This window comes from Blennius ocellaris (assembly GCF_963422515.1).
Source record: "Blennius ocellaris genome assembly, chromosome: 20".
Lineage (NCBI taxonomy): Eukaryota > Metazoa > Chordata > Actinopteri > Blenniiformes > Blenniidae > Blennius > Blennius ocellaris.
This window is the reverse complement of record NC_137669.1, coordinates 13,794,929-13,907,088: the sequence shown is the minus strand read 5'-3', so window position 1 is coordinate 13,907,088 and position 112,160 is coordinate 13,794,929. Positions and strand designations below refer to the sequence as shown.

At 43.8% G+C, this 112,160-nt stretch overlaps 2 protein-coding genes across 3 annotated transcripts; one reads left to right on the top strand and one right to left on the bottom strand.

Annotated features, from left to right (window-relative positions):
* The first annotated feature begins 16,379 nt into the window (after positions 1–16,379).
* On the top strand, positions 16,380–94,350 carry atxn1a (ataxin 1a). Of its 2 annotated transcripts, XM_080516252.1 has the most exons (5): positions 16,380–16,500; positions 40,259–40,457; positions 70,948–71,062; positions 88,056–90,466; positions 93,504–94,350. In XM_080516252.1, exons 4-5 carry the CDS (start codon positions 88,628–88,630, stop codon positions 94,098–94,100), a joined length of 2,436 nt encoding a protein of 811 aa, XP_080372378.1. In that variant the 5' UTR covers positions 16,380–16,500; positions 40,259–40,457; positions 70,948–71,062; positions 88,056–88,627; the 3' UTR covers positions 94,101–94,350. The 2 variants fall into 2 exon arrangements, with proteins under 2 accessions (XP_080372378.1, XP_080372379.1); XM_080516253.1 differs by lacking the exons at positions 16,380–16,500; positions 40,259–40,457; positions 70,948–71,062 and adding an exon at positions 83,141–83,255.
* A 7,949-nt stretch (positions 94,351–102,299) lies between these two features.
* Positions 102,300–107,984, bottom strand: gmpr (guanosine monophosphate reductase). The gene is made up of 9 exons (XM_080516401.1): positions 107,676–107,984; positions 106,018–106,137; positions 105,670–105,753; positions 105,102–105,275; positions 104,941–105,022; positions 103,359–103,465; positions 103,115–103,157; positions 102,869–103,028; positions 102,300–102,787 (listed from the first exon to the last, which is right to left on the bottom strand). The coding sequence occupies exons 1-9, from the start codon at positions 107,760–107,762 to the stop codon at positions 102,604–102,606; spliced, it is 1,041 nt and encodes a 346-aa protein (XP_080372527.1). The 5' UTR covers positions 107,763–107,984; the 3' UTR covers positions 102,300–102,603.
* Positions 107,985–112,160: the final 4,176 nt, after the last annotated feature.

Genomic DNA, 112,160 nt, shown 5'->3' with positions numbered 1-112,160 from the left:
GAGATGAGGACAGATATGACCAAAAAAAAACAAAAAAAAACCTCAACTCATCATTTCTGAACTCAGTGCTGTTAATTGTTGGACGCCAGCCACTTTATTATCTACCAGATGGCTCAATGCTCCTGTAAGACTTGTCAAATTTCGACTGAAGCACAACACAAAACTCCTGGTATTAAATATGATGGGTTTATGAATGCACTGCAGCGCTGGTTCAGTGCCTTCATTTGCCTAAATCCACTGCATGAGCACAGCCTACTGATGTGTGTGATTGGATGGTTTTCAGCCATCAGACAAATCCCATAATAAAAAACAAAACAACAAAAAAACAGAAACTTTCAAGTTCTCTCATTGTCATGCACACTGACGGATCCAGATATAAAATACCGCACCTTTCAAGATATAAACGACTTACGAGAAAACAGCTGAAATCAAATGTACATTTTTATTTTCTCCAGCTTTTCGCGGTAAACAGTAGTTTAAAATGTAAAGAGAAGTATGTAAAAACTCCCCCGTATGTCAGAAAGTTGTAGTCAATTTATAAAAAGAAAGAAAACATAACTGACAGGGGATTTTCAGACTATATTAAGAAATTAATTTCCTTGGACTCGTGCCTGAGAAGGCAGGTAATAGGGCAACTGTATTGTATGAATATAGGATTAAAGGGATTAGCTTTCACTAAAAGACCTGTGCACGACTGGCTTTTGACACAAAGGTCACCTTGAATTGAAACACAGACCAACTTCAGACCTTTCAAAGCAAATAATCAGCACTTTTTTTTTAACGATCTTATGCACAAATGAAGATATTCTTCACATCAAGAAGTGACACCCTTTTGAGAAGCATACAAACATATGGCCTGAAAATAAGGCTTTTATTAATTCACTCACCTTTATTATGAATTGACATTTATTTGTACTATTTTCTTGTGCTTTTTGGCACTAAATCAAAGTTAAACGGTCAATTTAACTCCACTCACTGTTCTCCACAGTTGCAGTGACACTTGGGGCCACGCCACACGAGGGCAGCACAGTGTAACACAGCCACAGCTCTAATAGACAGCTGCTACTGCTGAGATACCCAGACTCTTACTCTTTACTGAAGGTATGCATGAACATGTTGCTTCGTGCATTTATATTGTGTTCTAGCTCGTCTGTAACTTTATGGTAACTGCCCTTTATTGTCACACCAGGCATATGTCAACCATGAATCCTTCTTTAAGTCCTGCATAACTCCGACATCTCATCGGGTTAAATATAGTCAGTATTATTCACACAGAAATATTAATGATGAGATTTTGATAGTCGGCGGTTTCGGGAGCTCTGTGCTTGTGGTTTAAGATTCAGTTTGATAGTGGTTAGAAAAGAAAAAAAAATAGAAAAAAGAAACATCCGGACTGATCTTTACAGGGTTCAACTATGGAACCAGTAAACCACAGCGTCACTCTCTCGACAACAATTTGATTTCTGCCCAAAACTTTCTCAATATGCGTTGGAATTTCTCGTTGACTCATTTCCAGTTATATGTGATTATTCAACTCATGTGCATGAGGGGTGGGGGGGGGGGGGGGGGGGGGAAACAACGGTGATGTTAGTGTTAGTGAGCAAAGCTTAATATTAATGGTGTTAAAGCTCACTGAAACACCCTGAAGTGGAGTGATACGTAATGTGAAGTGTCTTCATGAGTAACTGGGACATGAGATCATTTCATTTTATGAACCAGTGGAACAAAGAAAGTCCCTGCCGTGCTGGATTGAGTCACGAATTCTACTTAATTCTGCTCAGTGGCAACATTACCTGTCATGGAACTTGTAAAAGGGGCTTTCCTAACTGGTAATTTACCAAGTTACCAGGACAGCTGGACTGTCTCCACCAAATGTCCTCTGTCAGTTGTATAGATCAGTGTTTTTCAACCTTTTATACTCTGTAGCCTATATTAACAATATAAAGTCATTCTCATCAATGCTTTATCAACAGGAATCAAAGAAATACAGAAAAAAAGTATTTCCCAATTTCTTTTTTTTTTTTATTTGTACTTACTCAGTGTGAAACCTGGACCTGGTGGATGAAGAGCTGAGATCCTGGTTAGCATTCTTCCTTTTCAAAAACTTCTCCATCACTGTCACTGACACAGTACTTTGATACAAGATGGGAGCAGCCGCAGGTGGTGGTGATTAACCAGAGTGACGACTTTCAGTTTCAATTTCAATGGCAAAGTTCTGCGCTGCCATCTATTGGCGAAGAGTATTTATACAGGATTACTCTGCAACACAGCCGACAGTGGCTGTGAGAGCAAATGTTTTTTTAGAAAAAAATGTGAAATTGGATAATTTCCCACAGCACACCTGACTATATCTCACGGAACACCAGTGTGCCGCGACACAGTGGTTGAAAAATGCCAGTATAGATAGTCCTCAAGAACACCAGTTACTCTCGTTTTTCTTTGGTTCTCGGTGGCAAATTGCATGAGCGGTGTTCATGTACGATAAGCCGGGGGCATATTTTGTCTTCTGGTCCCAAAAGGAAGACGCAGCGTTCGTCAGAATGGTAGTTTTTAAATAGCAACCATTAATCCTTATGAATTAGTAATCGTCGCCAGTCTCTTGCCAACTTTTTTTTTTCTTTTTTTGCTCCAACATGCACCCGAATGAAACAAAAGACAAATCAAGATATTTTACCAGCACAAGCCTTTGTGATATCATTCTCTGACAACTGAGGCTCATTGTCTCTTTTTAATATTTCTCCAATCTGGGGATCATCAGTTCAACTTGTATCTTCCTCTTGCACTCACACACGTGCTGGGGAACTTGTCGACGGTGGAAGATATGCAAATTCTCAGTCTGAATTATAAATGTGTAATGTTTTCCATAAATCTTCAGATTGTACAACCGAGATAAGAGTTTAGAATTAAAAAGGCGTTCATTTCTGAAATGGCTTTGAGGCAGCGAGAAAATGAGCTTTCTGTTGAATAATCGCCACGCAGGGGAAAGACTATCCAAACATTTTGTCAGCCATTGTGCTTGATTCTGAAAAGTTCATCACAGCATTTTGTCCTTCACTTGCAAGTTTTTTTGGGGTTTTTTTTGTGTGTGCTGAGAGTCATGAGTTGTTCTCCATGCCAGGGAACTGTGAGCGGCTTAGCAATAATTACGCCTCAAGTGGCTCTAATACAAATTTCACAGGGAGACAGAGGAAAGAGAGAGACAGAGAGAGAGACAGAGAGACAGAGATAGAGAGAGAGAGAGCAACTGCAAGTGTGAGACACAGAGAGGGATTAAGAGAAAGACAAAAGCCCAGGAGGAAACGGAGCATCGGCAAAGGCAGTTGAAGAATGAGAAGAGATGGAAGGGAGCAAGAATGGGAAGAGAAGTGGTAGGAGAGAGGGAGGAAGAGAGAGAGAGAGAGAGAAGGAGAAGGAGCGAGAGGCCGAGGGACACCATGCTTGAAAATTCTCTCTGATCTTTGAGCCGTGGGACCAGAGGCGATGGAATACCTCGCGGAAGTCTATTAAAATTCAACCAGCCTCACTTAAGCTTTCAGTTATTGTACGAGAGATGCCCCCGCATCGCTCAGCGTTCTCTGTTTACTCTCCGTCACGCTGAACACACTGAGCACGCAATAAGAAACAAACACAAACACACACACCGACGTCCACTCTCTCTCTCTCTTCACTGACAACACAGACCAGGACTCACAAAACACACAGGAACATGCAGACTTCAGCAAAGAGAGGTTGTTGCACCAAGATGCTTCCTTTTTCCCCGTAAAGCTGTAACCAGAGGTACATGGCATTTCAGTGCTTCACAATATTTGGATTGAGTGTTTTTTTCCCAGGGTACTTTGGCTTTCTCACAATGTCCAAAGTCTTCTGGGTTAATCAGTGACTCTGAATTGCCCATCAGGGCAAATGTGTGTAAGTTAGTATCAGTCGGCCTGTGTTCTCCCTGCAATGAATTACTGCCCTCGGTAAGGTTTGCCTTTAGTGCTTGAATGAAGGAAGTATGGGAGCTGTATGAATGGATTAAAGTGAGGTTATGTCGTTATCTGACAGCATTAAAACACGTCGTACCGGGCGACCACTTTCAACCCAGTCTTCCAACCCGAGCAATCCGACGACAAATAACCCAGTTCTTATATGTCACAATGACTTTTTAACCACATACCAGGACAGGATTACATGACGTGCCATTAGGTCTGCTGGCTATTTGCCCCCTCACTACCTCCTGCTGAGTGCATTTTCAACCTGACAGAACATACTTAACCGTTGACAGGAGCTGAAAGGGTGGCTGGTTGGGGAGCGAGGCCACTGAGGTAGTGCACACCTCTCAGGAGACGTTTCATGGATACCATCCACACGACCACCTGAAGTGAGAGGATCAAGAGTGCGTGTGCATTTTGGGGGTTAATCAGAAGGGAAAGCATGCGAAATCCATGTCGTCTCGGTGCATCCAACTCTTAAAAGTTTGCATTTAACATTTGTAGTGAATGTAAACAATGGAGGCGTTGTGTACTTGTTAACTGTGATTGTGTTTCCTGTGCAGATGGTTTTATTTCCATAAACCCAATGCACTGTGATGCAGACGCATGTGCACAAAGACTTGTGAGTCACCGCTTTTAGTCGATGAACATTTCATGAGAATTTTCACAGCGAGACAATCCACCCTCGGATACCTCAGAAGCTCATTCCAGATGCTTGGATGTGTGCCAACACTGACAGGAACTGTACATGTTCCTGTTGCAATAAGAAGAGAGGAGTACATTATCCGTTGTTTTGAAGAGTATTCATGAGAAAGCTGACTACTTTTATACTTGTCAGTGCCATGTTTTATCGCCCACTGACTGATAGTGAAGGTTGAGAGTCCTGGATGTTAGTAACATTCACATCTCAGGCTTCTTTTGAGGAACCAACGCTCAGGCTAAGACAGCCTGCATTTCTGAGATTAATCCTAAATATCAAATACAAAATCTAGCGAGTTCTAGTCACCATGGACATTTTTTTCTTAGTCAAGCTGCTATGCTATAGAGAGTAGGGAGGCACGCTTTATTGCGTCCCTCATCAAGTCCTACCATCTGACGTCAACATATCCTGTCTTGTCTCTCTTACGATTCCTTCACCTCAAATGTGTGTAGCTGAAAGCTGCCACCACTAAACTTGGTTCTGCTCGGCTTTCTTCCTGTAAAAAAGGAGGTTTTACTCACTCTGCTCAAGTGGGACTTGGAGGCTTTCCTTTGTTAAAGTGTATTGAATTGACAATGGGAGGGGAAACAATTCTATTTCTATGGATCTAGCATAAATCAATTTACATCCAATAGATAGAACACTATAGTTATTTGTCTATTCAGCTGCGGTTTTCGATGGGGGTGGGGGGTCACCAAAGATGTCATTGCAACTTGCACCGTGTTGGTAGCCGCTTTGCTCCCTATTCAAACTTTGGATCCTGGACACCAATCACATGTGAGCTGATAGGTGTCATTCACTTATCTCACAGTTTTCTCTCTCTCTCTCTCTCTCTCTCTCTCTCTCTCTCTCTCTCTCTCTCTCTCTCTTCACAGTTATTCTCCGTGTGGCCCAGCAGAGGGCGTCCCTCCAGAGAGGACCGTCTGCCTCTTGGCTCCTCAGAGTCACTCCCTCATTGGTTCCCCGTCGCCCTGGTGTCAGAGGCCGCTCAGCCAATCGCTGCGCTTCTGGGCCACAAACATCTGAAGTAGTAATAATGTGGAATGTGCTGGCTCGGCATGAGCTGTCAACTGGAGCATGTAGTACTATACTATATACGGCTGGGGGGGGGGGGGGGGGGGGGGGGGGGGGGGGGGAGGAGGAGAGCAGGGAGGCGGAGGAAGTGGTAAACACTGGATGACAGAGCAGTAGTCTCATTGTACACTGTGTGTGTGTGTGTGTGTGTGTGTGCGCGCGTGTGTATGTGTGTGTGTCAGCTGTTCTCCATTTCCCAATACCCACAAAAGTGCCCCACCCTCTATGCCTCTCCCTGTTAAGAATTTATACACACATTTCCCCCCCTCCTTGCATGTAGAATCTCGAACAGCTTGAGACAACTTTAAAAAAACAAAACCCAAACCCAAATGAACATGAAACTGGAAATAGATACAGGAACATGTTCCAGTTTGAAAGTGTGCTGTCGGTACACAGCATGTTCAAACAGACATAACAGGGCGTGCGGTGTCCTCGCATGTGTGTGTGATTATTGTCATGTACCGTCTGTACTGGATGTACAGTTCCAAGTGCTGTCTTTATAATCCCTGTGTTGACAGAATCTGCAGAGCATTTGTGTCCCTTTGTGAAGCGTCCGTACGGCTTTGCAGCAGGTTCCATGCAACACGACCCAGAAAGTGTCAGGCTCTGACAGACAAACAGTGACCCCGGATTAGGCCTTCCACACTGGAGTCTCAACACACACACACACACACACACACACACACACACACACACACACACACACACACACACACACACACACACACACACGCACACACACGCACACACACGCAACACATGGTTCCCCCTAGTGGAGGAATATGTACAACATGCCAGTCCCACAGCTTTATCAGATCTAAAGTAATCCTCAAGTGGCTGCTGGTATAGGAGTAACAGCATCTCCATATGTGCTGCCGGTGTTGTGGTCTGCAGAGAGATATGGATTTATGTGAATTAGTGCTCAAGAGACATATTAAAAAAAAGAAAAAAAGCCCAAGTAAGTAAAAGAATAGATACAGACAAAGAGTCTGAGCAGAATTATTTGAAACATTTGCAAATATGCATATCAAAAATAGATGTAGCCTGTGTCTGTTTTAAAGTTAGATGGCTGGCATGCATAGAATTCCAAGAATCCCACTCCTCTCTCCCCCAGATGGCAGAGCAGCAGTCTGATAGAGGATATTTCTAGCCTCGCTGACTGACAATGTGTGTTAATACAGGCTCACCTACTGCAGACTGCTATTAACGGAGGTAAGTCAGCAAGGACGCCTACGATCACATGCAAATGAGCACCAAACAACACACCGTGTCGTCTGTTTGTTTTGCACTGACGTAGTAGTATTGGTAGATGTTCTGCCTGAATAGGTTCAGCAGGTTCAGATGGATGAATCAGCAAAGAGGAAGAGAAAAAGCTCCGAAGCGGCTGAATGAGGCCTTGGAGGTAAAAAAAAAAAAAAAGTTCAATTAAGCGAAGCCTTGCACATTGCTGTTTCTATCACATTTTCATAAATATGACTAAACCTTTCCGTTTAGATTTTTTGCTGCTTATTTCTCTGACTTGCAGACTTCCTCTAAAGCTGCTTGTGTCACTATGTGCAAACATTTTGAATATTACAGACATATTTTGACATTTCCTGTCGGGCTGTTGCACGGCAGCAGGTTCACCTTGATTTCTCACGGTAGCCTCTTTACTTTTGTTTGCATGACTTCAGAACAGAACTGACAACTTGATGGTGGATTATCTTCTCCTTCATTATGGTGCTGAATATTAGGCTGTAAATATGCAGGGGTATTTGTATTTGCCCCGGTTGTGACCATGTAATGATTTCATCTTGTAGGTATTTGGACAACCCCACCTTCTCCCACAGTAAATTCCTCATCCCTCATCATTCTCTGAAATACACACTTCTTTGGAAACGGGTGTGTAAAAACTTGTGTTGACCTTGCAGGATTATTGTAAAACAATGTGTGCCCGTTCAGTTACTTCAAACTTTATCTAAACCGCAGTTGGATAATATAGCCATGCTGTGATGTGTCGCACAATTTCAGAAGAGTCCACATCTTCCAAAATACAAAGAGACGATGAATTAATAAGAACGTGATCTATATAGAGATGTTCTTTAAACTTTTTAAATAATATATTCATGTACTGTCATGAAAGAAAACTTTCTTTGCTGAAGCATTAATCTAACTCTATTGGGGGGGATGCATACTAATTACTTCAGTATTCACAAGTGCATTATGTATATTTTCTTGGATTTAATTCATTTATTCAAAGCTGTAATCTTCACAGAGATATAACCTGTACTTTATGCTGCCAAAACACGTCGAGCTCTGCGAGCAGACGAGCTCAGAGGCTGACCAGAGACGTGATGCAGAGATAAGGCAAAATAGAACAAGCAGAGACAGATCGTAATGCATCAATGTCACATTAGAAAAACAAGTTTTATGATCAAAAAGATGACATGACTGATGTTATTCTTTTAAAAAATAGATATATTTTGTTAGTGATGTGGTCTCAAAATGTATAACTTCATCTTTCAACTTTTACAGATATTAAAGATTAATTACCAAGAGTATCCAGATGCCCATCAGGAATATTTACAATATCTCAATGCAAACTCAGAATGGATGCAGGTAAACACACAGAGAGACTGGAAAATCAAATGTAAATCAATACTGCAACGTATAACAGAAGCATAACTAAAATTTTACATCATGCCCCTTTAAGGTTTTACTGACAGTTCAAGCAGAGATTATTCCTGTTATACTTTTTTTTTTAAATCTTTTTACAGTTGTACTTCATGAGTTGTCAAACCTTGTCCTGCTATTAAAATATTCTTGAAATATGACTTGTACACATGTCGCAGTTTTGTAAGTTGTACAACTAAATCCACAAGGCATAAAGGCCCAAATACAATTTTCCCACTCAAAATGTATGGTCTTTTACTGTGTTTTCATATTCTTGTTTATTGTCTGTTAAAATATATTACTTTTACACGTCAGGCCCAGAGTTGGTCACAGGCTTTCATACAAGAGAAACTGAGTGCTGGAAACACATTGAACTCTAACAAGTGCAAGTGATATTCAAATCTTTAACATCGAAACTTAACTTAAGCAGATATTTATTGCAATTTTAACATGTGTTTTGTGCTTTTATTGCACTGTTTCAGCGTGACATTCAGCCAGGCCCAGCGTTAGACTGACTGGACTTTGGAGAGCCGAGGTCAGAGAGGCTTGCCCCACAAGCACAATGTTTCCATGAGAAAGTGTCATTTCTCTCTGGTAATTATGTCAGAAACAAAGCATTGATGTTTGTACAACCGTGGAAAATAATTAGCGCACAGAAAGTAAAAAGCAACACTTTCCCACATTCAGTGTAATACATGAGTCAACACGGAGAAACAAAGTGCTCAGACAGCGCATGAGCACCCATAATGATATAAACACGAGGCTTCGCGCTTATCCAGCATAAATAAAGAGTCAGAACATAATCAACAGCTGCACACAGAGACTCTCCTTCACACGGAGAGGGCTTGTTTTTTTTGGGGGGGGCGGTTTTTTTTTTTTTTTTTACCCCCACTTATGACAAAGACGACACATGCAGAGCTACACAGCGGTAAAGATGATTTGATAGTGCATTAGAGTGTACAAGCATAATGTTATGAGGCCTCTTTGTGGTCAGACATAAAAGGGAAACCCTGAGTTGATGAGACGGCAACAATATTGATTCGAATTTTTAAAAGGGTTTTGAAACTGAGTGTCTAGACGACGTGTCCTGCTGCGTGTTTATGTTCAGTTGCACTTGAGGACCTCAGACATCAGATAAATGTGGAGGTTACTGTGTTTTTTTTGTTTGTTTTTGTTGTTTTTTTGCAATCTTGCATCACAGTGAGGCATTCACATCTCAATACAATTGGCAACAGTATTTAGTTTTACTCTTGAATCAGGCCAACCACTTCAAGGTCTTTTACTCTTAAATGCTTTAAAGCAAATGTAATCATATGCCTGAAAATGAATGCCTTTGGCTTTAAAAAAAAATAAAAAATCCTAGTTCGTCCACTAGATTGACGTGAGCAACTCCACATTATTCTTCCCATAATCTCAACTAAATGTAGTGCTGCTCTACACTGGAAACCCAGATGTTCCATATGGTTTGCCCACTACTATCTCAAGATAAATGACAACATCTGGTTTCTGTAACATTGACATATCAGATGTATGGAGAAACAAGCCAAACCTCAATATTCTGATGCTAATTGGAACAATCAGGACCTGAAACCACAGAAGCAGCATTGATTCGTGACCACAACACGCTACGATCAGTGAGGCTTGGCTGCACTTGTCCAGTGGCGATTACCGCATTCAGCATCTAATCTGTTACTTTTCAGTTCACTGTTAACATATTCAATCACATTTTATTGCATGGTTATACAGAAGAATATGGTGAAAATATCCAGGTCACCCTTCTGTCAATCCGCTCTCTCACTATTGCCCTAATAATGTACAAATAGATACAATCTTATTAAAAAAAGGCTGATGAAGATGACGATTGCAAACACAGGTGTCCAATTTATTCAGGTAATAAGTCTCAAATAATACTTTCATGTCACTTTCCTCCATGTTTTAAAGAAAGAGGGTGAAGTTCTCACCTGCTAAAATAAGAGGGATCTCCACAAGGCATACACTTATAGCACCTTAATATAGATCAAAGGCCTCCTCTGCTCGTCTTTGCTTGTTCACTTCGATCCGTCTTCGTCCTGCTCTCTTTGTGTCGCAGGCAGTGACTCCTCAGACTGTCACTTTCCCTTTCTTTTCATCTCCCAGAGTCATGCTATCAAACCTTCACAGAAAAGGAAAAATCAGACACCCGGCAGACAGGCAGAATGTACCGCGAGGTCTCCAGATTTGTCGTCTGCTTCCTTCCAGCTCATCTATTATCCCGCTGACTCCTCTGTGACCCCGGAGAGACGTGTCCTGAAATCACACAGCCTTGTTTTCATCTATCTGTGCGTGTGTGTGTGTGTGTGTGTACATAAACTGGGGTGTTTGCGAGTGTGTAAAAGAGTGTTTGAGAGCCCGCCCTGGCCTGGTCAATAATTCAAGTGACTGCTTAGTAGGAGGAGGGTGGCCCAGACTTAAGAGAGACTTTTTCAACTCTTATGAATCTGGAAAAGATGGCAGAGACGCTCTCTTCATTTATCATACATGAGGAGCTGGTGTTTGTATTTTGGGGACAGAAGGTTGAACACAGACGAGGCATTAACAGAATGGCCAACATCTCTGCAGCGGGAGGAATAACAATGAGGGGGGGTAAAGTAGATTCAAAAATGTCCACGGTGGTGATTTGCAGTAAACCCGAAGCAAAAGGTGAAGCAACAGTTCACCGTGTGGGTGAAAGTAGAAAAACATTTGGCATCGATGTGATATTGCAGTTTCATCTACAAAGGCAGAAGTCTAATAATAAGTTCTGGGTCCACAACTAAGCGCCAATTATTTTTTTCCTACAGAGCGAGCACGTACACACACTCATCTTTGTGCTGTGCCTCCCTTTTCGATGCTTATTTATGTTTTATCAAAGGCAAAGTGTGAAGTCGTTTTTTTTGGGGTGTTTTTTTTTTTTTTCCGTCTGATGCACTCGTGCTCTGATGTCACTTTATTTTATTGTCCTTGTGGTGTTTCTGAAAACTGTGAGAATGAAACATTCAGACACACACACACAATCAAAGCATGTTTCGCCTCTCCAATTAAAGTCCAGACTTTTTTTTTTTTTTTTTTTTTAAAGAGATCACATTAAAAGCACTCCAGATTACTTCCCAAAATCTGCTGGCCGCGGGAAGCCTGATTCAATTGGCTGCTGTTAATACACAGATTAGGGAACTCTCTTTGCATCCTAATCCTCCCAGCTTTCCTTCTCCCTTGTCGCAGAATAGGGAAGGTGTGTGAGAACAGGTTAGCCGATAGCAGGCATTCACTGCAGGATTACATTTGCAAGGGCGACTTTAAGCCTGTGTAATTTGGTTGTTGGAGAGGTGGTGTGAAAGTGATGGTATGGTAGGAAGACTGTAATTGTTACACACTGACTTTTGCATGCTGGCTACATAATGTGGACATTAAACCAGGCTAAAATGCATAAAGGTTGTTGCTGCAGTTTCCTATAGGGAAAAGGTAAGAAGAATAAGACATTTGCTTTAAAGCTGAAGTCCAATTAATTCATCATTTGTACCACTCGGCATTAAGTTTGCATGTTTTCCCTGTGCATGTATAAGCTTGCTCTGTCTTCCTCCCACGGTCCAAAACATCGAGGACGACTAGTGTCTCCTCGTCACAAAGTGTAAGTCTTTGCTTGTTGGTGAGTCAGTGTGAGACTCAATGCACATCTGCACAATCCCACCGACCAGTTTAACCCTACAAACCTGGAAACACTTTCCATTTCAGACAACAGGGGGAGCAGCGAGCAGCTTCACTGCACTCCATCCACTGTGCACAACCAGGGACTGGAGGAGATACTGTAGCCTTGAAATCGGAAGTGACAGCTGCTTTTAAAGCGTACAAGATGAGCTTTCCCCTCTCACTAAGAGAGTCTTTATTGCGGAGAATGTGAGGGGTTTACATTTCGGAGCACTGAATAACTCTTCCTCCAGTGAATGAACCTGTGAATGGGACGAATCAGACACAGATGGAAAAAAAAAAAAAAAACCCAAATGAAAGAATTCAGCTAAAATGCCTTAAGAGCTCAGGTGCTCAATAGCTGATTATGCTGTGATAAGTGGAACACACTTCAGAGAGCATACTACTATGTTACTCTGCTGTCAAATGAAAAAAAAAGAAAGAAATGTCCATAGCCATAAAGAAAAAAATCTTACTGCTTTCAAACACTGATGATGATTAATTCCATGTTTTTCTCTGCGCCTGCTGGAACTCCAGTGTGTTATTTATTTATGTTCCAGGTAAAGTGTCAAATCCCTTATTTGTGTACACTTACCTGGTAAGTAGATGTCTTCCATTCAGTGCAATGGAGGCTCTTCTTGTTTACGACGTGTGAGAAGGTGCCACATTGAAAGGGTGCATTAACCTTTGAATATGAGTCTTTCACAAGCAAAACCAAAAAAAAAAAAAAGAAAAAGAAAAAAACATGCACATTGGGCTCAGGGCTCGTCCCACACAGGCCACACCTGGTACACTTTATTGTCTGTGAGTATGGCACCATTTACACCACCTACAAAGAACTCGGGTGCATCTCTGGGGAGTAACGCAACCTTCGAAGAATCTGCTCCTCCTCTGGGAGGAGTTTTTTGTGTGCCTCAAGCATGCAGTGGCCTCGCGCTGCGAGACGTTCTCATTGTGCTCCAAACAACGCGAGCCCAAAAGTTCAAATCAGAGCTCTGCAGACAAAAAAGATTGTTGAACTGTCTCTCAAGAAAGCCTAACCTTTAGCTTTTTTCCGCATGTCGAGCCTCTCAGCCGCCCACTGCCCGACTGTGTTGGTGTAAAACTGTAAGCGCACGCTGAGCGGAACAAGAGCGTACAGACCTGTGCAAGTGCATGCTGTGTATATATATACATGCAGCTGCACCAACTCGGCACCGAGCAAGTCTGTTAATTCTGATGACTGACAAGGATCCATCCTTCCTTTGTACGACTTTGGTCAGTCCAGGGTTGAGAGGCGGCGGGGCTCATCAACGATGTCCCTTTGCAAAGGTACGGTACACCTTGGAGGGTTCACCAGTCCGTCACAAAGTAGACGTATACACTCCATCTCACACCTACAAGAGTCACCAAGTAACCCATGCTTGCTCTTCATTTTCTCTGTATATCCCCTTCAGCGAGAAATAAATAGAAAACAAGTGCATCCAGGTATGTCCCGGCTAAGACAAGCTGATAAACAAGCTTACAAGTGATGTATTATACATGGAGGGCACATTATAGAGGCACATCGCAGAATTCTAAAATACAGATACAATAGGACATGATTATATTCTTAATGTGGCATAATAAAGCATAATGTGAGAAAACGTCAACAGCAACAACATTGTTGTAATGATTTTGCACGATCTCACGGCAGATCGTGTTTCAACCGTTCTTTACAAAACAGGCGTGACACTCTGAGAACTGTGTGTGGATGTGCCTATCTAATCAAATATTCAGCTAGAATTCACACATTTGTCACCCCGGTACGAACACACGGACATAAACATGGTCTGCATAATGCATTTCTGTGAAATGAAACTCTCTCTCCATTCAAATATTAACGTCCATTCATGGCCTATCTGCGCCTCTTCATTTCTATGCATCCAGGCCACGGATGTAACGCTAGCCTTCCGGCACACAGGGCAGCCTACCTCGCCGTCTCTTTGTTTGGCACACATGTGACAAGGGCACAATGGCGAGCCGGACAATGGGCCACTTATTGAGTGACTGGCTGGGAGTGGGATACATCCCCGATCGTCTGTCACTCCGTGGCCTCGTGCAGCCGCCGGCTCATGGTCAGGGTCGGGTTGCGCTCTCCTCTAACCAAGAGGTGAAGGCACTTTCTCTCATGCGGGGAATCTGGGAGAGAGGTCACGGGGGTCGAGATGATACAAAAAGATGGAGGGGGGGGGTTGTGAATGTGTTGATTTTCACCGGGTGCAGCGACGGTCGCACCAGTCAGGGTTTTATGAACTTTGTTTCACTCTCACGTCTCAACCGGAATCAACATCAGGAGTTCAGAAAGTCATTTGGAGTTCAACGCGTGAGCACATAAAGGTCTTTCTTCGACGTGTTTACTCGTATGTTTCCATGGTTATTGTTTATGTTTGTGCCTGTTGTGTGTGTGTGTGTGTGTGTGTGTGTGTGTGTGTGTGTGTGTGTGTGTGTGTGTGTGTGTGTGTAAGTGAAAACACTTGGTCAGAGCAGCTGAGATTTTCCACCATGTCGCCGTCAGCTGACTCTGAGTCACTGTTTTCAGCTGAGTAGATTCTCTCAGAGATCCTGACCCCTCCCCCCCAAAAAAACACCTGATAAAACTCTATGAAATCCCTGGGGAAACGCAGAGCTTTAATCTATGGTCAAAAGACGGTCTTGACATATAATAAAACACACATCTATTCATCTTTCAAGATTTTTACAGAAATATTTTCATGCATCATACTGCAGCTGTAAACTTTTCCTACTTTCTTATTAAATACTGATTTGTACCCTTCACAAAGGAGGAAGCACTAATAGGATAATAATGTTTAAAATGGTTGTGTTGTAAATTAAATGTGACTGGACAGTGCAGATATCCTGTTAAGATAGTTTGTGGGGGGGTAATATTAATGCTTATGCTTATGCTTTATTCAATGCTTGAGAAAAAAAAATTGTAATGCAAGAAAGTCCATTAATAACAGATGCTGCATTAATTCCATCTTCTTTGCCTACTTTATTGAATATTCATGTTATTTTTACGGCTATAAACCCATCAGATGAAAGCAACGCAGACATTCACTTGGTTTATATAATTTGTTTTCAACAGTGATTTGTTAATTTGTTCGGATTTAGGATAATAATGCAGATATGTGAACTTTTCCTACTTCCTTGTTAAATTATATACTGATTTACACTCATCACATCAGCTGTAAATGTGTAAAGTCGTCAGTTCATGTTATTGTTACCCCCATAGCATAATAACCTACGTCACGATTTTGGATTTGAGCTGCATAATTTCATCTAAATAACAATAAAATATTATTTTACGAATAAAACACTTTGACCTCACAGATGATAACATGAGCAACAGGAATCAGGCCTTTTATTTTGCCACAAGGAAAACATTATATTTTGTTTGGATTGATTCTGCAGCTCCAACTATAAAGTCATGGCACAATATAATCACTGACTGCATTCCAAGTTGACTTAATATTACTTGCATGTTCCACTCAAGGTCGAATGTATTCGACAGAGTCTGGGATCTTCATTTAATATATGTTGGTCCCACAATATCATTCGACTCTCTTGCATGTATTCCCAAAGTCGGCCAAGTTTGTTTTTGTCTGCATGTCCCTCATCTGTCTGAACGGGAATGTATGTATTCTGGGCTGATACCTTGTATAAGAATATTTTTAATCGATCGTCATATACCTCCATCTCCATACCTGTGACTTTAAAACATTTCTTTTGCACATTTTACTTAGTGTTACAATGTTAATATGTTTCATAGCAGAGTATTTGTCAGTTCTGTTAAGGCATATTGTAAATTTGTCTTCTTTTACCCCTCTGCTGCTGCAACAATGTGCATCTATATCAGTATTAATGGAGATCTATTTTGCTGTGTTGTTTGTATGAACATGTAATCCAAATAAACAACATTTGTTTGGTCTGGTTCTAAACAAACAAAACAAAACAAAAAACAAACAAAAAAAAACAACTTGACATTGTCTATTTCCCACGCTGTGCTACTGTCACTGAACTTTCTTTTGTATTTGTGCTCGGAGCTCTTTTATTTGTGCATGAGTAGCTTACTAACTGCAACATTGCTGAACTCTCCCTCCCTCCCTCCCTCTCTCCCTCTCTCTCTCTCTCTCTCTCTCTCTCTCTCTCTCTCTCTCTCTCTCTCTCCCTCTCTCTCTCAGGAGGTGGGGGCAGAGCGCTATTAGCTGCGCTGCAGACATCATTAGGAGGGGGAGCTGCTTTTCCACCGTCAGCGCCGGAGCGGCAGAGCGCAGCGCAGCGCAGCGGAGCGGAGCGCGGCAGAGCAGAGCGGGGGAGCCCTGGCAACAAGGAAGACACACAAACTCAGCAGCCCGCTTTTTTTTTTTTACACACCCCGCAGTAAGTAAGCAGCAAAAAAGTCTGTACCGGGAGCCGGCTCCGACGCGGCGCCTCCGCCTTCCGTCACTTCGCTTCTCCGCCGTGGAGATAAAATGGCTGGAAGAACTGGAAGAGGGTGGCGCTGACGCTCTGGTTTACTTCAAAGCACTGGTTTAAAAAAGAAAAAAATGTTTACTTCGTTCCCTGACCTATTTTGTTTTACGTGTGCAACGGGAGGGGAGGAGGGGGGCTCCGGGGCTCCGGGTGGGGACACTTGTCATTTCTTGCCGTGAACGCAAAGTGTTGTTGAAGTGGGACGGCGCGCGCGGCAGCAGCGGCAGCGGCAGCGGCAGCGGCGGCTGCCGAGTGCGGCGCGCGTCCGCCGGGGCGAGTTGCCGTCGGGCGGCCGCTGCACTTCCAGTAACTGCGCCACTCCAAACGTTTTGCTGCCCCCCCCCCGTTCTCACACTATTTCCCGGCGACAAAAACGGTGTCGCCCTCGAATGAATCGCGTCTCTTCGGGTCGCGCGTGTCTTGTTCTGAACTCTTTCGGCGCTGACAAGGACTGTCAAAGGCAAACATTACATTTTTTCTTTTTTTTTTTTGGGTCAACGTTTCACTATCGCGGAAGTGTTTTCTCCTCAGAGTAAGAGACGGAGGAAGAAAAAAAAACAAACAAACCAACAAACTCAGACCAATCCACATCATTTATCCAGTCTTTTTGTTGTTGTTGTTGTTGTTGTTGTTGTACTGAAACGTAGTTGCGTATTTGGAGTGTGGATTAAGGGCATTTCTCCTTGCGCCGCCCTGTATGTTACTACACAGTGTTTTACATTGCCAGCTGGTTGTAAAGGACATACGGTTTGTGATTGCAGGACTACCCGTGATGTCATTCATCCGAGCTTGGACCATTATATAACGGGACTGTAGGGAAGCCTGTGATAGCAGGCTATTTTTACTCTGTTTACACCTCGGAGCAGGGTAGGATATGCGTCCTTATGCTTTTTTTTTTTTTTCTCCCCAACCCCACATTATAGATTTAATGTGGCGTCCAAATCAGGCCATGGATTGGGAGCTGCACTTCTCCCCTCCTGCCGCATGTTTACAGTCTGAAGTGTTTCCCCTTTTCTATATCTGTGCAATCTGACAACAAAATAACTTGTTGATCTCTCATGTTTGAAGCATATAAACAATAAATGAGTTGTGCTGTATCCCGTTATTGACATATGACAGTAACACGCCTTAAATGAGGAACGCAGGAAAGCTAAATTGTTATATTGTGCATATAAAAAAAATGCCTGGGGATAGTTGCTTAAAGCAAACAGTGCAGGGGCATTTTATTGAACAAGTTATGTCACACTTTACGGCTGTAATTTCCCTGGACCGGGACTGGATTCCACTGCTTTTGCATGTTTCCCATCTCCACCTACTTTGTCACTTTCCATTCATGTGAATTAGTTGTTTCCACAGATGTCCCCGATGGTGACTCATTTTTTCTGTCTTCTCAATGAAAATGTGCATCAAAGACCAGTCGACCGGTCTGAGAAAGAACATTCGAACATGGCCGTTGTCACGGCGAGTTACGTTAGTGATGTCGATGATCGCAACGTTTCAATGATGAAGGTCAGTGATGTCAAATCGGCAGGTTAATTTATCCAAATTCTTGACTTGAACGTGGTTCTTTTCCCCGACACAGCCGACACGCTACCTTTGTTTTCTATTTCTTGAGTATTGCCATGCGAGCGCTGGACACCTGCACACAGGGAAGATGCTCCGTGGACCAGAAAGGAAATACAGGATTTAAAAATAACCAAAGTAATTTTGTCTGCGTTATCATATCGACTTATATTTCTATTATGCAGCAAAACAATCCACAAGGCGAAACGCCTTCCGAGACACTGTTCATATTATACATTTGTATAATATTTGATTTCTGACAGAGGATGTCAGTTTAAGTAGTAAATTGCTGCTTTCGCGTTTCAACGAATTGCCGGGCTTTGTGATTCACTCACAGAAAAGCTCACGCCAATAGAGAATACGTGTTTTCGGGGCGATTTGAGCAGACGCCATCTTAAGAAGGGGATTTTAGACGGGGAGGAGTGGAGCAGAGGTATGGGCCGGAGTCGGCCCGCACTGTGATTTCAAACAAGGCAGCTTTGGGTGCCATTATGGCCATTGCCATGCAGATGTGAGAGCAAACGGAGAGCAAACGGAGAGCAAACGAGACACTGTGGCATCTGAGGAAGGAATTTAAGAGTAGGTGGTGGAACAAAAGTCAACCTCAACAAGGAGGAAGTGTTGACAAGTCAAAAGGTGGGGAGTGCATGGCGAGAAGGCGGGATCGTGATTGAAAGAGTGCGGAGAGAGGTTTACTAAAGCAGGTAAACACAGTGTTATGCAGGAATTTAAGTAGGATTAAATAAATAATGGGTGTTAGAGTATGTTTTATAAGTGACCAGATGCATTTGGGGGCATACCAGAGGCTGAGAAGGAAACGGACGGTATATTTTGGGAACAGCAGAGGGAGTAGTTGTAGTTTTGAGGAGTTTCAGGTTGAAGTAGCAAAAGAATTAGATGAGGTTTGGGCTTTTTTTTTTTGTAGATGTCTCTGAACTGACTGTTTGCCACAGGTTTGGTTGCAAGCGTTGAGGGGAAAGACCGAACCGCGGTGCTCTATTGTGCAGCCGTGCCACCGTGAACCAAGCATGCCGTTCCTTCCTACCCACCCACCCACCCACCCGCCGCATGCGCGCACACGCACTTCAACGCTGCCACCGTAGCCTTTGATTCCAGCCGCCACTCACTTTCAAATGGTAATGAGAGGCAATTAGAAGCCAATGTGTCCTAATCACAAGCCATTTATTTGAGCTCGGCTCATTTGTCAGAGCCATATGCGCACACGGACCCACGCGGTCAAAACCTAACACACACGAATGCACACACCCACGAGACCACGCTCAGAGTGTCCTCTTGCTCGTTGGAATTTGCTGCCTCTGTAAGAGTAAAAGGCCGTGCCAGCGAGTGTGTACGTTGAAGACACAGACGGTTAATGATTGGGTGGAGGTTTCACGGCTGGATGAGTAATTGACAGAAATGGCTCTATACTCTGCAAATGCAGGCAGAGTGAATGATGGGCGGGAGGGTCACATGGATTGGCCAATGTGTGTAACAGGTGTCTGCGTGTGTGTGCGTGCGTGTGTGTGTGTGTGTGTGTGTGTGTGTGTGTGTGTGTGTGTGTGTGTGTGTGTGTGTGTGTGTGTGTGTGTGTGTGTGTGTGTGTGTGTGTGTGTCTGTGTAAATTTGAAGAAAAATTAGCCGGGACAACAAAACGTACTGTCTGCATTTGCTCACGCTGGCAACAAGTTGTGGCTGAGCTCTTCACATTTACACAGCGACGACGACACGTGCACTATATGTTTGTCAGTAAACCAGATCGTGGCTATATGGCTGATTATAACCCAAAGCTATCGGCTCTTACGTGTGCCGTCAACCCAGCGCATACACTCGTTACACTATGACAAACAAGAGCTGCTCCGCCTCCAGAGACGACAAAATGTACAGGTCTCATACCGAAAAATACAATAGACATTGAAAAATAGCACTCCGAGTTCACACGTTTTTTTTTTTTTTTCCCAGCAAGCTCCAGTGTTGAGCACACTGATTAGATGTCATCCTTCTTCGCCGCCTGCCTTTCTGTCTGAGCTCGTACCACTTCTACACGGACACAATTTGTTCGCGTTTGATGTGGGATAATGAAAATGACGTCAACCCCTCTTCGCAGCTTTCACACTACACCGCGCGTGTCACGGGTTTGTCCCCGGTCGTCCCCGTTGCGTACTGGAAGCGACCGGTGAGCCGTACGGCGGGAGAGAAGACGGCCTTTGCAGTGTGAAAACGAAGCAATGGGACAACAGTGTAGGGAGTATGGCATCGAAGGATGCAAGTCGTCAAAGATAAAAGATGACAGAACGACAGAAAGGCCAGTGAAGAGAGCCGTGACTGGGGCAAAAAAAATAAAAAAAAGTGTGTGTGTGTGTGTGTGAAAGGATTAAAAAAAAAAAGTAAAGAGCAGTGGGTGGGGATGGGGGCAGATCAAGAGATTGAGCTGTCTCGTTGAACCATGCAGTGTGCTCAGACCTTTTCAGCTTTTCCTTTCATCCTCTTCTATTCATGAGTGCACCGAGTACACATGCATGCACACAAGAGAAAGGACACACTCACACACTGTATACTGCCTTTAAAGGGGATCAATGAGCGGGTTTTGTATTTTATGTGAAAGAACATTCCAGCCTGTGTTATCATGTGTTTTTATTGCTTAGTGCACAGTCTTGTGCCTCTTCGTCGGTTTGTCTGCATAGAATGAATCGACAGACCCTTGAAATCTTGCTTTTCAGGAGAAAAAAAAAATGAAATGGTAATAGAACGGCTAAGGAATATGATGATATCTCAGCTTTCAATTTCAGAAAATATAATTCGATTGACGCGTCCAATGTGTCCGTTTCAACCTTACAACTTATTGCTATTTCTTTTTTTTTTTTTTACTATCACTGAATAGATCTCAGGTTCAGTGTTATAATTTGTGGTGGTTAGAGCAACTGTTTCAACTTTTATTTTTTTTAACAAGTTGGACTTACCCTGCTTTGAGAAACACAGTTTGCAGGAAGGCCTTGTTCTTTATTTTTTTTGTATTTGTTTATATTTATTAATTTATATCAGTAGGATACACCTTTGGTATTCTTGGCGAATATTTATTTGGCAGCTTTTGTTGTGCAGAAAATAAACAATAGTATAGAACACATTTTATTTGTAAATAATAAATCACGACTGTGGACTTCATGCCATCGCTATAGTTGTGAATCATTACGTCTGTGACATTTTAGGACATAGAAAATGAAGTGGTCATAAAAAAATGAAGACATTGAAAATGAATATATAAATGTGACGCCCGGAACGCAAGCAGGAGCAATAAGTAGCAGAGATTCACATTTTATCATGGCAATATTAATAATGAAATGCTGTAACTGTCTAGCACTTGTTGATCAGTGTGCAGGTGGGTGGACTCGGCTAAGTGAATGCATAAATCTGCCGTCTTTGTGACCTTGTTTCGGCGCGTGCCGCCCTTATTTTGAAGTGGCCGGTCTGATCAATACCAATCCTCTGAATGACAACAAGAGTCCCGGTGTCTGAGTAAGAGATAGAGTGCTGGGGAGGGAGGGGAATAAACGTGAGTGAAGACTAAAGCCATCCTCCAAAGTTGTGTTACACTGTCGGGTCGATAAGCCGCTGCATGGCTCAATAACCATGTGAAAAAAAGGGAAGCTGGCTTTGGGACTTAGTTCAGCCGCGTGTTGGCTTTGGCCTTGTAATGGCTGCCGGTGGAGCTGACATGATATACAGTTTGTCTATATGCCAAGCGCGATGGTGTAAAAGCCGGAAGCGGCCTGATCTGCAGCGCGTACGCTGTGTAAACGACGGGGAGAAGTGCGTCTGTGGGTGGAAAAAAAATCAAGCGTTCGGGCTGCAAATTTGAATTCCTCCTTCAATTTGAATCTCAGCAGCTCTTCAGATCGGCGAACTCCTCTGAGCTGCTCCATAAACTCTCCCCGCGAAGATCATTACGCCGCCTGGTCTGAAACGTCAAATGAGATACCGCGTGTAAGTCATCATGCAATAGTTGATTCAGCATGCCCCCCTGTGATCTCGCTCGCCTTGATTTATATTTGATCGCGGTCCAAGCGGAGCCCGGCTTCGAGTGGACAGTTTTAGGCTTTGGCCTTTTGAGGCCGAAGATAAATGCGGGGAAACCTAATTAATAGCGGTCGACTCTTTATAGAAAATGTAATGTGGTGTGAGTTATTTTGTCTACGTTTAATGGTATTATGTAGCGCAAAACAGCACAGGGTCTCTAAGCGCTTTCAACTGTGACTCGCTCTCCGACAAATCCATATCACTGTTGGGGAGGGGGGGGGGGGGGGGGGGGGGGGCTGGAGTCTGGTTTTGTTGATTAAATTGTTAGTATTCCCTCCTCTAACTAATGTTTCCACTCATCTCCCTACTTTAGAAATACATTCTCATGCACATTCACCCTTCTGTACCCCTCCTCTGTCTTCCATGTCTGTTGTTGCTGTTTTACATCTCCTCTCCTCTCCTCTCCTCTCCTCTCCTCTCCTCTCCTCTCCTCTCCTCTCCTCTCCTCTCCTCCTCTTATCGGAGGCAGTAGAGGATTACAGAGGGGAGCTGACACTGAATGGCGGGCAGACAGCTCCTGCAGACTCCTCTCTTCCCCACAGAGCTCCGGGCCTGGGACGGGGATAAGCTGACAACCTGGGACACTGCCAGATAGATAGTGATAAGGAGGAGGGATGAAAGAGGAACGCTAGGAATTGGGGTCGTACACATGCCGCATATTGTAGCAGAACTGTCATCGTTTTCTATCGTCTAACATCACAAGTGTTGTCTGTCGGAAGATTGTGTTACAAGTCGAACCGCCATTGATAACGTTCAATGCTTCATACTACATGTGAGAAGCAACACATTTCTTGTCTCGCAGTAACACAAGTCTTGGTTAGTTGGATCGACAAAACCATCCATGTCTTCTTACTTACTCCATTCTTCTCTCTGTATTCATTTAAGTGTTTTAAACTGGTATTTTGCGTTCTTTATTTGTGGAAGGTCAACTTGAGTTCACATCAGATTAGTTCAGGGGCCACATACAGCCCAATTTATTCTTGAGTGGAGAAGAGCAGTAAAATGGTTGCATAATGTGCTCGTGTATACACATTTTAGGTCAACTCCCAATTTTCCCTTTGTTTTAGTGCCAATTGGGTCCGAGTGCATTTCGAAAAGGTTTGACAGTAACGAGAACAAGAAATGCACTCTTAGCTCATGGCTGATATTTGGCGATGCTCCACGGTGCGAAATACATGGAAATGTCCAAAAAAGCATGGTCTACAGTTGCAGCCTTCAGCATGCATTTTCCCACATATTCACACTTACAATTTCATAACTCTGTTACTTATTCCGCTATCCTCTGACAGAGCTTTGCATGTTTACTTATGATAAACAATAACTCCTAGTCTGTTTATGATAGCTACAAAATTAGCTATCGAGTCATTACCTTGGTCTCCAGTACAACAAGTGGCTCACAGACAAGGTTCACCAGCATGCATCCAGCCGGTTTCCCTGGGTGGTGGCACTGTTTAAACATTTAGAACTTTCTACAACTCCTGTTTTCGCCAAGGCCTTTACATCAATTCTTGGAAGAATTCTCAGCTGCAAGGTGTGTGTGTGTGTGTGTATCAACAATGACTTAAGTCTGAGCCAGGAGGATATGCACTGAGCGAGAGGAATTCAATAACAGGAAAATGGCCAGTGATAGAAACAATCAGTGAAATACCAAAACCCACCCTTTCGCCAGTGTTGTTCTTGGCAATACCTCGCTTTCCATTACTACTGTTTACACCTCGGCATGCTGATGTCGAGATACGACACATGGCACTGTCGGCACGGTTGGTACAATGCGTCCCAAAATATCTCGCTCCTTGAGGTTTTGCGATGTGGCACATGCGGGGAAGGTCTGAGTCCCTGTCCGTCTGGAGCCAATCGCTGTCCCCCAGACTCTGTTGGACAACAAAGGGCCTGGTTCACCATATGAGCCACATGGGTGAGCGCTGGATGGCAGGTCACGACGGGCCTGTGCAACCTAACCACACATGCAATATTTAAGGCAGTGTATGTAAGGCTGAAACTATTTCCTCTCCGACACAACTGTGGAAACTGTGGAAAGACACAACGTTGGAAAACGGCGAGTTTGTGAATGCGTGGCTGGATTTCTTTGGTCTGTCTTTCTGTTCCCGATAACTGTCCAGCTGGATTGCTTGCTGGCCGGTGGTTGTGGCCGGGCCATTTCAGCTTCGATACTGGATGACCAGCTGGCTGGTTGTAGATCTGCTCTATCTGGCTGGACATTTTGCTGGATGCTTGGCTGCGGGATAGCTGGATACATCGTCTGTCTGGCTGCCCGACTGCCTGTTATTTCTGGCCTCTCTTTGACTTTGTAGTAAAGTCATCAAATAGGAACAGGGACGCCTGGCCAGGACAGTCATGAGGTGTGCTAAAGCACGACTCCAGATATAAAACCCAGTGAGCCCAGATGCTATTTCCTCATTCGATTCCATCACCAATTACAGAACCAATAGTTCCTTTATGAGGCGGCCGTCCGAGATCTTTGATACTCTATTTTCACAAAGTTCCTCTTGTGGCAAGCTGCTACTGCTCGATGAGCACCACAGCCTCCCTTCAAAAGTAACAGGATTGTCTACATTATTGGCTAAGGTGAGGTGATTTAATTGGACCTATAAATTGCACTGACATGCTGTAAGACGGTGTCATAGCGAGAGAAAAAAACAAACATCATGTGATGCAATTATAGCAAACACATAGCTATAGAATACACTCCTGTTGCTGTGGCTTCACGAGTGCAGCACACATACAATGAAGAGGATCTCATATATTTCTGCTTTTCTTCTCCCGATATTATGTTACAGCTAAATAGTCCATCACTTCCGCCATGGAATCATTTTGTTTTTGCTTGGATGTGATTGATTTGCAGGATATTGTCTTGTAAACAAAAAAACCCAAAAAACAATAGGGCAATTTCACCGATTGTGTTCCGGTCAGGATCATAGAAATGTGTATTATATGTTTGTATCTGTACATAAAACAAGGTTTATTGTGCAGTCGCATACTGTTTGAGGGGCTGTTGTTTATGTACACTGCAGCCAAGTCTCCTGTTTTCGCCGGCGTGCTCATCAGTGAGTGACTGTCGCGCAGAGTCAGGTGATGAGCTGTGGCTCACATAAATGAGGTTAATGTGAGGTTTCACTGTGGCCAGGCCCGGGTCCAGTTCTCTGACATTGTCATCTACTATCATCTGCCACAGTGCACACACCTGGCTGCCAACTGGCCTCGGGTCACGGCGGTTCTGAGTACGGCTGGCGTTTAGACGAATCTTCAAAGGGGCCACAATTTTATACGCTGGCGGTGGGCAGTGAAAACGGTTTGGCAAGACAAGGAGCTTGTCTCATATTGCCGCTGCACATAACAACAGGTTCGCGTGTAACTTATATAATATACACGGGCATTCCTGGCACATATTTTGCATGGGCCAATAAAACAAACGCTCGCACTTGGTGCAGCTGTTCTTTCAGGGGCTTACCCAGTGGAAGTACCTGTGGTTGGAGAAGAAAGTTGACCTCATCGGAAATTACCAGGTATCCTCCCTGATAAAAAAAATAACTCTGGTTCTATACCATTGAGTATTTATACAGGAACTTGTCTAACTTCACGTGTGTCAGATCTTCAAAATGGAATTATCATTATCATAGAATACGTAGGTACCTGATGTCGAAGACCTGAAGGACTCGGTCGAATTTGTCCTTCTATAAAGAGTAAAAAAAAAGATGTGACAGTCAAATCTTAATGTTGAAATATTTGCTGTTACATGTGATAGCCCATCCAATGAAACGCCTGTTAAGTCGATCTGAAAGCTTCACCAATGCACTTTTTCCATGACAAGGTTTCTATGCAAACGTTAACTTGCTCCTTGTCAAAGGTCTGACCGTCGGGATTGTTTGGATTCAGACATGTAGGCGTAGGATAAAAGTTAGACAGCCTTGTAAATAAACCGAGTCGGTTTAACATATAGAGGCAGCTGCTGACATTGCCTCTTTACTTCTTTTTATGGGCTGCACTCACTACATTGTGCAATCACTAATGTCTTCTTAAGCAGTATTCCCCTCCGCACCCACTTGAAGACGAGCTTCACCATGACAGGCGCTGAATGGGCTCCTACTACAAATACCCATCAGATGAGTAGCGTCAACCAATAACCCTGAAAAGATCTGTTTATTCCCGGCGTAATATCAAATCTCTCACCTTCAATAAGCGTCAAAATCTAGTAACATCTTTTTGCGTACAAAGACCCCCCCCTCCCCTCTCCTCCCCTCTCTCTCTCTCTCTCTCTCTCTCTCTCTCTCTCTCTCTCTCTCTCTCTCTCTTTCAGTGAAGTGCTTTGGTTTTTAAGGCGAGTGCCCAGTCAGCCTGGTTAATGCTACATGACGTGCCATTAGGTCTGCTTGCTATTTGCCCCCATACTACCTCCAGCAGGCCCGGCCTGAGATGGATAGCTGAGTGCATTTGCAACCTGACAGGACATGCTACCTAACTGTTGACGGCTCCTGAAAGGGTGGGCCGGGGTGGGGGTATGGAACGCGGCCATGGAGGTAGTGTACACCTTTTAGGAGGCCTTTCACAGATACCATTTACACGCCGACTTGAAGCGAGCGGGGAGGGGGGAAGAGGGTGTGCATTTGGGTCAAGTGTGGAGTCATTAGGGAAGCAAACAATGCAACATTTATGTTGTTTCAGGACATCGAACTTGAACAAAATACGCTTGTCATAACAGCTCTCACTTAGGTTTTTCTTCAGATGTTGTACTGTATTGGACGGACCAAATCGTTGTATCACATGCAAGGTCTCAGTGGCTTTCATGATAAAAACACAAACAAGCTCATTCATGTTTGGCACATTTGCACACCATATATAATCACAATTGAAGGTAATTCAATGTACAGGAACTGTGAGCCTTCGAGACCAGTCATTGCCATATACAAGTTTCACTAACACTTGTGTAGATGATGGAAGACTTCCAGTATGCTTATGAGAAAAGTAAATACAAGAGATCGCGGGAAATTGAAATATTTATTGTTTTTTGGTGAAAAAAAAACATTGACTTTTTCCCTTATGACATTTACCCCTTCACACACACACACACACACCACGTAGCCCTCACCGGCATAAATGCTCTGAATTATGGCTATAAGTGACTGGATAGAAGTAAAATAGTCAAACATGCTACTTTCACACCGTGCTGGGATGCGAACCTAAACAGTGACTAAAACAGTGACCTCTTTAGGCTGGACTGTGTGCGGCTCCAGTCTGATCGGGCAAGAGATTGTAAAACATTGGTGTATGGCGATAAAGTTTTATGCCACCACTCTTTAATCACGAGAGAGCAAATTTCCTAATGCGGCTGAAAAGTTGTCAGTTCTTTCTCGGTACTTGAAAAGTTGTGATAAAGCTGTTATATAGCTTGCTGCTTGTCTGATAGCGGCGAAGGAAGCCGGCCAACCGGATTTCTTAGGCTTTTAAAGGAAACCAGCTGAGTGAGCGCACGGTCCGCTGGCTCTGAGGTAGACCTGAGGTAGTCTCTGCTCACATAGACCTGAACTCTTGTGACGTCTGCACTCGCAGGACCCTGGACCATGTGAGCGCCACAATGATCCACTGTGATACCCAACACCAGCTTGGAGGATTAACAGCAGCATAAATTAGATCCACCATGGACAGATTGGAACTTTTTCGATGTGATCACCTTGTTTCTAATGAGATATTTATAAAATATTATGTGACTCATTGTTTGTTTGTTTTTTTAGGTCCGTAGTCAGATGGCAATAAGACTCTACATTACAATACAGTTGTTACTATTTAGCAGCAGGTTCAGTCGTCATTGTTTGCATCAAATATTCTCTTTGGTTTGACTTGGATGATATTCATAGCCTCACCTTTGAGGGCCAGACACAGGGAAATTGTTGACAAGCTCGTGAAAGCAAGAGGACGGCATGTTGCTGTGCCTGAGCCCATGTAACCCTAGCCCTGAGTTTTAAAGAGACATTGGGCCACTATGGGTACACAAGATGAGTCAGCCATTATGGTGTTATAAGTGCTGACTGCGGGAGTTTATATTTAGTCCTTTTGGTAATGTCGATATATTGACAGGACGCGGAAAATACACGTCAGGGATACCTCAGAAAAAGGCTTACGTGGGTGTTTGTGTCCAGAGAAGCCATTGTGTGACTTCTAATTTGCAGCTACATGCATCTAAAACATGTTAAAAGTCCAAAAGGAAAGACAGATTCAGCCGTGTTTCTCTATGTACGCTCGCTTTTTGAACATACGCACTCAAACACACACTTTCATCAACGGGTGCTGTGAAGTCTCTGTTTCATGTGTGTGCCACTATATGTGACTTCCTGTCTGCTGACCAGCAACAAGCCTTTGCTTCATTAACAGGACCCGCAGGCCTTCTGGATCCCATGAAAGGTTCTCTTGGAGGCGATCGGTCGTGGTTCTCCAGGCACGTTTTAAGTGTGTCTTTGAAACAGAAGCACTCATTTTCTGCAACCTAATCAACCAACAACTGGGAACATCCACAAGTCCAATGATTCATCTTGCAGAAAAAAAAAAAAAAATGGCTCTTTCGGTCATCAGATTACAACAAACTCAAGTTCCCTCTCCCAGTCGATGATCTAATTCTCAGAACACTTGCACAAGGCTGCTAAGAAGCTGCTGGATTTGCAGGTTTCTATTTGAACTTTTTTTGCAACGGGTTTTCTCTGTCCTAAGTGTGTTTGCCAAGTGCAGCACATGATTAGAGTCCACCAATAGCAATTCTACTCAGTCCCCACCGCTCCAGCTTTGGAGGAGAGATTTGTAGGGTTTATATTGTTGTTGTTTACTTATAATCTTTTAAAACTGAGGCACAGTTTCATAATGCCTTGTAAAAGTAGTAAGCTTGTGTCCTGTGCTCATTTACAGTATATATGGTCTACGGTTTGTAAACCGCACTGCATGGAAAACAAAAGAAAAGGTTGTTGGGGTTTTTTTTGTTTTTTTTATGAGATATGGCTCAGATCAGGCTGTCAAGCTTTCTCAACAATTGACTGTAGGCTGTGCACAGTCAGGGATTTGTAACTTGCACTATTACCCCCTTTTTACCTCCTCTACCGAATACAACTCAGACTACATTTGACAAGAGAGCTCCTTAAAAAAACAGATCCTCCGAAAATAAGGTTTACCCTCATTTTTTGATCGGCAATTTTATAGTCTTTGACTTTTAATAGCTTGGATAATACAACAGTAATTCTTATGTACAAAACGTTTCTATCCTTTCTAAGTGGGGTGTGCATGGTCTTCCTCAGCATGCATGCATTTTCACCAGGAAATTGTTTCTCTGTGATTAACCTGTAATCGACACCTGTACCCTGCCTTTGTTCTTACAGGATAAAGGATTATAGATGAAGTATGACGTCTTTTTTTGATTTGAAATATCATCAGGTTGTGCTGATTTAATTTAATTTCTTGGCAAACATCAAAGCAAGCTTTATGACTGCTGATCTCTGTCTAATCATACCTTTAAATTTCCCTGAATCTTCTCTTAATCCTTTCAATTGATCCTTTAATTTGCGCTCTGCTTTATGTTCTCTCCTTTCCAAATATGCAATGCTATGCTATGCAAAAAACAAAACAAAAACAAACAAAGGAAAAGAAAAGAAGAAAACTGGCTTAATTTAAAGGTAACTGTTTCTTTTTAAAGGCTGACATAACACATAAAACACACTTGGATGAGCCATGAGGGTGTGTTTGAGCAGCCTGCACATGCTCAACTGCGCCCACAGTAGGGTGTTCAGAATGGTGTTATAAAATAATTATGTCCAGCATCTCTTCTAATGCACAGCGATAGGAAAATGGCTTTTCAGGAGAGAGATGAGAAGAGAACAGAGTTTTCTATTTTTCCCCAAAAATTGTTTTTTTTTGGTGTTTTATTTTTTAATATAAGCACGTCTTGTTTCACCAGCACCAATACAAGTGGTTGCCTCCTGTACTTTTCCCCAGACGCTGCATCTGGGAATCACTCGGTTATTGAACCACGACTGTGGATGTGTGATTGTGTGCACGTGTGTTGCATGCTTACAGGACATGGAACAGGTTGGATATGTGCGTGCGTGCGTGAATGCGTGTACTTATGCGTGTGTGCAGCGAGGTGGGCTGAAAGGAGCTGCAGTAATTTCACAGAGCAAGAACTGTGCGCCTGCCCCACTTTCAGGCTTTTAATCATGTATAGACACTTGGGGCACTCCTCTTGCGTGTGTGCCTCTGTGGCGTGTGTTCTTTACTCGCTCTGTGTGTGTGTGTGTGTGTGTGTGTGTACATACAGTACCCGGTGAAGCAGAGTGTGAGAGAGGGTTTTGGTACAGTATGTGTCAGAAGAGAATGCACTTAAGAACTCCCTGACCTGAGACTACCCTGTGTGTGTGTGTGTGTGTGTGTGTGTGTGTGTGTGTGTGTGTGTGTGTGTGTGTGTGTGTGTGTGTGTGTGTGTGTGTGTGTGTGTGTGTGTGTGTGTGTGTGTGTGTGTGATTTCTCATGCGTGCATCTGTTTACTTTCAACATAGAAAGATAAAACCCTTTGAGCTGCAGCTGGTTCAATGACAGTGATTTACTAGAATTGACTCGCTAGAATTGTTTCGCCCTCATTTCATTCTCGAAAAATCTGATACAATTATTGACAACAAAGCTGGAGGTGAAGCTAAATAGTGCACGGATAATATTAAAAAAAGAAAAAATTATATTAAAAAAAACAAAACATTCATGCTAACAAATATTGACCTTTCAGTCGTAATGGAGAACCTTCAAACTTTTTCTAAAGTATTAGGTTGGTTCATCGAGTTTCAGAAAATTACAATCTCCTGCTGACAAGAGATGTGTGTGTGTGTGTGTGTGTGTGTGTGTGTGTGTGTGTGTGTGTGTGTGTGTGTGTGTGTGTGTGTGTGTGTGTGTGTGTGTGTGTGTGTGTGTGTGTGTGTGTTTGAGTGTGTTTGAGTGTGTTTGAGTGTGTTTGAGTGAGTTCACATTCAGTCTGTTGGGCCCCTCCAACAATGTAATCTCAGTATGACCTTGTTGTAGTTTGTAGCCCCACAGTTCCATCCCTGTGACTAATGCCCAGCCTAACAAGCTGCCACAAGCAAATGCACCATTGTACTTGACAAGAACACAATATAACACTGTATGCAGTCGAGGAGCGAGCTTCCACACGTCTCCTCGCTGTGTGTGACACACACTACGCAGTATTTTGTATTATAAGAATGAGATTGTGGGGGGGGGGTGGGCAATATTAATCATATTATGTGGGTGTATTTGTGTAGGAGTGATGGACCTTAAGATAGCTGTCGACTTTAAAAATAGCTCAGTTAAGCACAATTAGTCAGCATGTTACAAAATGCATTTTTTTTTTTTTTAAATCTGTGCATGTTGCACTTTAAACCAGATATCGACGTGACTCAACTGATTATTTGTTTCTTACCCTTTGCTGTCTTGATTATTCTAATAGGCTGATTTTGGAGAGTCACAGTAGACATGTATGAGCCCGGCCTCCGGAGGAAGGACAACAGGGACGGCACACCGCCAGCCCGTCGAGTATTGACAGGATCGCTCACTACGGAATGCTAACAGGCGCGGAGGGTGTGGCCTCGCTGTGTTCGCCACCCTGACCCCCTGACCTTGGTTACATAACTGATCGCCGGTGCTTTGTGGAAGCGAGTGGGAACAGCGTTTTATGATGTGTCATGCTGCTGACATGACTGAGCAATGACATAACCCCAAGCCACAAGAATCTGCGGCCGCCGTGCCACATTACTCCGCCACCCGCTTGACATTTGAACTCGTGAAGGACCGACTGACTATCTCATTTTCTAGCTGGTGTATTTTTTTTTATTATTTCTTTTCTGAGTTATTATCCTGTGTTGGATTTATAAAGGATGTATTACATGGACATGAACATGAAGGCACACGCCCATTATAGATGTAGTGCTATCAGTCAAGGTTAAACAAAGAGAGCTGGACCTTATTTGGGTTAAGGGCAGTGTGTGGTGTGTTGGAGCTGAGCCACAACCTCACACACAGACACACACACACACACACACACACACGTTGACGCACAAAAACACAGATTATACTCACACCTGTCAGTGTTGGCGTCTGCTTAGTCCTCTCTCTTGTCCCTTTGTCCTCTCTGTCTTGGTCGTCTCCAGGGACAGCTGGCCGGCCAGTTTGAGCACCTGCACTTTGCCTGTGTGTGTCTTGGTGTGTGTGCTTGTACATGTCAGGAGGTGTTAGGAGGGTGTATCTATAGTACTTCAGCCAAATATGTGTGTGTGTGTGTGTTTATTGTGTACAAGGTGTGTGTGTGTGTATGCATGTGAGCACCTGTGCTGCCAGCAGGAGCCTGCCATGGCTGTGGTGCTTCCTGACGTATGCTGGTGACTTCCTAAGGTCGTGGTAGGAAACCCACAATGACTATTATCTTCTTGAACTTGACTTACCTTACCGTCCGGCAAAAGAAACCCTGAAATACAGACATGTGCCCAAGAGCACAATTATTTTCAATTGACATGTTTTCTTTCCTTTCACTCTGTCGTGCTGTGTCAAACAGGTTTTCTCAGAAAACAAAACCAGATAGTTATCTAGATACAAAGCTTCTAGTTACAAAGCTTTTCCAAGCAGCCCGGGGCTGTACCGCGTGCAAGTGTCAGCACAATGTCAGCATAGATTGAGGGGATGGACATGTACGCCGTGTGCATTTCAGGTTCTCACTGTAATCGAAGCACAATTGTTGCACAATTCTGTGTTTGCTTCATTTGTAAAGATCGCTTCTTTTTATCACTATACAAGCACAGTATAGTCTCATTTAGCGTACATAATATTAACAAATTAGAGTGAGTTTATTCCTTCAAAAATGAATCTTGCAGCCAAATAGCTGTTTCTGTCCCCACCTATTTGACCCAGTTTCTTTAAGTTGCCGAAGAAGAAAGTTAAGAGTAGCGCCACTTTGCATACGCGTCCTGCGGGGCTCAAGTCTGTGTGTCATTTTCTTCTTTCTGTTGCTGCATGAATTGGATTGATTCTTGAACAAAAATGATTTTTCTGCTTTGTGGTTAACCTGAGCATTAAGTGGCGAGACCGTCATCGAGGTGCGTCTCTCCGCCTTTTCTTCTCTTGAAAATGTGTGGGATTCATTTTCACATTGCTTTTACTTCTTCCAAAGATGCAGCGTCAACATTTGCTCTGATTGCAGACTATTTTGTGTCCCCCGGTGAACTTTAACTTTGGCTTATAGAAGCAATTAAACCATCAGAAGGAAATGGCTCTCTTGCCACAGCTAAAAGCATGGCAGACAAGAAAAAGAGCAGAGGTTGAGTCGTCACTCGGCAAAACTCTGACAGGAATAAAAGCGCGGGGGCGAGTGAGACGAAAAGTTTGTGTCAAACAGTTGAATGAGATCTCATGAAACCTTGCTCTCACAGCAACAGCCTGTATCCCCTTTGCTTTAATACCACGCGAGTCCGTATTCCGGCCATTATACCTACTGCCTGCCTCACTGTGAGATTACTGTCTCTCACAGATCTTGGGACTGTACACCCTCCCTGTACTCATGCTGGATTTTAATCGGCGAGTACCGTTGATTATGATATTCCCTTTAATCTACCCACAGAAGCGTGATGCACACGGGAGTTTGTGTTTTGGTAAACAATGTCAAGATCACGGTGAACCCTTTCCAGTTTTTCTAGATCGCCTCCGTATGCATGCATATATTGTGTGTACATGCATCTTTTGAAATGCGTAGAGAAAGACTTGGGAAAGGATCAAAGGCAGCAGATTATTACTATGCATGCGTGGGTAGAATATTCGGTATGTCTTTTTGAATGTTTGCTGGAGTGGAAGTGGGGAGAATGCGGTGCGCGCGCGCGCAGGATCGGGCCGCGTGCGAGCGCGCCGGGCACGCGCACGCTTTTGAAGATGCGTTTGTGTGCGTGTTCCCTGCAGGCCCCCCTCCCAGCGTATACTCCTTATCCCGGCGTCGGGAGGCGATCAAAGCCGGGCTCCCTGCGACTCCCGATGTCTCGGGGCCCGGTTGCGCTAACGTGGCTCGACTGAGGAATGCTGAGTAACTCCCCGAGGTGGCAGCCCCGCGCTCTGATGTTCAACATTAGTGAACTCTGTCGGTTTGGCTTACACATGTTCGCTCCCCGCACACTTGTATGCTCACAGGTCACAACGTCGCTGCGCCCGCGCAACGCAGCGGCAATTTTGCTCCGTTTTCACGTTGCGCTCATTCGTTTCCCGTATCTTTACAGAGTGACGGGGGCGGTGTGGTCGTTTCCCCTCCTCTCGCTTTTGTCTCTGTCACGTGTTGTTGTGATGCTTTATTGCGGTGCGTTGCCTGGGAGAAGACAGATATCAGAAGGAAAACAAGATTGCCTGAAAGGAGTAAAATAGATAGAAAGAGGCAGATATGATTAAAGAAAGAGCTGAGGGGAAGAGGAGAAAAATGGGAATGTTGGATTTGACTAAACCTTCATGGGTCTACATTTAAACTCTTTGATTCAAAGGAAATAGTGCATGAAAATACTCTTTTCAGAGGATTTACAGCACCAGCACTCTTTGTTGTAGCTTTTTTTCCCCTCTCCATTTCTTCTCTAAAAACTTGCAGAACTCTTGTAAAATGGTTAATGCAACCTTGACGGTTGACTTTCAGGAAACTTTCTCAGCACTTAATAGGTTCCCATTGTTGAAATTATTGTCATCCCAGGAAATAAATTGCTCCTATTCAGGCTTTCGTGGTAAAACTAAAGCATCAGGAGATGCTCCATCCATCCATTCATCCATATATTTAAAGTCACTAATGAACCTCAGATGTTTGTTTTTGGACTGTTTGGAAGAAACCAGAATACACAGTGAGGAAAAAAACATTCACGTGCACATAAAGAACACGCATTCTTTGAACAGAAAGCCCCTCAAACCCACATCTGAACAAACAAAGCAGGTACATTTCGGTCCTAATGCGTATTTTCACTTCAGCCTGCAGCATTATCTCAGCTGGGAACAGAGTGTCAGGGCATCGGTGACTTATTTCAAACCGCGCCACTATCTGTGCTATCTGGATTGCCAGGCACGCTATTGCGTATGCACACACGCTGCGTGAATGGTAGTGGAGGCTTGTCTATGTTTATCAGCGGGAGAAGCGTGATCGCCAGGTCCACACTGGAACATTTGGGCAGCTTTTAAGGAGATCTGAACTTTGGCCTGTATTGATAGCGCTGAGAGTTAGCGAGCGAGTTGCATAACTGAGAGATAATTTATGTTTCTTTCAGTGTCTCATTGTATCTGTGGGGGCTTTCTCTTGTGCTGCCACCGCTCCTCTCAGCTTCAAATTATTGAGCTGTACTCGCGTAATGGCTCACCAACTATATTGCCAAACCAAATATATGTTATCTTTTCAGCTTGTGAGGACACTCCGCCAGAGAACATTCCATTTCCTCCTTTAAACCAAATCTTTGCTGTGTTTATTAAACACTCAGTCATATGTGGGTCATTTGTGTTAAATGTTCTTTGTAAAACTTTTACGAGTACTCTTACGCATTGTAAATTGTTAACCAGGTGCCAAACAGACACGCACATATCGTATGTGTACATTTTGCAGGTCCACGTTCCTTTTGGGGTCGTAATCACACCCCTCCGACGCACACGAACAGATGCAGACTGGATTATGTTCAACTAACCAGCCTGTCATGGCTGGCCAGTTAGTTGCTTGTCCTATTATGCGCAGCCAATGAACCCAGGACCTGCAGTGCAATCCAAGAACTTTGCAACGCTGCACTTTCCCCTGTCCTGGGAAGCTGGTGCTTATGACGCATTTTAAACCAGAAAAACAGCTTGTTTATTGCAGTGTGTCTTTTGTTGGGGAGCCAAGTTATAGTCGGTTTCAGGAGAATTCCCTTCTCAGGCCAGTTGCTTGCCGGTGCTTTGTGCCCGTTCCTTTTATTGCATTGATTTGATAACTCTTTTTATTTAAATCTCCAAAAGTACAAAGGCGTCACAAACAGAGACATGCTTACCTTGCCAAACTTGTCGACAGGAGAGTATGGTGTGCCTGGCCTCCTGAGAACGGCTTGGAAAATGTAATGAAATACACAGAGGGGGGGGGGGGGGGGGGGGGAGTGAGTAGATGATTGAAATGGGATTGAAATGTGACAGACTATTAGTTCGACACAACTTGATATGAATATTCCCAAATGCCGAGAGAGTTACATTTCTTTTCTTTGTTCACTGTCTGCTGGTGGTTTAGTTGTGAGTGACAGAAACATTAGCGAGACAAGTCTGCAATACTGCGAGAAATAGAACTCCTGATAGAAAAATGACACTAGAAAAAAATTATTAGTTTCTTTTTCCAGACATTAACCATCACAATGACAAATACATGTACCCCAAAATAACCTCATCTGAAGAGCCTAGCGTGCGACTGTTTTCCCTCCCCGCACCTGAAACTGTGTTTTCATTATCTTCTACAGACGTTGTATTGACTCAAAGCTCAAACATTACGACTTGTGTCATACCAACTACAACCTTAAGTCGACCTCAGTCTGAAGCCTAAAAATATTCGTCTGTTCCTACACGTTGACTGTATAGGCAGATTTACGTCTCCCCGACAGTAATAAATGTCAGCGTGAGTGTCGGCACGCCTGCGTCCGAAGGGTCTGCCAGCGCTGCCGGGTGACTTTTGTAACAGACACCGAGTTGAATGTGAGGCTGCTGAGTAGGAGGGGGAGATGTAGCTGACCGTGTGTGTGTGTGTGTGTGTTTATTTTACCAGCCCGAAATGAAACCGAACATGATAAAGATACAGACAAGGTGAACCCAGGTGAAAAGCTCCGTCCGGTATTGATTTGACCCCTTCAGCTGACCGGAGACGCGTATCGATTTATGCTGGGGGACAGGTTAAAAGATAGGCAAACAGGAAAGAATACGAACGCAAACAAAAGAGACGGTCAAATAAAATTCATTATATTGTATTACTTTTAGATAATAGTTTCTTTTAATTTTTTTTATGTTTTGCTATTTGGGTAATGTAAATCGGGCTCCCCTGGCTTTACAGTGCTAATTTATTTCACGCTTTTGACAGTGGAAGTTTAACCCATGTCAGTACTTGTTCGCCGTTTGGCTAAAGATGTCTCTCCCTGTATACGCCAGTGAGCATCAAAAACGACAGGGAGTGTCTGACCAGATTTGCTTTTTTTTATATCCAGATCATAAGCGGGTGAACTTGTGCAGCTGATACCTTCGCCCTAAATGGAAGGGCCATGGCTATACCGCACTGTATGCTGGGTGCACTTGTTGCCTATTTGAAGCTGCATTTAGCTTAACTGAACAAGTGTAATTTTGACTCCTTTGTGTTGCAAAACCATTGAAGTGGATTGTAGCTGAAACATGCAGCGTGGAAAATGACTTGGCTTGACTGAACATATAATCACTTGATTGAAATTGTATGTGGGACATGCAATGCAATCAAAGTGAAAAATACATAAAGAGAGAAAAGAGCTACTGCATGCCATCATGTACGGGGCTCGCTCTTTATTTCGCAAGTGAATACTACCATCAATTTACTCACCTTGCTGTTCTGTTCTGTTTACATTATTAAGCCCATTGTGGTTAATGTTTAATTCATAATGGTGAAATATGTGTGACTTTGGTCAGTTTTATGCCAGTTTATATATAAAAACGGGCCTTTATTGTAATGTAAAAATCTATAATTATAGAAATGCTCTGCAATAACACCTTTAGGTTAAAACCATCAATATTTCAGTGAGTGTCCTATATAGAGTTCATATATGTACAGTAAAAAGCAACATTTAGCATAGCTCCTAATTTTACTTGAACTGTGACTGTCTTCATTAACAGTATGTTAGAAAGTTGCATTTCCATTCCTTTATAATCTTTTTTTTTTCTTCTCCCCCTCATCTTGTTCTCTGTTCATGTGCAGCTCTGTTTGTTGTTCTGTGTTTGCGTGTGTACTCACGCTTACACAAACCAGGCCTGTTTTGAGTTTCGAGTGTGTGCGTGTGTCTGTGTTTGTTCTAGTGTGTCAGCATAGTATAAACAACCCAAAAAAGTGTATTATCACCAAACGTCTGCAGGGCCCACTTGCCACATGGTCAGCTGACCTGGTTTTGCGTTGCCGCGGCGATGCCCTTTCTCAGGGCTCGACCCGATGCTCGCCTCCGGCGCGTGACCTTGGGACGTGTCTTTGTCACCGAGGTAACCCGCCTGCAAACGAGAAGGGCGCACGGGACGTGTGCGCCGAGTGTGTTTTTGCCTCTGCGTGTGCTTGTGGGCGAAATAAAACACGTTTTATTAGCCCAAGGAAGATCAACTCATTTGTTTTCGCTGCACAGCCGTAAAGTTAGCTTCACACCAGGGTGATACATGACACGATAATGCTTTGCTCTAGGTTATGGTGGAGTGCCACTTGAGTAGTTGCGGGATTAAGTGCTTCGCACAGTAGATGTAAACAGACGTTTTCTGGTTCTTTAAGCATTTGATGCATGGGGCTTGAAAATAGCTTCTTTATTTCCCTGAATGGCGCACTCGCACTGCGGAAAAGGAGAAGTGTGATACTCTCAGTACTGCGTCGGATAGAAATAGATTCTACTATTGTGATAATTAGGCAGCTGAACTGCCCGTTTCCATGACAGAACCTATCCAAACTATGTAAAATGGGGATTAGTTATTCTGCACACGCAGGATGTGTTTTACTCGACCTGACTGATCATACAGTATTGTTCGTCAGAAAACGTTACAGCTAATAAGAGCTTTAGCTGATTTTTCTACAAGTAGCATTTTCCGTCGAACTTCAAAGCTGCACACATTTAGAACGAGTTGAATCCCTGTAGATATTAAGCTGGATAGACCAAAGCAAGCAGGCTGGATTACCATGGATCTCCCATCGAAGGTGATTTAAAAGTGGAGGCTTGGTGGAGTGCTTGTCTGTGATTTCAAAGGAAAAAAAAAATAAAAAATTTGTGATGTGAACCAAACAATCTAAATGTTTTGTCCGGAGGAAAACACTTTGCGTTTCATCACGGCAGCCCCGACTTCACTGCAGGCACTGGGTCAAAGTGAAACGCCGTGCTCGCGGAGAGAAAGTGGGTCAAGTTCATGAAAGAAACCTAAATGACTACAAGCAGGAATATTTTTTAAAGAGGAGGACACAGACCTCAAACCACCATCTCATGTGGGTAAACATAGCGTGGTTGCCATGCCGATAGGGCGTCAAACGTATAAATAGCATGGGTGTTTGTTCTGAATACTCTTAGGAGAGGGATGCTGCGCAACCGCGGAGGGGAATTAGCAGAAAGGCCGTGTGTGACGGTGTGCAAAACCCCAAGCACAGACATTCGCAGCAGCAGACGCTTTAGAGGAATTAGAACAAACATTTAATTCATCTTATTTACTTTTAACACATTCCGTTTTTTTTTTAAATCATGATCTCGATATGAACAAAAGAAAAAAGGTATGCTGGGAAAAGAGGATTCCCTCATGTGATGATGTGAATCCTTTAATACTTTTTAACGCATCGGCGTCCAACTTGCCCAAGTTTTACACCATTTGAAAACTAAATCCTCTCTAAGTGGCTTTATTTTTGCATCATGTTACTGAACCTTAGACACTTGTGCAGAATCCCTTGTTTAAAAGTTATTTATTGAATTTATTTGAAGTCGGGGCTAAAAGTTTGTTTTACTCTTTTGCTTAATTCGATGTTGATGACATTTGATAACGAGGTTATAAAAGGGAATACAGATGTTTTTTTTTCTGGTTTTCTGCCACATTTCTGTATATGTTATGGTTCTAAACTGAAAATAAGTAAGTCAGTGGGAAATATCACTTGCCAGACAGTAAAGAGGATCTTCAAGGAAATTTCTTGTGATGAAGTCATGACTGAGCTACTGTGTGTCTGTGTGTGTGTGTGTGTGTGTGTGTGTGTGTGTGTGTGTGTGTGTGTGTGTGTGTGTGTGTGTGTGTGTGTGTGTGTGTGTTCCCCCTGCAGGGAATGGTGACTGCACCTGCAGCGGACAGACAGATGTGAGCAGACAGACAGACATCTGGGACGCTCCCCTCCCGTCGCCACAGAGATCCAGACTCCACATCAGGAACTTCAGCTCCAGCCAGTTGTCAGCTCGTCACCGAGCAGCAGGCTCCACCTCCTCCACCTCCTCCACCTAACCAGCTCCGCCTCCTCTGCTCAGGTGGGACTCTTTAATTTTTTTTCCTTTCTTATTTTTAACATTGTTTGCTGATTCGTTTGCTTTTTGGTTGCTCTCTTTAACATGTTTGATTGTGGCTTGAAACCAAAGCTGGTCATGATGCTTTTCAATCACCAACACAGAAACTTACATTTAATTCAAACACTGAACGCTTTGACGATAGAGTGGATTGTTTTTCGATGTATTTAGATCCAGAAGCCTGAGTCCCCCCCCCCCCCCCACCCGAAAAAATATCAGGACACACCATACATGGCTGCTGTCGAATGGATCAATAATCAGTGAAGATTATAAAGTTTCTATTTAATCAATACACTGCTCACAAATTGTCAAGGAATTTCTGTCAAGCGTGTGGAAGAATGAGTTATTTTCAAGCCAGATGTCTTCGCAAACGAATTTAACGGCGCTTGATTGCTTCCATTATTGTTCCCCGAGTCGGCTCACTTTGAAAACTGTAATTTGTTGTGCGGTATCTTCTGAGTTGTGTCTTTGAAACCTCTTACTGTGGATAGATAGCTGGATAGAGTCGTACATGTATAGATCAGCATGTACAGTGAAATAAATATACAAAGGTTACCAAAGGATAGAGAACAGATAAGTGATATGAACGGATCAACCACAGTCGGCGCAGTAGAAAGAAGGCATAATATTACGGTTTGATATGGACCATGTTGTCCTGGAGGCACCGTCTTCCTTTACGTAAAAGATCACGTTGCCGTCCCAAATATATCTATGGCTGATTTATAATCGAAACCCCTTCAGGGTCGTCTGCTCATATTTGTCCCGCTTCTTTTCTATATGTGATTTGACTTTTGATCGTCTCGTTTCCTCTCGTTCACCTCGTCCCCTCCCACTGTAATAACTCTCCACTCGGCACGCTCCCCCATCTGTCTCTCTCTTACGTCTCGGTCTCTCTCCACCCATTCTTTAACCCAACCCTCTCTCTCCAATTTTCTTTCTTTCTCTCTCTCTTTTTTTTTTTTGTGTCCTTGCCCTCCAACTGTATGTATTGAAGCTCCTCCATCAGTCCTTTATCTCCGTCTCACCAGCTGTGTGGTGGAGGCGCCTCACTCCCTCCTCCGACGAGAGGCTGAAAAGACCGAGCTCGCCGAGAGAGAAAGTGAGACGGCCTGACTTTGGTCTCAATGAACGTCTCTTACTCCCGTCTCCTCCTCACGTGTCTACGGAGACAGAGGGGCGCAGATGAGAGTTCCGTGTACTCTCAAGTTCAATTAATTAAAATAAAAACAACAACCCAGATAGAAGCGCCTTCCGAGCCTCGTCCTTTTAGCAGCACGCCGCCTTTTGACTAAACAGCTTTTTTTTTGTTTATAACCCCTCAGCAATCTCCAGCTATACTTGACTCGCCAGCAGCGCCGTTAGATTTCACTGCGAGGTACTTCACTGTGCTCAGGGACTCGCTTCACAACCCTACAAACATGTTTTGAAGTACAGACTAATTAGTTTATTAAATTAACACTGTACCAATTCAGAGAGGAGCAGCGAGGAGGAGGAGGAGGAGGAGGAGGAAGAGGGTGAAATCAGGAGCGCCGCGAACTATGAAATAATCTGCAAACGAGACAAAGTAGATGATTAAGCAAAAAGCCTGAATTTAAAACAGCGCTATTGGATTTGTATTTTTCTGAGATTCAGCCGCTCCCTCCTCTCGATCAATCTTTCTTCAGCCATCAGTCTTGCTGGATTAAAATTACACATTTCTCTCCCACCAGCCCTCCCGCTGCTTTCCACTTTTGTAAATTCACTGTTGACAGTTGTCTTTCTCTGAGCTGAAAACCTCAGAATTGAGCAGATGGACGGGTGACAGTCTGAAAGCTCCAACAATTACACTCGGCGGCACGTCGTGACGATCAGCATATGGCTGTCGGAGCACCGTATATAGACCAAGTCTTTATACTCTATATACATATATATGGAAGTTGAAGCTGTAAAGTCAGAATCAGTATGTGGCATAAATCGCCTTATGCTGTATCCTGCCGCACTGAGTTCAACAGCAGAACGAGCTTATGTTACGTGTGCAGTGCAACACTGCTTCACACAATCCGCTTCCTGTAAAGGATATTTTCATTTGGCATATTCATCGTTTCAGTTCAGTCTGTTTAACTTTCAGTGTTTAAAGTGTGTCTTTACATAGTTTCACTTTCTGTTTATGTTATTATGTTAAGAGACGCATGTGACCTTGGGAATGTAACTGATATTGTATTCGTTTGGAAAAGCTTTCAAACTGTGAGCGACTGACAGCTCAGCCCTCGGGGCTTTTTTTAAAAGGTATTTTTTTTTAGGGTGTGTTTGTACCTGGTAATTTTCAAAGTTACAAACTTAACAAAGCAACATTCATTTATAATGGCATTTACGAGAGAAATGTAAAACTGAACACAATGCACTCATATTTCAAGATTTAGATAATTACATAGGAGATACTGTATCTGTGACTGGAGTTTAAAAGAAGTTATAAGTCCTTCTGACCCCTATTATTTAAGGTCACATTCAAATTCTCTGGAAGTCATTCAGCACTCGGAATTTTTGAACAGTAAAGTGCTACTTTCGTAATTGGTTGTGCTTTTTACCATTTTCCTCGGTTGACGTATTGATTAAACACTTTATATAACCAAGAGAAATTGAGGAAAAAATGTTTACTGTTTTCCAGGAAACCTGCGTTACAAACCAGGGAACCGTATTAGCTATCTGTCAACTGGTCTTAAAGCATCAATTGATGCACCCTTCAGATTTTTCCCCATTGCTCGTCGGTTGTAACTTCAAATTCACATCATCCTCGGGGCTTGTTTGCAGAATATGCTCAAGCTTTGATTTTAATATTGCAGAACCAGGCCGTGAAGATATTTTCTGTGCCAAGAGAAAGAAAACTTATTTATGTCTTGCAGGGGAAATCTGACAGCTTTATATGGATTCAATCAATTTTCAGAGATTGATTTTTTTATTTTTTTTTTCATTTGAAACTGAAATTACTCCCACCCACTCTCTTATGGTTAGACTCAGTTCAGCCCGCAGCGGCGGCAACTCGCAGTAATCTCAAAGATGTCAAATTCCTAATTAACCCAAAATGCTTTTTATGATAAAGCTTCACATGAGCCTTTAGATACCCAGCGCTGCTGGAGGGGAAAGAAATACTCAATGTAAAGAAAACTCAATCTGTCCCTGTTGTTTTACATCTCGAGCATCTAAATACAAAACACATCAGAAGTAAGTAACACATTAAAAAAAACAAAAAACAAAAAAAACAAATTGTATTCGGGAAACAGGTCCACACAAATGTTATCTTGTTTGTTTTAGCCTTGCGTGCTTGATGTTAGTATAAATAATGAAATCATTAGATGAACAACAGAGGAAGTGAATTTACTACGCGCTCTGTTCCACACTGCTTGTTTTATCCGGGGCTTTAGAGGGTTAAATAACCTGAATAAACAGAGAGTTTGTCCCTTTTCCTCTGTGTGATCATGGAGGAAAAGCTCTTATAGTAGAATTCAATTGGCTTTGAAGAGCACGACGCACACACACGGGTTCAAAGAGATGTTTCTGACATGTATAAGAGCTCCATTAGTAACATTAATGTAATAATTGCAACTAATTAATGGAGGAACATAATAAAATGTCCACATGAATAAAAGCTTCTAACCTCTTGTACCCACCGTATGGGTACTTCCTGTGGTTTCCACTCATAATTAGAAACATATCGATAAAGCAGCTTTCTTTGTGTTTTCATTCTTCCACTTTCCCGCTGCACTGGTTCCACAGAATATTAAAAATAGGAGCAGAATTACATTACTGGCTGCTTTTGGCAGTGGACAAACAAGGACACTGATCTAACTTAATCAAAACACACAATATTTTTTTCCTCCTTTCCCTTTTCTGTATTTTTCAGCCAGTCCTTTGTTACCGTCCCTCTTGTGAGTTTCTTTTTGAATCTCTCGCTTTGTCTCCGTGGCTTCACTCTTCATGTCACAGCCATCCACAAAAAACTCACTTGTTTTTCCCTACACACTAAACAATTACTCAATCAGCGTGCATGGTGTTTGTGATTTATTTCATCCAGACTGCTTATTGTGCCTGAGCTGCAAAAAGACATAAAGGGAGAGGAAAAGAGAAACATTCTCAATTAGAGGAGCAAACCTGAGACCCCCCCCCCCCTGCTGTGCATTTATTACTTCCTCTTAACAAGTGTGAAAATATGATGCTGTGAAATGCATGTAAAAACGTTTTTTTGTTGTTGTTTTCTCGACATTATTACTTTATATTGGTTTGAATAGTCTCACAATACCACATTCTTCATCCTTTGGTTGAAGAATCCACAATTCCATGTGAAAATCCCCAAAATAAGAGACTTAAACACCACACTGCATATTCTAGCTCTATCACAACCTTTAATAGCATTTAAAAGAGAATTTAAAGAAAAAAAAAAAATGTGGTCTGTATTAAAATCAGGAATGAAACGCTCTCACAGGAAACTGCAGCAGCAGCTGGCACTCTCTGCTTACAAAGGAGCGATATTGAAGTGAGCTTTAATACTCGTACATGAGGTCCAATGCCTTCCCCCACAGGAGCTAATCAGTGTGCATGTCTGCTCAGCGTAACCGCGACTCCACTACTTTGTCCTGCGCGTCTTTCCCAAAAGTGTGGCAGTCTGTGTTTTGCGCGTCAGCGTCGTCTTTTATGTGAATACAGCAATAGACCTTCATCCTCACACGTCTGCATCTCTGTGGGTCCACGCCGCAGCGTGTGGGCGCGTTTGATGGAGAGACACGACATAAAGCACTTTCTATGTGCGCCGCGGCACGCCGACGGTATACGTAAGTGAAATGTCATTTGCAGCTGCGGGGTATTGACTGAAATTCACCCATCAGCGTGGAAAAAGAAAAACATGCTGCTTGTAGGTCGTTACTAATGAACCGTACATGCGCCGGAACATTCTGTGTGTCGGCGTGTGTTATTGTATGGAAATGCGGGAACGGGCGCCGGCGCCTGCGACTCTTATTTTTGTGGTGTTGTGTATAGTTGCGAGTTTGTCACAATACATCTCAGCATCAACATTTGTATTTCGAGGTGCATTCACACGCGTGCGGACCAGAGTGTAAATGTATTGATTTACTTATTAATTTGTTAGATTTTACTTTCCTGCACTAATGCGTCCCGTTTTATTACTTTGTCATATAACACTCATGAAGTTGTTAAGAAGTTAAAGAGCTTTTTGCACTAAAAGTTGTGACTATGTGGGGGACTGTGGCTCAGTTGTGGCAATGTTCATATGCACCTTACATGACAGCCGTCGCCATTAAGTTGTGTGCGTATTTGACTGTGACTAACAGTGTAAAGCGAAGTGAAGTTCACTTCCCATTTACACAAAGCATTTGTGTAAGCAAGAGTTTCATTTCAGTCCACCTGTCTTGGTGGGAACAAAGCTGCAAGCATTGTGTTCATACTGAGCCGGTTGCATCACAATCGGTAACAGAACTTAATTGGACCGACTGAAAGCACTGGATCTTTTTTCTTGTTTTGAGAGCGCGAGGCGTTAACGTGTGTGGATTTCTATCTTGCACGGGCGCTATGATTCACAGCGGTCTGCCAGTCTGCCGTTCGGTGTGATCCGTCCACCTTCCTTCCCGAACTCACACCCAGCTTTGTTGCTCTTTTCTTTGTTTTCTCCGTATTCCCTTCTGCTTTATAGCATTAAGCAATGAGTAATGACGGCTGACATCATCTCTGGCTGGCCGAGTGCTGACTAATTGGCCAGAGCGATCTGATTGCATTAGACGTTATTCCTTCAGGGTATTCCCTGTCCTCCGCCCCCGCTTTGAAAGATACCCCTCATTGTTTGCATGGAGCAACATATTGCTTTTGTGGGGCATTGTTCTCGGCTTTATTGTAATCATAGTGGGATCAAACAAACGGCATCAATTGTAAGCAGGCTGTGAATTTAGCATCTTTGATTTATGGCCAGCGTGTTTTAAACTGAAAAGCCACGGGTGTTAAAAGCCGCGATTGCCGCCGATCCTCGACGGCACCTGTTAATTGCCATAATCTGAAATGCATTTCTTGGGACGCCTCAAGAGTGTGACAAACGTGCTAAGGGGACACTAAAGCACTGCTAAAACGTCTTTAGCTATTGTGAGGATGCTTTGCCTGCTCGTGCGAGAAAGCAATAACAGTTGAAAAATGAAGTTCCACTTTAGATTCGCTAACAGTCATGAAAGCCCCCCCCCACACACACACACACACACACACACACACACTTGTGCTTCTTCGACTCAGACCCAGTACTCCTCAGTCTTCTCTGTTTCATGAACCTCCTCTTAGAGCCGCCTTTTCAAGTAAAGTGATTATAGTAATGGATGCCCCCTACTCCAACCTCTCTCTTGCTCTCCTTCACATTCGCTGCTCTGTACATTCTGTTCTGTACATTAGTGCGGCTCCAGGGATGCCCTCGCCCTCTGCAGCTTAATGCAATCACACCTCCAGCGTAAGTGCACTGTGAGTGTCGGGGAAAATTGAGACGAGCACCAAGAAAGACGGGAGCGATACAGGTGGGTGGCGGCTGGCCGGAGTGATCTCATCTCGGGATGATAATTACACACAGACAGGATTGAGAAGTCATGCAAATTGGATAATTTCCAGGTCTTCCTGGGAGTCGTGGTGGGTGGGTTGATTCTTGGCAGAGCTGCCATCCACACACACACACACACACAAAAAAAAGCTTCATCCAACCGCACATAAGTGCTCTACGAAATTACAGAAACAGATCCGCCACTGTCATTTTGCTTCCTTGCTCACGTTGCGTTGGAACGAGCATTCCGTAAACTTCCAGGAGGCGGAACAGAAATATGGATGAAACGAGTATGGACAAAGTGTTTGTGTGTATCCCTACGTGCATTATGGTCCCTGATAAATGAGCCTTCAGGGTTATAGAGTACTGGCGCCAGTCCCAGCTGACTGGGTGGAGGCAGGATACACCCTGGGCACGTCCAAGCCCCATCACATTGTAAACAACCACACACTCTCACACACACACACACACTCCAAGCTTGGACTCGAACTGGTGATATTGTCAATTTAAGGTGAGAGTACACCACCTTGCTCAAAGTTATGTAACCTAAATTCATCTGCAAAGTCACATTACAGCAGTACAGAGCGATAAGGTGCAATAAAATAGTTCTCAGCAAGATAAAGAAGCTCCAGCTTTGACATACTTTACCATTTTAAAAGGATGAAACAACAACAACAAAAGCAAATGGTCCCTCGGCTCCAAAGAAACAAAAGAAAGTGATTCTCAGCTATTTTTGTGGACGCCGCGCTCGGATGTTCCGAAATAGTCAGGAGTTCACGGTGACAAACACTTTTCCCCAGGAGGAGCCGAGCTCAGTTCAGCAACTTCACATTTTAGTGAGATGAATGGGGATGGCCTTTGTGGTGCCTGGGAAGTCCTTATGCTGAGACCTATACGGAGTTTATTGCTTTTACAACTGGGCCGTATGATAAAGTGCCATCTCTCTCACCACCCACTCTCGACCCACCTACTGTTTTTTTCTTTCTTGTCTCACTGTCTGTCTCCATGTGTTACTCCAGCTCCCAGCCTTGTTGCCTTTGTGATCTTGTTCTTTTTTTTTTTTTTTTCCCCCCCACCTCTTTGTCAACTCTCCCTTCATTTTTCTCCCTTTCATCTTGCCGTGTCCTTATTTCTGTCGGTTTCTGTCTGCGTCTCACTGCGTGACTTTGTCTCGGCTCCTCGTCGTTGACTTTGCCGCTCTCTCCTCTTGACTCCCCGCGTCGCCGCCTCTCCTTTATCCTCACCCACAATGCCGTTGACGTCACGTGCCACTGCACTTTTCTGCATTCGAAGCAGACCTTTTTTCCCCCCCCTCTCACTTTGTCATGAACCGTCATTTGTCAACATGGCTGAGTTGGTGCCTCCAACGGGTAAATGGCGTTGGCAAGATCATACGCTGCGATTGATCCGATGCTGATATGATACCTGATCCCCCCCCCCTCCTAGAAAAACAATCAATCCTGCAGTTCTCAGAGTTGTGTTTTGAATTTATGATGCTTCTGCGTATTCATGCACCAGTATTGCCTCAGTTCTTTACAGAGCAGACTCGTCTATTGCACACATCTTTTGTGGAGAGCGAGCACACGGGAAAACTAAATATTTCCTGTGGGATTCCTGCCGGCCGTATTACAAAAAAAGAAAAAGGAAAAAAAAAAAGAAGAAGCAATGTTTGTGTTTTGTACGCTGTTTATGCCAAATGAAAATGCTCAGTCTGAATGAAAACCTTTTACCAGGATCTTGAGGCATTTCGCTTTAATGCTCTTCTTGTGAGACCTTGTACGCGAGGAGAGATGGAGGCTGGTGGCCCACACAGCTAAACTCGATCTCAGTGACTTGTGGCGATAATTGCACGATAACATTTCCTAGAAGGAAACTCTGCTCCGGCAACAGTAGACCATGTACAGTCCTTTACATACTTTCAGAACTTCTCATCACAATACACCGCACAGCCCCCTTTCAGCAGCTTCTGCTGCTCTGATGGGACCTCGTCCAGTGTTGTGATCGCCGCAGACGGGGAACGTGCTGTACACATCAAGAGCGCGGCACAAAGCTGCAAGTCCGCCAATGTACAGAACTGTAGATCGGGCTGACTGATGTGTGGGAGTTTACATGAACACAAACAGTGGGGGAGGAAAGAACTGCCATCTTGTCGCAATTCAGAAATGTTTAGAAAATATTTTTTTTCCATCGGCACGGGGGGGGGGGGGGGGGGGGCACTTTTCAGCTGTTATTGTATGAGCCTGTCATAAATATAAAGCCCAACTTTGTTAATGTTTCTAAAAACACTGCAATAATTATCCACTGTCTGGACTATCAAATCCTCTGGGAAGACTTTATTAGCGTAGGTTGTCATCCTGAAAAATAATTAAACTATTAGCATGAATGACTGAGTGCACAGCAGACCTCAGGCATGAACTATTAATTACACTACTCCGTTATTTACCTGCCAGGAAGAAACGGCGCTTCCTTGATTGTGCTGAGATACCATGCAGCGTTTTCTCGCTATGACGGGATGATAACCTCTATGGCTTTTTGAGAAATGCATATACAGTGCGTGTGTGTGTGTGTGTGTGTGTGTCTGCATGTGTAGAGGTGTGTGTGAATGTGTTTGACAGCAAGGATTACATAACAGCGATTCCTGCTGCTGCAGGTCACCAGGAACGATAGGAGGAGCCACACACACACACACTCACACACACCCACATATACACACAATACACACGGAAATCATTACAAATACCAGCATGGGCTGTAGCTTGCATACTGACACAATTACTCATCCTCATGTTTGAATTTAGGTTTCGTTCACTTTCTTGCATCTTTTCAGCCTTCAAGCTTAAAGTTTATACATAAAGATATGAGGGAATATTTACTCTATACTATGAAATAGTCTTGTTCAGTCATCATGCATATTGCACTCTACTTTAGTGTGTGAATGAGGTGAACCAGGTGTGAATTTGTGCTATTACACTTCATTTTATGCTCCATTAATAGCGCAGCAGCTTTCCATGATAATTATAATAATAATAATAATGGTATGTAACAGCACATGGTTTTTGCTTTGTGATGAGCAGGTTTGCTAATGTGTTTTTCTTTTCTCTGTTTTTCTTTTCACAAAAAAGTGAAATTGTAAAGAGACAAGGAAAAGCCTAAATCAAATCAATATGTGATGTGACCTCCCTGTGCTTTTACAACAGCACCAGTTCTCCTGGGTAAACCTGTGCACAGTTTTTCAAGGATAGTGGAAATTGTACTGAGCAACAACATCCCCTGTTTTTTTTTTGTTTTTGTTTTGTTTTGTTTAGTTTTTACTCCTCTCATTTTGTTTGCTCCTCTTCTTTCTCTGTACTAATGAATCTACATCACCCCCTTTAATAGAAATCCATGTCTGGTAGTTTGATACGCTCGCATGCGTGGACATAATTATACCATATCTAGAAACCAAGGCTGCATGCTGTGGATGATGTGTCATGTGTAAAGGACACTCGGGTCCAGTTTGGGCACCGATTCTGTTCTAAATGAAGCGGGACTTTGTGAATTATTGAAACGCCTGTCCTCTTTTCTCTGCTCTGCCTCCATCTCTCTCTTCTTGTTCCCTCTTTAGATCTCTTTTCACTCTCTCTGCATTCCTCTTTCTCACACACGCTGTCATCTTTGCTTGCCCTTCCCTCCGTTCCCCCCCCCCCCCCCCCCCCCCCTTTATACTCTATTATTTAATAAGTGGGAAGGAGGGTCAAATTGATTTGTGAACCAGTGGCTGTGTGTGTATGTGAGAACGTGTGTGTATGTGAGAACGTGTGTGTGTGTGTGTGTGTGTGTGTGTGTGTGTGTGTGTGTGTGTGTGTGTGTGTGTGTGTGTGTGTGTGTGTGTGTGTGTGTTTTGAGTGATTTGAGTGATGTTGGTTAATCCAGTGTTGTCCTTGGGGACAGATTTGCCCCATATTACAGCCTGCTATTACTGCGTCTAAAATCTCTTGTGCATTGAGACAGTCATTATTTACTGCCGTTCTTCATCCCAGCTCCCTCTCCAGCAATTTTTTTCATCCAGCTCCACCCTGCTCTGGGACAGCAGAGACCAAGAGATTGGAAGGGGAGTTTTAAATATATATATACATACGCAAAGTGTATTTGCATTAAATTGCATTATACTTGCAATACATCATTCCACAATAATGGCAAAATAAGGCAGACGCAATAGAAAAGCACAAGTTGTATCATTACATGAGAGAAAAGTCACCTACCTTATCAAAAGGGACAGCAGAACACACACACACACACACACACACACACACACACACACACACACACACACACACACACACACACACACACACACACACACACACACACACTTGCACACATACCTTCTCCTATCATTCCCAAGCAGATGAAGCAGAGGTCAGGTTTACATAGGTTTACTACTTCCCACAGGTAATGACTGATCAAGAGGTAGCGACCTGTGGGGAAATGTTTTTGCATAATTTATTCCTTCACTCCTGTTATTTATCGTCCACGGTTTGTTTCCTCTGCTTCCTTTGCACAGCCGTCACACACTTTTCTGGATGAGCAGTCCAGATTCATTGCAGTTGTGGGACGATTGGGTAAACCTCAGACGTTTCCCCTCCTTGTCTATAGATTCACTGTCATGTGTTAATACTTGAGGCTAGTTTGTACCTCATTTTACTAAATAGATTTTGTGGTTGGCTTCTGGCAATGAGATGGGTCTATGTCATGTTTGTATTTTATTTAACCTCGGTTGATGAAGGATCGACGAGCACGTCAAACAGCTGTGGTAGCGTCCCTTCGCTAATGGTTTAACCTCACAGAACAAAACAAAAAGAAAGTGTTAAAGATGAAATGTAAGGTTTGTTGACACGTCATGGAATTATAAGTGTTTTAATCCTCTATATTTGGTCACTTTTGATATCACATCACTTTTTGTATGGTCACTGTTCGTTAGGGTCAGAGCTACTCTTCACTATTATTCATATGATCATCGTCTGTCTCGACACGTTCCTTTCTATGCTACATTCTCCTTTTGGATGCGATGTGTTCGTTTCTTCTGGAGAACAATAGTTATGCATTGAAATTCAATTGTAACTGTGATGATTCACTAATCACCTGATTGATCTATTTGGGATTTTATAATTTAGATTGTTATTGTTTGAGACAAGATCATGGAAAATATCAGCCTCTCCAATGTTGTTCATTTCTCCATTTCCCTAATTCTATTGCTTTAAAAAAAGTTATTTTTGTTGTTGATTTAAAATAATCAAAACTGGACTAATAAAACTGCACTTGATAGAGCAATATTACTCGGCCATTCTCTTTCTATTTTAGTTATCAGGTGAATTCCATTCTGTTCTTTAACTCAATCTAGTCTCCTCTGTGTCTTGAGCCCTGCTTATTTTCTTCCTTCTGCTCTTCAATAATAAAACCTATTGTCATTGTTCTGCTTATTTGTGAGTCCCCTCACTGGTGTTTTTCCATTGGCTCGGAAACTATGGTAAAATTCCCCTCTGGTCAAATCTAATCCAGACCAGGTGGATTTTAGTAGTACCATGTCCTGGCAGTCCAAAATAGCTTTTCATCTGATATGAAAAAACAACAAGCCCAAAAACGAATGGTATGTTCAGTTTATATGCGTGCGTTGGTGTTTTCTTGCCCCTTTCCTCTCTATTTTTTGCCTCCTCTGGTTTCCTCCCCTTCTGCCTTTCAATCCCTGCTTACTCCGATTGCAGCCAGAGGCTCTTTCCCATAACCTTTTCAGACCTGTGTGTGTGTGTATATGTGTGTGACTCCACAGAAATCCTAAATAAAAGAAGGATCGAACAGGCATGCAGCTCACACACACACACACACACACACACACACACACACACACACACACACACACACACACACACACACACACACACACACACACACACACACACACACACACACACACACACACACACACACACACACACACACACACACACACACACACGCACCCACGCACGCACGCACACACATTTGTACATTTGTACCCTCCAGGCCTCATTACACAGGCCTCTGGGATTTGTGTAGGAGCTATTTCCTGTTTAGGGTTAGATAGCGAAGGGAAGTAGTAGGATGAAATATGACGCAACAGCAGCGGTGGTCTTCCTGTGTGCTCCTGCAGAACCTGGGTGTTAACCAGATTTGAGTTTTCACGGTCATTAATGGACCGTGTGGACAGAAGCCATTAGCCTGGTGAGTTAGGTAATCCTGTAGTAAACAAACAGGAAATGACCAAGGCACACACTCTTCCTCATGGGTTATAGTCAAATGTGTCTCACTTGTTCTGCATCATATTTTGTGATTAACCTGTGGCCTCCGGATTAATTTACTTTTCAAGCCCGAGACTTTAGTGCGAGCCACAATATTTCCCCGTAAGATAATTAACGGATTGATTATTCTGCTATAATAGCCATTGTTTTGCGTCATCATAATTCATGAACTGCCTTGTTGCTAATTTGGGAAGACGTTTAACAGTCATTTGACTACACAATTTGATGGTTCATGAGTTTTCCATACAACATAAAGCTTTAATGTGACTGTATATTCCCCTGTTTTGATGATATATAATAGCTTGAGAAAAGTGATTTATTGTGCTCCAGCCACACATACTTCCCAGGGACTGTATTGCAATATTCAATATTTCTTGAATAAACAATTTGCATTTGCATTGCAGGACGTATCAACCACACAAGCGCCTCGGTTGTAGTGTCAGGTTCTATGCTGTGGAAGTGATTATCTGCCCGGGAATTAGGCGATGCCTGAAGAAGTGAAGTTTATATTCCGTGGTGCCATAAGCAGGATGTGAGCTCCACTGGTTTCCTCCTGAAGTGTGAAGTCGTGTGCTAAAAACAGGGGCAGTGTAACAAGTCTCTCGGCGGGTGGATCTCGCACAATCACCTTGAGACAGAAATACAGGAAGGCACGTACTCGTGTGCAGACTTCCCACATGCCCAATGCTATATGCCCATGTGTTTACTTTATGGACACGCAATGGGCCACAGGTTCGACTGGAATATGTGTTCATGTGTGAATGTAACATTGTCTGGGACTGTTCACTGTGGTATTGATGATTGTTCCGTTATTATTGAGACATTTGTTGAGAAGCGATCAACAATAAAGAGAAAAAAATAATAATCATCTCACAGATATCTTCTGGTTGTCAGACGGTGTTGTGGCAATGCTCGCTGTTACAGTTTGTTTGACTCTGAGATATGCAGTGAAAAAAATAAGTAACACCCGTTACCTTAAAATAGACTAGAAAGCCGTGCTTTTCCTCTCCATAGCAACAGTTGAGCACAGACTTAGAGGTGATGGAGTGGATTCTCTCAGCACCTTATTTGCTCTGTCTGCATTAATGTGTGCGTGGATGTGGATGTGTGTCCTGGTATTGCTATGATTGTGGGGACCCGAACCTCTTCATATGGGTTGAGGTTAGGCAGGTAGTAGTCTTCATTCAGGGAATGAATGTAGGTCAATCTAACGCCACAAACAATTACAGAGAAAGACCTGTGGGTGCGATGCTCACACGCTTGCTTGCATGCGCTGTATGCTGTCTGTCACTGTTTATTTGCGGATGAAGACTTCCAAGACCTTGTTTGTTTGGTTCAGTCGATCTCTGTGGAAACCCAGAAGTGGGAGGGGAACAGTGCAACTTTGTAAGCCACATAATGAAGCCTTCACTGTCTGCTGCCGGCTGTTAAACCTCCATAGGACGTCGCCTCATCGCTGTAATGTACAAGGTGTGCGTGTGTGTGCGTGTATGTATATTTATTCATGCGTGGATCTTCCCGCCACGCATTTGTTAGCATTAATGAAAATGGATGAAATTGCCTGAATTGTAATCAGTCTTAGTCAGCGAAACATGCCGTGTACATGGAGTGTCAAGGACTGCACTCAATTACCTCTCATTAATTCGTCATGCACACGAACCCAGGAACCCGACTACTGTAGATGATGCTGTATCTATTTGTAGCTGCAGCGTGGACACACACACACACACACACACACACACACACACACACACACACACACACACACACACACACACACACACACACACACACACACACACACACACACACCACACTAGCATCAGGCACGGTATGGGGTTGCATCTATCCAGATGGCGGGAGCCGCCCACACGCTGCCAGTTGTTATACAATATGTATTGTATAACAGTGGAGAGCAACAGGCCTCCTCCCCGACACACACACACACACACACACACACACACACACACACACACACACACACACACACACACACACACACACACACACACACACACACACGTTCACGCATTCCCATCACACCAGCATCACACACTGAAGAGGCAGACATGCAGCCGTCCGCATGTTGGAATAGAAACAGGTGGAGTTTTTTTTTGTTTTTTCTTAAATCTATTTCTTTATTTATTTTTAATTGTTTGGAGACAATATCACGGTATGTGCCATATTAGATCCTTCAGGGGGCCAAGTACCCCCTTTTATTCAAGTCAACAAATTTCCATCCAGCCATTTAGATGTACTTTGATCAGTCCACAAGACAGACAGCTGGCCAGCCAGCCAGCCAGTGAGACGGATAATAAATTTGTCTGTCAGCCCGTCATACAGCTGTGCACTGAGTCACACAGCTGTTCAGTTAACCAGGCCGTCATCCATTCACACAGCTGCGCAGGCAGTCAGACAGACACACTTCAAGTTTTTCTCCGGTAAAAGGTGTTCTGTGCTCATTCGCGCTAATCAAGATAAGTTAATGCAGCTCTTTTGAGCATTTTTATTCCAAATTTGTGTGTGGCAATGTCTGCTTGGCTTAATGGAGCAACGTAGTTTTTCAAATTTGATTATACTTCTATTGCACATATTAGACAACAACTTCCCATAAAGCATAATAGTCTTTAATCAGTCACTCAGCTGGTCTCTGGTGGGATCACAGAAAAGCGTATTATGTACTGTACTCGTGTTTTGTTTTTTTATCAGTTCTTCTGACAAAAGCAGGCAACTGCGTAGATAACATCGAGTGAGCTGTTTCTGAAGCTCACTCCCTTTTGTGGTTTTTTTCCCCCCCGTCTCCTTTTGACTAAGTCTTCTCTGTTTTATCTCAGCATCACTTTGTTTACTTTCTGGTGTCTTTGACTCACTCGCCATTACTTTTCTTCTTTCTTTGTTTGGCTCTTACACATGACAATATTAATTCTGCTTTAAACATTTGGCCAGTCATCGTTAATGAATAATTATATTTCTCAGCCTAAATCCTCATGTGGACATTGTGTGTGCGCAAGGGTTTTATGGTTGATTTCATTTTGTTTTGTAGGCCAAATCTTGTTTGTATACGAAGACATCTTTTTTTTTTTTTTTTTTTTACTAATAATTGAAAAACTTCCCATCAGTAACTTGGCAAAATATCAAGAGCTGAAAATGTGTATACCACTCATTGTCTTATATTATTGCTGTTTCAAAAAGCTTCTCAAACATTGGACCAATTTGTTTTTTTCTGTAGCGAATGCACAGCCTCGATGCTCGTTGTTATTCTATTGATTATAGTCTGATTGATTATTTCACGATCATATATTTTTGGGGGAAACATCATCTTAATATAAGAATCATCCAGATAATGTTGTCATACTATGGCTTCATTGCAGCTCCTGTTAACAATCGTTAAGAAATAACAAACTGAAGGATGTGAGTGAATGTGCTCAATTATTTCAACATCATCACAATTCAACCATAAGTAGATTTCCAGACAGCCAAGTCTTAATCCTTATCCTCCATTAGGTTTCAAAGTGACGCTTACTTTTGCAACACTTTGCTGCATTGCAGATTCATGTTCCCATAACAGATACTGTCGGTGACCCGTATCAGAACATATTCCCAAAATTCTTGACCAATAATTATTGTATACTAATTGTTATTAAATAGAAATCCTTAGAGCTTTGACTTTGGAAATATATATATTTTTTTTGATATTATGAGTCTCTCGGGTTCTCTCACGCTCTCTCTTTCTCTCTCTCACGAGTCACATTAAAAATGCTCTATAAAAGGCCTTTGAAACTCAACCAGTGTGTTCCCCTGCAATCATATGACTTCATTACAGTATATCTTCACTGAGACATACACAACTGCAGATAATCCTCTGTATTAGTTCCTGTGTATACACAGGCCTGTGTGTTCCTCTGTCTGTGTGAAGAAGCCCAAAGCACTTGATGATGTAAGGAGACACTCTGCAGAGCTCAACCACATCTAACTTCAACCCGACTCATGTTTTATCCTTGAGGAAATATGTGAAATATGTTCTTGGATGCAGGTTTTTTTTGGTTCACGCAATACATGTCAGAGTCCGAAAAGGTAGTGTGCCTCAGAGTTATAGACATTTCATGCACACACGCACGCACGCACGCACGCACGCACGCACGCACGCACGCACGCACGCACGCACGCACGCACGCACGCACGCACACACACACACACACACACACACACACACACACACACACGAATGGAGCATATAAAAGTCTCCCTGAGTCAAAGACTTGAGTTTTCCCTTCATTTGATTTTCGGCAATAAATTGCCGTAGTGGCTCCCCTCTGTGTGCTATCCCTCAGCCCACACACACACATATCGGCAACTCTCCCACCTTTCCTTCTTTGCTCTATCTCTGCGTGTTTTTCTGCCCAGAACTATAAGTCTGAAGGACAGCAGTGTCAGCTTTATGATCGCGCTGTTTATGCTCAACGAGCGCCTGTATGTGTGTGTGCGGGGAGACTTTATGGCTGTAACTGAGATTACCTCACCTAACTACCGAACGACAGACGGCGAAGAAAGTCGGGCCAGATGGAAGATGTGCTGTGCAGATGCAGGGAGGTTCAGGATAGTGAGAGTGAAGAACAGATAAACAAATGAAGGGAGGAGGGGTGCGAGGAATGAACGAAGGAATGGGGACAACGCACGGCATGGAAACAGGAGTGAATGAAGGAGTGATAGGAAAGGAGGTATTTATACCGAGGGGGAGACAGGAAAGGAAACATTTAGTCTAGAAGTCAGCAGAGGGCCATAAAAAGAGAGAGTAAAAAGAGGAAGCGATTAGGAGATGGCGGTGTTCTCTTTCAGGCTGACATTTAAAAAAAAAAAAATTGATTGTTGATTACGGGTTATTACAAGTATAAATATGATTGTCACTTTTAAGACGCAGTGTAAAATTTAGGAGTGAAGGAGGGAGTTATGATGAAGGTCATGGATGGAGGAAAGTGAGGACAGTAAAATCATGTGTGATTGGAAAGAGGGGCTTTAATGTCGTGTTGACTTTCATGTTGAGGAAAATAAAAAACAACAACAACTTTGTGGTGGTGTGCATTAAGATTATGAATTCGAAAAGTACCTCCTTGCTGCCATTGAGGAAGACACACACACATACACACACACACACACACACACACACACACACACACACACACACACACACACACACACACACACACACACACACACACACACACACACACTGGGCACAGCGGTGTTCACACTCTCACAGGCCCATAAACTAAGAGCTCATGGCAGCAAGCCATGGTGACCTTCTATCAGCCAGCGCCCAGTCATAGTAATGATGTCATCCTCTCTTCACACACACGCACGCACGCACACACAGTCCATTACACATATTAATACCGTAGACTCCTCGGATCTTTAAACCTTGAAAAACAAGAGCAGCTCGCATTGTTACGACTTTAATTGAATCACCGTGATGTATCGATACCCTCACCTTAACCAGTTGAACATGGGTTTCACCTAATTTATCTTGTTCTGTCAGCAGCCCCGGCTGTCACGGGGTGAGGGATGGACTACATCCTGGACAAGTCGCAGATCGATTGCAGGCTTAATACAAAAAAACCCAACTAATCATCATTTAGGCCTACATTCAGGTAAAAAAATCAATTTGGAATTATAAATATAGTCTAACATACCTTCTTACATACATACAAAGCCAGGCAGCCTGGTGAATACACGTCATAATCTGTTAAAACACAGTATAATTCGCATAATCAGGACAATTTAAGAGTGCACATAAAAGAAATGTGTTGACCATGCACTTCCATATGCCTTTTTAAAGCAGGATATTTTATCAGGTGACAGTCGTAGAAAGGCACTTATATAAATAGAAATGTGAGTGATGACAATTCAATTAAAAGTGCTTCGCTTCCAGGATCCCGCTATAGTGCGTTACTGACTCACGGTCCCACAAGGGACACTTGAATAGACCGACGCTGTTGTTAATGTTATTAGTAACACTTGTGCTTTTTCCAGTAATGACATGTCAAAATGTCTGCTATGAAAACGAACAATTATACATGCATGAAATAGAAAGAAAAAAAAGTGAAGCTTAAATGGAAATAGGACTGTAACACCTGCTTAACTTTCTGTTAATATTACTGCTGCATGAGTCTTAACATTCAAACAAAGGTATTTTCTTGACGACTTTGAGGAGTGGCGTGTCATTATACTCGGCGCCGCGCGCCAGAACGCCCCCTCAGAACATGCAGACACTTTTTCAACTCGTGCAGTGTAACCGAACTGCGCCGTAACGTTCGAGCCGCGCCATACATTTACTGTCAGACAGCTGTCAAATCACACTCCCACGACCCCCCTCGCAAGCAGGAGAGCCTCCAGCGGCCGCCGCGGCTGCCTGTATGCAAATGTGACTGTGAGAATGCATTTGTGCGGTCACCGGCGCGAGTGTGCGTTCTCGTCGGCGGGCGTGTTTGATTGTGCGCGCGCGGTTTCGGTGTGAGTGGAGCAGCGTACTCAAAACACAGCGGGGTTATTAATAGATGTGGCTCAGTGTGTGACTGCCCAAAAGAACACACACTCTTAAAGAAATATGACACCCGCTCGCAAAGCCTCACGACAAAATGCGTTCGGCTACATCTGGAACGTCTAAACTTAACTTTGAGTAAATGGTGTGTTGTTGAGTCATCAAAGTAGTAAAAAGGTGGTTATCCAGTGACTTTTTGGAACTCTTTATAAAACCATTGCGACAATTATGATTTCAAATGGTCTTTTCTCTGCCCACTTTTCCCTGCTAATCTACAATATGGAGCCGTCAACGTGCTCTTTAATTTTGGTGCGTGTCCATCTTGCCCACTCTTAATGTTTGACGGGTTCCCGGGTTGAAAACAAATGGACGTGTTCGCTTTCAGAAAGTCATTTCCTACGCCGTGAAGGAAATAGCCACAGAATATTTATTTTTCTTTGAGACGGCAGCTCTCCTTGAAATCTTTCAGACTCTGACAGGTTTCACAAAGGACCTGAATGCAAAGAAGTATAATCAGTAACAGCACCCAAAAAAAAAAAAAAAAGAATAAAAAAAAACCCCCACATCTGTTGTGCTTTGAAGCTTCACTGTTTTTTTTTTTTTCTTTCTTTCTTCTTAGAATACATTTAGTCACCAATCAACCTCCAATACATGTCTTTTGACTGTGGGAGGTAAACTCTGAACAGAAAAAGCCCCAAACCCCAGACTGAGCGGGGGGGGGGGGGGGGGGGGGGGTAGTCTTGCTGCGAGGCGACGGGACGAACCACGACTCCACCGTGTGGCAAACGCTCACCAGAGAAGGGACCGTTTGTGAGGAGAAGTGTGGCGACGAAGTGAAAATGCAGATGGCTGGAGGAACTAAATAGAACATAAAATATTATTTCCCCGGAACAGCCACACTAATCACGAGTCCAGCTCTGTAAGCCTTGTTTATAAGTGATCGGACTGCTTTGGAGCTCACGTTTCCGTGCTGCTCGTGGCGCTCGTCCTCATTCAGTTGGCAGGTTTGGTGGGTTTGAAGCTCAGTGAGTCATCTTACCAACCAACCAACAAAAAAACAAAAAAAAACAAATGGTTTGGGTTTTGAACTTGAAAACAAAGCATGAAAACACCCGCTCCTCATGAAGTATTTAAGCAGCAATCGCCCCATCTTCTCCTGTCCCTCCATCGGTGTGTGTCGTTGGACCGTGGCTCCAGTGGTGTGAACTGGTGAATGTGACTTGACGAGTCCATTGGCAAGTCTCCTATTTAGTGTCATTGTTCCTCCTGTGGCGTTCCTGCCTCTGTTGAAGTAATTTTTTTATAACTTGTGTTGTGCGTTTCGCTGACGGATCGTGGAGATTTTAGTGATTGTAAAAGTCATAATATTAGTGAAGACGGCAAGTAATTTGGCAGCGATGCATCAGCAGTGGCAACACCTTCCCCAGCAGGTGTAATGGTTGTGGAGTGTGATGTTACACAATGTGAAGTATGAATTCCATCAGTGTGTGACACTCCTGCCTGACATCACCTATAGCAAAATGTACATATGACAAAACTGCAACATGATTGTTGGGGCATATCTAACATGCATAAGACTTGTTATAAGTCATAAGACAGTGTTCTCAAGACGCATTTGAAAGACAGCTTCATTTTTTTTTTTTTTTTTTTTTTTTTTTTTTACTTTGCTCTATCAGTTCTTCGGTCTGACTCAGCCACTTTCTCTCCCTTCATCTGCCTGTGTGAGCTTCTAGTGTATCATTACTTTGGTTCAGAGGAGGCTAGTGCGGAGCTGTCTTTCAGCAGCTGTGTGTGTGTGTGTGTGTGTGTGTGTGTGTGTGTGTGTGTGTGTGTGTGTGTGTGTGTGTGTGTGTGTGTGTGTGTGTGTGTGTGTGTGTGTGTGTGTGTGTGTGTGTGTGTGTGTGTGTGTGTGTGTGTGTGTGTCCCACCAGCATTGGTAACAGTGTCTCAGGAGTGCTGCATTAGTCTTTGAAGATCTGAGAGTGAAGGAGAGAGTGAGAGAGGAGGGGGAGAGACTCTCAGACGTGGTCCTTTCTTCTTTTATCACACTCAGCCTGAACTCAGTTGCTTCATTTCTTCTTCTGTGTTTCGTCTATTTTGCTTGTTCATTCCTTCTGTTATCGCTCCACCCTCATCTGTCACTGCGTTTTAATTTTATTTTTTAAAAATATTTCTATCCTTATTTTTGGGTTCAAACATACTCTTGTTTTGATTCTGCAGCAGTGCAGCATGTTTACGTCTGGATTTAACTACTTGTCTTGGATTACCAGCCAAATTATTAAATACTCAGCTATAAATATTGTAGCCTTTTGCATGGCATGTTATTGAATGAAAGCACAATGATTTCCCCCTTTTTTTTAAGGACTTGAATGAACCTGTCACCTTCCTGCAAGACACAGTCACTGTTTCTATAAGTCCACACTGATGCCCTCATTTACAAACTGGGTCACAGACGACAGGAGATTTTCATAATGGAAAGTACTAGATTTTTCTTCTTCTTTGTAATATGTGATCTCAGTGGAAATAAACCCACTCCGACCTCAGCAGTTAGGTTTTTTTTTTTTTTTTTTAGTCAATGAACTACACATCTCTTGTCACTTACTCAGCAGTAAAACACAATTAGAATTTCAGTGTCATCTAACATCAAAGGAACTGTTTTGTGTTGCTGATCTTTTCAAAGATTCAGTGTAAACCCGCGAACGATATTTCTGTTGCTACGCCACGAACCTCCACGGCACGTCGCAGATGCTTTATATGTCCCCCCTCTGTTCACCTTTGGAATTAAGAAAGTAGAAGCCGACATACATTTGTCCTCATAAAGAAGCATTGTCAGTTGCTATAAGCCTTTTTCAGACTTCTCGCTCTGTTTGGAGTCTGCTCGTGGAGCCTGACACAATGTTGGCAGCGTCAGGCATCCTGGGCTGTTTTCTGTGACGTGGTGGTAGTATTGTGTCTCCTTGGTTTGCTTCTCAATGGGGAGGTCACCTGAGAGGCACGTTGGTGTGTACGTGTGCGTGTGTGGGACTGGTAACCCGATCGGGCGCATGTGAGAGGTTGAACTGAATATCCTCTTACAAATCAAGTCAGAGTTACTTTGCTGTAGTGAAGGGGCGGCGCTTTTTTCTTTCTCTTTTGATAAAATACACATGTTTAGATCAGCCGCGCACAATATACACAATGCAGTTTTGTGAATGAAGCTGAATAAAGACAAAAAAAAAAGCAACAACAACACACACAAAAAAGATACACTGTAAAAACCAGTGTAAATGGTTCAACAGTTGCAGGCTTTATGTGAAGACAATTCCTCTAATTTAGAATGGCTGACTTTCACACATTAGCACATGCTTTTAAAAAGGGATTTGTTGTAATGCGAAAACTATTAGGAAAGTCAGAAATAAACCAAAAACATGGAATTATAGGATGTATAGTGAATGTCTTAATAAGAGACAGGCCTTTATAATAGGTTATATTCAATTATGTACTTGTCGCATGCTATTGGAGTATAAATGTTGCTAATGGTATCTGTGTGAGACAAAGAGAGGGCCAGACAGGCAATGTCACAATCATAACCTGTAAGATACTGGCCTCTGAAGTCAGAACCTGACCACAATACCTACAGTACATACAGTTTTGCTGCAAGGTCATGTTTCTTTTTATTTCATTTACCTTTAACTTTGCAGTATACAAAGCTCCGCATTCCTCCCGAACTTGGCAGCTGTGTCTGTATACATTAATGCCCCTGTGAATTAATGTTTTGATTTGGACTTATAGGTGTTGCGTACTCATTTTTTATTACAGTAATTAATGTTTTGACAATAGGCAATTATGTTAGAAATCTGCATTTGCTACAAATCTACAAATCGTTTCACACTGAGTGCACACACACACACACACACACACACACACACACACACGCACACGCACACGCACACGCACACACAGTGGAAAGGCCCAATTGTCTGGTTGCCGGGCAATGAGCTCACAGCAGTCAGCCATAACAACCCTTTCTCCATCAATCAGCTATAGAGTGCTCTGCTCTAGTAATGATGTCATCACACTGACACACACGCGCACACACATTACACACCCATGCACACAGACCGCTCGCTACACACTTATCTCATCCACTTTGTTTTGACCTTGGTCTGCTCGCAGACGTGAGTGCGTGTGTCGTTGGTTGTCTGAGTTTATGCAGAGTGCAAGAGCAACGAGTTTTGATTGTCACTTCTCTGCAAAATATTGCAGACGAGGATACAATCTTCTGATATCAGGTGCATAAATCTTAGCCATGCCATGTGCATTACACACACACACACACACACACACACACACACACACACACACACACACACACACACACACACACACACACACACACACACACACACACACACACACACACACACACACACACACACATACACACACCTCTTGCAATCGGGATGTTTTCTCGGCAGTTCATTTCAAATCTGCCTTGAAATTATAATTGAAATGAATTTAACATCTCTAAAAATCTTTTTCATCTGTTGTTCTGAAATGCTCAGCAGCACACCCGTGTGGTTACACACAGTCACACACGGAAGCCTGCAGTACACATGGTTTTGCTCTAAAAGCCACAGACTCAATGTAAACAATTTCACATAATGCTGGTGATGCATGGCCTTGTTCAGCTGCAGCACACCGCAGTCTATGAAGTGTGTATATGTGAGGTTTAAGAGGATTTTTTAGCATTTAGCATTGACCAGCACAGCATTTCAGTAGATGGAGTTTTGTTATGCAAGCTGTCTGCAAAATAGCTTTTGTGTAAAGATAATTCACTGTACTGAAAACTCTCACTTACCTTTATTCACTGTGCTGGAAGGTGTTGTTTACTTGAAAATTAGGTGGAAATATTCGGCCACACAACAAGGAACAAGCTGAAGCTGTTGGCTTCAAGAATATACACTTGCCAAGCTTGTTAAGCCAAAGCATCTGAAAAGGTCAAACATTTTCAGATAATTCAGTGCAGCAGAGTAGAGTTAAGTAGATAACTATTATTTAAATATTTTCTGGGAATCCCATAAACTGTACTTGAACTGTACACGTATGAACAAGTACAAATGTCAAGTGGATTTGTTTTAAATGACACCTTTTTATATCCACACACACACAAACAGACATAAACTGTAGTGAAACTAATTACTTCAGGATGACACACACATGAGCTCGCGGTCCAGCTGTGCCTCTGCCAGGCTGGAGGGCAGGGGGCCAGCACAGTGAGGTGAAGAGAGTGGCAAGAACACTAACTGGCAAATCAGGGGCCAATTAAAAACGCTCAGTGCGCTGTGTTTGTATGTGTGTGTGTGTGTGTGTGTGTGTGTGTGTGTGTGTGTGTGTGTGTGTGTGTGTGTGTGTGTGTGTGTGTGTGTGTGTGTGTGTGTGTGTGTGTGTGTGTGTGTGTCCTTGTTTGACTGCCAAGGAGAGGGTTGGCAGAGAAAGCACACTTCCTATTCTCTCAGCATGCCCCCTTAACAGAGAGGCTTACACACACACACACACACACACACACACACACACACACACACACAAAGTCACGGATTTGTCTTACCCCTTTGTTTTTATTTAGGGCGAATGAAGCCTGCCCTTTCTCTGTTCGTGACTCGCCCATATGTGTTTGTGTGTCCTCACACCGAATTGTAGTTTATAAACTTCACAAAAGTAAAGCTCAGACAGGACATGGAATCAACAGAAAGCTAAAACTCAAATACACAGCGCAAATCCAAACGCCAAACAGGACTGAGTGAGCCGGGGACCGTTTCTGCGGACTGACTCGATTGTTTTTTGCTGAAGAACTGACAGAAAGTTATGACAAGAAGTTTGAGGAGTGAAAGAACCAGATACCTGCACGACATATCTCCGTGTACTTATCACATCACAGCTCCGTTCCTTTCAAACTTCACGTCGACCTTTGCCAGAGCAGCAAAGAAATCTCTCGGCAACCATCTGTTTGCAAAGAAAAGGAAAATAAAAATCACTGCTTCCTCACGTCTCTTTTGGGTTCTAAATGATTGTTATAGTTTGTGTATTTGTGTTCTGATTTATGAAATAATGTTGCTGCTTTGCGAAGCACAACCCAAACACAGCCTTGTGGCTTTTACAATCCCTTTCTGCTGTTTTTAATTTGTGTTTTAGCTTTTGCACTGTGGTGCCTCTTGTGTCCCGCTGTAAGAAACGCTCCCGTTTGCTCTTCTGTTCCCTGTCTGCAAACGTTGTGTAGATCAACTCATATCTTTTTTCTTTTTTCTTTTTACGTAACGTGTTGCTTTTTCTCTTGTTGATTCTCCTAAGATACTCACAGCTGGCTGTGAATACTAAGTCAGACAGCAAGCTTTCACGCCATTGTTTGTTAACATATAGACAGGTTAATTAGGCCTGTGCTCACATACAGCAGCAACAGCAGCGGCCTTGGGGGGGGTTTCCAACATTTATTCAAAGTATTGCATAGTACCCAGTGATTATGTGCACTTTATATACACCCACTACAAAAATTACCCAAAGTGGATCAATCTGCATTTCCGCAGTGTGGGTGAGCGGTACCAGTGGGATTTTGGACTCAGCTGCCACGCCTACACACACACACATACACACACATACACACACACACACATCCTGTCTGAAGCTAAAGAACCAAAGACTGGTGAGTAAAGGATTGTGATTAGTGACGGACACTGGTCTCCCCAGACATCTGTGCACCCAAGATAACATTCCTGTCCTGTTCGGAGCACCTTGAACCTTCAGAGGGCTGAATCCTCACTTGTGGTATGGCAAAATTGTTGGGAGTCCAGGAAAATGGGGCTGTGGTTGAAGAAGGCATTTCCCTTACATTACAGTGTCGGTCAGTCACTTTACACACACACACACACACACACACACACACACACACACACACACACACACACACACACACACACACACACACACACACACACACACACACACACACACACACACACACACACACACACACACACACACACACACACACACACACACTCGTGTGTGCGCACAACAAGAGTCAAAGCATTCTTCTGCCTCTAGCAACCAAGCGGCTGTCAGACACTACGTCAGTTCCCAAAGCATTCTGTGTGTACGAGTGTATGTGTGCGTACGTGTGAGCGTACATGTGTTTCTCTCGAGTGTGATTGTCTGCCGTATTTATGACAAACCATGAACCGTGTATTACAGCAAATACAATAGGTGTCAGTATGTTGAAGAGCAGCTGGATGCCTGGGGCGCTGACAGATTCTCACATATCAGTCCGTATAAGGCTAAGTTATGAATCTTTAAACAGTCTTTATACATCTTCTTTTTTTTTTCTCCCATTACTGGCTCCCACTTTTTACCTTTCACCTTCTATTTATGAAGCAACAATTCATCATTCAACACAATTGTCAGTGCAACGCAGCCTGCAGGGCATTACTGCTTCAGCTGATATCAGCCTTTGAACTTTGTGTTTCAGTTTCCACGGGTCACAGTTGTTAATACAAAACCGGTACAATAGGCAAAGCATTCAGCAGTCGTGGGTGGACAGTCATTTGTTGTTTTTTTTTTCTTTTTCCCAGGATACATTTGGCAAAGAATGCAAGCACATGAACCGATCGTAATGATTAGTTGGACAAAACTATTCATTCTGTAATCATGACAGTGTGTGGTCAAGTACAGAGAAACACTCGCGCACAATATATTTGTCAGACATGTCGATAATAAGCAGCTTTCCATCCAACAGCAGTACGCTTCCCCACGCACACATGCATAACTGTGGACCCATTTACCCGCAGTGGTGGAATACATCAGCGGAACATTCGCACAAAGGGCTGCAGCTTTTCCTTTTGTCAAGTGTGTCAGCCACTCATTTGGTCACTCGAGCTCGGGCCCCCAACTCTTAGCGGCGCTGGCGAAAAGCCTGACGCGCGACACCGATCCCTGACCTGTTCACTCATTTTAAGTTTGCCTTCATGAAGCGTCGGGCTGCAGAAAAAGCGTCTTCGTTGAATCCTTGTTGCTACACTGACCAATACGGAAACCTAAAAAAAAAAAAAAACTAAAGTCTGAGAGTATTTGCGGTCATTCTGTGTGGGCTTGTACTGAAGCGTCGACTGCCCTCTGTGCTGGTTCAGAGACTGAACATATTGCAAGTCGCTTTGTGTCGAAACCTCAGCCACACACCGATCCACACTGATGCAATTCTGGGCCGGTGTAATGAATGTAAACTCAAATCACACTGATTTGTAAGAAGCACAACAACGTAATACACTATACACGTCCACTTCCATTCACTCAGAGGCCGCCTCCTCTGCTGTGCCTCACAATTCAATTAGTCACACGGTTAATGTGGTTTACACTGAACCACTCCTGACTCATTTACCTGCATGATTACTGGAGTCGACGTGATGGACGGAGACGAGCTGTCCTGAGTTGAGTTGTTGACGGCGTGTGTAGGTGAGGCTGTTGCGTGTGGGTGAACCACAATCTTGATGGACCTGATAAAGTCTTCACAAACCGAGCGGAAATATCCCCCTTTTGTTTGAGTTCTATTTCAGCCAATCTGATGTGGTCAGCTTCAGTCGCGTTTGCCAACATTTCGTTGGGAGCCGTACAGTAAATATCGGTTGAGACGTACATATCCAGAGGCGCTTGTGGTCCACCATGACTCACAGCAGCTGAGAGCTGCGTTGCCACAACTTGCAAACAAACACGCCAAACAACTTTGGCCAATGTCGACTGGCTCTCCGGATGTGATATTTTATCCAATTGGTACCTGCTTGTTCTTGAGTCGCTTGTACCATGCCTGACCTCTGGTGGCACGTGTTGCCTATTGCAATGTATGTCATCAATCTGATAGGAATACTTGTCTGCGTGATTTCAACAATTTGAACAATCGTTTGGTCGGACTTCTTGAATCGGTGTTTAACCTCGGCAGTGTGACAACGACCATGCAATTTGACGTGTGACCACACTTTTGTGTATTCTGCTAAAGTTGGTCGGGATTTGCGACGAAACCTCCACTCTCTATCCTGCTCTGCCCTCCCTCGCCTCCTCCGCCTCCTCCTCCTTCTCCTCCTCCTATTTTGCTGACATTTTTCAGCTTTCCATACTCCCTGCTGTGTCTGGCTGGCTGTGCCAGTGTTGTCCTCCTAGCGAGTTTCTATCTGCCTCTTCTCTGTCGCCATCTGTTTCTCTCTCTGTCTCCCTGCCTCTCTGTTGCCTCCCTCTTCCTCTCTGTCTGCTTTACTGCTCTGTCCTCTCTATTCTTTCCATCTGTCTTGCTTCTTTTTTTTTCTCGTCACCTCTGGATCTCATCGACTCGACAATTTCCCCACTCTTAACATTTCTAAGTATTTTTTTTGCTAAATCTTTGTTGCCCTGCTCCTTCTCTCTTTCTCTCCTCTTCTCTCTCGCCCTTCTTCTGTCGTCTTTATATTACCATACGATGGATTCATTTGCCAGTTGGTGTGTGCTAATCCGGGGGCCTTATCTATTTTTTTCCCCTCTTCCTCCGTCTCCTTCTCACATACACACATTACAAACATCTCAATTTCACACGAACGCATCTTGCCTTATGTGTGCCAGTTTGATCTGTGTGTACCGGCATGCATAAGCCTGGCACTCCACTATGAAACCCACTGCAGAAATCTATTGATTCTTTCATGTCTGACACGCCAGATAGTCATTCTGTTTCTGGCTCTGCTCCTCTCTTCTATTATTACATTTCATCTTCGCTCTCTGTAGAATACGGCCGTCGTGCACAACGCTGAATGCGTGCGGGCGGTGACACATCTTGCTATCACGTAATGTTGCCCACGAAACAAGCCGCGGACATAATTTTCCATCCGGCCTCCTATAAATTGCAATGAAACACTTCCCCGCAGCGAGACAGCTGAGTACCCACTTACTCCCACAACTTTTTCTTCTTCTTCTTTTTTTTTTTTTCCCTTGTCATTCGTGTAGGAACTGGGTCAGTAGGATGCTTGGCACGACACGCCTACAAACCCATAAAGAGTCATACGCGCATCCACGCCACGGCTGACTAACTACAGTGAACATGTGTCTCGTGTCTCTGCAACACCCCCGTAATTCTACCACCAGCCTGCCTTAATGAGTCCCATAGAGTGTCTCTTAGGCTGGTGTGTGTGCCGAAGTCGGCTTGTTGCACAGTTGATGTCTTCTAAGAGCCACAAGTGTTTGAGTATCAGCACGAGTGGCCATGCTTATAATGGCCACCAATGTTTGCCTTTCTGCTGTGTAACGCAACAAAACACTTGGCACTGGAGGAACATAATAAATACTATTCAATCTTTTGAACAAGTGGAACAAATAAACAAACATTTGAATTACTTTTGTTCTCACTCATTGCACAGTTTTTGACAATCATACATTAAAAACCAAATAATTCCAGTCACTCTCGCTCACCATTGAATAGTTATTAATAATCAGTATCACACTCGCTGACGTACATCTGGTATCTTCATGGCGGGAGCTGCAGAAATCCTCACCTTTACAGGAAAACAAGCCTTTTCCAGTGTTGACGACATGTTTTTTGCATGTTGCTTGTTCAGCTCTGTATTACTGTTTGAAGCAAGATGTGAGGACTCTCTATTTGTGCTTCTGTGTCCAAGCGGAGCTGTGTGTTGCCTCGCCGGTAGATCTTGTGATACCATCCTCAGTTGTTTGTCCAAATCTGTTCTGTGACGTGCTGTTCTTTGCTGATGCCTCACAACAGAGCCTGTATATCAATATTTTGTGTCATGTGAGGGAGGATGTAACGCGCAGAATGGCAGGAAAGCTTCAGTTCCCATTAGACAGCACTTTTCTCACAGTAAATGTGGCCCTAAGTGCTTTACAGGTGATTGAATAAGACTAACAACAAACTCTATGCATGTTCTTATTTGTTCAGGTAGGAGGCGTCGTGTCATTGAATCGGGTCAACTGGACTTGGTTACATGACTATGGAAGACATATAAGTAAAGAGCAGAGAAAACATTTATTTCACACTTGTAACTTTTCATTCACCAGGGAGTGCAGAGTCCCGAGTCAACACAAGACATTCTGGATAAGTCTGGAACCCTCTCCATGGGCTGTACCACCTGCTGACAAACCAGGGGGGTCTGGAGGACTTGTATTGAATGAGGTGAGAGTCCTTGAAAACACACGTCTTTGTTTTTTTTGGGGGGGGGGTGGTTCCGTCCCGTGTCAGCCTCGTATTATTAAATAGTGACGTAGATCATATAATTTTTTTTTCTTCTGTTGTTACAGATGAAGTTCTGCTTCATAAGTTACACGACAGTGGTTCACTGCTTGCTGCTGAATCATTACTGACAGCCTGCTATCACGTTGCTTTTTCAACCTAAAAGCTGTTAGTCTGACTGCCCTGTTTAATTTGATGTTATCAGTTGTGGCATCAAGGACTTTCCAGCCCTGTGTTTTCTCCACAGCCAAGAGGCTTGTTTTGCTGATGAGCCTGTCACCTCGGCCACTGAGCAGATACACGCTAAGTAAAGGGCATTTGATTTTAATGTGCCTGAAGTGGCAGCTCGTGAACCAAGGTTTTTTTTTTGTGTGTGTCGCATTGAAACCGATGCGCATCACAAGTGCAGCTCGGATCTCAGATTCGAGGCTCACTCCTCTAATCCTCTCTCTCTTATCATGTGGTGTAATGAGATGACCAAACAATATGTATAGTAGTGTTTGACGTATTTACTTTTTGGAACCTATGCAGGCAAATAAAAGAACATATCAGGGCCGAGTTCAGTCACAGAAATCAAGGTAGAGTAAAGTATGGCAAGATAAATGTGGTGAATATGTTCAATTTCTGCTTTTGCTGGGATTGGAGGAGATGCATTTTTAGCGCAAGAGGGGCTGTGGCCTGCCTAGTGACAAGTGCACTTATTTATTAGGCTGCATCTGAGCTCTTTGTTGGAGTGGCAATATATTTTTATGTATCGCACCATGTGCAGCGAGTTAGTGTGGGGTCTTCCTGCAGGCATGAAAACCTTATTGGCAGTGCTGAGGGTGCAAAAACACTCCATAAATAAAAAGCCAGTGAGGCCCGAGGGAAGTGGAGTATATTGTGGTTCGTTGTTTTCTATTCATTTGAGATCTTTTGCTATCAGATTTCTGCGCATGTTGATTCATTGATTTCTGCTCATTAAATCTGCTCTTCTTTGAATTACTGGGAAACCACCATGATTGTTTTTACGGTACTATAATTTTTTTCTTCCCGTGATCTACTCACAGCACCAATGCTGTCTTTCTCAGGTGATATTGATCCCCAGATGAAAAGCACTCTTTTCACTTTCTATCCTTCCACAGGAACAGTCAGATCGCAGGGTCAGCTGCAGAATAGCACCTCTGGAGCTGCTGCTGGTTATATTGCTCGCAGACAGCTGAGCGAATGCAATAGGTCAAAGATTTGAACTTGAGCTATCCATTCGATGGATTTTTTTTTTTTAAACCCTCCATAAGGTGTTTTTTCCAGTGAATCATAAAAAATCAATATGAAAAAAAGCCTTTACGTTAAGTTTCGAGCCTTCCAAAGGGTCTCGTATGTTCAGAGGGTTATTTTCCGGCAGCCCGTTTCCTTAAGGAATACTCTGTGTCTGCTTACTGCCGTCATGAGAAATAAGCAATAGGAATGGGCGACTTTAATAACAAACGCCAACCGACCTCCTCCAGAAATTTGAGTGGAAGATTAATGTTTAAATTCGCCAGAGTGCCAGGATACTAATTGGCAGGCCTCAAGGCAGCACTGATCTGTCCAGATATGAGCTAATAATAACTAATTAAAAACATTTCATTATTGCGCAGTACAGACATCAACTGTGCGAACATTAAAAAGCAATACCTGGCGGCTCTGACTGTTTTAGGCTTTGAACCAAGAAGTGGCTACTAGAAATCCATTTAATTGATTAATTCATTTTTTAATGAATTATTGATGCACTCTAATTGCGGCGCTGACATTGGTGTGGTTTTCAGTTTTTTTTTTTCCCCACTCGATAAATCAATCTGGATGCTCTTATTGAGAATTATGTTGCTTGAAACAAGTCTGGGGCAGATTCATCCACCTCCTCTACCGGATTCGTCAGAGTCAGTGTGGCGGGGGGGGGGGCTGGAGCGACGTCACAGCAGACTACTGGCGAAGGCATCGTACACCCTTGAACACAGGGTACACTCACATTCACACTAACACATCCACACCCATTAGCTTCAAATCCATGTTTTTAGGACGGTGGGAGAAAACCTATGCAAACCTTAAAACTCAACAATACCTGAGCCCCTGGAATTAGGTGCGAAACACTCGGCAGATGTGTGTCCTGTCTCACAAGAGTAGATTTTATTTGAGGGAACCAAAGGAGAATTCTCGTCTCCTCTGCTGAAAAATAGAAGTTCTTCTTTCTTTGCCTTTGTTTTAGAAAACATGAGCCCAGTTTTGTTTTGTTTTGATTTTTCCTTATAAGGTAACTGACACTGTTTCTTATACGGCATGCTTTGTGGGGTAGAAACCACCACTATCGGCCTGGTGTTGCTGTTTCACAAAACAAAAGAAGAAACATGCCTGTTTAAGTGTGCACACACTACGTCGACGTTTGACAGGGGGGGGGAGTAAATCCATTCATCCCACAGGGAGCAGTGAGTTTGGAGAGCGCCGCTGGAAGTCGCTCTGTGCTCTCTGCTGTCTCGTTTTCTTCCTCTGTGGATTTGTCCCGCTCTTCCCGTGTGCCTCTTGGCAAACTCAGTCTGTCATAATGATCAACAGCCTGTTGGCACGGCACATATTTGTCCAGAAAGTCCCGGTATGCACGCTGTGGCGATTGCTATAAGATCAGAAGGTGTCCCTCTTTCGCTTCCCCTGTCTGTCAGTTTCACTGTGCTGATTTAGCGTGGAAGGCTGTTCTTTCCTCCTTCACGCTATCACCCTGTTTCTCAAATCCAAATAGTAGAAGAAGAAAAAAAGTGTGAGTGCATGTGTGTGTTTGAGTGAGAGAGAGAGAGAGAGAGAGAGAGTTAAAGAAAGAGTGAGAGAGTCGGTGCTATTCTTGGCTGGTTGGGGAAGTCTTGGCTCCCTGGCGTATGGGAAAGTGCTCTTGGCGAGTCTTAAACCGAGGCATTCCATTATGCTGTCCTCTCGAAACACACACACACACGGACACACAAACACATTTTTGTGACTCAGGAGGATATTACATTTACTGAGACGCATTCCCCGGAGAAGCCACATGCTCAACGTGATCCGTGCATTTAGAGAAAAAACTAAGACTTGGCCCCGAAATGTAATAGTTTACCTTGTTTACACAGGTGATCGACAAACATACAAGTGACTGAAGCACGCGTGATTGTTAGTTTCCTACTGCGTTCACACACACACACACACACACACACACACACACACACACACACACACACACACACACACACACACACACACACACACACACACACACACACACACACACACACACACACACACACACACACACACACACACACACACACACACACACACACGCACACAGAAAAGAGGTTTCTTGTCATAGTACATTATGCGGCATCACTCACTCACTCACTCACTCACTCACTCACTCACTCACTCACTCACTCACTCACTCACAGCATTCAACCCCCCCCCCCCGATATCCTTGAATCAGTCGCCTATCAGCTTGTCGATCTCTCAAGTAATTTCCTCGATTTTTCCTTCACGTCCTTCTCCTCCTTTCTCATTGTATTTTTCTGTGTCCACCTCACTGCAGTGCCACTACAAGATGAAATCACAGCCTCTCATCTCCTTTATTTACTCCTGTCTTTATCCTCTCCTCCTCATCCTCCTCCTCCTCCTCCTCCCCCCGGTCTTTTTCTCCTCTTGTCTTTGTCTGTGTCCTTCCCTCTCTTTCCCTCTGCCACTGCAAGGCCTTACATAACTGCAGTCCAGCGATGTGGTCTTCTAGGCAGTGATTTGGTTTGGCATCGAAATGGGGTCAGGGTCAAAGGATTTTCTGTCTCATAAGAAAACATGCAACCACCCTCAAGAAAAATGTGTGTGTGTGTGTGTAACAGCTTCTGAAACATGTTATTTTCCATCCAGGACAGTTGCTCGTATGCGTGCAGGAATAGAGCATATAAATCTCGTCTTTTTCTGTAACTGCTTGTTGGTCAGTCAGTCTTTCCTTGTAACATTTCTGTCTGCGGTGTTCTCAGCAGGAGAGAAGCTGTTCTCTCTTCCAACTTAGCACAAGCAGTGTGGACCGTGCTTAATGTGAGCGTTACGTCCAATATAAAGTTAGAGAGAGGTTTGGAAATTCGAGCTCAGAATCAAGCACAGTCTTTTAACAATATTGACAAATACCCCTGGAGAGGCTTTAGACTAGGAATAGGTTGTATTTAAAATGTTTTCAGAAATACTGTCGACATTGATGAATAGAGATAAAAAAAGAACTCGATATGCGTCATTCTCTTTGTGTGTTTGGACTTGAGTTTCCAATAATGTAATATATTATTGATTATCGACCACCATCCCTAATATTTGGAGATACGGTTTGTGCACTAAATTTTATGCTGATTCATATTTTACTTAAATATAAACACTTCAAATTAAACAACAGTAACTTTTTGAGAAATCAGGAGTGGGGCAAGGACACACGCACGAACGCGCGCACACACTTGTCACACATTTCCTGGTTACATCCAGTTTTATATGCAGCCTCTCGTGTCCTCAGTCGACTCCTTCCACAGATCTCGCCTCTCTGCCTCGCTGGTTTTGCTCTCATGCTCCAGTTCCGTCTGCTCTTACTGCCGCATGTCATCCTCGCTGCCATGAAAACCACATTGCCCCCCCCCAAAACCCCAGTATGATCACCAAGTCACCGTTTATTACACGTGCTTGATGTTTGACTGGCTCAGTCAGGTGACTGCAGATCGCATCCCTCATGTCCGTCTTGTTTCTCCTATTGTGTTGTTTCAGAAATATAAGATAAACCTCCTTGTTATGACTTATTTCCTGGAACAAGAGCCTGTCTTACATTTGGAACAATAAGGTAGTCACTTTTTTGTTTTAGTGAATACATAACCATGTAAAGTTTAGTTTTTGATACGCAAAATATTTACATATTTTTCTGGCAGATTTGTGGCATGAGACGTCTATTAGAAAGACATACAAAACTGATTGGAGCATTATTTTCTTACACTATTTCAAGAGTGTGACGGCAATCGACACGGTAGTCCAACATGATTATATACAGGAGCATAGTTGGCCATACATATGGGTTAAAGAATTATATCAAGGTCTATTGTGTTTGTGGTGTCGCTTTTTGGCGTCAGGAGTAGGTGTGCTGCTGGGCAGCATGAGGACACCTGTGGAGTGTGTTATTATGTTGCGTGTGGGTGTGTGTGTGTGTGTGTGCGTGTGTGTGAGTGCGCGGGTGTGCATGTGTGTGTTTGTGTTCTCCTGGCAGTGGAAATTGTTTGTTTGGATGATGGCTGAGTTCTGTATGGCCCCGGTGTGTCGTGCATGCATGTCCTGTTGAGTCTCGGGGGGTGCTGGGGGTGTGTTTGTGTCGAGTGCACAGCTTTGATGAATGTGTGCTCGACTGCTGCTGCGGCCCTTCTGACATTCGTGTCCCTGTGCCTTTTTTTTTTTTTTTTCCCTTCAAAAAGGTGGAACACATTATTCACAGACAAGGACACATGCTGAGCAGTCACTCACCTCTCCCCCATACACACAATGCCCATTCATGCCAATTAGTGCCAGTCTGCTTGCCTGTGCCCGTTACAGCAGGGCGGTTCACCTTCACGGAGCACAGCGGTACGGCTCTCCGTCCTCGAGGTGGACACACTGCAGGCAGCACCACCGATGTACGGTGTTTGTCATCTTCTTCTGTCAAACAATTGAACTGCACCTGCAGACAAATCCGCCCAAATGACTGCGCCATAGTGTGTGTACGTGTGTGTGTGCCTGCATTGAAACATAAGTCACAGCTGCCGTGTCCAGTAAAGGAGCCCCTGTAGCTCCTCAGGGTCGAACATCCCACTCCGAAACACTTTTCCAGCTCGGAGGTGATGTTGCATTCGTCATGTGAGTCTTTGCCATGTCCCAGCCACATTAACAGATGATGGAGGCTCACGGATGAGGCGTTATAAACATTAAAGAGGATTTGCTTCAAATTAGTATTAAAATTGATTTTTTTTCTGTTTAAAGAGCAATGAAGCGAATCCATGTGCTTTGTCAGAGAAACTCTGTTAAATGACTGCATCGTGTGTGTGTGTGTGTGTGTGTGTTATAGAAGACCTAAGTTTCACACCTTTTCATAATTAAAACTCTGCGATCACTGCTATGTCTTTTCATTTAAAGGGGACATTGGCAAATATATATGGACAGAGAGCAAAACAGCACCAGGCGGACAACACATACAGATACTAGACCGTAATGGCGCCAGTGGAGAACCGCAGTTGCTGCCAATTAAATGAGAGAGAGAGAGACGTTGTACAGACAGGACACCATAACATTTGAGGGCAATGTAAGAACAGCTAATAATCAAATTAAATGCTATTTGAAAGTCGTGCACTCTTTTTATTCAACATTTCACTGGTGCCAGTGAATTACAGTATTATTAACTTTAATGAACACACCTGCAACCCTTTTCCCCTCTGCAGCCATCGCTACAATGATGATAAATGGGCTAAAAGCAACACTCACACAAAGCAGATTATTAAAGAGACTGTCGGTATGTCAGGCCATTTAAGTATCCGTCCATTTTTTGAGGACCAATCTAAGCTGACAATGGCCGAGTGCATGGTGGACCCCAGACAGGTGGTCAGTCCACGTGCCCACTGGAAGAAGAATGAGTGAAATCCAAGTCAACTGTGTAGTTTTAGGCTGTGGAGAAGAATCTCGGTGGAAATGATATTTTGCTCTCAAACAGTGTTGGAGTTGTCATAGTCAGAACTGAAACAACATGCACACACACTCTTTTGTATTGCAGTGTTTAGATGTTTGGGTGGGATAATGATGTATGATGGGGTAATAGTTGTGTGCCTTGAATGAATGAATAGATGCTATTATGGTGAATGAATTCTTCATTTCTGAGTTTCTACTTTTCTCGCCTTGATTTTTCTTTCTTCAGTGATGGCTTTCATTTAGAAAAAAAAGAAAAAGAAATCTTGTTTTCTTCCCCCAACTGTCTCCCATCCTCCCACATTTCTCTAGTTCTCCCTTTTGTAAGTCAACGCTCATTCTCCGAACAGGATTATACATTGTCTTTGAAATAATATTTGGTTGTTTATGTCTGCATTTGGTCCTGAATAAGTGTGTTGGACTTTTGCCCGTATGTTTGTGTGCCTAAATGTCTGTGATGACGACCATTGTCTGCATGAGTGGGAGTGCACAAATACATACAGTGTATGTGTGTGTGTGAACATGAATGAAAGTGCTTTAGTTCGCGTGTGTCTGTGTGCACATGTATGAGTGTATTTGTGCATATTTACACATTTGTGCATCAATATGTGTGTTTGTGTGTGTGTGTGTGTGTGTGTGTGTGTGTACTCACCAGGATTATACAGCAATAGAGGAGCTTAGCAGTGATTTGCTCATCCAGTCCAGTCCCTCCCTAATCCTGCACACACACACACACACACACACACACACACACACACACACACACACACACACACACACACACACACACACACACACACACACACACACACACACACACACACACACACACACACACACACACACACACACAGAGAGAGAGAGAGACTCCCAGGCTTCTAATTGTGTGTGTGTGTGTGTGTGTGTGTGTGTGTGTGTGTGTGTGTGTGTGTGTGTGTGTGTGTGTGTGTGTGTGTGTGTGTGTGTGTGTGTGTGTGTGTGTGTGTGTGTGTGTGTGTGGATTAGTAGGTTTGTGAATGGGATGTGGTTTGGGCCAAAGTAGCGCACTGCACTGCCAGCAAGTTAACACAGTCTGGCAGAGAGACAGAGATGAAGTGGTACAGAAAGCAGCAAAAAAAAAAAAAAGTGAAAGATATTTGTTGAGTGTGTAAATGGCTCAAACTGAAGAGGGTACTGTTAACACCGTTATGGAGCAATTAATAAAGGTTCAAAATAATAGATTATTATCACAACATTGGTAAGATATGACAAACGTGTATTAAAGGTGTAGTTTTATAAAACTGGCCTGACAAATGGATGTAGCTTAGGTATGTAACAAATATATTGCTCTATGCACGCACGCACACACACGCACACACACACACACATGCACACACGCACGCACGCACACACACAGACAGATGGAAAGATGTAGATAAACAAGAGAGCTGAGACTTTTCCCAACAGACGAAGGGGGATAGATGGGTAAAGAGAGCGTAGGTTGGCGGGGGTTGCTGTTGTCATAACCACACTGTGTGAAGTTTGCGTGGGCGACCAAGAGAGAGCGGCAGGAGAGTCGGTGTGTGAGTGTGAGAGGGAGAGAGAGAGACAGAGAGAGAGAGAGAGAGAGTAGAGGAGTCTGTGATATATATGTGTGCGTGCGTGTGTGTGTGTGTGGGTGTGTGTCTGTGTGTGTGTATATATAGAAGCTTTTCATCAGTTTCCTTAGTGACTGGATGTGACTGAGACTGTACTCGGCTCTGCAGAAAGGCAAAAAACGGAGAGAAGAAGTCAGTATTTGCGGTGGAAATTCTCGGTGCACTCGAGAGTTCATTGATTCTTCTTACGAGGAGATCATTGACTGAGCTTTGATGTTAATACAGAGTACTATTGACAAACGTTTCGCCTCTCTGTCGACTGAAGTCATACTTGTGCATTTTCCAATACGTCACAAAAAAAGTGTGACTATAACAAACACAAAAGATATACTGTGCAGCCTGCGCTTTTATTTTTAGGAGGATGTGTTTGGGTTTTGTTTGATTATCTTTAACACGAGCGAACATTTTAATGAATAATATCTGTTTCCTCGACGAATCTATACTGTAAACAAACATCCCATCTGCTCAGTTTCGTACGGTTTCATTCTTGTTTGAGATTAAACACTGAAGACTACTTCTGTCACCATTAATAATATTTACTACTATTACGACTAGGAAGGGGGTTGGGGGGGTCTTTCTGATTGCCCGTACGTGTAAGTGAGTGCGTGTGCTCTGTGATGGACTGGCAGGCTGTCCCGGGTGTGTTCGCCCTTTGCCTGTAATCATGTGGGATGGCGCCTCAGGAATTTGTGGTTGCTCAGATGTAAAACCAACTACAACATGCTGGATATTGTCGTGTTTCTCCAGGATCAGAATAATTAGGATATAAGGTGGAATGTTTTCAGTGAGCTCCTCAATTAAATATAAATACATTAAAAAGTTATTGGAACTATTAAGATTTCTTGTATTGCGTGAATGTCGCTTCCAAATACATACATTTTCATGTATAAGCGTTCAGTCATTAATTTGAAGTGACGACATGTTTAACAACATGAGACGTCTCGGCTCATGTACGACATGATGGATTTTGCAAAAGGGATGAATCTCAGTCTTGGCACATTCTATGCAAGTGATTAAACCTGAGACACTCAACAGTGGTCTCCAGACGTTCCTCATATCCAACCAAAACAGGTTTTGTGGTTGACATAATTAGACAAGAGGGAAAATCTGAGGAAAATAGATTACATGTGGGTCCAGAGTCAGGCAGAGGTAGAGATTTGTGTGTTTTCAGAAGTGACTGAAGGGTGTTGATATGTGACTGTTAAAAGCAGACGGGGCAGGTCTACAGTGAGGAGGCAGCTTAACTGAAAAAAAGGAGACATCCAGAGAGAGAGAAGAAAAAAACCACTATGGAAAGAGTAAAACATTTCTCAGAACTCAATCCTTCATTGCTTGTCTACTCACTTTCAAGCCCCACTTTCTCTCTGTCTCGTAGTTCCGTCACTTGCAGACTGTAAACAAACCCACACAAATGGATTATGATTAAATGCAGATAGGCTCCAATTAGCTACCAAGGAAACAGACAAATGTTGCTGTGCTGCTGAGGTCACTTGATACCGTGAAACAAAAACACAGTCCTGTCAGTTCTGTTTTCAATCTCTGCTAATTTGCTTATTTATCAATGCCTCATTCCATTTTGCATTCATCTCGTATTGTGTTATTTTGAACACAATATTAAGATATTATTAAATAAATTGAATATGATGCGGTAGTTCTAAACCGGTCTCCAGGTCTCTCGTTCTGTCAGCAATTTCAGCATTATAGCAAGCGACATAAACTGTCATGAGCATGAGCAGCAACTTCAGCAGACCAACAGTAGAACAATCCAAACAAGCAGAGATCCTGAGCCGACATAAAGTCTGAGGGAAGAACCTTCATATTCTGATATTTTCTCAAGCTCAAGTTGGGACAAGATCTTAACAGCTGGAATTAAAAATACTTAAAAAAAGCAACTCAAAATACTCTCAGGCTGTTAGTTTTTTAGTTATTTTTGTCAGCCAAGCCCTCTTCCTCCGCACTTTTAGTGGTTTTAAACAACTTTAAAGCAAGACTTTTATTTGTTGTGTTTTCCAGCCTTGTAATAGTGAAACACTTCATCAGTGCTGCATGATGAAACACTGGATGGATATCAAGCTGACAGGAAAACCAACCAGCACAAACAGGATGTCTATTTAGTGCATGTTTAGACCCACACCGTCCTGTGGGAATTACACTTTTGTACGTGTGTGTTTGTGTGTGTGTGTGTGTGTGCCTGTTAGCATCTTATGCGTGAGTGCTCATTTCTTTCCTATGCGTGCTACATCTCTTAGCATTGAGGAGCACATTTCATCTATATTTACTTCCAAATGGTCTTTTAACTAGGTCAGCTAACTAACAGAAATAGACCGCTGTGCACTTGCAGTCAGTCGTGCCATCTAGTGGCCAGAGCCGAGAAGTGCAGCCCGGACGACATCAACCATCAAACCTATAGTTGCCTGCATTAAAAGATACGCCCTTCTTGCTTTGTTTCTTAACATTGAGGCCATTTTCTTGACTGAATCTTACAGATTTTTCACACACATGTGTCTGTATGTATGAGCATGTCAACATCGCTGTATGAATGATTATGATACGTGTATTTAAGCATCCATTACTTTAGCAGTGCTGATTATCGCAATAATTTCATCCTGACGACCAGAGTCCAATTGATAGCAGTTAATATATATAGCTATCTCACTATATGTCTCTATAACCCAGTCAACATGTATGTACGGATGCATAAGTAATGCACATTCCACCTGTTGCCCATGTCTGGAAGAAATACTGTAAAAAAAAATTTTTTTATCAGTACTCATTATTTATCAGAAATCTTTAAAGTCCAAAACAATACATACACAAGAGGAAGTGTTGCATTTGTAGACTGACATTATGGATAATCAATACATTGCAAATACAGCCTCTGCTCATTTGAATGTGAGCATATCTCAGTGTGCGGATGAGTTTTCCATGTGTCACTATTTCATGTTCAAACTGTTTCTGTCCGTCCCTAATCTCGGCTGCTCACTCCCGCCCTCCCTCCCTCCCTGTTTATCTGCCCCACGCTTCCCCCTCTGCCCTTCTCACTGTAACACCCACCCCCCCACCCCCCCCCTCCACTTCTCTTTCTGTGCTTGTAAGCGTTCTCTGGGCGTGCAGCCAGCTGGCATGTGTGTGTTTTTTGAATGAATACCTGATGAAGTTGGACGAGTGAACCGTGGGAGGGGCTGTGTGTGTGTGTGTGTGTGTGTGTGTGTGTGTGTGTGTGTGTGTGTGTGTGTGTGTGTGTGTGTGTGTGTGTGTGTGTGTGTGTGTGTGTGTGTGTGTGTGTGTGTGTGTGTGTGTGTGTGTGTAGGGCAGACAGTGTGAGAGCACTGGCTCACATTCAGCCCCTTGCATAATACACGTTGGAGCTCTGCATGCGGGACTCCCTCCCCGTGGGCGTGTGCAAGTCTGTGCTACATTTTCAGGGTGTGTGTGTGTGTGTGTGTGTGTGTGTGTGTGTGTGTGTGTGTGTGTGTGTGTGTGTGTGTGTGTGTGTGTGTGTGTGTGTGTGTGTGTGTGTGTGTGTGTGTGTGTGTGTGTGGTGACTACCTGAGTGCTGTATGTCAGTGGCAGTGAGGGAGCTTCCTGCTTCGCCGTCAGGATTTAAGGGAGGGTTGCGGTGTGTGTTTGGGTGGGGGGGGGGTGAAGAGTTTGTATCACAAGTCCACCGAATCTGCTCGGGAAGGAAGGGAGACGGAGGAAGACTCCCGAGTTGCCGGAGTTGGAGGAGGAGTGAGTGGGAGCAGAGGAATGAGAGGGGGAGAGTGAGCATGCTGCAGAAGTGGGCTACTCCTGCCACCCTGGTGAGTACACTTTACACAGTTTTTTTTTTTTTTGCGCTCGCTCTGAATGAAGTGCGCGTGGGAGCAGGAGAGCGTGTCTGCGTGTCCTGCACACTTGTGATGTTGGATCACAGCGTCTCATTTGTAAGTGCGTACTGCGTCTGCCCCTACTTTCTCCCTACAAATGCCGTTGCTTCACACGTTGCGTTCGGAAAGCGTCTCACCTCTTCTCTTCTCTTCTCTTCTCTTCTCTTCTCGTCTCTTCTCTTCTCTTCTCGTCTCTTCTCTTCTCTTCTCTTCTCTTCTCTTCTCGTCTCGTCTCGTCTCGTCTCGTCTCTTCTCTTCTCTTCTCTCTTCTCTTCTCTTCTCTTTCTCTTCTCTTCTCTTCTCTTCTCTTCTCTTCTCTTCTCTTCTCTTCTCTTCTCTTCCCTTCCCTTCCTTCTCTTCTCTTCTCTTCTCTTCTCTTCTCTTCTCTTCTCTTCTCTTCTCTTCTCTTCTCTTCTTCCCCCCCCCACCCCACGTCAGGGTTGTTGAGGGGTGAGAAAGTGCAAGTCATGCAAGTGCTTGTTTTTCTGAAATAGATTCTCTTGCTCTTCTCACAGTCACTTATTTCTCTCCATCTCTCACTCCTCCTAATCTCTCTCTCTCTCTCTCTCTCTCTCTCTCTCTCTCTCTCCCCCATCTCTCTTTCTCTCATACTTTGTCTCCCTCTTGTTACTCTTTTTCTCACTCGCCCCTCCCTCCTCCCTTCACCAGCTTCTCTAAATCTCCGTCTCCATCTGTCAGTGGCAGATCCTCCAATACTCTCTCACTTATCGTGTTTTGTGTGCAACGAGTAGTGGAGGAATAAAGTGGCAACCTTGTTAAACTTCTCAGGCAGGCAAGTTTCCATGGGACACACACACTCACGCAAATCTAAATTCACAAAACTTAAAAAAAAAAAATCGAGTCAAAAATGGAGGAAATGGAGTGAGACAGAGAAAAATCAGCCTGGAGCTACACTGTACTTTCCAGTTGGACTATATTTAACAGTGAAATAACACATCACGTTGGACTTATCCCTTTGATTGTGATTATGACTATGACTGGGCCATCACACACACACAGACAGTGTGTGCGTGTGTGTGTGTGTGTGTGCGCGCGTGTGTGTGCGTGTGTGTGTCAGTGTAAAATAGTGACTGAAGCCACATGGAGGACTGGCGGTTTGGGTTACAGGTCATCTGATACACACACACACACACACACACACACACCCACCCACACACACTCACACACACAGCCAAATGAACGCCCGCACACCGCACACACTCGCACAGCCACACATGGAAACACACACGTACACGCTGCAAGCTCAGCAAGATTCAGGTGGCTGAGCTTTTCAGTGAATGTGCGTTTGAGTGTCAGTGTCAGTGAAGCAACACTCTCTTTTTTTTTGCAATGTAGGTCAGTTGAGTGTGAACGCCTCCTGACATATCTCCAGTGCATCTGAAGCCATTCAGAGCTCTGTGTTCTCCAATCACCCACACCTTTTCTTTCTTTTTTCTTTTTTCTTTTTTTTCAATCCCTCTCTTAAGACATTTTCTTCAACCATGAGTCTTTGTTTGACTTGTCCTTTGTCTTTAAGAGACCGAGAAAAGAATGCATAAAGCACATGTCCTTGTGATTTTTCCTTCTCACACTTCCAAGAATTTCTGTCACTCTCATTGTTTAATGTTCTCAAAAACACTGCAGGATGAAGATGGGAGCTTCAGGTTTTCGCCCCCAAAGGAATAAATTACTTTGTGTCTATTGTGTCACGCACTCAATTTCTGGCAGGATCTAAATTAAATTGCTACATCTCAGCGTTTCATACGTTGAACGGATTGCTATATTTAAAAACCTCTTCTCGGGTCGGAGCTATTTCATGGCGACAGTTGCGATCGCACACTTGTTACTCGGACGGAATGTGAGTGTACAAAACACAACATCATTGTACACCATGTGTAAATCATTCCTGCTTGGAGTCCTCAGCAGCTATTTTCACATGCCAGAATGAATTGTCAGAAATGACTCGCCTTGCTGTGAAGATGAAAGCGCTTGGTAGATGGCAGCACGGGCAGATCTGTGGCTGGATGTACCGACACTGTCAGCGTTTGATGTGACAGCCGATATGAAATGTCTCTGATCTGAAATCCCTCACACACACACACACATGTCATTGCTCTCATCGCAAAGTTTTAATTTGAGCAGGCAGTTTGTTGAATATAAGCAGGTTTTGTTTTTTTTTATTTACGACGAACTGCGTTTCCTGACCCGGGCAGAGAGGTACGGTGGGGAAATGGGTACAATGGAGGGACAAGTAGACTCTGAATGATAGAAGGGAAGGGAATGCTTTAAGAGACGGAAGATTAAGGACACAAACGCATTAGATGGAAGAATGATAATTGAGAGAAGTGATGTGCAGTAGTGGAGGGTTGCTGGCTGAGGCTGGATATTGAAGTGGAGGCGGAGCAGAGATGGAGAAAAGAGTGCATGCTGGCTGTGCTAAAAGCTCAACGATCAAAATTACCTCTCGCACACCTCTGAGTCATGCCGCCTTGATGGAACAGATGGCGTGTAGTGGAGCAGGCGTGTGCATGTGTGCGCGGGCCTCCTCTGCAGTCGTGTGGTAGTAGCACTGCGACACATCTTGAATCACAGGAATCTGCTTGAGATGCAAGATGTCCCTCGTCCTTAAGACAAGTATGTACACACAGCGTGTGCAGCTCGTATCACTCCACAAGAATGGGCAATTAGGGCCTGGGAAGCTCTTAAAGTTTTGACAATGTCATCCTGGTGAAAGGGCCAAACCTTCCGTGTATTAATGCTTGTAGACATCAGACAGTTAACACTAATCGACCATTAAAAAGTAAGTGTTCTGGGGTCTAATGTTAACAACTACCACTGTGACTTGTTTGTATATCCTCCCGCTCTGTTGAGACTTTCTGCTTTCAAGGTATTGATATCCAACAAGGAGGCTTCCTCTGACTATGAAAATGCATTTCCAATGTCAGCTGGAGTGCAGCCCGATACAACACATTTTTCCTTTTTAAAATCAAACAGGACTTTATTTATCCAGCAACAACACAACTCCAATCTCCAGGACAGCTTTTACATGTACAGAAAAATACGTTAAACATCAACAGTATTTGCAAAAAAAAAAACTAACTGAACCTACTGCAAAATAAAGACAAATGTCTTCTATAAATATTGTATTGTTAATGACAAGTGTGATGATGTGAATAGTAAATGAGTTTCCATATTTTCAGGCCATCATTGTATTTCTGATTTACTTCTGAAGAAACACCCGCTGTGCTATGTTTGAGTTTTCCAAAACCTAATTATATGATTAATTCTTGAAGTTTACTTTTATCAAATAATCACCCTCGAAACAGCTTCATCCAGTCGTTAAAGATTACACACACACACACACACACGCACACACACACACACACACACACACACACACACACACACACACACACACACACACACACACACACACACACACACACACACACACACACACACACACACACACACAGACACGCACGCTCGCGGGGAAAACATATAAGCGCTTCCTAGTTGTTGTATTGCAGCATGTTGGTTTGCATGTCAAACACAGGTTTATCGGCTGCCAGCCAATGGGTACTCAAATGACTTTCAAGCGTCTTTTAGTTGAATAAATATCAGTGAATGTGCACTCTTCTCCGTGCACGTGAGATTGTGTGTGTTTGTGTGCGTGCAGTTGTGCTGTGCTCCAAGAAAAGAACACGTGTCAGCATAATTGAATGTGCCCAGGTGTCAGTGTTTAAGTAAGCACACCGTGCGTACGTGTGTGTGTGCGTGTGTGCGTGTGTGTGTGTTGTTGAAGTGCTTGTACATTATTTATGAGATTCACACCAAGCTTTCCATCTTTCTCAGCAGGAGGTCCTCACCAGCAGATGGCACACACCCATGCTTGCACACATATGTGTTGCACACTGACACTTGCTTTGTTGTGCACAGTGTAATCGGAGTTGCAAATACAGCAGTTTGCACAAACTTAAAGAGATTTGTATTTTTTTCTTAACATCCCTATTAAAGATTCTGGAGTACTAAGATATTTATTCATTTTTGGAATTCTTCCTCATCCGAGTTTTCACTCTGCGTGTACAGAGTCGCCTGCCATTCGTGACGACAGCGTCCATTTGTCATCTCATAACAGTTTTGAAAACTACAAATAACATTTTTTATCATAGTAAATATACATTTGACCACGTATTGTGTCTCTTTTCTGAGTGTTTAGCTTTGAGGAAAACATATCAGTTTAACTCTCACACTCCTTAGTGTGTTTGGTTGTGCTCCTTTTAATAGTTGGTGGACAGCATAATATCGCCAGGATCTAGAGATCCTCTTTGTGTTCTGATTTCTTTTGTCTTTGGTTTGTTGGAAATGTGTTGCTTTACTTTAGCAATCCGTCCTGGTTTATCCAACTTTGTGTGGTGCTCTGCTAGAGCCAATCCCTACTGACTATCGGCGAAAGGCGGCGTCAACCCTGGACAGGCAGCCGATCAATTACAGAGCAAACAATGAGGCATGACCAAAAACACAACTTGTGGGAAAACTGTAGCACTTGCAGGAGACCTATGCATGCATGAGGAACATGCTAACTCCACACAGAAAGATCTGTCTTTGTGGATTTAGTTTCGGGAAAATTTGTACACAATGGAAGACGTGAACTGTCTTTGAGAAGTTTCTGTATTTGGCATATTGATCTGTTTGAAATCCACACCTTTGCTAACCGTCTCTCTTTGTCCACAGGATCTTGCTGCGTGTGGGGAGGCTTCCTTTTGCAGGGAAATGATTCCGCATGAAGTGCAACGCACGCGGCCCCCCATCATCCTCTGCGGCAGCAGCAGGTGTGACGTCGAGACACTCTCCCCTACCACACTGAGCTCACCCCTCCGCCGCTAAAGATCGCCGGACGGAACAGAGCGCCCTTCTCCTCCCTTCTAACCACCCCTCCATATCTTCATCTCCATCTTTAATCCTTCCTCACCTCCTTGTTAGAGCCTGGATTTTCTTTCTATTCAAAAAGCCAACTTGATCATCACCGGCCTTGGGTGAACTGGATAGAGCAAGAAAAAAAACCCAACAAAAAAGAGACAAGATTGGGAAAGTTAATTCCTAACTACTTAACGTAAGAAAAAAATACAGACAAAAAAAAAACAAACAAAAAAAAAAAAAACGGACAGAACATCGGAAGTAAAAACAAGAGGAGAAACGAAAGTGAAAAAAGAAAGTCAGAGAGCGCGGGAACAAAAAGCTATAGTCCAAAAGTTGAAGGAAGGAAAACGGATAAGTTCTGTTGAGAAACGCGAGGCGAGATCAGCATGAAGTCCAACCACGAACGCAGTAATGAATGTCTGCCCCCCAAGAAGAGGGAGCTCCTCTCAAGCTCGTTGCCATCAGAAAATCGTTCGCCGACCCTGCCGCCTGCCAGCGACAGCCAGCGCACAGAGAACCTGGCCTGGCTGGCCAGTGTGGCTGGTGGGAATGAAAGCAGTCTGAGTACACATTATAGCTCCAGCCAGTCCCCCCAGTACAAATCCTACTCCTCCGTCTTGGACTCTTCGTCATCCTCTTCCTCACCGAGGCTAGTCTCATCCCTTCCGACAGTGTACACATCCCCCTTGTCACAGTCCACTGTTGGAGGACCTGTCCATTACACCCAACGGCCTCCAAATGTGCAGTTTATAGCGTCACCCTACACTGCCCCATACACAAGCTACATAAACCCTCAACTCCTTCCACCCCCTCCTCCACCTCCCCCCATCTCCTCCTCTTCCTCCTCCTCCTCGTTGGCTGCGTACAGACCCTCACACGCAGAGACAGCCTCTGCTCCTTCGCAGGCCTTCAAACAGGACCAGCAGCGAGCATCCACAGCGCGCACCTCCATGCCTCCTCCTTCCACTGACTCCATCCCCCACCATAATCACATGTCAATATCCCCTCGGACTGTGCTGTCGCCCCACCACCAAGGAGGCTCTCACCTCCCATCCCAGTCGCTGCATCCACATCACAGTTTGGGACACGGCATGTCCCAGGTTGTGGTGCAGTATATGGACGGAAACACCAGGAAAGGTGAAGGCAGCTCCAGACACAGAGAGCTTCACAATGGCGAGCTGGAAAGGGGCCGGCGGTTTGGAGCGTCTCTTGAGCCCGGCCTCTCCAAGTCAGGGAGCAAAGTGCGCGATGCTACGTCCTCCTTGTCTTCCTATGAGGCCCGCCAGCTCATTCTGCCATCAGACTACCACACGCATGATCCCTCAGGGCTGAGAACCTCTGTCATGCTAATGCCCAACAGCCATGGGGACCACCATCTGGCACCACCCAGAGTCAGCCCTGAGAAGCTGACGACGTCTGCCCCAGCACACATGGAGAAAGGTGGCATCATCCAGGGCAAACCTGTAAATCGCACATCCAACACCACCTCCTCTTTCACATTTCCACCCCCACTAAGTGTCGACAGCCTTAAAGCTGCTGTCAGCACACTGCCACCTCACACCGTCATCCAGACCACCCAGAACGCCACAGAGTCTCTGTCGATGGGACTCCACTCCTCCAGTATCTACCCCCAACCTATCATAGGTTACATAGCGGGGGGCAGCGGGAGCAGCTACCACACTAGCCTACAACAACACTTACTCATTCCAGGCACGCAACCGGTCATCATCCCAGTTAGTGGAGGTGGAGTCCCCGCTTTGGAGCCGATGGCCTCCCATGTTACATCGTCCACCCAAGCCGCGCCTTTTCCGACGACACTCCCTCACACGTACATCGCTGCCCCCGTCCCCAAAGGAGAAGCTCTGGAAACGCCGAGCAGCCCGTACCACCATGACGCTTCAGGCGCAGTGCTTCAGGCCCAGCTTCATCTCCCCATCGTCCCCGCTCCGCCGGGTCTGGTTGCTCCCGCGGCTCCGCCATCCGCCGCCGGCACAGTCGCGGTGCCTCCCTCGCTGCCCCCGTATTTCATCAAGGGTTCCATCATCCAGCTGGCCGACGGCGAGCTGAAACGCGTGGAGGACCTGAAGACGGAGGACTTCATTCAGAGTGCGGAGATCAGCAGTGATTTGAAGATCGACTCATCCACGGTGGAGCGCATCGAAGGGAGCCCCACCTCACCCAACTTTGCTGTGGTCCAGTTCTCCGTCGGCGAGCACCGCACGCAGGTGAGATATATTTATACATCACTCAGAATACATTCGGTATATTGAGATAGTTGTTATCATGAAACATTTTATTTTTGAAGAAAATGTTGTACTCATTCGGTGCTGCTTAGCTCAGCTCAGCTTTAAGACTTTCGTTCGGTCATTTTAAAATAAAGGTAGATTTAAAATCATGGAGTACCTGAATCCTTTCGTCACAACCCTGAACAATCCAGTTTTTAATCTGTGAGCAAGAGGACAAATGCCTTTTAACGCGAGCTCTGCAAGCCGGGCCTTAATGCTTTTTCTTAGCTGGTGATATTAATGTTGAACGACAAGTGTTGCGCTGCTCCCACATTAATTACTCTGTTATCACGAATCTCTCAGGTCTCGGCGACTTCCACTGTAATTAAATTCAATGTAATAGAATTGCAGTCATGTAACAAACATGTTCAGGAAATGAGCTTGAGTTCAGAGAGTTGAGTGCTGGAATGTGCTCATCACACTGTATTAATTATTCACTAAAGCCGAGCACATCCCTGCATTGATACGGTAGAGTAACACACTTCTGAGGCTGTAGCTACATACTTGCATGCTTGAAGCCCAATTCGTTAATAATTTGATTGTTTTCTGATGTCAAATGATGTTAATGGTGCAAAGTATTGATTAATGATTATTGTTGGTGTCTATCTCACCCGAGAAACGTCTTCGCAGATTTCAGTTTTAAGTGGATCATTGTTGGGTCACAGTGTTTGAAGAAAACAATCAAAGCTCACAGAAATCAAGCTCTTGATTCCCATAAAAAGTTGTGCCAAGAGACAAAGATGGTTTTTAAGTACAACAAATTAAATTAAGCCATTTCAGTCTGTTCTTTTACTCTTTTAAACATCACAAGATGTTATTCTCTATTATGGACAAGGTAAATATATCTCAAGTGCCAGAAGCTTAAATAAAAGCATTTTTCAGTGCACCAGTTTATTATAAAATCTTATTAAAAAAAGCTGAATGTAATACTGTATCTATAAAGTGGAGATAAATGCACCAAAAGTCATCTTGTTTAAAGGTCAACTTTCTAAGAGAGGAATTATTTTCAGGCACTCTTATACAATTCAGAGGTCATTTGACTTGGATGGTCTGTACAGCCCCTCAGGCAGCTACTCAACACCGAAGAGCTGTTTCCAGTCAGCCTTATTAGGTGCGGACAACTTGTTACATCTTCGATTTCACTGTCTATAAACACATTTAGTCTTTGAAACAACCTTTTATATCTGCATAATAGGCACACACTTCACAGTGGGAAAACCCCTCGACGAACATCGGATCTTTGAAATCGGTCGTCTGAAATCTAACAGGCTTCCCAGGAGGTTCTAAAAAGTTGAGAAGGTGCGATAAATGCAATGGTGTACCCGCTTTTCCAGGTACATCATGTGTGGGTTTTAGTCATTTAAATAAGTACAATGTCCTCAAAATGTATATTTAGGTGTGGATTTTTGTCTGTGACATGTTGTGATTTCAGTATTCCGAGGTAGTGTGTGTGTGTGTGTGTGTGTGTGTGTGTGTGTGTGTGTGTGTGTGTGTGTGTGTGTGTTCATGTATGTGTGTGCCCTGTCGATCGCCCATTATCAGCTCCATCTCTCCCCACGACCAGTTGAGAAAGTGACAACTTTCCCCCCCGGAAATGATCTGATACTCTCTCTGTCTTTCGCCTTTATTATTCGGAGCTCCTCGTAATGTCGTAGAATCTGAGATTCTGCCGCCATTTACTTCTGCTTTCTGTCTCCAGCTCTCTCCAACTCCGTCTCACACTCTCACAACCCTTCTGCTTGTCTTTGAGGGTGCGCGTTAAAGCCAGTTAATCTGTTTCATCTGTCCATGCCGCGACTCGTCCTCCCACACAGCACAGCTCCAACCATCGCTGCCGCCCCCAGCTGCTCTTTGATACCGTACCCCACAAAAGCTGACCATCTTTCAAAGACTTATCCTCCTCTCTTCTAGTCCCTTAGTGGTTGTTCTTACTTCTTTCTTATTTTTTTTTCTTATTTTTCTGAGAGGTGATAGCAGCTTTGAGTCCACGCTCGGAAAACTTACTCTGAGAAGTCAAACATTATATAATACGAGAGGGAAAATATTGTGTGGCGTTTGCTTTGAGAGGCCGCTTGATCATTCTTGTGTTCACTTCCTCCCTCCTCTTCTCATTCACCCACCCCCCTCTCCCGTTTTCCCCCCCACTTCTGTTTCATCTTCATCTCTCTTCCTCCACTTCCACCTTCTCATTCTTCAATCTTCAGTATTTCAAATATTTCTTCACTTCATTTTTTTTTTTTTACTCCTCTGGATTTTCTTCCCACTCTGCATTCTCTGTCACATCTCAAAGCCTCCTTTCTATCTACTGTCTCTTCATTCCATTTTACATACATATGATAATGCAGGACCTAATCAACACCCTTAAAACTGAATCTGTGTGTATTTCAATCAAAGGAAAGAACACAGTCGGCCGATCAATCAAAACTAACTAAAAAGTAGTCCTTCACATCGCTGAGAGATCTACTTTTACATGACTTTGCAGTCATTTTCAGGATTTTGACTTTGAAATAAACACTAGTTTTGATTATGTTTTTGGAAGACATCGTAATGGACTCATTTGTTGTTACCACCAGAAAATCAGTGGTCTCCGATGTGGTCATCATGTGGTTGTTGCTCCCAAAGTAAATTTGACAGATTCAGTTATTTCCTGTATTCTTGATGCATCATGGAATTTGATATTCTTGCCAAGGTGACTTCTTCTGACAAGTGTTTTAAATGTAGTGAAGCTTTTCTCAGGGGTCACTTTGGAGCACTGGTCTGTGATCATAACATTTTCACATTCAGTTTCGTGTACTCCTCTGCAGTATTTTTCTGAAGAATGTTCCCTTGCACTTTCGTAACGTCGGAGGACAGATGAGAAAAGGCAGAATAAAAACCAATCGGAGTTGAAGTTGAAGAGCCAGGCCACAGAATTGCACGTTTCGCTCGCAGAACAAGCTTTGCAGCATGAACTTACACGTCTCTCCTTCCTCTCCAGGTGAGTGTGGAGGTGTTGTTGGAGTACCCCTTCTTTGTCTTTGGCCAAGGTTGGTCCTCCTGCTGCCCAGACCGGACCACCCAGCTTCTGGAGCTGCCTTGCACCAAGCTGTCTGTGGGCGATGTTTGTATTTCACTCACCCTGAAAAACCTGAGGAATGGATCTCTGAAGAATGCTCAAGCCTTGGAGCCAGCTTCCCATGCCTCTGTCCCGGCCTCCATCCACGGACCCCTCAAACCCCCCCGGCCTGTCCCAGACGCTGCGCCGAGCTGCAGTGGAGGAGCCTCCAGGCACCGGGAGCGGGAGAACGGCGTCAGGCAGCGGGGGAGCGGCAACGGGAGCGGAGGGTGCTCCGGTGTGGAGAATGGGGATCTGATGTTTGTGGAGCGGGGATCCGGCGCTAAAGGTCAGGCTGCCAGCGGCACAGATGCCGGCTCGAGTAAGCCGTCGGGAAGCAGGAAGCGGAGGTGGTCCGCCCCCGAGGGTCGAAAAGTAGAGAAATCAGAGGAGGAGCCACCTTTGACCCTACCCAAACCTTCCTTCATCCCCCACGAGGTGAAAATCAGCATCGAGGGAAGGTCAAATATTGGCAAGTGAAGGCTAGCAGGACTGTTATTAACCCTTGGGATTTATTAAAAAAAAAATATATACATAAAAGGATTTTACGAAAACATGAATGCCCACATTAATGTTTCATTGTCTTGATTTTGTTTTCATTTTTTTTCTTTTTCTTTTTTCTTCATCTTGAATACTGTACCGGAGAGGTAAACCTACCCAACATGGTATCACCTTACGTTAAGTCCATATAGTTTATACCATATTTTTTTATAGATGGATTTATTATCACAGGAGCAATCAGTGCCGTCTTGGTGGATTTCATGAGATGACTTGTGGCGAGGGGGGGGGGGGGTGTCCCTGGGTGGCTGTGTGGCACACAGGCACAATGCCTGATAGCTCTGCTCGGCCGCTGACACACTACACAAGAAGAAGAAGCTCACGGTTGGCTTTTTGACAGGCGTTTCACTCCCTGTCGCTCTGCCCGGTAGTGTGGCTGCCTGGACAGACCCCACCACTGCTGTCACACTCGTGGTTTTAATGTCAGCTGATCCTGAGCATGAAGGATTTTATTTTGTTTTGTTTTAGGGTTTTTTTTGTTGTTTTTTTTCAATTTTCCAATCAATTAAGTATTAACTTGTTAAATCAGAGCAAAGTTGGATCATTCTGACTGTTGATGTCTTTAATGTGTCGTGTGATATTCACGTTGTGGTTCGACTGTGCCGAACATGAACCAGATGCCATCAGGCGTCGCTCCAGTGTGCCACACAATAGAGAGGGAACAACTCTTACTCTGCTGAGATGACAATGGAGTCTTTACCTTCATCATTAGTGTTTTCTTTTTCTTTTCTTTTCTTTTCATTTTTGGAGTCCCTCATATCCTGCGTCACCACATCGTTTTTTTTTTGTTTTCTCTTTCAATGATTGTCAGAAACCTTAATCAGGGGTCATTTAGTCCTAGATTGAGCCTACGTGGGTCAATGTTAATGTATAAATGTGAGATACCCTAACCTAATACGTACAAGTGCAAACACACTGGGTTGGTGAACTTCACTTTAAGAAAAAAAAAAAAAAAAATGTTAAGAGGAAGACTGCATACAATCCTCATTGTTTTATGATGAATTACTTTATATTTTTTTATCCAGGAAAGTTGTGTGAGAGGAACCGAGAGAATCTGCATGTCAGCTCTGAGAGGGTCAGGATGTTTCAAAGCACTTAACACACCTGTCACACTCACCACACAGCCAAGAAATTTTTTGTTGTCTCTTTATTTACACAGTACTGTATGTTTTTAGATTTCTTTTTTTTTTTTTTTTTTTAACTTAGACAATGGTAGAAAGTAGCAACAGCACTTTGGAGAAGTGAAGCTTTAGAGAATTGAAGGGGTCGTTTGTTTGGTGGCGTGGTAGCAGACGTGCCATGGAATCACAGAGCGAGGGCTGAATGTGTCAGGGGGAGTGGAGAGAGAAATTCCCGTTCGACGACGGTTAGTGGAGAAAGAACGAGGTCGAAAATATGACCTGTCTGTGCAAAACGTGCAGCCAGTCGATCGTGTTAAACCTTGGGGGGGGAAAGATTTGGAACGTGTTCTGAAAGTTCAGGATCTGGCGTGAACTCGGGGGGTGGGGGTGGGGTGGAGGGGGGGGGGGGGGGGGGGTGTTGCGCCACAGAATTTTGAAGGTCATCTAATATTTGTAGTGTATGAGTGTGTGTGTGCTTGTGTGTGTGTGTGCGTGTGTGTGTGTGTGTGATCCTGGTCTGCAGCTGTTGATCCATTCACCCACACACTCTTACAGATGAGAACAGTAAAGATCATCCCGTAAATGAAATGACCTATGATATGTACTGTAGATTGTGTCGTGCACATTCACATACTGTAGTTGCAGACGTGCGTTTTGGTCCATCCCCCCCCCCCCCCCCCCCCCCCCCACCCAGTGGACTGACGCTGGACTGATGCCCACTGCTGACATTACAGCTCTACGAAAAGTGCTCTGTGGCGTGTTTGTGTGTGGGCGGGAGTTTGTATAAGAGTGTATGTGAACTGTGTATAGGAGAAAAAAAAGGATATACTCATTTGATATATAGATAAATGTCCAGTGTTTCTACTTGGAGTCTTTACTTAAGAAAATCTTGCAATTTGCACATCAGTTTGGGCGAAGTTAAGGTGGAGACGTGATTTTTTATTTTTTTTGACAGCCCTGTCCCGAACGGAGTCCCGCGACAACGTCACGCACTGGAGGGGGCAGATGGTTCCCCGTTCCTCCGGAGACACTTAACCACATTGCGAGGAAGCGATCCGACATCAGCAGGTCAAATTATGTAGAGTTATTACCTAGATAGCTACAGAGCAGATTTTAACATGTGCCTGCCTACTGAATCTTCGCTGAAGACAGAGCGGTGTTGAGAGGATGTTCAGGCTGCGGGGGGAGATCCAGCAGATACCTCGACATATGTGCTGCCGTTAAACATCTTCACAGCGACGGGGTCGGAGGCTGTTTAGAAACGTCACTTCTTATCCCGTGGTCGGTTGTGGAGGGTGGGCGTTCGGAAAAAAATGTGTACTGTTGGAAATCTACGATGTGTTAACGCGGATGACGGTGCCATCTAATGTAATAAAGTGGTATGACCATGTTTTTCTCTGAGGTTTGCATGTACTTATACACACACGACAGTGCTGTTCTGGAAGGGGAGCGGCTTCCCCACAGCGTCTCTGTCTCAGTGTCTGGATTCGGGTGTTGTTTTCGTGGCTGCCCGTTGCCTTGGAGGAGTGGATCAGTGGCGTGTGCGTCCCACTGATGGTGAAAGGACGGAGCGACAGTGTTCCGGGCGGTGGGTGTTTTTACCAGGGCCGTGGCAGGACGGATGGATGAGGAGTGGGCGTATAGGTGGTTGGATACGTGAGCGACCTTATGTCGATGACGAGTGAGTGAGAGAGAAGACCCCACATGAGATTTGAAAAGTGCTTTATTTTTGATAATAAAACAGGGTTTTCAAATCAAGACCACCACAATGGTGCATTTTCATTTCTTCCTTTTACCTGGTGAAACGTCACGCTCATCACTAGTAACAATAGTAGGTTTGTGTGTGTGTGTGTACGCGCATGTGTGGGTGTGTGTTTTGTAAATGTGTATATGTTGGGTTTTTTTTTGTTTTGTTTTTTTGTTTGTTTGTCCGACCCTCCCTCACCAAGATCTGAACAAACCTGTCATCACTAAAACATTTCTACTGTTGATCAGGTAAAAATATTTTTTAAAAGAGCAAGCCAAAGCAAATGATGCTTTTGTTGCTTTGGCTACTTCAGAAAGCAATAGTACAACAATATTCAGGCAACTCTCCTTGTGTAGGACTGGAACACTTTCTGCAATAAATGTTTAATAATAAAAAAAAAAAAAATAATAATAATGCTCTCGCATTACAACCAAAATAACTTTCAGCTCATTAAGAAAATCCAATTGTGTCAGATTGTGGGGAAACGTTTTGAGAAGCTCCATACGCCAGGACACTATTCCTCGTCTCACAAAGGCTAACTAACTGCAGTAGCAACTCCAGTTGCTTGTTTTCAGGGAAGTAATTCATATATGCAGTAACTGAACAAAACCCCTGAAACCTCCTCTCTCTGTGCCGGTCAGCCGGGGCCGCTGCTGGACCAGCAGGCGTCTCCGACCAGCCCAGTTCTGCCTCTTTGCCACGACTCCCGATAGTGACCTCGTTAACCTTGTTTCAGGTACCCAATCATAGCCAGCCAGCCTCGCACGCTCCTCCTCCCGAGGCCACACAATCAATTGAAACCCTTAACAACCGTCAGCTACCTTTTTCGCTTTGGCCTGGCTTGGATGTAAACAGGACTGGCCTGGACTGCCTGTTCCCCTCCTGACATCATTATTGGGACGCCCGATCTTTTATTCGCACTTAATTCATCCAGGTATTCATATTCGATCACACCGATCAATCTGACATGTAGAAACACTCTGAATGCAAGCGGGCGCAGCGCATCATCGCACGGGTTCAATACGTTTTGAGGGTTTAGTGCAGTTTTGATTTTGTTAAGATGATCCCAAGTTTAACGGTTTAACCTCCCCGAGATGTTCCACAATGTGCAATACTTATTATTTTTTTATCCCCCCACTCCTCCCCTTTACTGTGCCAAGTGTGTGTATCATATTGGACTCCAGCGACTCGATCTCTGTTAGTGGCTCGTGTATTTTGGCGTCTGTTGATGTTCGTCTCACCGTAAAAAAAAAAAAGCAAAGAGTCAGGATGGTTGTGAAGAGAAGCAAATCCCAAGAAAGAGATGTCCTCTCTCTCTCTCTCTCTCTCTCTCTCTCTCTCTCTCTCTCTCTCTCTCTCTCTCTCTCTCTCTCTCTCTCTCTCTCTCTCTCCCTCTCTTTTTGTCCTCGTGGCCTTCCTAAGTTGTGTGAGTCTGCACTATGTGTCATGAGTGTAAAGTGTGTGTGTGTGAGCTTATATACTTTATGTTAAAATGTGTGTGTGTGTGCGCGCGCGTGTGTGTGAAGCGGAGTGTTTTCTCCTCTAATCGTCTGTGAGATCATAAACCCTGACCCTCGACGGTTCACGGTGAGACCCACAGGAAAAAGAAACCTCATTGCTAGTGGGGACCACTTTTCTTTTCTTTTTTTTTGTAAAAAAGAAAAAGCAAAAAAAAAAAAAATGTACAAAAAAATAAACAAAACAACCAACCAACAGAGATGCACATGTAAGTAGATGTAAAAGACTTGATAATGTTTCAGCACTTTCTAATCCTAGGATGGGCTATAGGTCTAACCCCTCTGTTTCAGACCGGTACCCGTCCTGGGGGATAACATTCATTCAAAACAGACAGAGAGAATGAAAAGAAATAAAAACAAATAAGGGGGTGAATATTAAAGAAAAAGAGAGAGATGGCTCAAGTTTTTTGCACATCACCTTGCCGTATCGTGTTAAATCTGTCTTGTGCTCCATCTCACTTGGCGCCCGGCGCGTTCTTGGGTCCAACGGGCCGAGGTGTTAGGTGATTCCTTGGTTCTTTTCGTGTAGGAAAAACCTTTTTTTTTTTTTTTCTTCCCCTTCTCGTGGAAAGCATCCCTTCTTTTCTTGTGTTGAGGTTTGCTTGATGTATTTTCTGGCCGCTGCAACCGGCCAAGCCGCGCTGGCGATTCAAGTTTGGTTCACGCTCTCACGCTCTTATTTGGCAGAAACGTTTGTCTGCGGCGCCGCTTGGTTTCGGTCGTGTTTCGGTGAAAACTGAGCGTCCAAACCTCCGCTTTGTTTGCGTTATTTTTGGTGCAGGAGCTTTTTTTTCTGTTTTGGGTCTCCTTGTAGCACTCAATATAATGTCAGGGGACTTAAAACTATGTAGAGAATGTGTCATTGTTAAGTTTTTATGACAAGCTTCCTCGCTGGAGGAACACTGCTAATGTCATCTTTTTTCCTTTTTTTTTTAAAAGAAATTGGCTTCTTGCACAACTTGACAAATAAAATGAATGTTGGTGTGTGAGCTTTGACTTTTTGATCATAAAAAAAAAAGACGTGTGCTCTGTGTTTCTTGATGTTTGTACTTTCATTTTGCAAAAAGGATGTGTTGGGGTTTTTTTTGGGGGGGGGGGCACTTTGTTGTGTTTTAAAAGTGAACAGAATTCAATCAGGATTCCACTTTGTTTTTCATTAATTTTTTTTTTCTTTTTCTTTTTTATTGTATGATGTCTCGTCCATAGCGCTGGATAACCAACTCAGGCAGAAAGAAAAAAAAACAACAAACAAACAAACAAACAAAAAAACATGTAGAGGCCCACTTAACAGTTTAGTTTCACCCCAATCAATTTGCATAGTGGGCTGTTTGATATGGGTTACAAGATATGTCAATTTATTACATATACTTTGATATTTGAATTGATTTGATGATTAACAACTGTCAATATTGACAATTAACTATAAATTATTATTATTATGATATAATGTGTATTATGCTGGAGATGGCGACTCTTCAGTGTCCTGAACGTCTTGTGGTCAACACGCCGTGTGCACTGCGACGAAACTCTTCAGCAGGGGGCCGGGACTTTAACTTCCTGACCTCTGACCCTGCCCACTGCCACGGAGGGGGCGGAGCTTGTCTGTCAGCTGTGGCTGTGCTGATTCCTTCACCCCTGCTCTGAACACTCTGTCGGGATGTCTCTCTGCTCACCGGCAACACCAAGTACAACTAAACTGAAACTTACATTGCCTGTGCAGAGGACTGGACGTCAGCGCGGACCTGCACGGACAATCTGGCCTGCAGGGGGGAGGGAGGGGGGGCTGCAACAGGCCCCAGCCAACTTGTTTGTACTATATTGTACTCACCAAGTCCCTGTGTCTCACCACCCCTTCCCTCTATAGCAATGGAGAAACCCTGTCGGTGTATGTATTTGGCATCTGTACAAATGCACCTCTTTGAAAAAGAAAATGAATCCTTGGCATATCTGGAATAAATGCACCGTTTGTGTGTTTTCTTTTTTTTATTTTATTTTAATGACAACACTTAAACACACCTCAAGGCACTCAATAAAGAGTCACACAAACGCTCCACTTAATGCCCAGCACAAGGTTACACATCTTCTATTAGTTTTCCAGTTCCTGAGCAGGTAGCAGGTTATCTCCCTCTAGTGGCACACTGCAGCACTGCACTTTGCCCAGAGGCCCAAAGAGCAAACAGAAATTGAGGGCCCTTTAAAAATGACCTCTCACTTCCCATAAAAGTTATAAACATTGTATTTTTACATTACATTAATGTTTTATTTATGAAGAAAGTTAACTCTTCATATTTTTGTACATTTTCCCCTAAGCGTTTTATGACATTAAAAGTTAATCTGCTGTAAGGCTCACTTGAATATTAAAATAAGATTCTTAATTCAAAATCGTGGATCGAGTTCAGTAATTAATTGATTCACTGCAAAGCGGTCTGATCCACTTCGGTGTGAGAGTTAGACTGGCTGTATCTGAGAAAAACAACACATTTCTTTACCTGAGAACAAACACAGCAGAAATTAAAACAAGTAAAAGTGTAGTTCCCCTCAGGACAATCTCATCATTATTCGTTCTGAGCGATGCGTGAAAATAGCAGCTCTCAGACCCTCTGCTGTTTCAGGTTCTCGGGAACAAGTGTGCACCTCAGTGCAACAGAAACAACTCCTGCATTTCATGTGTGACTGAAGTTTTGTTGCCCCTCATCCGTGCCGGCGTCTTTTCACGGCAGCTTCACGTCATCAAGAGGCAACAATGCCGCGGCTGTGCTGAGAGAAGGTCAGTGTCTGGTGTCACCGCCTCAGGTACACGGTGTGATGCTGCAATCCGCTTCTCTTCTTGTGGAACGAGCAGCTGTGGTCAGTACGGACAACCTGACAATGGAACCGTTTGGCTGCAGGATAAAAAAAAAAACCTCCAGATGTTGCAGTTTTTATTGTTCAGAATAACCATAAATGTTAGGTTTTTTTTGTTTTTATTTATTTATTTATTTATTTGACCAATAAAAGGTTGGATTCTACACTACAGTAGGTTAAACTCAAAGAAATCTGACTCCAAATCAAAAGTTTATTTTCCTATTTTATTTTTGCTGCGTAATCTGTCATTTTAAAAACGTATTCTCTTTTGTTCTGAAAGAACTTTAATGAGCTGTAACCGTCAATCATTTTCGGATGAAAAGCCACATAGATTCCCTCTCTAAGTTTACAAAAAAAAAATCTTCATACAGTACACTGACCCACATATAACAGCTGGTTCAGAGCTGCTATGAGCATGCCAAACCTGTAGGGGGCAGTGTAGCAAAAAGCATGAAGCCATGATAGCGAATCAGAATCTTGAAAAAAAAAACAGGATGTCTCGAATTGTGACGTAAAAATCCACCTGCCCAGGTTCAGATGCCAACAGAGGCAGTGGGAATTTTCAAGAATCATCATTTGTGGTGAGTCGTGGCTGCGTTTATGTGTAAATGCACGGCTCAAACGTAGAGAAATATCGTCCCCCCCCCCCCCCCCCCAGATACCTGGAACACGTGTAAACATGACCTGACGTGTAATACAACAAGCTCCTGTAACTTAAATGTCATTGTCTGACCGAATGAGTCCAGAATCCATGACAATAATTTACTAGTTATATTAATTTAGGGGAAATAATATTACAGGTTGAAGCGGTCACGCCATTGCACCTGTGTGTTATCATACTTGATCATATATTCACTCATTCACAAGCTTTACAAAATGAGGAAAGGCAGCAGAGGGTTCTGCGCGCACGTTATTGCAGTATGTTCTTTATTTCCTGGTGACAAGTCTCTGAATATTGCATAGCGACTATTCACTTTGAAAGACATGGCGGCAGAACAGTTCCTCCACATTCCTGCTGATTCTTGATGCGATAAAAAGTAGAGAATAAATCTCCACTGCCATACATACACAGGTTAAAGGATATAAATAATAGCTCTGCTCTGCTATTTTTTTTTTTAAATTATTACTCTCTTTTTTTTGTTCCCTTGAAAACTTAAAAACATCTAAGTGTGTGTATTGAGAAGTGTCCCCCCCCCTTAAGAAGAGAACATCTGGCTGGACTGTTGCGTGACGCGGATGAAGGTGGTTCTCCTGCTCAGCTCTTTGAGTTTGGCGGCGCCGACGTATGTGCAGGTGGAGCGGAGCCCCCCCAGCACGTCACGGATGGTGTTCTCCACGTCTCCCCTGTAGGGGACCTCCACCGTCCTCCCCTCAGACGCCCTGAAGGACGGAAAAAACAAACATGAGCAGTAAAGTTACAGCACTTTTTTTTTAATTTTTGCAGCCCTTGCAGCTTCTCACCTGTACTCGGCCACCCCGCCGACATATTTCTTCATGGCCGTGTCGGAGCTCATGCCGTAGAAGAGCTTGTACTTCTTCCCGTTCTTCTCGATGACCTCCCCGGTGCACTGGTCGTGGCCGGCCAGCATTCCTCCCATCATGACAAAGTCGGCTCCCGCACCTGCAAAAGGGGCGTGGGTTGGTGTGGCGGTGAAGATGTTGCAGAGGAACACAAAGCGAGGAACAGATTCCAGGTGCGTTACTTACCAAAGGCCTTGGCTACGTCTCCTGGGCAGCTGCAGCCGCCGTCCTGGACAGAGAAGACACACCACACAGTTCTGTGTTTAGATGTCGTCGTTCTTTGGGGATAAACACTAATGATCTCTCCTGGCTGCATTGAATGTTTTTTTTGTTTAGTTTTTGTAACTGTAAAACAGAATCCCCAGCAGATATGAGGTGAACTTCTGCAAATGCCGACATAAATGCGCTTCCTATAAAGCCTTTTGCTCACGGAGATGATGTGTCCTTTGAGTCCGTGGGCCGAGTCTGCACACTCGATCACGGCGCTGAGCTGCGGGTAGCCCACCCCGGTCTTAATCCTCGTCGTGCACACGGAGCCTGCAACACACCCGGAACAACAACATCCGTCTCAGTGGACATTTTCACTCTGAAATGTGAAGACTTTTTTTCCCCTTTAATGAGGTTCCTCACTAGTTCCCGTCTCGGTTTATTGATTTTTGTCTCAACACATGCCACATTAAGACCAATTTAAACCTGAATCAGAACGTAGAAAAAGACATTTTCTTTGTAAAGAGACAAGACGGGCACATTCGAGAGGCGCCAATTGAATATCTTGTTTATGGCCGGGAGAATGAGTACTGACAGGAATGGATAGGAATCAGGATAACATAGATAATGGAACAAAGACAGAGCCACAGTCTTATCTATATTTAAGGAAAGATGATTCAACAAGCCTATAATAAAACAGTTCCTCAAAATGACGGCTATGCACTTTACTGTCACCACAATTCAGTGAGAAACTTTTGTAAAGAGGTTGGGTATTATAGTGTGAAAAGTAATTTAGAAACACTCATAATCCTGCAACCTTGAGTTTAGTTAAACCGTATAGAGGATGGATTCATTGAAACTAGATGCTTTCATTTAAAACAAGTCAATTTAACACAAAGACATTTATTTGTCACAACAACAGAGTCACACAGTGTTTCTGCGCCAAAAGCAGGAGCGAACGCTGAACATGCTGAGCCAGCAATTTCAGGCCATAATCAGGTGATAAACGGACTGACTGTAAAATTGAGCGAGACATATTTGTGGCTGTAAAGGGTTTTATAGCTTCCAGCTGATTTCCCACAATGAAACCATGTCCTGCTTTCTCTGCAGTAACCTGAGAGGTAGAAACTTCAGTAACCTGCAGGAGGGCACGGCGTGTGCTACAGGAAAGGAAGGTTCTTTTTTTTAACCTATTTTCAATCTATCGAATCAATCAGTTTGTGGCCCATAAGTCAACGTTTCCCATCCGTGCTCCACAGTTATATAATATCCGTGTCTTTGTGGGTCATGCATGTTTCTCTTTTATGCAGGCCTGAGCAGCTCTTTCTCTATACCAGGGGTGTCAAACTCATTTTAGTTGAGGGGCTGCAAGAATTTGCCAGTCTATTCTGAAATATACATATGAAAGGTAATCAGATATTATATTTGCAAAAAAAAGCCCTCAGTCACCTGTATCTGGATATCGTATTCGCGATTAAAACAATTTGTCATCATCTGGAAATTGTTTTGAGTTTACGTGTCTAAAGTGTCATTTCACATAAGTTGGACTCATTGTTTTATTGTGAAAGGTGTTGCGTTATGTGACCTCCACAGATGCATCAATGTCGGGAGTCAAATTCTGACCAAGGGTGGTTTTGAATGTCATTTTTGCCAATCTAGGGTTTTTAGATCAGCCTCTGTCAGGTTTCATTTTTACACTTCACACTTCAAAAATCACACAGCGGGCCGAATTAGATCGTCCGGTGGGCCGGTTCTGGCCCCCGGGCCGCATGTTTGACACCCCTGCTCTATACGCAGGTACCGACCTGGTCCGATGCCCACTTTGATGATGTCGGCCCCGGAGAGGATGAGCTCCTCCACCATCTCTCCTGTCACAACATTACCGGCCTGCAACACAGGCGACGTTAACACCCGAACGCTGTCTGTCAAGGTGAAGCATTTTACTACTTCTTCTTCTTCTTCTTACCATGATGGTGTGTTTGGGGAACTTCCCTCTGACCGTCTTGACAAACTCCACAAAGTACTCGGAGTAGCCGTTGGCCACGTCCAGACAGATGTACTTGAGGGCGGGGACAGCTTCCAAGATGGCGCACAACTTCTCCAGATCAGCAATTCCACTGCCTGAACTAGCAGCCACATGCTGAGGGAGAAAGTCACAAGTCCCTCGAGTTAATGATGCAAAATGGCTCAAAATGTTGGCTTCAATATAGCCAAAGTGTAGAAATATAATATAAGCTGCTGATTTTCTATAAAGGTAATCGCAGCTCCTCAGTCATCCACTAGAAATTGCAACGTTTCCCAATGCGTAGTGCCGGATTGTACTTTTTTCTATAGATTTTCAGGTTCATCAAATATTTCGTACAAAAGTGGTAAAACATTAACTTTTTCGTGGCGTACGCATGTTCACTCTACTGAAACTAAGAAAAAAAACGTAACTATTTTGTCGTTTCCTGTGCAGAATGATCCTGACACATCTGTAGATAAATACACAAGTGTCTGAATAATTTGATATATAGATAATATGTGTATCTTACCTCTACACAGTCTGGATGAGTGGCAGCGAAGTTCTTCCAGTCTTCTACTGAATAGTGTTTGTGAATAGCTGTGAAAAGGGTGTGCTGAGGACAGAGACACAAACTCCCTGTCAGTATATTAAACATATTCGTTAACAGAAATACATACATTTTAACACTTCATTGGATTTTATTGTGACATTTCCTCCTTCAACCCATCAAAACGTCTCCCTTCCAACTGCGAATAATGCAGATTCCTCATCAGAACTGTTTTAATCCTTCATTTAATTACAAAATGATGTTATTGTGATTTATTAGTCACTGGGAGCAATCGGTCTTAGTTTTTTTAATCCACCATCCTCGACTCACTTTGCTGAGGACCTGCGCCATCTCGAACGTCCCCGTGGTGTCCATGTTGGCGGCGATGACGGGGATGCCCGTGTAGGTGTGCTTGGAGTTGCGGAATGTGAAGGTCCTCTGGAGGTCCACCTGGGGGCACGCAAACATTTTTTTTTTGTCAATTTTAGACTGAGACTAAAAACAAACCTAATACGTGCAAACGCCACACAGGAGATGAAAAATATGAATATCTTTTTAGGTGGCAAAGTAATGTCAAATGTGTTTGTTAGACAGAAGCCGAGAAGCCTCTTAATTAAACGAAACAGCGTGAAAGTACCTCCGAGGTGTCCAAAAACATCAGCTTTTGAATTAACACCTTTTACGTAACGCTGGATGTTTTTCCCCCCCGAGTGCAGTCGGAACATGAATTATTCCTGAACTTCTTCAAGTAAGTAGAAAGTGGGCACGCAGAGCCAAAGTACAAACACGCCAGTGGACTGAAGAAAGAAATATGAAAGAGGAGGGAAGATGAGACCAGCGGTGCATTTCCATGTTACTGCGGCAAATCAATGTGGGCCTTATTGCAGTGCAAAATGCTGACTCATGACTTGCGGTTTACTTTAGTTAATAACAGCGGAATATGAGAGTTGGGCTCAGTTACCCAGGATTTATATGTTCCGACACCTTTAACTCTCCCGTTAGTAGCAATAGTGGAAGTTGATAATAGGCTGGGGAAAAAAGAAACAGACACTCATACACACACACACACACACACACACACACACACGTGATGTTATGCTGATTTCCCAGAGGCAGCTGGAATGTAGTCTGCTCTCCTGTAACACACACTCGTCCTATTTTTAAACAAGTTTTCTGAGAAATCTCCTATGATGTCTCATGTTGCTCTCGGCCGCTTGGCGAGGCCGACTCGCTACCCACTCGTTTCCACTTCCCACCCCCCCTTTGGTCCGGAGCCACCAGGCCGTCCCGGCATCGCCATCGTGGCTCGGCCCTGTTTCCACATCCAGTAATGCGTCGTCAAGTCGGGGACGGTATGAAGGCACGACTGTGACGCTGTCGGACGGTCAAACCATGCTGGACAAGAGGAACTTGTGCTTCCATTTGTACTTTTTAATTAACATCGAGATTTAATTTACTTTTAAACCTGCGAATCTCTCATTTTCTTCTTCTTCTTTTTTTTCCAATTAGCTTGTACTCAGTTATTACATACAAACACGGTCTGGGTGACTTGTTTTGTGTCACCTTTTGAAAGGTCATGCCACTGTTACGTGACCGCTGAGGCCTAGCAAAGTATAAAGGCAGCGAACACCTGATGCCTTACATAAAACATGACAAATATAGAATTACACTGTGTGCATGTTTCACCTTCAAAGAAACATCCTGTCAAGATTAAAGGGATCTCGAACGTCGCCGCCGCCGCCGCTGCTGCTCTGCAGCAAAGAATTCCCATTCATCAACTTTGATTATGATAACCAGAGAGAGGCAGAGTTAAGAGGCCCACCACGTATAAATAGTTAACATCCTTCTGCTGCGTCACCCGCCACATAAGCGTGCCTGTACTTCCTGAATGCAACAGTGAACTGACCACACTCCTCCTGAGAGGTCCGGCCCCGCGGCTGATTGAACTGTGCTCTTGAACGAAATTAAAAGTAATTGACGGCACCGACCTCTGAGCGACTCTTCAGGCTGCTCCTCTTGGGTCTGAAGAGGACGTCCTTAAAGTCCAGCTTGAGGTCTGCGTCCACTCGAGGCATCTTGGATGCAGAGAAGAGTGACGGCCAGGATGAGGATGGAGAGTATGCGGAGGAGACGCCTCTGAGGAAGACGGCAGCAGCAGTGACGGCCACCGGTCCCAAGCCCCAACCACCAAACCCGAACCTCCAGGCGGCCAGCGTATTTATAGCAGAAGGGGGCCCGGCCCAGCCCCGGCCCCCATGGCTTTATTTGGGCCTGGACTCTCTCTCTCTCTCTCTCTCTCTCTCCCCCCCCCCTCCCTCCTCTCTTTCTCCCTCTCTCCCTCTTTCTTCCTATCCCCCTGACCCTCCTTCTCCCTCCTCTCCTCCAGCCCGGTCCGTCTCCCCCCTCGCCTTCAGCAGAGTGGCAGGAGCAGCAGTGGCTGCTTGGGCAGGCACGCCAGGCTGTCCCATCGGCTGACGCATACAAACACACACACACACGTATACACACAAAGACATGATGGCACTGCAGTGGTGTGTGTGTGTGTGTGTGTGTGTGTGTGTGCTGCAGTGCTGAAGAGCACACCTGCTGACCAGTTGGGGCATTGCTCCCTTCACTACTGGGAGGCAGGAAGAGGCAGAGAGACGCATGCACACATCAGGTAATGCTTCACTGGGAAGTAATCCACTTTGGTAGATTACCAGGGAGATGAATTCAAGGCACTCAGAATTACTGAACCTTTTAATGACCTTGTCACGTCTAATGTCACGCCAAGCGGTCGTCTTTACAGTAACTATTGCATCAAGTTCCTCTTCTCTGGTGCAGGTGGTCCTCTTCAATTCTGATCCGACTAAAGATATATGTTATCAGTACATGCGATGTTTCTGCAGCATTTACTGCAATTCAGGGAACCTTTTGAATTAGTATTTTAGCTGCTTTGTTGTGACTGTTTCTTTCTCCCATTAGTTTATACATTTCTTTCTTTCTAGACATGATTGAATCCTGCAAGCCAATGAGACTTCCTACAAATAATATAACCATGTTCAGCAGAACCTAATGAGTTAATTCAGTTGTCAGACTCCTCATATCAGCACATACACACACATGGGGAGAACATGGACTCAACAAACAAAATCTGTCATGCGATTCAATGTATTTTCAAGGTTTCCGTATTAGTATTATATTTATATGATAAAAAGATATAAATTAGTCATAATATTGGCAGTTAGCTGAAACAAAAATCTTTGTTTGACACTTGCTGTTAGTAAGATACGATCGTAAGAAGCCGTTGTAGAACCAAACATCTGATTTATACCAATCAATACTATTTTGTAAGTCTAAATTCAGGTTTTTAGCCGCCATCGTCTGTAAATTCAAAGTGTGACCACTAGATGTCAGCATGGTTCCAGAAAACGGACTCCCCAGGAGTAGCAGAATAAACTCTCAGGTCAAAACTCCTTCAAGTGTTTCTTGGCAACAACATGTCCCTTTGTGGTATTTCTGTGCAGCTGGAGGCAATATGGATCGCCTTTATTTATGCTAAGTGTCAGTGCGACTGTGTGGAGAGGCTTTAGTTAAAGAGAATGGCCTTTATTCAAAATACGAGAGAAGCAGAAGTGCCAAAGTGTGGATAGCATGGCCCTAAAGTGAAAGTACTCAATACAGGTGATTCAAAAATCATAAACATCTACTAGAATCAGTTAGAGTTTTGTGTGATAACCATGTTTTTGAAAGATGACGGATTCTTCCGCATTTTCAAAAGCCCTGGTCTAAAGTAAAGAATCAGTTGGAGTGAGGTTTATTTGTGAAAAGCATACCGGGACATCTTATCAGTCTTTTCCCAGCATGGCTTGTTCTCTTTCAGCTCCACCTCTCACGTATTTGTAGTTTGGTTCTCTCACACTAACTTCATACACTCCGATGGGCTCAGTGCAAGGATTCTCAAAGTGTGTTTGAACGTTTGCAAAGTTCGACCCTTCGAAATGTCAAGCAGATTTTTTTTCCCCACACCATCATATATACAAGTTAATGCCCATTGACATCCACAGGCAACAAAGAAAGAAAGGAAGCGTGCCCCCAACAGAAGCCTAAAGTCCTCTAAATGAACTTTGAATAAATCGACTGTTTGCAAAAGAAAAGTGTGTCTTTCACACCTAAACAAATCCTTCGACAGCAGTTGGAGTTGGACCCTCAGACGTCTCATTGCGTCGAGCTGATGACTCAGACACAAGGCGATTGCAGTGGCTATAAACCTGCTGCTCTTCAACCTTCTGGTGCACGTCACGCTGACCCCCTCGATAAGACTTCAGGTCGGCCCCTTTACAAACTCCACAAAACTGATAAGAACATTCTGCTGAGCAGACTGTGTCGGCATGTCTCAACCAGCTGCCGGCTCAGGTGATTGTTTAAGTCACAGGCTGATGCAAAGAAATAGGTAAAAGTTCGTCTGCTTCGTCTGGACTGAGAAAACATACGTCTGCTTATGTAACGTGTAACGTGGCCAGTGCTGTTCATGCTCTTATTGGTCCAGGCGCAGAATTTTGATGGTCATACATACAGAACAGTTTAGTGCATCCCTGGTGCAGAATAGTTGCATTTAAATAACCGTGTTTCTGCACAACGCTTTGTACTCAACGTTGATGCGACTGAGGTTTTACACACATCTGCAACAATCTCTCCAATCAGGAGAAGAACGTGATGCTTCTCAGGAAGTTCAGCCTCGAAGGAAGTCAAGGCGACTTTGCACCCAAGTAACCCCGAAACATCACCTATTTATTAAAATGTAAGAATACAAAGTGTCAACTTGTCACCAGATCCTCTGGCGGGTAGCGAATTTATCACCCTTTTGTTTTTACTAGATATTATTTCTTCTCCTCAGCCCCTCCCTTAACACGCTAGTTTGTTATTTCTATAATGGGACACAAACGGTTGTGATTTGGACACAAATCACAGTGAATGAGGCCGTTTTTAATACTCTGTATAGAGAACTTTGCTCGTTTGTGCCCCTCTCTTACTTCCCAGAGCCACACGCCCGGAGACTGGACTGTCTCACCCCCGTATTCTCATCCAGTTGCTGATAAGCACCTTTCAAGAACATCCGTGGGGTTTTCCCCACAGGACCTAGAAACGTCGACGCATTCAGAGGAGCCGCGTTTCCTTCGGCGATGTGTCACTGGGCCGAGCAGATGTGAAAACCCGCATGCCGGGCGGCGGGGGGGTGGGGCATCTTTGATGTGCATTTCCTGGCATAGCTTGAAATGATGAGAACTAAAAAATTCTATTTATTTCCGTGCGAGTGTCACGCAGGTAACTCAAGATGAAGAAGAGGCTTGTCCGTCAGGGACGGACGCGCAGGTTTCGTTGTCGTTCAAAGCGACGAGCGCGGCGCGCCGCTCTTTTCTTCTTGCGTTCCGGTGTGATTAACATATAAACAGAGCGAGAGTAAAAATACCCACGTCAAGCACAAAACTGCAGGGAGAAAGTGTGGGAAAGGCCATTTCATATCAGCGAGGAGCCACGGTAATTATTCAGATATACAGATACTGTATGTGGTTTGACATGCTGTGGAGCTGAGCGCTTGTTTCCTGTGCTGCTATTTCTCGACACGCACCAGTCTCCATGGTGCCTCATGAATACTGTATTGTCCTCTTCATGCACTTACGTCTAATGCCAGAGGTGGCATGATAGGCAATAAGGGACAAACTTCGAATGGCCGATTGAACTGGAAGAAATAAGACCAGATTTTCCGAGGAGCAGTGGATGGTTTTCATCGGAAGCTTTTGTTCTTCATCACTGGGCATTTGGGGCAGATAGCGACCAAGTCACTGATAAATGGAGCAGATGCTTCCATGAGAGTTAATTCCACACAGAAATGTGACATTAACTCAGTACGTGCTGCCGCAAAGAGATTCAAGACTGCTGGCAGCTGCAGGCAGCAGTGGAGAACAAGGAAGGGCACCAGGAAATATTCAGCCGGCCGCTGGAAACTGTTGTGTCGGAGATAATCTGTCTGGTTTTCATCAATTACAAACATCGACAACATTTTTAAGGAAACGTCAGTGTGGTCACATTGCAGAACGGGCAGCTCAGCTTTATGCAGAGCTGCCCGTTCCGCAATGAGCCATTGTTATTCTCAGTGTTCACCAAAGTAGTTGTTTCTAATCAAGAGCAGCTCTGTTACTATGGAGTCCAACTGTGGGTAACATCCCTTTTTAAAATTCAGGCCTTATTTATCGAGCACTTTTCCTTAATTGCAGCACAAATTGTTTTCCATGTTAAAAACAGAAGGATCTTCAGCCTTTGTCTACGAAACCGGTGATCCACGAGCAGTATTTTCTAAACATTAACCCGCCGTTAACCTGTCTGCTGCAGGTTTGGTCATAAACCCGCTTATTATTAATCTATCACAGAACCTCCTACTCCAAACGATCTATGATAGATCATTTCTGACTCGATGTCAGAAAATTGCGAAGAGT

What these genes read in the sequence shown, in the direction of transcription:
- atxn1a (XM_080516252.1), top strand. Translation starts at nt 88,628, where the DNA reads ATGAAGTCCAACCACGAACGCAGTAATGAATGTCTGCCCCCCAAGAAG. An exon ending in TCGGCGAGCACCGCACGCAG is followed by an intron (nt 90,467 to 93,503) that starts GTGAGATATATT and finishes CTTCCTCTCCAG; the next exon opens with GTGAGTGTGGAGGTGTTGTT.
- gmpr (XM_080516401.1), bottom strand. Translation starts at nt 107,762, where the DNA reads ATGCCTCGAGTGGACGCAGACCTCAAGCTGGACTTTAAGGACGTCCTC. An exon ending in TCCCCAAACACACCATCATG is followed by an intron (nt 105,023 to 105,101) that starts GTAAGAAGAAGA and finishes CCTGTGTTGCAG; the next exon opens with GCCGGTAATGTTGTGACAGG. An exon ending in CAAAGTGGGCATCGGACCAG is followed by an intron (nt 103,466 to 104,940) that starts GTCGGTACCTGC and finishes GGTGTGTTGCAG; the next exon opens with GCTCCGTGTGCACGACGAGG.